General features: G+C 41.1%; 2 protein-coding genes across 3 annotated transcripts in view; both read left to right on the top strand.

The window, feature by feature from the left end:
• The first annotated feature begins 31,209 nt into the window (after positions 1-31,209).
• Marchf6 (membrane associated ring-CH-type finger 6) lies at positions 31,210-99,792 on the top strand. Of its 2 annotated transcripts, XM_074077735.1 has the most exons (27): positions 31,210-31,453; positions 36,456-36,596; positions 48,977-49,073; positions 49,833-49,906; positions 51,354-51,497; positions 52,329-52,401; positions 55,396-55,564; positions 58,194-58,383; positions 60,533-60,594; positions 61,180-61,212; positions 64,923-64,974; positions 66,848-66,906; positions 68,056-68,136; positions 68,381-68,449; positions 68,530-68,604; positions 69,933-70,067; positions 71,729-71,848; positions 72,810-72,910; positions 76,137-76,274; positions 77,611-77,812; positions 81,084-81,153; positions 83,257-83,438; positions 84,610-84,744; positions 90,431-90,520; positions 91,109-91,241; positions 92,594-92,729; positions 96,228-99,792. In XM_074077735.1, the coding sequence occupies exons 2-27, from the start codon at positions 36,542-36,544 to the stop codon at positions 96,316-96,318; spliced, it is 2,766 nt and encodes a 921-aa protein (XP_073933836.1). In that variant the 5' UTR covers positions 31,210-31,453; positions 36,456-36,541; the 3' UTR covers positions 96,319-99,792. The 2 variants fall into 2 exon arrangements, with proteins under 2 accessions (XP_073933836.1, XP_020032452.1); XM_020176863.2 differs by lacking the exon at positions 36,456-36,596.
• A 12,396-nt stretch (positions 99,793-112,188) lies between these two features.
• The window catches only part of Ropn1l (rhophilin associated tail protein 1 like), a 13,589-nt gene continuing 9,121 nt past the window's right edge, over positions 112,189-116,656 (top strand). The window contains exons 1-3 of the mRNA XM_020176861.2: positions 112,189-112,286; positions 112,373-112,544; positions 115,723-115,846. Coding sequence (XP_020032450.2) covers positions 112,232-112,286; positions 112,373-112,544; positions 115,723-115,846 — 351 coding nt within the window. The 5' untranslated portion in view covers positions 112,189-112,231. The remainder of the gene's footprint in view (positions 112,287-112,372; positions 112,545-115,722; positions 115,847-116,656) is intronic.

Here is a 116,656-nt window from a genome sequence, read left to right as displayed (position 1 = left end):
ATGGGAGTGGCCTTGGAATGGGGCAGCGGACTTACTGAGAGTGGCTGAGAAAGCCTAGTGGCCAAGGCAGGCTGTGAGTAAAAGGCTGGGTCTTATAGGTTGTAGGGAGGCACAGGCAGGAAAGTGAAGCAGATGCTAGCAATCGGAGGAAGGAATCCTTTAATGTGCAGCAGAAAGTTGAGTGACACTGTTGCCCGCAGTCATGGGGACAGAGGCAAAATTACTGGGTGCTCTGTGAAGGAGATTTCCAGTGTCCGACATGCTGCCATGTCCTCCAGTTGCTTCTAGTAAGATGATTTAGAGAGACTTCAGTGAAAAGAGGGACCTCTGAAGACAAAGAAGCTAAGGCTGGGTGACTTCCCCCTCAGTAAATCATGTAAAATTAAGAAATGGCTTCTTGTTTGGCCTGGTGGCCTATACCTATAATCAATCCCAGCTACTCGGGAGACAGAAATTGGGAAGAATGGGGTTGGAAGCCAGCCCGCCCAGGAGGCCATAGACAGGAGGATTGCAGTCTGAGGTCAGCCCCAGGCAAAAATGGGAAACCCTATTTAAAAAATAACTCAAGGAACAAAAGTGGGGTCCTCGAGGGTGTGCCTCAAGTGGTAGAGTGCCTGCCTAGCAAGCACAGGCCCTGAGTTCAAATTCCAATATTGTACCACCCCCAAAAAATGACTTTCAAGCAAAGATCAGATGCAAGGGCCTGCCAGGAAAACTGTGGGCCAAAGATCCTTGACTGTAACTATATATAAATATACTTAAATATATTATCTTATACTGTATTTTGTATACATTATATATAGTTATATATATTTTATAATATATAGCTTTTTTAAGATTTCAGAAAGGGTTCAGACATGGTGGTACACACCTACAATGCCAGCTACTCAGGAGTAAGAAATAGGATTGCTCTTCAAAGCCAGATGCAGCAAACAGCAAGACCCCAATCTCAACCAATGAAAAGCTGGGTGTGGGCTTGAGACTTGGCTCAAGTGGTAAAGGACCTGCCTACCAAGAGTAAGGGCCTGAGTTCAAACTCCAACACCATCAAAATTTTTTTTTAAGAATTAAAAAAAAAACAAAAACAGGGCATGGTGGTGAGTACCTGTCATAGGAGGATCACAGACCAGGACAGTCCAGGCATAAAAGCAAGAAACTATTCAAAAGTAACTAAAGAAAAAAGAGCTGGGTGGGGGTGTGTGGTTCAAATGATATAGTGCCTGCCTAGCAAACACAAGGTCCAGAGTTCAAACCCCAGTACTTTCTAAATTTTTTTTTTTCAGAAACATGTAAGGTGTCACCTCAGAGCACTGTTCAGTCAGACAAAAGGCCCTACACAGACAAGAGAGTTATACTTCACAGACACTCCCCATCAAAGGACAGTCTTCTAGGAAGTGCGAGCCATTGTCCCCCAGCTGTAACTAAGCCATTGTCCCTCAGCTGTACTCACCAGCTCAATGTAGAGAAGGACTTATCTCAGAGATTTGTGGGTGGTGCTTTTGTGTAATGGAGTGGATCCCCAAAACATTCACAGGAAATCCCTACTGTTTTTAAGCGAGTTACACATACAGAAACCACACCAACTCGGACTGAAAGGGACAGAGATGATCCGATGTAAAAAGAGGTCTGCAATCCTCGACGTTCTACTGGCAGGAGACTGAAGCAGGCTAGTATACTACTCAACCACGAACACCTGATGCCTTTTTCCTCCCACCTTGACCAGGGTCAGGCTATTCCACTTACATTTCAGTGAGGAGGGGTAGGAAGATGACCTGTCAAGAAGACAGTACTGGAGGGACTGTATTTAAGGAAATATAGCCACAACAGAGCTTATTTAGATTCTGAGACTGCACATCGAGCAGATGCTATAATACAAGGAGCATGGTGGGGACTTTGGAAAGTTTAACTATAGTTTGAATACAGGAGGGATATGACTTTTTGGGGACCAGAAGGTGGATGTGGTGGTCTGCAAGTTGGCCTATATGAGTTGTCTCCTGCTGATGGTCACATGCTTGTCTAACCCCCTACTTCCCATGCTTCATTGTACCGTAGCCTTCTCTCTCTCATTCTCTTTCTCTCTCTCCCTCTCTCCCTCTCTCTCGCTCTTGCTGCTCTGTCAGAGGCCAGTAGCCCTGTGAAGTGGCTCATATGGTAAAGAACTGAAGGAACAGACACTACTGTCAGTGCTGAGCTGAGGATTCTTTCCAACAGCCATGCAGCCCTGTGTCTGTCCATCCAGGACACACATCCTCAAGGCTCCATGAAGTTCTAGATGACTATACTTCTGGCCAACATCCTGACAGCGACTTGACCCTGAGAGGTCAAGTCAGATTCCTGACCCTCAGAAGACATAGGACTTAATACCATTTGGGAGTTCGGTTAGTTTAGATTTTTCTTTCTTTCTTTCTTTCTTTCTTTCTGCTTTCTTTGTGGCAGTATTGGAGTTTGAACTCACAGCTTTGCACTGACTGAGCAAGTGCTCTACTGCTTGAGCCATGCTTGCAGCTCTGTTCCTTTTTGAAAACGGATCTGATACTTGGCCCAAGCTGAAGTCAAACTCATGATCCTCCTGCCTCAGGCTTCTGAGGGCTGGAATTGCAGGTGGGAGCTATGAGCCCCTTGTGTTTTGAGTCACCAAGCTGTTACCTATGTGTTCCAAAGCTTTGACAGGTAGATCCTCGCCGACCCTGGACAAGCCACCCTCCAGGATTGGCTGAGTCTTAGGGATAGTGCATTCCTTTCATCTGTCCTGCCAGGCTCTGTTCCTTTCCTTGGGGGCAGTTTTAGTCCCTCGTTGTAAAGATATTCTGGATTAGTCCTGTCTTTCCTGGAACCCAAGGCATTTATGGGAGAAGAGGACACAGAAGAAAGGAGACAGATGTAAGATGGAGGCAGGAGTGCCAGGCTTTTCTTCTGCTTGTGGGACCAGGTGAGGAGTCATGTTTTTTTCCAAAGTGGTTTCTAAGTACCTGTGACACTCCATTAGCAACAGTAGATTAAAAAAAAAAGCAGCAACTTAAAAGTGTGACTGTGTTCCTAGTGGGTAAACCAAGGAAAACAGCCTAACTCCTTAGCCCTGAATTTGAGAACCCCAACCCAAATCTGAGCCCAAATTACCCTAATGTATTTATCTATTTTTTATTTTGAAAAATTCTAGAAGTATAAAAAAGTCCAGAATTACAGTGATGAATATCTATGTACTCTACAGCAAGATTCAAGAGGTGTTAGTATTTTGTCTTATTTGCTGAATTTCTTTCTCTTTTTTTTTCTGACTTGGTTGAAAATAAGTTGCAGACATCATGACATTTCACCCCTACAAAACTTCTCTGCATCCTCTAAGAATAAGAACCTTTCCCTATATCACCACAGAGTCACTGTCATGGCTACACAATTCTCTGATGTCATCTAATATTTATTTCAAATTTCCTCCAATTGCCTCCCAAATAATTTTTATATTTTTTTTCTTCAAAATTCAGGATCCAATCAGGTTTCACATATTGCTTTTGGTTCTTTTATCTCTCTAGTGTCATTTAACCTAAAATAATCCCCATGGTGATTTTAAATTATGTCCACAATGCTTTGATTCCTCCAACCAAAAAAGATCTTCCACTTGATATGGGTTGCACTTAATGACTCACTTTCAATGAACAGAATGTGGCAAAAGTGACACCTTACCCCTTTGAGACGAAGTCATAAAAAGCATTGTGGCTTTCTCTTGGAAAAAGTTGAAATATAATTTGTTGTTTTAAAATTTTGGACTGTAACTGCTTCTCCACTTATAATGAGGTTACATGCTAATAAACCCATCATAAGTTGAAAATACGGTGACATGGAAAATGCACCCAATCCACTTACCCTACAGAACATCCTACTTCAGCAACCCAGTACACCAGAGAGTGTCATTGCCCCCTCTCTTGATGGCTGGATGACTGGGAGCTGTTCTGCTGCCAGTGCCCTGCACCACCAGAGGATCAAGACAGTGGCTGACCCAAGCTGGGCCTTTAGTTCTTGTTTTCTGTTTTGATTTGTTTTGTTTGCTGTTGTTTTGGTTTTTTGTGGGGGGAGCTTCAGTTTTTAGGAGAGAGAAAACTAGCTACTTTCTGGAATATGGCTGGAGCAGTAACTAAATGCAGGCAGTATGGGCTGGTCATAGTCTACAACAGAAGCAGGTCTAAGTGGGGAAGGACAAGGGAGCAGGCACAGGGGAGTAAACAGGGTTTGGCCAGGGTGCCAGATCCTGCTTTTGTGCCTTTTTGGAAGCCCAGATCTCTTTGACCTTCAGTTCTAGGAAACTAGGTTCCTTAAGACAAGTGTTCCTTTTACAGACAGTGTCACTAGGTTTCTGCACTTGCAACTCAAGAGTCTTAATATACATGGCTGGCCCTGCTCCACCCAGACTTGCCTCGAGCATAGCTGCATGAGTTTCCTGTGGCTACCTTGGCAAATTACCACAGCTTGGCATTTCAAGGTACCAGGAATGTATTCACTCACAGTTTTGAAGACCAGAAATCTGCGGGGTAGGCTCCCCTGACAGTTCTCAGGATGGTCATTTCTTAATTCTTCAAGCTTTTGGGAGCTGCAGGTGCTTCTTGACTTGTGGTATATCACTCAGCCTTTGCCTCCATTTTCTCCTCCGGCCTTCTCTGTGTCTGAGCCTCCCTCTTGTAGGGAGGATTTAGGCCCCAACCAGATAATTCAGGAAGATCTCAAGATCCTTAACTTAATTACTTCTGCAAAGACCCTTCAAAATAAAGTCACATTTATAGACTCTGGGTTTTAAAATGTGGATCTCACACGTCAGGCAGGCTTCTCACCAGGCCTCAGCCAATAGAGTGATCTCAGAAGCGGGTTCATGTGTGATATCCAGAATTCCATCAGATAGCAGTTTAAGTATCCATAAAAGTTACCTGTGGTGCTCAACTTGTTCACTCAAGTTAGAGCACTTGCCTAACACGTGTGAAGCTCTGGGTTCAATCTGCAGCACTGGAGGAAAAAAGGAAAGGAAGGATGCTTTTAGAGCCAGTCATAGTGATACATGCCTGTAATTCCAGTATTTGGGAGGCTGAGTCAGGAGGATCATGAGTTTGAGGCCAACCAGGGCTACACAGCAAGTTGAAGCCAGCCTGGGATGCATAGTGAGATCCTGCCTCAAAAACCAAAACCAAAACAAAACAAAAAACAAACACCTGTGTCTAAAAAAACAGAGAGAGAAAGAGAGAGAGAGAGAGAGAGAGAGGGAGAGAGAGAGCAGAGAAAGAGAGGGAGAGAGAGACAGAGAAAGAGAAAGCAAAATTCCAACAAGCTTAAATTTCCTCTGTGTTAAAAATCATAAGTATTTACCTCTTTAAGGATCTCTGTTAAAGTGAAAGGTATTTGAAGCTAAATACAGTGACTCACACCTGTCATCCTAGCTACTAAGGAGGCTGAGATCAGGAGGATCATTGTTAGAGGCCAGCCCAGGCAAAAAGTTCATGAGACCCCATCTTGACCACTAAGAGTTGGAATCGGTGACATGTACCTGTCATCCCGGCTATGGAAGGATGCTTAAATAGGAGGATCAAAATTGAGACCCTATCTCAAAAATAACCAGAGCAAAAAGGGCTGGAGCATAGGTCAAGTGGTAAAGCATCTGCCCAACAAGCACAGCAACCTGAGTTCAAACCCCAGTATTGCCCCCCAAAAAAGTGAAAAGTGTTTAGATTAAGCAAGGTATACAACTGGCGTGTAGGAACATGAGCCTCTCCACAGACCCTCAGTTGTCAGGGAGGCATCAACCTTGCTGAAAGGGCTCAGCAGGATTGTCGCATAGTGAGAAGATCCATACTGCATCTTGGCAGCTCCAGGACACATGCGTCTGAGGCCCCTGGTCTCAGTGGCCTCAGTTGTCCTGGATGGTGACCGTCCTCTCCTGTGGGCAGCTTGTCTTTGCTCAGTAAAGGCAAAGTCTGAAAACCTTATAAGAGTTGAAACTCTGGTATTATTACTATGAAATTTGTTTCATATGTGTGTATTTGGTATTTTGTGTTCTTGGCCTATTGGAAAATCAAGTATATAACACCAGTTTAAAGTATGTAACTACAGAGTTGATTTACAGTTGTGACTTGAGGATGAATCTTACTAAATTTAAGTTTACTGAAACATTTAAGAGTTTATGTTTGCTTCCTTTGCCAATGTAATGTATTAGAATCATGGTTTGAAATAACAACATCCAATTAGATAGTTATAGGTCACTATTAAATTTACAGATGTGATTAAAAAGATTTGAAGATGGCTAATTATATAAGTTACATAAATGGAACCAAGCATTACCCAAAGACCACTTAAAACTGATTCCTCAGATTTTCTAGCTGTATAATAAGAAAAATGAGGTTTGTTGCCCAAACTTTAATAACTAATGAAAGGATAAAGATTTAGGATTTACAAATTTCATATATTGAAAATTGACGCGTAAAGCCAAAATAATCATGGGTACAGTTCTTTCATAACCGAGAGACTGCAATCAAAAATGCCACCAAACAAAAAATAATGCCCAAAACTTCCACGTGAAGGCACACATGTGTAATCCCAGCACCTGGAAGGCTGAGGCAGGAAGATCATGAGTTCAAGGCTAGTCTGGCTACATAGAGAGATCCCATCTCACAGAAAAAAAAAAAAAAACCCTCTTGTCAACAAATCCATGCCATTCTTGTCTGTGTCTGGCTGCCAATATACTGAAAACTTTCAGAGATCCAATTAAAATAAATCAAGTTAATTTTTTAAAATTTCTATCTTTCCATCATGTTCCAAAGATGGAATCGCCTTATTCCAAACCACCATCTCACTTTCCTTGTACCTATGATACGGACTTGGCCTTTCTTGCTTTGAGTTGTCACAGCTTGTCGAGCTGTGTTGTCATGGGAGTTGAGTGGCAGAGCTCTGACTCTGAGCTCTGGAGCGAGACTGCTTGGGTGCAAACTGCAATTGTGCTGCTGTATTTAACTCAATGCCTCATTAGCTCACCTGAAAATAGGATAGAAAGCGTCCTTGCCACATAAAGCCTTTAAAGGATTGAATAATACAAGAGAAACTACTTAGAATTGTGCCTAGTAATGTTAGCATAGCCAGCTCATACCTATGTGTAAACAGAAACAAGAAAGTGCCCAGGCTACTGTACTGCTTCTAAAACCCCAAATGGCCCACTTGCCCAACCAGTGATTAAAATAATTACCCTATATCTTTATGGAGGCCACTCCCCTTATCAAGGGTAAACCTCAAAAGGCAGAGGAGCAAATGCACAGGTGTAGGCCTGGAGTCTCAAGCTGTAGAATGCCTGCCTAGCAAGCCCAAAGCCCTGAGTTCAAACCTCAGTGCCACAAAAAAAAAAAAAGCTCATTTCCAGGCAGCCTCCGGTCAGTGACCAAGTCATCCAATCAGTGGGGGAGGGCTACAAGGCAAGGGTGCCATTTGGTATCCCCACCCAATTGGATAAAACGCGAAGCCCTAACAACCTCTGCGCAGCTGATCCTCCTAATAAATCACTCTTTACCATCTTCCTACCCTTTGTGGTTCTCTTGCTGCACCTGAGGCACCAACCTTATCCAGAATGGAGGAAAATGTAGAACACCCAAGACGCAAGTTGACAGTACTGATCAACCCTCAGGAAATCACTGGTAGTAATCATGTTTGTGAATGCCAGCGTCTCCCACTGCCTCGCTAGCACTCCCATTGAGAGGAATGAGAGGTAGAATTTGTCATTCTTTGTATCAGGGTAGCTGGAAAACACCCTGGACCCCATGCTCGTTCAAGCAGCAGCCCAGGTGGGCTGGGTGGAACAAGAGTCCTGCCTAACTCATCAGTTAAGTTCCCTTTGTCTATGTAGCAAAGCTCTTATCTCTGTTTGGAACGGATGAGAAATGAGATCTTTCCTCAAGTTCATGAGCAGAATAATGGTTAATTTATGTGTCAACTGAGGCTATTATGACTAATGTTTAATCAAACACTAGTCTAGATGTTGTTGCTGTGAACATATTCTGTAGATATGATAAAATTTAAATTAGTTGAAATTATATATTTATGTATTTTTGAGGCGGTTCCCCTATGTTGCCCAGGTTGGCTTCAAACTCCTAGGTTCAAGTGATCCTCCTGCCTCTGCCTCCTGAGCAGCTGGGACTATAGGCATGTGTTACCACATTCAGTTTTAAATTGGTTGACTTTAAATAAGGAAGATTACCTTTGATAATATGGGTGGAGCTCATTCAGTCATTTGAGGGCCCCAACAACAAAACTGAGGCTTCCCGAAGAATACATAATTCTGCTTCAAATTGATTACACTTGTAATCTTGTCAGGTTTTAGTCTGCCAGGCCACCTTGAAGATTTCCAGTTTGTTAGGCCGTACAACTGTATGAGCCATTCTTTAAAATAAATCCATTAGCTATCTATCTATCTATCTATCTATCCATCATTAGGGCTGTAATAACTAAGTACTACAGACTGGGGATTTCAACAATGGAAATTATTTTCTTACAGTTCTAGAGACCAGAAGTTCCTGATCAAGGTATGCTCAAGTTTGGTGTCTGGTGAGCTCAAAGATGGCTGCCTTCTCTCCCTGTCTTCACATAGCCTTTCTGTGGAGAAACAGAGCTCTTAGAGGGCTGGGAGAGTGGCTCACTTGGTAGAGCGCCTGCTGGCCTAGCAAGTGTGAGGCCCTGAGTTCAAACCCCAGTGCTCCCAACAAAAAGAGAGAGAGATCTTCAGTATTTCTTCTTCCGACAAAGACAGCAGTTCTATTGTATTAGGACCCCACACTTGGTCATTTAACCTTCATTACCTCTTTTAAGATTCTGTCACCAAACACAGCTACACTGGGGTTAGTGCGTTAATGTACGATTTTTTTTTTTTTTTTTTTTGGTGATACTGGGGTTTGAACTCAGGGCTTCACGCTTGTTAGGCAGGTGTTCTACCACTTGAGCCACTCTACCAGGACTGGATGATTATATCTACACATATGTTAAAATTCACAGAACAGGGCACTAAAATCAAAAGTCAAGTTTACAGGATATAAATTAAAATAATTTCAAATATAGAAAAGGAGACAATATCAAAAAGCACAAATAGCAATTCCTTAATTCCCTCTTTTTCCTAGGTAATTTTCAGCTTAGAATTCTGCCAAACAAAAGAATAAATTCTGCTAAGAAATTCCTTAACTTGGGGTTGGGGGTGTCACTCAAGTCGTAGAAGGCCTGCCTAATAAGTGCGAGGCCCTGAGTTCAAACCCTAGTATCACCAAAAAAATGGAAGGAAGGAGAGAGAAATTCCTTGATTTCAAGAAAATCCCATAAAAGGAGCATGGTCTAACTGTGTTTCTTTTCCAATAAGACAGCAGAGAAGTTCTTTCTGAAATCCTGACTTTGGAGATAAGCTTAAAGTTTAAATTCCTGCATGAGAGCTTATGGTAGCAGGGTGAGAGAACAATTTACAGGGCAACTGTTTCCTTTTTAGAATCAGAGAGAGATGCTATGGAGAAGGGATCCACATCTAAAAGGAGCAGAAAGGGGGAAGGCAGTTTTGCTAATGCAAAAAGCAGCCAGTGCTGAGGGCACAGGCAGACTCCTTGAGTTGGAAGCAAGCAAAGTAAAGCATTGTAAGAACAAAATAAGGAGCCAGCACCGGGCCCTGCTACCAAGTTCTTTTCTTTGCTCTTTTATAGCAATTAGCCTCAGTGCTAAGATTCCTCAGGTGTCGTACCCATAATGATATTTTAGTATTCAAATCTATGCTGATAGGCTTTCTTGATTTCAAAGGTGAATTTATTTCAAAGGTAGAAACCCTACCCTGCCATTTTGGAAAGGTGGGAAATATTTTATTTCTTTTTAGACACAGGTGTATTTTTATGGGAAAAGAACTTGATTCTGTCATTGGGTCATTGGTGGGATACTATTTGTATTTGCTATCTATTGCTGAAGTACCATTGTCCCTAAAACTAGTGGTTTAAAACAGCAGTTTATCATTTCTCAGGTTTGTGTTGGTCACCCTGGCCTCAGACAGGCTAAAGGGTCTTCATGGCCTTGTTCACACATCTGAGGCCTTGGTATGGCTGCCGGCCAAACAGCTCTCTCTATAAGAAGTGTTCCCAGAAATTGCAAGTGGAATTTACAGTATCTCATAAGGCCTAGCCACAGAGTTTATACAATGCCACTTCTGAGGCATTTTATTTAAAGCGAGTTACAGGCCGGCCTAGAATCAAGAGGTGGAGAAATAGGTTCTGCCTCTTGACATTGTAAAGCCATAAAGACACAGGGACACTATTCACTGGGGGCCCAGCTACCACTCTATTGTTAACAACACTCAAAGCTTATATAAGCATTAATTAAATTAGCTCTTGGCTCTGAACCTGTGAACTGGATGGAATTAGGCAAAAGATATATTTTGGATCAGAAGCTCACGTTCAGTCCAGTTCTAATGCTATCAGAAATCAGTACTAGACGAGTCAGAGAAACCTGACTCCGTATTTTTTTAAATGAGATTTTGAGCATCAACTAAGAGAAAACACTTGCAGAATAATATGCTATTATCTAATTGTAAGTCAATTCTGTTTGGTTACCTGATGTCTAAACATTTCACAATATTGTAGAATAATGAAAGGCTCTGATTCCTGAGAGAATATGGGCAAACATGAACATAATTGTGCACTAGAGCCCAACTACTGTTATGTCCCTGGGGCAGAAGGCACAGAGAAAGACCAGGATAACACTTGCACATGCAGTTCAGACTTGGCCTCCTGTGACTGCAGGCTGAAAAACCTGTTGTACTCTGGCAATACAGAGTAATCTTGGATGAGGACCAGGCCCACACTGACATTTAATCATCTCTGTAGCCTGGGCCGGTTCCAAGAAATCCCTAGGAAGAAAGCGCCAGGCAGCAATATAATATCAAGGTTAGGAAACCGACTGCATACCCACCCCAATTATTCACCCAAGCCAAAGTCTTCATGCTCTTTCTCTCTTCAAAGCCTTTGCACTATTAACCATGATCTTGAACCCCAAGGACATATAGGTAAGTAATGAAATTCAGTAATGCAATAACAGGCTTTGGGGGCTTGAATGTAGTCTCTGTGCTGTCCAGATCAGATTCCAACCCAGAATTTTGGCCTGTAGCCATCCTTGGAAATGTTTTCTCCTCTGAGCCTTTGAATCAGGAGCCCTTTCTGTGACCTGTGCCTGAGCCCAGGGCCTTAATGCTGGAGGAGAAATGATGCCACCCTGGGGACAGTCAGTCCTGTTGGGACACTAGCAGCTGGAGAGTTCCAGGAAGTACAGACAAACAAGGAAACGGGAGAAGAAACACAGAAACAGAAACCGGGAAAGAAGGATGATAAAGAACAGCTGTTGGGGGCAAGCAGCATCTTCTCACATATCTGCGGATGTCGCCAGCAGAAGGCTGAAGGGTTTGCTAATGTGTTGCTGGGTGTGGGGCTGGGTGGAATGTGTGCTACAGAAGGGAGCGCTCCTGGGCTGCCCCTATAGGATGGGTCCCCTGCAAGGCAGACAGCAAAAGCTTCTACCCAAAGCAAAAGAATCTGCCAGCCTCCCTCCAAGCTGAGTGTTCTTCTGAAGCTAACTTCTTGGAACTCAACTGTGTGAAACGATCACACAGTTAAGGCATTCAGGGGTTATGTACAACCGGGGTGCCACTCTTATGCAGTCTGCTTCCTCCCTTTCCTCATCCTCCCTCCCAGACCTACTCCTGGCAACTCCTGGTCTTTCTCTCCTGACAGTAGCCTTTGGCTCAATCCACTATCCTCAGACTCCTGGCTCTCCACATCTAAGACCAAGGCTCCAGGATATGAGCTGACCACCCCAAGTTCTCAGTGGTGTCCAGCGTCTGTAGGTTCAAATCCAAACTCCCTGGTGTGACAGTGACTTTGTGCCTCAGTTTCCCCTCCCAAGCCTGTCTCTCCTGTCCTATCTCCTCTCACCACTACCAAATCCACCAATCACTTTCCTTTGGCTGGGTTTTAACCCAAGCTCTTCTCTCCTCCCAGAAGACTTTTCCTAACTTGCTGCCAACACGGAGTATCCTGGAGGTAGAGGCAAATATTATTTCAGCTGTGAATCTCCTCTCCCACGTCCCCAGCACAGCAGTCAGCCCAGCTAGCCTCTGCTGCATGTTCCTGTGGATATCTGCACTTTGTGCTAAAACATCTGTAATGGGTTAGAGCTGGAATTTGGAATGTCTGTCTCTTTTCCCACCGAGAGAAGGTCCTCACTCCATCCAGCCCTCCTAGTTCTGTACTATTCCTTCCAGTACAATAAGTGAGCAGATCTCTGTGTCCGAGGCTGTCCATAGAGAAGGCGCTCCTTAAACGCCTGGGAAGTCATTCATCCACGCTGCTGCAGATCTATGCATTTGCTTTTTGAACTGGCCTCTCCTCCCTTTTCCCAAAATATCTAAAATTAGTTCCTCAAAATGTTAGACTTAAAGTAACTATATGACTCAGCAATTCCACCCGAAGGTCTAAAGCTAAAAGAACTGAAAACATCCATCCACACAACTTACACATCAGTATTCATAACAACATTACTTATAATAGCTGAAAAGTAGCAACAGCCCGCGTGTTCATCCACTGAGGAGGGGATAAATAAAATGCAGTGTATTCATACACTTTGATGTTATTTCACGATGAAAAGGAATGAAGTACTGATTCATACTACAACATTGATGAGCCTTGAGAACACGCAAACTGGAAGCAGCCAGACACAAAAGATCACATCTGATCTGATTTCATATATATGAAATTTCCAGAAATAGTCAAATCTATAGAGACAGAAAGCAGCTGAGCAGTTGTCACTGGCTGGAGGGCCCATAAGGAACAGAGAATAAGCACTAATGAGTATGCCTTTCTTTGCACAGAGAGGAAAAATGCCTGTAAAATGGACTGTGGTCATGGCTGCGTAACGGTGGAAATACGCTAACTCACTGAGTTGTACACTTTAAATGGATGAATGGTGTAGTACATGTGTCATATGCAATTAGGCTTTTGAGCACTGTGGGAGTGTTCTAGTCCTTAGAAGGCTGTGTGCCACTTCTGTCCTAAGTACAAGAAAATCACCTTGGAAACAGCTTCAGGCTCTTCCCCAATTCAGGCTCTTCCTGCACCCAGCACTTCTCTTTTTTCTTCCCTCTGTGATGGGAAGTGGGTGGGGTGGAGTTAGAGTGGGCAGAGGTTCCTGAGGGGTCAGGAGGGCATACCCAAGAGGAAGCTTGACCCAGAGGTGCCCTACAGCGCCAGTTCAAGCCCTTCTGGGCCAAAGCTTGCTGGAAACCAGGACGCACACCTGCACTATCCCCAGGGCTTGGAGCCCTCCTGACACAAAAAGAACTGTTTTCAGCCTTTTCCGTGCCAGCCCTGTAAGACCATCAGCCATGGGGCTCTCGGCCCCTAGATTCCAGCCCTCCAGGGGCAGCTACTGCCCTTAGGCTGCGAGATGAGAAACGAGAAGAGCAGATGCCTCATGGGGTCTCGAGGACACGAAGGGCTGCGTCCTGAGTGGGCGCGATGCCCCCATTCCCCACGAGCCGCTAGAGATAGAAAGGGAGGACCAAGAGATAAACCCGACTCAGGAATTTGGGGCGCTGCCTCCCCTCTGACTTTGTCTCAGAATTAAAGGGACCGCAGGGAGAGCGTGGGAGGTTTGGAAAGCGACAGAAGTCTATTACGGAAAAAAGAGTGTCAGCAGGGATCAGGAAGCGTGCGACATGGGGACAAAGCTGGGACTGGCGGCCCAGAGCTGGGTGGAGCATAGAGACGATGGGGCCCCAGGGCTCCCCTGGGGAAACCGTGGGGTGGGTAGAGTAGTCCGGTACTGGTCGATGGCAGGGGAGGCAGAGGGTGACCGTGGCGAAGACGCTGCTTTCCAAAAATGCGCGAAGGTGGGTTCAGCACCACGCGGTGCGCGGCAATTCGGTTGCAGGAACAGAAACCGCGCGAGCCCCAGGCTCGCCATCGGTCGGGGTTTGGCCTCTAACCCAGATGCCATTTGGAGGGACCACGTCCTGCTGGGGAGCCCGAGTGGCTCACCTCGGCGGTAACCCCCAGCCTACCATCGGGCTTGCTTGGCCCACCCTGTCTTATCACAGATTGCTCTCCAGCCAGAGTGCAGCAGTGCCTCAAGAGCTGGGGGCAGGTGCAAGAGTGCGCTGCCCTTCTGGGCTTTATTTCGTTTTTTGTTTGGTTGTTTTTTCTTAACTTTGGGGCCTTCCTTCTTAACACTGTTTTGTTGTTGTTAGATTATCAAAATAATCTGTCATTCAATTTTTTAAAAAAAGTTGTGATGAGTAGAATAATGGTCTTCCAGTAATGTCCTGGTAGGAATCCCCAGATGGTGTAAATATGTTACATGGCTAACACACAGACACACACAGACACACACACACAGACAGACAGACAGACACACACACACACACACACACACACACACACACACACACGGTGAGGGACTTTATGGACATAATTAAGGATTTTTAGGCAGTGACATTATCTTAGATGACCTGAGTGGACTGTGCCATCTCATCACAGGGGAAATTGTAAGAGGTGGGAAGGAGTGGCAGAGGAGATGTGAGGACAGAAGGAGAGGCGGGAGTGATATGACTGCTTTGAAGATGGAGGAAGACCACCAAGAGTGAAGAAAGGTAGGCAGCATCAATAAGGTGGAGACAGAGTCTGCCCTTGAGAGGACAGAGAAGACACAGTCCTGCAAACTCCTTCATTTTGCGTTTGGGTTCCAGTGCAACCCATCTCAGACTTCTGACCTCCAGAGCTGTGGGCGAATAGTTTACATTGTTTAAACCACTAAATCTGTGGTGATTTGCTACAGTAGCAGTAGGAGATGAATACATGAACACAGACATTAAAATAATGAAAAAAACAAGTTTGTACAACCTACATCCCACAATGACCTCATGGCGTTTTGTATAGGTAGTGAGCAGTCTGATGACTGAAGGGATGTGAGAAGTCACTTGTACAGGGTGAAGTGTTTCGTGGCTACTGCTGCTGCGATCAGGGAAAGAGACTGCAGTGACTGTACTGGCCCAGCCTCCAGTTTCCTCTGGGCTTCCCGATACCACTCTGTACTACAGGAATCAGGGCTCCATGGAGACATGGTGAATTCCAGGGTTAAAGCAGGACACTGCCTAGAACAATATGTTCTGGGCAGTGAGGGAGAGCTCGAAGAATGACAGGAACTTGTCAAAAGGACCAAAAAAAGCCAGCTTGAAGGGCATCCACGGGTAAATCTATGCTCATTTGAGCAGCGATCGCCACAGCACTCAATCGTGACTCTTTGCTTCACCGTAAACGCAGTGTAGGTAAGAATCTGGGAGCACACACAGACTAATGATACAAGCGAGGAAATACATGGGGAGAGAAAACTCTTCCTGGCGGTAGAGTATCAGCTAAAAAGATGGGAGGAGTCCTGGAAAGGGAAAATACCACTTGGAACCACCATAATAATAATCATGTAAGGGAGAACAACCAACTGATGCTAAGTGGTAAGGAAAATTTGATGAGAAACAGGCTTTGGATATGTCTCAAAATTACTAACTCCAAAGGGGAAACTAACGTTATGTGGTGAAAGCTGACAAGGCTTCACCAAGAGATCAGTGGTACATCACACTTAGCAGACCATAGACAACTCATGCCCCTGAGTGACACAGAGGCACAATGGCACTTTGCTGCTGCTCTTGCCAAAACGGCATGACCGCAACTGAGCCACGAGGAGACACTAAGCAGTCAAAACGACGGACTGAGGGACTTCCTTGTGAAAGGAGGCGAAAGAGGCTTAACAACAAAACGCAATGTGGATTCTGGACACTGGACCGGAAAAAAGCAACTTTTTCCTTTCATCATAAAAGGATGTTAAGTTGTGCTGTGATATGGATAAGCAAAGTAAATTAATGTAGTCATAAAAGGACAAATACTGTGTGATATCACTCATCTGAGATACCAAAACCAGTCAAATTCAGAGAGACGGCGGAATGGAGAGTGTTAGGCGCTTGGAGGAGAGGAAAGGGTGAGTTATTGTTGAATGGGTACAGAGCTGGCTGGAGCTGTGGCTCAAGTGGTAAAGCGCATGCTACCTCCTTACCCAATAGAAAGCATGGGGGCACAGAGTTTCGGTTTGGGATGGGGAGAAAGAGAAATGCATAGGTGGCTATGCAACATTGTGAGTGTAATTCGTGTCATAAATTGTACACTTAAATATGTTTAAAACAGCAAATCTTACGTTATGCTGTTTAAAACAATAATTGTTATTACTTTTGGTGAGATTGGGGTTTGAACTCAGGACTTAGTGCCTTGCAAAGTAGGTGTTCTACCACTTGAGCCGCCCCTCCAGTTGAAAATAATTTTTCAAAAAAAAAATTGCAACTTCAGAAAAGTAGACATTAGTAGATGATTGACAAATTTTGCATAGTCTGAGGTATGTGTTAATGGTATCCTAGGTTAATTCCTTTGTGTTGATGCATATACTGTGGTTACATAAGAAACCGTCTTTTAAAAAAAGAAATACACACTGAAGTATTTAGGGGCAAAGAGGCCCCTAAATACTCTGCTCTGCTCTCAGATACTCTGCTCTCAGATGGGTTAGAAAAATTAACTTACAAAAATTATTCGTGCAGGGAGAGAAAGAATGGCAAAGAGAACGTGACAAAACAGTAACGTTTGGGAACTGAGGGTGAATGTCTTTTGGATATTGCACTATGCATCGGTACTGTGGGTTGCAACTTGTCTGTGTGTTTTCACAGCACTGGGGTTCAAACTTAACGGCCTCACACTCAGTAGGCAGGTGCTCTACCATTTGAGCCCACTCCACCAGCCCTGTTTTGTGTTGGGTATTTTCGAGATAGAGTCTTGCAAACTATTTGCCTGGGTTGGGTTTGAACCTTGATCCTCCTGGTCTCTGCCTCCTGAGTAGCCAGGATTATAGCCGTGAGCCACCAGTGCCTGGCCCTTTTCTGTATTTTCTATATTTCAAAGTAAGCAAAAAACTTTAAAGTAATTGCAAAAAATTAGGGTGAAATAACTGGAATAAGTCAGCCTCTGCAGGAACGTACAATCCTAACTAATGCCTTAAGGTCCCAGAGCAATGGGCTTTTGGGGCAGCTACCGCTGTGGGATGTCCGCACACAGGTGGTCTCAGCCACATTGACTGGTGGGATCAAAAAAGGTTGGGAGTTTGGCATCCTCACCCACTGCCAGAGACTGACCAGAGTCCAAAGAGGCACTGAGTCCCCTCATATGTGAACTCATCCCAGGAATTTCAAAGGGAAAAAGTGTGATAAGGAAGCCAGGAACATGGTTCCTCCACCCAGGAGGACCTGGCCTAGCAGGACCAAATTCACCAGCCTCCTGTCCCCTTCCTTCTACACTGTGTCATTCTGTCTACGTGAAGTTCAAAAACTGGCAGAATCAAAGAGTGATAATAAAAGTCATATCCACCCATGTCCAAGGAGAGTAGGAATTGCCTGGGAAGGGATTTCCCTCCTAGGAAATCCTTAGGATTTTGGAAATGTTCTATTTCTATATCTGGATCTAAGTATGATAAAAATTTATCAAAATAGGCATGCCCTCTTTGTGCACTTTTTCTGCTTGTATTAATTCTCCATTTGAAAGGGTTTGGATTGCCCCACTCCCACCTTGGCACAGAGCCCTGAGATTGCATCCTCATTAAAAAAAAAAAAGAGAGAGAGAGGCATTCATGCAGATTCAATGGAGATTTGGTTTACGTTGTTATTTTGTTGCTAAGCAACACAGTCTGAGCTGCACAACGCAGTTAGGCCAACCATAAACAGCCAACGTGTGCTGGGGGGGAGGGGAATTTTGTAAAGCCAAGGCTCTCAGAGTAATGGAAGTGGAACATTCTATTCCCTGCCCCCATTCTGCTCTCAGAGGTGGGGAATAGAGGTTGGGGGTCGTTGAGCAACACAGACCAAGCAGAAAGCCTGGCCCCTCTTGGACTGGGCTGGCTGCAGTGAGTCACTCTGCAATGAGCCTGCCTGCCTCATCTATCACTATGGCAACTGCTTCTCTAGCGCTGGGCTGAAATGTGTCTCTATGGTTCTCCAGCAGTGATTGGAGTCTCCTGTGCCCTGATGAAGAAACCGATGAGTCACTGCAGGGAAAGGCTGATTCTTAGGCACAGTCATTCCCGCCGAAAGGGACAGATTTGAGGCCTCAGAGAGTAGGGAAGGTCTGAAGGCAGGGTGGGCAGGACACCAGCTGTAAGATTTAAGGACCAGCTACTAAAATGAAGTGGAAATAAAGACCACCCAAATGAGAACAAGCAAAGACTGTTCAGCACTGACTATACAAAAGGAGTCTGCCACTGTCATTTATGTTTGGCAGAGATTCAAAGGCAGGCAGAATTGCAGAAAAGCTTTCACAGTGCAAAGAAGGAAGCCTCCAGGGGTGTCCTGATTAGCAGTCAGTGGTATGGAGAAGCTGCAGGGGGCTAACTAAACCAGGGCATCCCACAGGATTTGGTAAGGAGAGAGTATTTGCCTTGCTCTGGTCTGTCTTAAATTTAAAGCAGCAGCAAAACTTAGGGAAGCCTGTAGGTGTGGATTAAGTCCTGGCGGTGCTAGGCTCACAACCTAGTGAGGCCACACAGAAATTGTCAATGTGTGTGTGTGGTGGGGGGGGGGTGGTTGCTAAGCCACACACAGAGATTGCAGCAAGGCTTCCTGACTGGCTCCTGCAGACTGGGCAGAGTGACTGACATGTGGCCACTGTCAGCTTACATATTCAGCTCCTTAGAAGGAGGGCAGCTCAAAAGAAGGGTCCCCACAATATTAACAAGAATATGGGACAGACTAGGAACACACTTTGAGGGCTACCCTGGGAGGAGTGGGACATGGAGGCCCACAGGAAGGGACAGCTAAGGAGGAAGTGAGACTGAACACCCAGATGAACTCAGAAATTCAGGGGGGAGTTGGAGAGATCCCTATATCAACCAATAAACGCAGGGTGTGTGCCTGTCACACCAGTTATGCAGGAAGCCTATAGGGGATCAAGGTCCAGGCAGGCCCAGGCAAAAACTGCCAAGACTCTGTTAGAAAAATACCTAAAGCAAAAAGGGTTGAGTGTGGCTCAAGTGGTAGAGCACCTGCGTAGCAAGTGCAAGGCCCTGAGTTCAAACTCCAATACTGCAAATGAATGAGTAAATAAATGGAAAAGAGACAATAAAGAAAAAAAAATTGGGGTATTTTACCTAGCCATGTTCAATGGTTGATCTAAATAGCCTAGTTTACCATAGTCTTGGAAAGGGACAGGAATACCATTTTTTAAAAATACTTTGAATGAAAAGAGTCTTTTGTTGTTACTGTTGTTTTGAGACAGGGTCTGGGTATGTGGTCCAGGCTAGCCTGGAACTCAAGGATCTCCCCGCTCAGCCTCGGGGATGCTGGGAATATGTATCCAAATCACCACATCCAACTAGAAGAGTCTTCTAACCTGAGGTTCGGGCATGGCCTTTTCCCATACAACTGTATACAATGTTTTGTCTTTATGGAATTTTTCTGGGAACAAAGTGCATACATTTTATCAGACATGCAAAGGTTTCAATGGCCAAGACCCCCAAATTTGAGAACTATGGCTTTGGAGTTGTATCAGTACTTAATGCTCTTAAATAATTCCAAACTCATGAAAAGTTCTAAGTACCAAACAGCTCCTACCTTGCCCTTATCCAGATTCACCAATTGTTAAATCAACCCTTTTCTCTCTCTCACTCACACACATACACAGTCAGCCTTTTTCTGAACCATCTGCAGACCTGATTCACATCCTCTTTACATACTCCAGTGTGTATTTTTCAAACAAGGGCCTCTCAAATCAGGAAATCAACACTGCTGCAAGCAACACTACTATTCACAGACTCTATTCAACTTTCAATTTTGCCAACTGTCCTAAGAATGCCATTTATTTATGGATTGAGTTAGTGCTGGGCTTCAAATCCATGGTCTCACAAATGCTAGGAAAATCCTCCACCACTGAGCTTCACGAATGGCCCTCTCTCTACCACTTTAATAAAAAAAACCACAACAACAACAACAAAAAAACAATTTCTGGTCCAGGATTCCATCCAGTAATACATACTGCTTTTAGTTGTCATATCCCTTTGATCTTCCAATCAGGAGTAGTTCCGCAAATGACTCAAGCATTGTATGCACATATGAATAATAAAACAATAAAAATTAAAAAAAATAAGAAAGAAAAGGAGTAGTTCTGCAGTTTTCCTCTGCCTAATCATGTCCCTGAGAATTCGAAAGAATAGAGGCCTTAAGTTCTGTAGGAGGACCTCTCCCTGTATCCCTCTGAAGATTCCTATGGCCGGCCAGTTCAACCATGTACTCTTGGCAAACTTTGTTTTTCTCATCATGTCAATCCATCCCATCACTGATCCTGTTAACCTTGACCATCTACTCACGTTAATGTCTTCACTGTAAGGCTACTGTTATTTCTCCTGTGACTTTTGGAAACTATTCCAACGACATGTTCCCCATCAAAACTCCACTCACCTAGCCAGGCACTTGTGGGTCACTCCTGTCATCCTAGCTGCTCAGGAGGCAGAGATCAGGAGGACTGTGGTTTAAAGCCAGCTTGGGAAAATAGTTTGAGACCCTATCCCCCCAAAAAACCAACACAAAACAGGGCTGGTAGAATGGCTCAAGTGGGAGAGGGCCTGTGTAGAAGTGCGAGGCTCTGAGTTCGAGCCCCAATTCCACCAACAAAACAAACAATAAAAAACTCTACTCACTGGTTTACCCACCTCTGACAACTCCAGCCTAGTGTTAAGTTGGCAAAGGACTTTCTATTTATATCATTCCTCCACATCCACTGGTTGTCATTATAATGCAAATGAAGAGCTCTTCTTTCTCTCACTTTTAAAATACCTGTATGAGCTCACCCATTCCTATCTTACTTTAATAGTTAAAATTTATTGCTGCAAGTATGTATTTTCTTTTTCTTTTTCCCTGTAGTGCTGGGAATCAAATCCAGGGCCTCACACATGCTAGGCAAGTGCTCTACCACTGAGCTATATCCCCAACCCCTGAATTCATGTCTTTGAGTGTCCCTAATTTGGCTAAGGGGTGTTCCCTTTGAGTTGGTTTCTGTGTCCATTTAACAAATGCCTATCAGTCTTTGAGTATGTCTTTAATTTGTGGTACAAGATGTCCAGATTCATAATTTTTCTGCTTCATCTCTAAAAACTGCCACTTTTTCTAGGAGTCAGTTCTCCTTTTAGCAGAGCACATGGTTTTAGAAACCATAATCTGTGTTCTTAGTGTGCTATTGGCCACTAAAGAATCTACTTATTTCCTAATGTATAACACACATACACACATACACTTACACACACACACACACACACACATTCATATGTAAATTTTTCTGAGGCTATCTGTTTGCATTTTTAAAAGTGAGTTCACAATGATACCTATATTTGTAATCCAATAACCAGGATTTTATTTCTAGCTTCTCTTTTTCCATGTGTTCCTTTTCTCTAACAGTGGGAAATCTGACCATCTTTATTCTTTTTTGGGGGGAAGGTGAGTACTGGGATTTGAACTCTGGGCCTTGCCCTGCTTAGGCAGGTGCTTGAACTACCCTCTGAGCCTTTTTTATTTATTTTATTTTTTTTGCTGAGACTGGGGTTTGAACTCAGGGCTTGGCACTTCCAAAGCAGGTGCTCTGCTCCTTGAGTCACACCTCCACCATTTTCCTCTGTATTTGGAGACCAGGTCTCACAAATTATTTGTCCTGGCTGGTTGTAAACAGTGATCCTCCTGATCTCAGCCACCCAAACAGCTAGGATTACAAGTGTGAGCCACTGGTGCCCAGCAAGCCCTTAGTTTTCAGGTAGGGTCTATCATTTTTGCCCCAGCTGGCCTCAGACTGTGATCTTCCTACCTATAGCCTCCCAGTATAGCTGGGATAACAGACCATGCCTTGCTTGAGGTGGGTGGGGGTCTCACTAACTCTTTGTCAAAGTTGGACTCGAGCAAGAATCCTCCCAATCTCTGCCTCCTGAGTAGCTAGGATTACAGGTATGAGCCACTGCACCCAGCCAGGTCTTAATATTTTATTTTCTCAGTGTAATCAATTGTCCTGCCACACCAGTCTCCTTTTCTCTGCCACCCACATGTCCTTCCTTTCAATCTCCCATGTTCTTGCCCACATTGCTCTTGGGTCTCATGTCAGAGAAAAGAAGTGTAAAGGAAAGATTCAAGGGAGGAAAAATAGGAAGGAAAGGATGAGAAGGGAAGAGAAAATAGGAAGGGAAGGGGAAGTGGGGAGAGTTTAATGTTAGGACAATGCCATAAATTGCCTTCAATAATTTGTTAATATTGTTGAGGTTAAGTTTAATGGGTAAGGCATTCGGCCTGGTTAGCACATTTATCGTGTGTGTGTGTGTGTGTGTGTGTGTGTGTGTGTGTGTGTGAGAGAGAGAGAGAGAGAGAGAGAGAGAGAGAGAGAGAAAGAGAGAGAGACTCCTGTCTTCGTTGCCAAGTAACTGGGATTACAGACGTTCACCATCACACCCAGATAATATCCATGCTTCTTTAGCAGCAATTTTATACACTGTTGTAAGGCATGGGTTTGATACAAAGTTAAGCTCATATTAAAAAGTTGAGAGTTTCATGGCAGCAAGAGACTGCAGATGTCAAACCAATAGGCTTAAAGTTTGGAAGCCAGAGTCAGACAGACCTGTGCCTTAATTCAGCTTTCTCCTCTGGTTTGTGTATGGCATTTGGCCAGTTACTAGTCAGCTGTGAGTCTGATAGCTCATCTGTGAAATGGGTGAGCTTACCTTACAGGATTACTATTTATAGCCATTGGATGTAATAAGAAGTTTGTTTAATTACTGTTATTGTTAGTTTGTTATTGTTATATTTAGTGCTCAAAAATTATACTGCCTCCTCCCACACTTCCTCTCTGTGTGACTTAGCTGCTCATCACTGTAATGAAACACTTGACACAAGCTATTTATAAACAAAAAGAGGCCTATTTAGCTCAGAGTTTTGGAGGTTCAAGAGTAGGGTACCTGCATAAACTCATTTCTGGTGAGGACTTCATGGTGAAGAAGAGGTCAATCAATTTCTGGGACCACAGATATATATTGGACTGAGTTAATGACTACTTTGGGAATTCTCTTCTCGGAGGAGGAACGAGCCATGATCTATACAGTGGTTCTCTGGGAACGTGAACACCCCCCAGGACAGAATGTCCCAGCAGCTGATGTTAAGTTTCCTAATCAAGATCCCCAACTGAGTAACAACACCCCAGGACACCGAGAAAATATGAGGGACTTAATCTTATTATTAAGATTTAATAATAAGGGGAATCCAGGAATCAGTGCCGAGGTCACAAAACCTCTCTAAAGCCTTCAATGTCCAACAAGGGAGGATGAGGGACCGACTGAGTTCATGAGCTTCCTAAAGGATCAGATGAGAAAGTGTGCTGGATTAGACTTAGAAGATCCCTTAGGACAGGGGATGTTGAAATTTCATTTTGTTACAAACAGCTAGCCAGATATAGCAAAGAAATTACAAAAACTAGAAAACTGGAAAAATAGCTCCATAGAGGAATTATTAGGAGAGGCACAAAAGGTATATGTGAGGAGAAAAGAAGAAAAACAAAAACAAAAAACAAAGATTATGTTGTCCACTATCGAGCAGGTTAATAGGGGAAGGCCAAACCAGCACCCTTTTGGACCTTGACTCGCCCAGCCCCCTGTATCAAGGTATAAGGGACTGGAAAATTAGAGGATTAAACAAAGAAGAGGGGAAAATGAATGTTTTAAATGTGGAAAGCCTGGACACTTTAAGAGAGAATGTCCAGAATGGGAAAGAGAGCATAAGGAAACCATTCCTTTAATGACCTTTAATGAAGAATAGGGGAGTCAAGGGCTCTTTTACACTGAAGGGTCACACTCAGAACCCTTGATAAATTTAGAAGTGGGACCACAAGGCAAAGTTGTTACTTTCCTGATTGAGTCAGGCACCTCCAGATCCTCCCTCTTTCTTCTGCCCAGGTGCTTAATTCATTCCTCAGAGAGATTGCTAGTTTCCAGAGTAAAAGGAGGAAGCTTTTCAGCTCAAATATTACAGGAAACAGATGTTTATTTCCATGGCAGGACCGATAAGATATAATTTCTCCTAGTCCCTGAGGGGAGTACCAATCTGCTTAGGAAAGATCTAATGACCCGATTAGAAATTGGCTTACAGGTAAAAAGGGATAGAATACAAGCATCCCTACATTTGCTTACTGCATGGGCCGAGAGGCAAATTAAGGCAATAGTCTAGGCTAGAGATGGGAAAAGGGGCAGTATCCAGGTTACACCTAACAAAGTTCAATTAAAGAAGACCGGGGAGGTTGTTAGGAGGAAACAATACCCTATTCCTATGGAAAGGAGGATAGGATTAAAACCAATTACAGAGGGACTGATAGATATGGGCTCCTTGAACCTTGTTCATCTCCCTTCAATACCCCAATCCTCCCAGTCAAAAAAACAGATGGGTCCTACAGGTTAGTTCAAGACCATAGAGCCATCAATCAAATAGTACAAACTAAATACCCAGTAGTCCCGAACCACTACACTCTCCTCAACAAAATTCCATATGACCACAAGTGGTTTAGTGTGATAGACTTAAAAGATGCATTTTGGGCCTGCCCATTAGATACGCCTTGGAATGGGAATAGCCCCACTCAGGACACAAGCAACAGTACAAGTGGACTGTCCTTCCCTGGGGATTTACCGACTCCCCTCACCTTTTGGGCCAGATTTTAGAACAAGTCTGAGAAAAGTTCAAGTTAGACACCCACAGGTGCCTCCTCCAATATGTGGACAATTTAATTTTTGTCAGGGGATAATCAGGGAGAGGTGATTAACACAACCATTATCTTTATAAATTTCCTGGGAAGGTGGGGACTTTGTATTTCAAAGAATAAGTTACAGTTTGTTGAGACTGAAGTGAAATATCTGGGACATTTGATCAGTAAGGGCCAAGGAAGGATTGGTCCAGAAAGAATAGAAGGAATTGTTAGTTTCCCACTCCCAGGAACAAAACAAGAATGAAGGAAGTTCCTTGGCTTAGTGGGATACTGCTGGCTATGGATAGACTCATATGCCCTTAAAACTAAATCTTTATACCTCAAGTTGACCCAAGAGGGACCAGACCCCCTCCTTTGGACCCCCAAGGAGATAAAACAAGTAGATGAGCTAAAACAAGCCCTATCACACCCCTGGTGCTAGCCTTGCCCTCTCTTCAACAGCCCTTTCACCTCTTTGTAAATGTAAACAAGGGAGTTGTTCTTGGGGTGCTAACCCAAAAACATGGGAGTCAAAGTCAATCCATCAACATGTCTGTGGCCTTCTTATCTAAATTCCTGGCTCCTGTAACCCAAGGTTGACCTGAGTGCATTTAGGCAGTAGTGGCTACAGCCCTTCTAACTGAAGAAAGTAGGAAAGTCACTTTTGGGGGCAGTCTAGTTATTAGCAGTCCCCATCAAGTTAGAATGATCTTAAACCAGAAGGTGAGTAGATGGTTGACAGATTCCAGGATCCTAAAGTAGGAGGCTATCTTTCTAGAAAAGGATGACCTGGCTTTAACCACTGATGAGGCCCTAAATCCAGCCACTTTCTTGGTGGGAAAGCAGGAGGGAAGCGCCCCCCAAACATAAATGTTTAGATATTATTGAATACCAAACGAAAGTAAGGCCAGACCTCAGGGAAACTCCTTCCCAGACTGGGCTCCATTTCTTTGTGGATGGATCCTCTCAGGTAATTGAGGGAAAAAGACATAATGGGTATTTTATTGTAGAAGGGGAGGCCCTGACTATAATAGAATCAGGCCAACTCCCTAACAATTGGTCAGTGCAGACTTGTGAACTGTTTGCTCTAAATCAGGTCTTAAAACACTTAAAGGACAAAGAAGGGACCATATACACTGATTCAAAATATGCATTTGGTGTGGTCCATGCCTTTGGAAAAATATGGATGGAACAGGGTTTAATCAACAGCAAGGGCCAAGACTTGGTGCATGGGGAATTAATTCAACAAATACTAATTCTAGAGAGCCTAAAACTACCCAAAGAAATAGCCATAGTTCATGTGCCAAGACACCAAAAGGGGATAAACTTTGAGGCTTGGGGAAATTGTTTTGCAGATGAAACAGTGAAACAGGCTTCTCTCGCCCCTGAGGTCCCAGTCTTCTGTCTTATCCCGTACCTTACCACTCCTCCTGTTACCCTTTCTTTATCCCTCCTGAGGAAAAACAATTAAAAAATATGGGGCAGTCAGGACTGAACAGGGAAAATGGGTTCTTCCCGATAGGAGGGACATGATCTCAAAGCCCCTTATGAGAGAACTCCTTACCTATCTCCATCAGGGGAGCCATTGGGGACACCAGGCCATGTGTGATGCAGTTTTGTGAGCATAAGAGTGTACAGGGACATATACAATAGCCAAACAAGTCTCAGAAGGGTGTCTTACTTGTCAAAAAATGAATAAGCAAGCCCTGAGACAAAGACCAGCTGGAGGTAGAAATCCCCAGGTTGTGACCCTTCCAAAGCATTCAAGTAGATTACATTGAGATGCCCAAAATTGGTCGTCTTAAATACCTCCTGGTTATTATAGACCATTTCACTCACTGGGTCAGGGCCATCCCTCTCCTGGGGGCCACTGCTATGAATGTAATTAGGGTATTTTTAGAACACATCATCCCAAGGTTTGGAGTTGTAGAAAATATAGACTCAGATAATGGGAGTCACTTCACTGCCCAACATCCTTAAGGGACTTATGAAGGCTCTAGAGGTCAAATGGAAATACCATGCTCCCTGGCATCCACCGTCCTCAGGGAGAGTTGAAAGAATGAGTCAGACTCTTAAAAATCAACTCACTAAATTAGTCTTACACAGATTACCTTGGATTAAGTGCCTTCCCCTAGCACTACTTAGGACTAGAATGACCCCTCAGAAGGCCATTGGCCTCTCCCCTTATGAAATGCTTTATGGGCTTCCTTACCTTAGCTCTGTTACTGATGTTCCTACCTTTGAAACCAAAGACTGTTTCCTCAAAAATTATATACTTGGGTTGTCTTCTACCTTGCTGTCTCTTAGGAGAAAGGGGTTGTTAGCACAGGCTCCTCCACTTGACTTTCCTGTTTACCAGCACGAGCCTGACAATTATGTTCTGATCAAGACCGGAAAGAAAATAAGCTTGAGCCAGCTTGGGAAGGACCCTTCCTGGTCCTGCTGACCACAGAAACAGCCATCGGACCATAGAGAGGGGGTGGACTCATCACATATGGGTAAAGAAGGTGCCCCACCCAACCAGAAGGAACAATGGACCATGCTCTCACATCCAGGTGACACCAGAGTGACCTTAAAAAAACTACAGTGAAGATATTCTTTCTCTTTCATTTGGGAAATGGTATGTTTCTCATCATTGTAACTCAGAGTGCTTTTCCCTTAACTGCTGAGTTCAATGCATGCCAGAACCTTCTTTGTGGAGACCTTAAGACCTTACATCCCAATTCCAGCTCCAAGGATACTCCTTTTATATGTGTCCCATCCCAGGACCCACAGGGAAGCCTGGTATCTGTCCAGAGTAGATGGATATGGGGTGGAACACCGGGTATAAAGGATATACTTCCCCCTTTTATGACAATCCTAAAGGCTGGACCAGTCCCCGGGGCACTGATAAGACTCCAATTTCCACCATCCAGAAAAACTGACAGTCTTTTAACAGACTACAGTTGAAATTACAGCTGTTTTGGACACACCCCTCTCTTCTTGCAAAGATAAACAGTGTGCCCCACTTAGATTGGTCATAGAAAGCTCTTGGAGTAGGACACAAGAACCATCCACATTTTGTAAACATGGGTTAGGGGTTGGATGTCTCAGGAACAGACACTTTAGGTGTCTTTGAGCTCCGTCTGGCTCCCAAGCCCTCTCAGGGGACACCCAGTTCTACCTCACTTTATCTCCCACATTACCTCCACATTTATACAACAATCAAACTCAGGTAACCATAGTAGAAGTCAAGGACCTAAGACAAACTGTGGCTATTGAAATTGGGTACGGGGATACAAATGCTTGGATGGAATGGATAAAATATTCTGTCTGCACATTAAATAAGAGCTATTGTTATGTTTGAAATATTGGGAGGCCAGAGTCTCAGGTGGTCCCATTTCCATTAGGATGGTCCTCAAATCGAGATGGAATGTATTGCATGTTGGCTCTGTTTCAGGATGCCATGGCTTGGGGTAACGAATCCTGCCAGGTGTTATCACTACTGTTCCCAGAGGTCAGACGTCCTTCGGGTCAGCCCCTGAGAACTGTTAAACCACCCACCCCAGACATCAATTATACATCATGTCTTACCAGGCAGGGGGGATGATTGAGAAATGTGGGAAACCTGACGGGATGCAGTGAAAGCCGGTCCTTCAACAGTCTCACAAACCAGTCTCTTGGTGGGCAGAGCCTATCTTTGGGTGGTACTGTGGACAACCTTTACTTGAGACTCTCCCAAGTAAAAGCACAGGCACCTGTGCTTTGGTGCAGTTGGTAATCCCTTTCACCCTAGCATTCAAATCCCCAGCCCATGCCACAATGCCTAGGGAAAGGAGAGACACAGACATAGACGTAGACCTGTAGCCAGCCACAGAGGCTCCTTTGATCCCCATGTTTACATTGATGCTATTGGGATTCCTACGGGGTGCCAAACAAATTTAAAACCAGAAATCAAATTGCAGCAGGATTTGAATCAGTATTCTTTTGGTGGTCCACAATAAAATTGTCGATTGGATTAATTATATTTACTATAACTGACAAAGGTTAACTATACCAGGGACACTAACAAAGGATCAGCAGAACAATTGGGACCAACTAGTCAGATGGCTTGAGAGAACAGGCTAGCAGTAGACATGGTGTTGGCTGAAAAGGGAGGAGTCTGCATAATGACTGGAGTTTCATGTTGCACGTATATACCAAATAACACAGCCCCTGATGGAACTATCACCAAGGCCCTACAGGGATTAACTACCCCATCTGACCAGCTAGCTGAAAATGGAAAAATGGTTTGGGAGATGGAAGGGCTGGATGCCCTCAATCTTAACCTCTTTGGTCATAGTGGCTAGAATTTTAATTTTAGTAGGATGTTGTGTAACGCCTTGTGTCTGAGGACTAATACAGCGGTTAATTGAGACAGCCCTCATCAAACAATCACCCCTGCCCTACCCAGATAATTTGTTTCTATTAGAAACACAGGAACATGAGCGCCAACGGCTCCTAAATGAGTTTGAAGAAAAGAATTTAAATTAGAAGAGGTGGGAAGTACTAAGAAAAATGACCCTTTTTGTCAAAGTATATGTCACCCTCTTAGATTACTTAAAATTCTTCAGGTCGCCATCTTAGGTGACTTGCATTGTTTAAAAGGTTCCTGTTTCTTCCTCCGGATTCTTGTATAGCTCCATTGCCCTCAAAAATTGCCTGCCAAACCGTGTACCCTCATTCATCCCCCAAGTATTTAGCCATTTGAGAGAGGCTGTGAACCTTTGACCCGGACAAATCCCAGGTAAGGGGCAGGTGTACAACTGCCTCAGGGATATAACAAGAAGCCACTTTCGGCCACTCAGCTGGAGTGAATACATGCTTGCACCCTTTGATCAAAAGACACTGCCCTGTCAAGATTATCTCTGTCTCTCCTGTGTCTGTTTCTAGCACCAGAGGGCCTTTAATTCCAAAATTAATGAAAAAAGGTTGGGGTAATTGCAGAGATAATTACTATGTAGAAGGGAAAACTGGTAAAAAAAAAAAAAGTTAACTTTCCTTAGCACGTCACAAGGGAAAATGCCTAAAGACCAAGGTGGGAAGACCCTGGCCCCACCACACACAGTCTTAATTTTTGTTGTTACCATGAGATTTACAAAACTGGCCTATTTACTACTCTCAATTCTTTCAGCAAACCTTTCTCACGCAGAATCCTTCTCTCTGTGATGGCTGAAACAGCTCTGCCACAAGCCTTACCCTGAGTGTGAGTTCTTGTTGGGGGCTGGGCAGGAGGGATGGGGTGGGGAAAAGACTTGTTGTCATAGTTTCTTGGGAAGACAGTATAAACATCTTTCCAGAATAGTTGCTTAATTCTCAAGGTCAACCCTGGAGACAAGTGGGTCTCCACTACTGTGGCACGATGAGCTTGCTTCGAGTCACATGAATGATCTTAGTCAAGTAAGTGAGATCACTCAAGGGCTGCTATTTATTTGAAAAGCTCTATTTCATTATTTTAATTTTAAGCCTTATTCGGATTGCTGAGAATCAAAGGGGCTTCCTGTGCTCCCGCAGATGGAGCCGAGAAGGTTAGCATTCTTGAATCTACTTCCACTGTCGCCCGCATCAGGTTTCAACGCCCAGGGCGGAAATCTCTTTGCTTCGAATCACATCGTAATGTGTGACTCTCTTCGTCTGTGTTTTCTCAAGTATTTCTTCACTTGAAGACAGGGCCGAGGGTTACGGTGAAGAGGAGTGGCTTGATGATGCGGACAGTGCTCGGCCTCTCCATCTGCTTTCATCATCTGGCAGGTAGCCGTCCCTAGCTGTCAGCATCTCACCAAACTTCCCCCGGCGCAGGTTACACTTCAACTTTCAGCCTCAGACATGAAATGAGAGGCTCCTTCCAACCAACTGATGAATCCCCCTGGAAGGAATTCTTCTAACATCGGGGTTCGTGCTTTTACACGGTGACATTATTGGACGTCCTCAAAGCGTGCATAAACTACACATGCGCCCAGCTAAAATACTTGTTCAGAGCCCATCTGGCCGCTCGGCACCATAACTTCAGGACAAGGGCAGCAGAACTTGTGCGACTCGGGTGCCGCTTAAGCGCCCTAAGGTTGGCCCTTAGTCCCAACTGAGGCCCGGGCGCGCGCCGGGCCCGAGGCCTCTAATGCAGGTGCTCGCTCCCGCGGCTCCGCGCTTCCTTTGTCCCGGAAGACGCCACATAGAGCGCCGCGCCAGAAGCGGTTTCAGCCCGGCTGCAGCGCTGCCTTCCCCACTAAACCCCGCCCCGTCCTGGCGGCCGGCCGCCACGAGCGTGCGCGCGCGGCCGCCGGAAATGACGTCGCCTAGCGTTGGCGCCCCACCTCTTCCGCCTCGTGCCCCGCCCAGGCCTCGCCTCTCGGCCTCGAGCCCCTCCCCCTCCCCTGTCGCTCGCTTTCTGTCAGCCTCTCTCCCTCTCCCACCTCTCGCTTCCTCTCCCGCACCTGAGTACACGCACCTGCCGGGGCCGATTCTCTCTCCCTCCTCCCCTCTTCCCCCTCCCTCCTTTCCCGTCGGGCCGGAAGGCTCGGGCCCGGCCGCTGGAGCCTCGCGGCTGCGTCACCGCCGCCCCCTAGGCAAGATGGACACCGCGGAGGAAGGTAAGTCGCCGGCGCTGCAGCGCCCGCGCCCTTGCACCGGTGCCGGGGTTCGGTCTCGGGTCGCGCGGGGTCCCCGGAGCTCGAGGCGGGCGGCGGGGTGCTTGGGCAGTTTGCTCGGCCGGCTGGCGCAGGGAGCGACTGGGTCCTCGGGTGGAGAACGGAAGGTGACCCCCTGCGCGCCCCCCGCCGTTTCCCGCCACTGTCGGCGAGGGGCGGGGACCCCGGCCCGGCCGGGCGGTTGGGGCTGCAGGTGACCCGGGCTGGCGTGGCCTCGCCGTCAGCCCGCGGCCCCGGGAGGAGGAGGAGGAGGAGGAGGGGGAGGGGGAGGGGGAGGAGGGGCCGCGGCGGCGCGGCGCGAAGCTCGGGGGCGTTTTCCCCTCCCCTCCCCCTCTCGGTCTTGTCGTCTCGTCCTGTCGCCTGTTGATCTGCAGACCTTGCCCCCTCGCGACAAAACTTCTTTGTTGACTTTGAAACTTCGCGGAAAATACCCGCCAGGTGACGGCCCAGTGGACCCAACTGACCCTCATTAAAAACCTTGCCCTGGGCTTGCCTGTCCCTAGGAATGTGTTGACTAAACCCGGGCGGGGAAGGTGCAAAGGGATGATTGCAGCGACCAGGCGCTGGAGGTTCCTTTTGTTTTGGTGTGGCTGAATTTCTGTTTAATCCCTGACACCAGCAGGCACGGGTGGGTTGGTTTTGTTTTGGATGTGGTGGTTTTGAGTAAGCTGACCCTTGGTGAACTGAAGGCATGAGATAGAAACAGCCACAGGGCTATCAAAATGCACTTGCTTTTTTGTTTGTCTATACTTTAGCGAGTCTGTGGAGGAAATTGCTGATGTTTTGGTTATCGTTGCAGATCGTTTTATGCTTTGGGTACATTTTTGTGGGGATAAGGGTCTTTTCAGCCTTGGCGATTTTAAGTGAAAATGAATCATCCAGCACTGCCATGGAGTCTCATGAGTAATAAAAAGTTTGATGTCCACGTAAGGAGTTGGTAAAAGTTGATTTCTGATTTTTGAAAAAGTTTTAATAAAAACCTCAACCGTACAGACGTGGCATTTGATAGCTTACAAAGCTTACCCACGACGTCACGTTTGATCTTCATAACAGCCCTGTGGGGTAGGTAAGTGTTACTAGCTTTTATAGATGTGGAAATCTAGGCTTAGTTATTTTAATAGCTTGTCCAAGGTTCACACAGGTAGTTGGAGGCAGATTTGGACTTAGGTATTCTGCTTGAGAATAGCTTCCCTTTCATTATGCCACAGTCGTGTTTATTACAGGCAGTGAGTAAAGCTAGTCACTCTGAGACTCCTTTGTGAGGGGGCGAGGAAAGTAAAGTGAAACTGTTGAGGATTAGGAAACATCCTTTTTGCAGGTGGACCTTGCATGTAAATTTCCAGCTATACAGAATTCACATCCATTTGGATTTAGTTTGCTTGTTTTGCCACAGGGTCTTACTGTTGTAGTTCAGAATGGCCTAGCCTAGTCTGGAATTCCCCATCTTTCTGCTTCAGCCTTCCAAGTGCTGGGATTACAGCTGTGCCTCATAACACCTATCTTAGATTCAAGTTTAATTGAATAAATCTAGTTAAATATATTTATCACTTGACATGCACTGACATATTAAATTCCAATTCTTTTGGCCTGGGCACTTAGTATTTGCATACACTTAAGGTGTGACAATAGTCATTTGTAATTCAGGAATTGAAAAGGCTCCCAGTGTCTGTGATATCATGAAAGAAACTGCACTTTTAGTGTTTAAAGATTTTTTCCTTGTAAAATTATAATCGTGGTAAGGTATAAAAGGTATTTTTTAATTGACTTGGACACTGCACTCTGTTAATCAACTAGTATTTCCTGAGGAGTCATTGTGTGGTATTTCCTGTACTGAATACTTTATATACATCTCCCTAATTCTGTCAACATTTTTAGGTAGACTGTATCCCCATTTTATAGGGACTACTAGTTGAAGGTTAGATGATTAAATAACTTCCCCAAAGTCACACAGATAGTAAATGGCAAGGGCAAGATTCATACTCATGTCAGAGCTCATACTTCAGTTAAATATTTGGGTTTTTTTTTTTGTTTGTTTGGTTGATTGGGGTTTTTTTTTTTTTTGGCTGTACTGGGATTTGAACCCTGGAACTTAGATTAGCTAGGGAGGTGCTCCTACCACTTGAGCCGTTCTGTCAGCCCTTCAGTTAATGAATATCAAGTGACCAATTTTGAAATAACTTTTGTCATTCTCTTTCTTTCTTTTTTTTTTTTTTTTTGTGAACTGGGGTTTGAACTCAGCTTCACGCTTGCAAAGTAGACTCTCTTTGTTCTCATTATGGGATGAATCATTAATGTAAGTTGATAAAATTTTATTTTACATTTGTTTTATGAAACTGTTGGTCATGACATGAATACTTTTGTAAAATTCTGAATCAGAAGTCTTAAAATTTTCACAATTTAAATTAACTTGAGATAACACTGGACAAAAAGGAGGGTTACAGAGGATTTCATGATAGAAATTATAAAATGAAGATGCCAGAAAGCTTGTAAAGAACTGTTCTATTTGTTCAATCAGTTATTATAGATTATTTCTTAAAAATGCAATTTAGGTTTTTATATGATTACAAAGGGAATAGGGTTTTTTGTTGTTGTTGTTATTGTTAGATTTGGAAAGTGTGACCAAAATTAAATTAAAAAAAATCTGTTAATTCTGTCTCCTACTCTTGAAAACACTGAAAATGTGGTTTACTTTTTTTTTTCAATCTTACTTTTCTGTTTTGTTTGTTCATTTGTTTTTTTGGCAGTACTGGGGTTGGAATTCAGGGCCCTAAGCAGGTGCTCTATCACTTCATCCCCTGTCACCCAACCCTATTTTTCTGTTTTGTAAAATACATTTAAATATTCTAAGCAAAGAGATTGAGAATGTTATTAAAATGCCTACCCTGCAAATAGAGTTTAAGCCTTTTCTCTTAAAAATAGCACGTGTGATACTGTACCAGGGATGATACTATGATTCTGAGGATATTTTGTATTTGTAGTAAAGTACTGAATTCTATTTAGTTTCACCCATTCATAATAAATATTTGCTAGATTTTAAAAGTCTTTGTAGTGTTTAGTTTATTACATTATATTTTTAATAAAACCAACAAGTTTATAATACTTTCTCGTAATAAGGGTCAAGATGATTAATTATTTCCATGTAGTTTGTATGAGTGCAGATGCATAAAGTAAACTGCTACTTATCAAATCTTTAAGCTTCAGAGATGGAGGAATCCTGGGTAATGTAGCTTCCTCATTTTATAGGATAGGAGTCTGATCCTGTAATGCACTAGATTTTTCAAGTTATAGAAGTTTTTCCTTTTCTCAAGGATATTTGTGTCCTTAAAGGAAAACATTGCAATATTGGAATAGACGTTGCAAGCAAGAACAGTTATATGAAGCCCTAATAAAGATATTAAACATTTGCCAAAGTAGAGGGCTCACATTTCACCCCAGTGATACATGAGGCTGTTTTTTTTCCATTTTGTTAATTAGTAAAAAATCATACAAAATTTTATCAGTAGTTTTTTATGAGCTACCAAAGCAGTCATACTTTTTGTTTTATGGAAAATACTTATTTGGAGTATTGTAGTTGATCACATTCTTCATCCACTGTGGCCAAAGCTTGAAGTAGTTTAATTTAGGAAGAAATGAGTTAAAAAAGATGGCTGGATGTCAGATACAAATAGTTACCCTCTTTCTAGAACCACATGGTCTTTCACCTCTGTTTCCAGAAATATCTTCTTCATTCTTCTTATTACTGATCAACTTTCACTGCTTTGGCATGCTTGTGACCAAGCATACATGCATTTAATTGACAAATGTTTATGAACCAGGCATTATTTTGTGTACTTGGGTTAGAGAGGGAACAAAATAGAGAAAATCCTTTTTTTTTTTTGTCCCCCAGAGAACTTACATTCTAGTTGTTAGCTTGGTGGGAGAGGAAGGGAAGACAGAAAACGAGCATGTAATAAATTGTATGGCATAACTAGAATGTTATGAATTCTTTAGAAAACAGCAAATCAGGAATAAGGATACAAGAGTAGGAGTTGCAGTTTTAAGTATGACAGCAAAAGAAGTTCTCACTGAGAAGGAGCACAGGATCTGTTAGTCTTGTGAATGCTTTTGTGAGTAGAGCATTCCAAGCAGAAGGAATAGCTAGTCTTTAACATAGGAGAATGCCAAGAACGTTCAAGGAATCACTTAGGAAAGCAGTGTAGCTGCAGTGGATTGAAAGAATTGGGTGAGAATAAGTGTAATAGGAGGTCAGAGAGCTCATGGGGCCGGGTGGGGGAGAAAAGGTTGAGAGGGCGTGCAAGCATGTAGGATTTTCATTGACTTTTATGTTAGTGAGGTAGAGAGCTATGGAACAGTTCCCTCTGTTTTAAACAGAGCTGAGACATAAATTGTCATGCCACTCTGTCACTGGCTACTTTACTTGTTTGTCTTCTTCTGTTAAGCCCAAATTTATATGAGGTAGAATCTAATTGGACCATCTTGGATCAGATGCTTACACTTGATCCACGAAGGTGGGTGGTAGTGAGAAAGGTAAGAATAAAAATCATGACTGACTGTATCTATTCTTGAGCTGGGCAGACATTCCAAAAAATGCCTGCTGCATTGTTGAACTAGAGTACTACATAGGATGAAATGCTGAGTTAACATTGGGCTTCCCAGATATCCTCTTGCAGATACCTACTTCTTATTTCTTCCAGTTCAGGCTTATTAGTGCTTTTTACTTCTTTCCTTTTACAGTCTTAAGATTGAGCGCACAAAGAACTTGTTTTTGTGGGTTGTATATATAGAGATTTACCATTTGAAATAACAAATGAACTTTAAAAATTATTTAGAATATTTAAGAGTAAAAAACTTAATACTTATTAAGAACAACAACTTTATGATAAGTAAGTATATTTTCCAAGATAAAACTTCAGTGTGAAGACTAGTATGTTTTAAATTTTTACAGATCTTTTTTGTCTGGATTACTAGAAGACAATTGGATATTCATTTCTGCCTTCATAATCACTGTTGCCATATGTTTTGGTTAAAGTAATGAAAATTTGGCTTCTCACAGATATGTGGTTTGAGAAAGGAAAACTATTTTCAGGTAATTTTGTGTGTTCTTTGATATTATGTCAAAACTTGACAACTGATAGTTTCTTAATTAGTATATGTGAAAACATGTCATTCAGTTTTTAATTTAAAAAATTAAATGAACTATTAAAATCTATTGGCCTGATGATGTGGGATGGAGAATCCAGAAATAGACTCACATGTATATGGACAGTTGATTTTTTTTTTTTCTTTTTAAAATGGTACTGGAGTTGAACTCAGGGCTTTGTGCTTGCTATGCAGTGCTCTACCCCTTGAGCCACTCCTCCAGCCCAACTGATGATTTTTGACAAAAGTACAAAAGCAATTCCATGGAGAGAGTATGGTTTTTCAAGAAATGGTGCTGGGATATTGGAATATCCATAGACAAGAAATGAATTTAGAGCCATACCTTGTGCACTGTACAGAATTAACTTAAAGGTATGTTAGATTTAAATGAAAAAACCTAAAAACTAAATATAGGGAAAGTTCTTTGTGGTCTTCCTGTACACCAAGATTTCTTAGGTATGATATTAGAAGAATGATCCACCAAAGAAGAAATTGATAAAATTCAGAGCTTTAGTTCTTTGAAAAACACTGTTAAGGAGAATGAAGACAACACAGTAAATGTTTGCACAACCTATATTTAATAAAGAGTTTATGGTGTACAAAAAAAACCCCCTCAGCAAAGCAGCCTATTTTCACCTGTGTAGCAAACATGAGGCCTCAAAGTTCAAACCCCAGAACCACAAAAAAGAAAAAAAGAAATGCACATGGCTATGGCTGTTAAGCACATGGAAAGATGTTAGCTAGTGTTATTAGTCATTAGGTGAATGTAAATTAAAACTATGATGAGTGTCACTTCAAATGCATTAGGATGGTTATAATCAAAAGGGACAGATAAGGATTGTAATGATTGTGGAAAAATCAGAACCTTCATTCCTTACTGGTGGGTATGTAAAGTGGTGCAACTGATTTGGGTAGTTCCTTAGATAAACTGAGTAACCATATGATCCAAAAAATTTCCATTTTTAGGTCTATACACAAAATTCAAAATACATATATTTACATAAAAACTCGTACATGGATGTTGCTAGTTGCATTATTCATAGCAGCCACAGTGTAAACAATCTGGCGTTCATCAATTGGGTAATGTGGTTTATCTGTAAAATGATGTTATGCAGCAGTGCAAAGGGATAAAGTACTGGTACATACTATAACTTGGATGAATCTCATAAACATTATGCTAAATGAAAGAAGCTAGTCACAAAAACTACATTGTATGTGATCCAATTTGTATGGAATGTCCAGAATAGGCAAATCTGTGTAGAGAGAAGGTAGGTTAGTGGTTGCTTAGAACTGTGAAGGGCAGATATAACTGCTACTCATTACAAGGTTTCTTTTGAGACAATTAATTTTCTAAAAGATTATTGGTGATTATGATATACAACTGTAAATATTCTCAAAACTATTGACTTGCACATTTTGTCTGTTAACTTTATGGTATATATAAAATATATCTCAGTAAAACTGTTAAGACTATATTCACATATCACCACATACTTAATACAGTGACTAAAGTAATACTATGAAGACTGACCATACCAAGTGTTGATGAGGATGTGAGCAATTAGAATTTTCATGTACTGCTGGTGGGAGTGTAAAGTGGAATGCCATTTTTTTTTTCAAGGAGCAGAAAATAACCCTCCAGGTTATAGGCCCAAGGTTGATGGATGCATAGTGAGTTGGGATATCTCTGTGTGTACCTGTGCAAGTACTCGAGTGGTTTGAGTCCTTATCACTAGGATCGTGCTACAGGATGCAGTGGGGCATGCCTGTCATCCTAGCACTTGGAAGGTGGAGGCAGGAGGATTGTGAGTTTGAGTGTAGTTACATAGTGAGTTCCAGGTAGTCTGGGCCAAGGGAAACCCTGTGTCAAACAACAAATGCACTGACAGTACAGCAGGTATCCTTTTCCTCTTCGATGTCCCTCCAGCACCATCTACTGACAAAGCTGGTCTTTAAAAAAAAAAAAAAAGTTCGGTCTCTATAAGAACAGGTATTGTAGGAATTGAGAGGAGATATGTTGCTTTCTTTCTGCCTAAACTATTGTAGCCATTGTTTGTGCTGCTGAAGTTTGAAGTTGCTGGTAGTATTGGCTGACTCCCTTCCATGACTTCACAAACTATTGTAGGAGCCTCAGAAACTGCAGTTAGCTGCTACTGCTGGTTTTTACAGCCAGAAGTAGAATGTAGTTTGCCCTTTCTCTCCTGATCTCATTGAAATGCTACTCATTGAAAGACTCTTAACTCAAGCTTAGTGATTAAGGAGGCCGGAAAATGTAGTTTTGGGGCATCCAGGAGCAACATTTAGTAATGACAGTAATCTGGGGAGGTAAGAAAATGACTAAACTTTGAGATACATTAGAGAGTTGAAATTTTTCAACTGGTTGTAAATTCCAAATCCACATTTTTGTATAGGTATACATTCATAGTCAAATAGGAATTTTTTTCTTGGTAAAATTTGAGCAGTTAATTTTTTTTATTCTCTTGTAATTGTAAAGAAGCAATGAAACACTAGTCACTTTGGGAAAATATGAAAAGAAACATCACCCATGTTCTTGTCTAACCAGTTAAAATGGATTTCATTGTTTGCATTTTCTCATTTAGGCTGTTGTGTTTTTAACCTAGCAGAGTACATGTTTATTTTTTATTCCTACTTTGTTTACTTAACATTATGCATTTTTCCATTTTGCCATATAGTTATAGTTGTTATTTTAATGGGACTGTAATAGTGAGTGTGTACAATTTATACAGATTTACCTGTTTTTGGATATGCTAAATGTATGTGGATCAGGGAATAGAAAAGGAGTATTAGGTAAAGAATAAGGAATTTTGAATAAACTGAACTTTGATGAGTATAAATATTTTATTAAGTATAAGAGAAGTATAATAAGAAGTATAATAAATCTTAATAAGATGCTAATAATAGGGGATACTTTGTGTGGGTTTATGGGAACTCAAATCTCACATTTTCTGTAAGTCTAAGACTATTTCTACAAAATAGTCTATTAGTGGTAAAAAAATTTTTTTTAAATTATCACCAGAAGGAGAGTTGAGAGATCTTGAAATCTCCTTAGAAAATACATAATGGCATGTGCCCAAAGCTTTTAGAGTTTTCTTTTTTACTCATAGTATTCACTTAATATACATTGTTGAACTGGGTTGTTGTCTGGAAAAACACTGATGATGGATGAGCCAGACCTAAAGTGGGTGTTGACTTCCAGAACAGGCTTCAATTTGATAACCCCCATTCACTTGTTGTATTCAAGTCATTGGGACATTTTCATATTCATGTCATTAAGGATTTGAAGTTTTTCATTTTAAAAAAGGTAAAAAGCTTATTGTGCTAAATACTGTGCTAAGAGCTTTAAAAGATATGATTATTTGAAGATATTATGTATTCAAATAAAACAAAAAATTCCCACAGGATAAAAATACAATATTGTCTTTAAAAACCAGGAAGAACTTTACCTTATTGTTTCTAAGTAGATTTGCAGTCATAACAGTACCAGATACATTGATTTTCACTTTGGCCTGAACAGGATTTGTAGTTTCACTGAGTATAGGTGGTTTTACTGCACATAAGAGAACCTTAATTTAACTTTTAGTAAAGGACATTGGGCTGCACATTTTGTTGACTTTACTCTTTTTGTATACTTGGCCTCCTTACTTGAGGTTTTGGGTGATGGGTTTCATCCTAGTATACAAAACAGTTATTCTTTCTTGACTTTCTGTTTTGATAGTGTTTGCTTCATTTATTTTTTTAATTGCTAAGATCATGTATTACATAGGATAGGTAAATTTTAGCTACTCCTAAACCTCAGTAACTTAAAGCAACAGAAAGCTTCTCATTGGCGTACCCAATGTAGGTAAAGAGGGGAGGCACTTTGTTTTTCTTTTCTTTTTGGACTGTACTGAACTTTGAACTCAGGGCCTCAAGTAGGTCCTCTACCACTTGAATGGTGCCCCCATTCCTAGGGAAGGTGTTTTGATTGATGGAAGCACCGTCCTTTACTAAATGCCTCCACAACTATTGAGGCAGGAAAATACAGTGTGGTGAGTTGTGCCAATCACTTCCACCTAAAAAGGTGCACATCACTGAGGTTCATATTTTGTTGACCAAAGGAAATAAGTCTCCATGCCTAATTTCAGAAGTAGTAGGGAAATACAGTTATTCTATATGCCCAGAAAGTGGAAAACCAGAAATATTCGGTAAACAATGCTGATGATTTCCACAGCAAATGTACTATAGTAAGTGAAAGAAGCCAGATTCAAAAGGGTACATGCTATATGATTCCAGTCAGAACATTTTGGAAACATGAATGTTGCAGGTTGTTGCCTATAGTAGCTTGTTCTTACTGTTTAGTATTCAATTATAGAGAAGTACCATTGTTTATCCAGTACTCAGTTGTGTAATTCTTGGGTTGGATGGTTCCAGTCTGAGGGAATTATGAATGAAACTTGTTAGGCTTATTCACATAGGTTCTTGTGAACACAAGTTTTCATTTTACTGGGCTCAATACCTAGGAATAGGATTACTAGATAGTATGGTAAGAATTTTTTTTTTACCCTTTTTGCCATTTTAATATGCGTGTAGTGGTGGTTTACTGTAATTTAAACATTAATTGAATAAAATACACAAAAATTTACTGTTTCATCCATTTTTAAGTATGTAATATATTTATTTTTTGGCAGTAGTGGAGTTTGAACTCAGGGCATTGAGCTTGCTATGCAGGCACTCTTGTCACTTGAGTCCTGCCTTCAGCCCACAGTGTGTAATTTTAATGTGACAATTGAGTACAGTCACATTGCTGTGCAACCATCATCGTCTTACTGTGATTTAAAATTTGCATTTTTGTAACAGCTTGTATATTTTTTTCATTTGTATTTCTCTTTTGGAGAAGTTTTCTTAATAAGATCCCAGTCAGTAGTAAATTGACAAAGAACTTGAATAGATATTTTGAAAAGAAATGAAATTTGGTGAAATGTTTGGATATACTTTTTGGTGGGAGGAGGGGGGGGTTGAACTTGAAGTCCAATTGCGCTTGCTAGGCAGATGCTCTAACACTTGACCACACCACCAGCTCTTACCTAGTTATTTCTTAATTCTTGCATTTCAGTAATATGCTGTGTTTTACTGTAGGGAGCAATCTGCTGTGCAAATGAAGGGGTATAGTGATGTCAAAGGGGTAGGTAGTAAAGATACATAGAATAGTGACATTAAGTCAGGGGCCAGTGGCTTGTGCCTTTAATCCTAGCTACTCAGGAGGCAGAGATCAGAAGGATCGTGGTTTGAAGCCAGTCTGGGCAAATAGTTCACGAGTTCCTATTTCAACAAAACCTATCACAAAAAAGGGCTTGTGGAGTGGCTCAAGGTGTAGGCCCTGAGTTCAGATCCCAGTACTGCAAAAAAAAAAAAAATGACAAATTGTAAAAACAAAACCAAGATAATTTGATTATATAGTCATGAAGGCCGTTAAGGAAGAAGTATGTTAAAGTCAAAAGGAGTACTTTTTTGGAATTTGGAGTTAGTTTTTAATCCTAATTTCCTTACTCTCTTGATAATTTTCTTGAATCTCAGTAATTACTCTAAGGTTTCCAGCCAGTTTTCTAATAGTATGACAGTCCAGTAACATACCATATCCTTATTCTGTTTTCTTTTTATTCCTGTGTGGCCTTAGATGCTTTACCTTACCTATTTTTTCAACCTTAGTTTCCCAAACTGTAAGATTGGTATTGTGAGGATTAAATGAAATAATGTATTCAAAGTGCTTAGAACTATGTTTGGAGATGGTAGGCATTAAATAAAGGGCAGCTCTTAGTATTACCAAATTAAAAAATATATTTTATTGCTAGCTACTATGGCTTGTGCTTGTAGTTTCCTTGAAGGAGAAAGGCAGAGACCTGGTTTGAGGTAGCAGAGCAAAAAGTTAGCATCTCAACAAATAAGCCAGGTACCCTGGCATGAGCGTGTGGTTCCAGCTTAGCGGGAGGCCTTAGGTAGGAGGATCTTGGTAGGGCTACCCTGGGGCAAAAACATGAGACCCAGCCAAAAGGGCTGGAGGCATAGCTCAAGTGGTAGAGCAGAAAGCCCTGAGTTCAAAGCTTAGTACTACCAAAAAAAAATTACCTTATTGATACTCTTTTCTCTGAGGGAATGGTTAGTCTTTTTAATTAGGTAATGTGTTATATCAAGTGGGAATTACAGGATACACAAAATGAAATGCTAGTTTATTTCTTAAGATTGATTTTGAGAATAAGATCACCTTAGATTTGGATTTATTTTGAGAAATACCATGATGAAGCAGAAAATTATTTTTCCTTTTATCTTCATTCTCTCCTAAGATCCAGTGAAGGGGGGGGAATTCCTTAACAATTTAAAGATCATTATTCTTTTATCATGTCTCTGTAGTGATCATTTTATGGAATATATTTTGTCTTAACCCAGTTTATAAAAACTGTACACTGTGTTAAGAATTTCTGCATGTTACAGTTTGTAGAAAAGAAGCTTACTGGTATGTTCAGTTTTCTGTTCTTGTTCAGGTAATACACAGTTACAAATTCAAAGTAATCCTTATGGTATAAACTGTATTTCAAGCAAATTAATGGCAAATGTATAGAAATTATTTTTATTATTTATCTTATGAAAGCTTATAGCAATAAAGAGTGAATGTTAACTCACGAATTAGAACTTTTTTGTACTTCAGTATACAATTGACTAAAGGTAAAAAATGGATAAAAGGAAGATTTTTAAAAGTTCATAATTGCTGCTTGGAAATAGTGGGATGTTAGAATTCCCTTTAGAGTGTCCCCCCCCCCCCCGCCCCACTTGAGACATAGCCTGCCATTTTTATATAATCAAGGCCACTTAAAGTAACAAATGGACTCATTCACTTCTTGTAGAATTCCTGCCCAGGATGTGAATCATCCATTTGTCCACTGCGTCTTTGCTGTGTATGCAGCCTACCCACTCGTCATTAGTAGCTTAGTTATCAGTTTGTGATGATACCACACTAGTTATGTTCAAGTATCCTTCATTTTACTTAATAATCACTCTCAAGGTGTGATAGTAGTGATGCTGGCAGTTTTATTACAGTACACTAGAATCGTTCTATTTTATTATTAGTTATTATCTTTTAATTAATAAAATACTTTATCACAGGTGTATGTATAGGAAAGACAGTATATGTAGGGCTTGATATGGTCCTCAGTTTCAGGCATCCATTAGGTTTCTTGTCTTTTCATGGATAAGGAGAGACTACTGTATTTCTTTGAATACTTTGTTAGCTCCACATTCTTTCTCCTGTTCTGATGCTCTGTTGACACAAATGTTAGTTTGCTGTAGTTACAGAGATCTCCAAGGATTTTTAAAGTCTATTTCTCTCTGTTGTTTGTATTGAGTATATGGTTGAATCTTTAAACTCACTGATTCTTTTCTCTGTCCTTCCTGTTCTGTGTTTAAGTCCCAGTAAACCAAAAAAAAATTTTTTTGCTTACTGTATTTTTTTGTTCTAAAATTTACACTTGGTTTTGCCTTATATCTTCTAATTCTTCGTTAAAAGTTTCAATTTCATTTCTTGCAAATGTGTTTGTAATTGCTTATTCATACATTTTTGTGATGGCTCTTTTAAAATACTCAGACAATTCCAACATCTGTGTCACTTCATTGTTAATATCTCATGGTTGTCTTTTCTCCTTTAGGTTGATATTTTCCTTGTTCTTGGTATGAGTGATTGTCATCTGCAGCATGGATATTGGGTACTATGAAGCTCTGGCTCTTACTAAAATTTTGGGGGGTTTTGTTTTCAGTGGGTCTTCTCCGATATTATGGTGGTAGGAGGGATTGGCACTGCTGCATCACTACCAGCTGAAGGGAAAAGTTCAGGTTCCCCACTTGACATCCTTTTGTACTTGGTGTTAGTAATGAGTGCTTTGTTACTGCTTATTAGAGATAGGATTTCAGGATCTCCATCAGGTCTCTGCTGATAAACCACCAAGGTAGAAAGGGGTGCCTCATAATTTCTGGTTGAGCATGAAAGATTGGATTAACAATTTTATTTTTTTTGGTAGGACTGGAGTTAGAACTGAGCACTTGCAAAACAGGTGCTCTACCACTTTAGCCACACCTCAAGTCCATTTTGCTCTGATTATTTTGGAGATGGGGGCGGGCCTTATGAACTACTTGCCCAGACTGGCCTTGAACCTTGATCCTCCTAATCTCACTCTCCCAAGTAGCTAGGATTACAGGTGTGAGTCACCAGCACCCAGTTTAGTGTTTTCTTATATTACCCTGATGATTGAGTTACTTGTTAAATAGTAGATGATTGAAGTCTGGTTCCTAGTGGGCCTTGACTGGCAGAGGTGGGGTTGGAACGGCATTTTTTCCTGTAATATTTGGCTGGGGTATAGTGGCAGTTACTGTCTGAAAGTTTTCCATCTTAATAGGGTCAGTATTGCAAAATTGATTTGTAGTAGTGCTTCTTGGATCAAATTCTTTATTAGAGTCATGTAGATTAAATGCTTTTAAACTTAAATTAGGTTGTTGGCTTTAGGGAATGAAGAAGCAGATACTTTTAAAATTTTATCTTACTTTCTGCCCTGATGAAGTAGACCCATTATAACGTTTATCATGTTTTGTTTTTTTAATATATGGCCAGTGAAATGAGAAAATTTCTGAGTTTTCCTATATTGTATATGCATTATATAAATTAATCAGTGCTTAAGCCCTCTTGCTAGCTCCATCCTACAAGTTTTAAAATGATTTTAAATACTTAATTAACACAATGATTACTGAATTCTGTTTAGGATTTCTTTGCATTTCCTTCTGGCTTAGCCTACTAGGGATGTATGATCATATTACTGTTTTAAAAGTGTCTTAATTCTTTTCTGTGGTTAAGTTTGATGTACACGTGAGTTTATTGATTTCATTTGTTTTTTGATTTGGGGTTTTCCATTTGGATGTAATTATATTTTATAATTACATAAAAGACTTCCATGGTTTTAAAACAAATGATTCAGAAGTTCCCTATTCCCTTCCTTCTTGTGAAGGCCTTAATAAAATAATCTTATATATGTGTATTTTGGGAGAGCCATCACTGTTCTTTGATTCTCCCCTTCCCTCCCAGGAGCTCAAAACAATATTGGAGCCACTACTATAGATCAGTGGCTCTCAAACTTTTGTAATTTCAAAATCCCTTTATCCTTTTAAAAATAAAGATCCAGAAGAGCTTTCTTTTATTAGAAAATAAAATGGGGGAATTTTTAACTCTCTTATACAATACTGAGTTAGTATAATTACCATTTTCATGAAAATATATCTTCCAAATCCCCCAAATTGGTGAGAAGAGTGGATTTGTTTGATATTTTCTTAATGTCCAGTTTAATGACAGGCAGCTGGGTTTTTTTCTATTGTTTGTGCCCTCTAGAAAACACCACTGAAAACTGGCAAGACAGTGAGTGAAAAAGATGTCTTATTACTAAGAAAAATAATTTTGGCCTTACAGTCTTTGAGTAGGAGTCTTCAACCTAAGGGAGCCAAGTTCTCTACAGGTGTTAACAGAGTCTGAGACTTGATTTTAAATTTGTTGTATTTGCTTAATACTGTATTTGTTAGTTTGTCATAGAAGGGTTGGGGGGGGTCTTCTGAAAATCAGTGTTCTGTCCGATTTTTGGGTTTGTCTTGGTTCCCCTAAGTGGAGATCTTTCCACCCCAATCCTCTTCTGCACTTGCCTACTAACCATCCCCTTGGAGTAAACAATGCTTTGTGAAGATAAGCAACCCTGGAGTTTGTTGTCACTGCCCTGGTTCCACCTCAGCTTTCACAGGTCACACACAGTTGAGTCACCTTGATTGGATCTCTGTTGTGGATTGAGCCCACTAAGAGACCAACCAGCCATTTCTCACATGTTTATCCCTCCTCCTGGCAACCTTGCTTCTTACAGGAACTGATCTGCCAACAAGTTCTATCCTTGCCTTTCCCAGTCTGTATTTGATACCTGACCAGTCACCCGGTCCCCAGGGGGATGGTGGTGGTGACATGGCAATCATCATTCCACTCTGGTGTGTCTTACAGTGGTCTAAGCTCTAGTAGTGCAATGTTAAGACACCCATCAAGGCATTCCCCACAGCCTTCCCCTGTAGCGTGTCCATCAGGCAGGCTTGAGTGGAGATGGGATCCCACACTGGCACTGCTCCATCTGTATGTCCACCCATCCTACTTTTTAGTTGATGCTAAACTAGCACATGTCTCTCTCAAAGTTAACCCATGGACATCTAAATTCTCAGTATAATGATGTTATGAATGGTTTTGGTGGTATTCAGCCCCAGTCTGGATAATTGGTAATTCTAGGGCTAATCCATGCCCACAGTACTAGTGGCTCTGATCATTCTAGATAACATAGCTCAACTGCATGCACTCATGGCCCTATCACCATTGGTGCTACCATGGTGGCAATCACGGTGCCTACTGTGATGATGACTATGACCTGGAATCTGGGTGATGGGAAATCTTAGCTCAGTTCTGCAGAGCAGAGGACCTGCAACCCAGGAGGGCAGTGATGAAATCACAGGACTGTTTCAAGGTGCTGTAATTGTAATGAGCACTTTAAATCCTTTCAGAAGGATCCATTTCAAGGCAAGTCTGGTGCTCATAGCCCTGGTGATCCCAGTTTTAATGTCATACATTGAATTTGCTGCAGTTAAAACACTTCTGCTTGGACATTATGCTCAGGAAAGAGTCGGCCATAAGGGAGTTCCTGTCCCCAGGAGCCCTCTGTACTTTTAGCTGAGTTTCCTTGGGGTTGAAGTGTATAATTGAAGAAAGCTGGAGTATCCAAAGGGCATGTGGGCTGCCTGGATACTATTGCTGGGACTTGTGGAATGAGAGCACAGTTCTACTTTGTTTGTGTTGGAATTTTATGGCCAGTTAAGTGCCTTGATGGGTGTCTTAGCATTGCACTTCTAGAGCTTGGACCATTGTAAGACCACCAGTTTGAAAGCTTTTGCCAAGGATGTTTTCATTTATCAAGGATGAAGGTAAAAGTGGGAAGGCTTACAGAGGTTCAGGTCCCATGTAATTCTGAATGTAGATGATGGTGATGCTGACCTATGACCCGCCATGTAATTGGAAGTACCCATTCTAATTACACCACCAGTAATGTCCAGGAACTCAAAATCTTTTGGGTAGTGGTAGGGGGAGGATGTAGGTTTCAAAGCTGAAACTGAAATGTGTGCTTAACTTGAGCATGGACAACCTCACCGTACTCTGCCATGGACAAAATTGGCTCACTGATAGCTCTCTTTTGGGCCAGGATTCATGCCTTTTCTACACTAGTGAAGAGATTTGTCTGGTTACTTGGTAACTAGGAAGACTAGCATAATCTGAGCATTTGGTGTCCCTTAACTTCAACAGTGACATTCTGTTACTCAAGACTGAGAATCCACAAGCCTGTAATGATGTGTATGCACCCTAATCCAAAGGGTGGTAGGGGTTTGTTAAATCCCTTAGTGAAGGGGATTGAGATTGCAGTTGTTCCTATTAAATGAGGAATTCCCTGTAAGAAAGCAGGTCAAAAGTGAACATTATATCTTTTGCTCCTTATGCATTTTACCCATCGTTACCCCTAGGATTGGCCATTTGGGGATTAGCCCTTGGCTCTGAGGGATAGCTGAGAAGACTGTATTTCTGTAAAAGTAGTAAGCAGTACATGGGCCTGCAGAGGAGCTTTCAGGAGCAAGCAAGTAAGAAGATCCTTGAGGTTTTTCTACCCCAGACAGGAAGGCAGGCAGCTACTTGGTGCGAGGGTGAGGGCAAGATGTGGTCCTCTGGGGAGCTGCAGACCCTTTAGCCCTGGGCTCCCATAGTTTCTGCTTAAGGCAGTCTCTGGTTCAGCTCTCTCTGGCCTGGAATTTTTGTGGTCTTGGGGTGTGTTCTCCCCCCAACCCTAATTTGTGTATTTGTGAAGTGAAGAAAGGGATATTTATGGTGTCTCCCTACAGTTACTATGTTAAGTCCTCAGACATGTTTTTGTGGAGTTTAAGTGGCTAGGACTGGATTTAGGACTTTAAACTGTTAAAGTATTAGGACTGGAGTTTAAAACTGTTAGTACGTTAATGGTGACCTGATTTTGCATATTTTATTCAGTATTTGTTATGGGAGAGGGCAGGTTTAAATAAAATCAGTTATTTGTTATTGTACAGCTTTGGTTTATTTACATAGCTAAGAAACAACTTTTAATTTTAAAAGAAAGCTTTTAGTTTCAGATAACATACTTGAATAACATTTTTTTAAATAAAAGCTATAACCAAAGGTAATTCAGTTGTTCTTATTAACAGACATATGTAGAGTGTGTCGGTCAGAAGGAACACCTGAGAAACCCCTTTATCATCCTTGTGTATGTACTGGCAGTATTAAGTTTATCCATCAAGAATGGTAAGTCATACTTACAGAAAATTACGATTCTGAGCTTCATTTTTGTCATCTATACAATAAGAGTGATCATTTTAATGAACTTGGGCTGTAATTGTTTTAAAAGCTTTTCTTCTGTAAAGATTTTTAAGTTAGGAGAATTTACCTGTAATTCTTAATACTAGGCCTATTTTGGTATGTCGTAAGTTTCCTTTTGTTTATTTATAGCATGGAGAACTTATTTTGTTCTTGGGAAATACTGTATTTTTCTAGTTTTGAGTGGCATAGTATCTCTCATTTATGAAGTACTTTGTGTCAAGAACTATTCTCTGTATTGTGAAGTAGATTATTATTATTATGTAGATGAGGAAACTAAAGCTTAGGTTAAATAACTTGCCCTGTGCCACATAGCCCACCATGTAATGGCAAGAGTACCAGGTACTAATATTACCAGATAAGCGTTAGAACTGATGGTGACACTTGTATTCTTCCTATTCATTTAGCTCTGAAGAGGTTATAACTTAGATTAATTGAATCTTTTTAATACTATGGTAATGCTGTTTTTTGTGTCTAGCTATTGTAAATTATATACTCTTAGAAAGCAGTTATAAAACATGAAGAATACTGTAAATTTGAAATTATCAATCTAAATTTGAAATGGTCAAAATTATAAAAGCTGTAATATATAAAATTTTAATGAAACAGAACTTAGTTTTCAGTGAAACCTTAAGTCTTCTTTGTTGTATGTAAATACAGTATTTATGAATATATTTGTAATTACAGCTTAGTTCAGTGGCTGAAGCACAGTCGAAAAGAGTACTGTGAACTATGCAAGCACAGATTTGCTTTTACACCAAGTAAGTTCTTTAGACACTTTCACTGCAGTTATTCTTTTGCTCTTTTTTGCTTCTGGCAGCAAAAGGTGTTTAAACGTTTTCAAAGCAACAATATTCAACTTAATTGTCTTTCATAGTAATAGAAAAGTTCTTCCATTTAGGAAAATATTTTTAAAAACTGTCTTTTAACAACATGTATACACATTTTGTAGGGTATTTTTTCTTTTTCTTTTCTTTTTTTTTTTGGTGGTGCTGCGGCTTGAACTCAGGGCTTCATGCTTGCTAGGCAGGCGCTGTACTACTTGAGCTACTCCACCAGGCCTTTTATATGTTGGGTATTTTGAGATAGGGTCTCATGAACTGGTTGCCTGGGCTGACTTTGAACCACGATCCTCCTGGTCAGCTAGGATTACAGCGTGAGCCGCTGTTGCCTGGCTCCATCTTTTTTATTTTTTATTCTTTCATAAAACAGCTCTATCATTATAATTTCATCTGTATATTTTTAGTATATATCTCTAAAAAGTAAGGATTCTTTTTAAAAAGCAGCTATAATGCGATTCTCCACGTAGAAAAATTAATAATGATGCTTCAATTTCATCAGATATCTGGAACTATTCAAATTTGGGCTGTCTTTTTAGTTAAAATTGTGTACATTAAAGTAATAGTAATAAAGACATTTTTAAATCACCTTTTCCATGAGATTGACTTTTTAAGTTTACATTTGTAAGCTTCAGTAGGTATTTTTCTGGTTTCTAAAATTTTAATTCTCAATTTTATGCCTATTGATTAATATTGTTCGTATTAAATAGAGAACTGTACTGGTAAATTAGTAAACTTTTTTGGGGAGGCACTACTTGGGGATTGAACCCTGGTCCTTACGCTTGCTAGGCAAATGCATTCCCACATGAGCCATGCCTCCTGCCAAATTATTAAAAATTTGAAGCACAGTTTTTTTTGTTCTGGGATCCCAGGGCATTGTTCCCTTACCCCCAAAGTTTTCTTGTGTTTTAAATTTTTTTTTTGATCTTCTTGGGCTACTCAGTATAAATCTGTAAATTAGTGTTAGTTTTATTTTACGCTTCATCTATTATATCCATTGCCTTAAAAATGCCAATTCTGTTATTTTGTAGTCTGGCCAAAATTATATATTTTTTTAATGCAAAATATGTATAGATGAACTTTGCATGAGGTTTATGGCTATGAGCAAGGGATGTGAATGTCTTTCTATTTTATTTTTTTTTTTACTGTTTAGAGCCCTTTTTTTTGTTGATCTCCACATTTTACACGTGATTTACCTCATAATGGCTTTAATTATGGGTCATTGTGTGTGATTCAGTTTTTTAAGGAAAATATTTAAGCATAATACATATATTAAAAGTTAAGATAGCTCTATATGCCTAGTTTGTATTTCTGAATTACGCCATTTTTAAATCTTCATGAAATCCTGTGTACTTTTTTCCTCTTACAGTTTATTCTCCAGATATGCCTTCACGGCTTCCAATCCAAGACATATTTGCTGGACTGGTTACAAGTATTGGCACTGCAATACGTTATTGGTTTCATTATACACTTGTGGCCTTTGCATGGTTGGGAGTTGTTCCTCTTACAGCATGTGAGTATTCATACCTCTGTTGGAGTTATTTAAACATAGAGTAACTAGTTAATACTATAAAATCTTGCCTCATATTGTTTGAATGTTTGATTATTTGGTATTATAATATCACATATGGGGAAAGCCTCTGTTAGAAAGTACTCATCTGAACTAAGAATGATTTGGGGCTTTTTTTGGTGCTAGGGATGGATCCCAGGACCTCATGCATACTACGCATGAGCTTTGTCTAAGAATAAGTTTTTAAACAGCTCTGTCTAGATTCTGCCTTTCTCGCTAAAGGGTATTCTGCCTTTTCTGACTAAAGGGATGAGAGAGGACAGTCACTCATGCTTTTACCTTCACAGTCAGAATTTAAGATACTCTATTTGAGGCCTCTTGCTTTTTTGAAAATATGTTGTTAGGTTACCATTTACAGCATTGAAACATGTTTTACTGAGGTATCTTCTCAGTATCAAAGATATGTACGTCTGAAACTGAAGTCTTTTTATTTTTATGATTAAAAACTTAATGAATTTTGGAATTCTTGATTTTAAAAAGTTATAATTTTGGACATCTTTAGTTTTTTTTTCTTTTAAAACATCTAAGCTCATTCAATAAAAACTAGATTCTCGAGAGAGAATCTAAACATTATTGTGTAGCGTTAATTCTTCATACATTTTTTATTTCTGACCATGTGTTTTAAAATGTGGTATTTGAGACTCAGACCTGCAAAGGCTAAATGCTTACTTTGGTGGCATTCACAGTATTATGTTTTACTTGTGCTTTCTTGAGTGACTGATTCAGTCCATGATGCAAGTTGTAATTATATACCATTTTGCCCCTTTTTGGTAGGCCGTATCTACAAGTGCTTGTTTACTGGCTCCGTGAGCTCACTACTGACACTGCCGCTGGACATGCTGTCCACGTGAGTATTGAACCAGTGTAACAGTAAAGGGTGTGCGATGTAAAAGGAGCTCTGTTTTTCTTCAGGATTTATTATAACTAGAAAATGCTTGTATTCTAAGAGCAACATGTAGTAGAAGTAGCTAATGCATATAACTGATATTTCTTAATGGCAGGGTCACTTGTTAAATAGGCTATAATGCAGGTTCAGGTATATATGATTATCTTTATATGCTGAGATTAATTTTAAAATGTTTTTGAGATGATTAAAATGTACGTGCTAAAAACTTGTTCTCTATGGTTGTTTTCCTATGTCTCAATTTGACATTAAGCCTAGTTGCTTATTGGCAGGCTCTGCTATTTTCTCTGACTTGCCTGGTTTGTGGGCCACTTGAATTGCCTTCATTAGAGTGCTCACTGACAGGAGAGGTATACTAGGGGTGGGAACGGTCAAAAGAAATTATAAACATGACTAAATTTGGTTTTTCTTTTTCCCTTTGAAGAGTGTGTTATTTTTGCTGGAGAATTTTTTTCTCCCCACATTTCCTTAATATCTTAGCAGTTGCTGTATATTCTGTAACTCAGTTTTGTGACTCATTTCTAGGCACACTATATCAATTACCATACCAATTATTTATTGCTGCAGAACAACCTATCTGAAATTTAGTGGCTTTAAACATATTTGCTCATAATTCTGGATGTCAGAACTTTTGACTGGGCTCGGCTGAGTTGATCATCTCTTTATCTTGTTTGGGTCATGCCTTTGTTTTTCTGGGGCTTGGTTGTCTATAATGGTTCTGGATAAGATGCCTTGTTTCTCTTTCATATGGCCTCTCATCTTCCAGAAGGCTAATGGGGGGCTTTGCTACCATGTGGTCTCAGGGAAGCATTATAAAAGGGTGAGAGGGCTTTTATAGGCTCTGAAATTTGGGCAGTATCACCTTCAGTCCAGGCAATACCTAACAGTCTAGATTGAAGGCATAAGGAAAGAGGACTCTAGAGTTTGCTATCATTTAAAATGTATAAGAAGCAGTTAAGTGCTCCTATTGCAAAGAAGAAATGGAGAAAGGAATGTTTTAGTCCCAGCCCATCAAAATTTTAATGGTTTGTGCATGTTTGTGTGTATCAAATGTACTGCACTGAGCACGTAATACATTTTGAACATAAGAAATTAGTTGTTTCCATGGCAGACACTTTTATGTTGCTGTAATCATATTGCATTGATAGGACCTTGTTGCCATATTAGAAAGCACCTGTGTTTTTGTTTGGTCTCAGATTTATCTGGTTGAGTTGGTGTTTTGTTTTGGGTTTTTAATTTGGTGTTTTTTCATATCATAAATCAGCATGCAAAACTGCTGAGGTTGTTATCAACCATATGCTACAATCTTTTTAGTCTGTTATATGAAGTTTTATTCCAGTTACTTTTCATAGAATAACATATTTGAAAAATAATTTTCTCTCCTTTTTTTTTTTGTGAGATAGGAGTTTGAACTCAGTGCTCTGCCCTTGCAGAGCAGCCACACCTCCATCATTTCTAACCAGACTGCATAATTTTTACAGATTAATATAAAATGGAACTCATGGTCTGTGTATGACCATGAGCTGTGCTATAGCTGAAGCCATATTTGTCTCTTAAATACTAGTTGGAACCTCTCAATAAAAATGCCCACTGCTGACAGCACAGAACATGGGGTGGGGAAGTCTCAAGCACAGTCTAATTGTCCTACTAATGACTGTGACATGTTGTGCCTTCTGTGTCCCTGTTTGTCTTGGGAGGCACTGTGTTTGAGGTTGTGTAGAGGTCCTACTTTGCTCACATTGTGCAGAGGATGAGGGAAGTTCCTTGTACACTTCAGTATTTTCATGGATATGAATGTAAAATATATGAACCTGTGGGTTTAAGGACTGAAAAATAGTCTTTTGGAATAGTTACGGGTATAGATGAAAAGTTCTTTGTATAAAAGGGTTTTGGTTTTTTTTTTTTTTTTTTTTTTTTAGTGGTTTGGAAGGTTCCTTAGCAAGGGATGACGGTTAAGATTCCTCTTTTGATTTAGGAGATACTGCAGACAATACCTCCTTAGGACCTATCACACAAGTTAAAGTTTGCAGTGTCTTCCACATTTGCCATGCAAATGAAACCCCCGTGTATTTTCCAAAGGCTAGCAAGATTTTTGAGTTATTCTTTTTTTTCGGGCAGTACTGGGGCTTGAAGTCAGGGCCTCATGCTTGCTAGGCAGGTGCTCTAGCACTTGAGCCACTCCTCCAGCCCTGAGTTACTCTTTGAATTATTCAGAAATCATAGGCATGGATAGTGAAGGATAAGTCTCTTTAGAAAGGAAAGAGTAAAGAGGTCTCCAGTATTAAAAAAAATTCCATGTATTTTCATGTATGATCACTAAAGGAACCATACTTTGCCTCTTTGGACTTGCTGAGGAACTGATAAGCTTTTGGCATATTTGCAGTTAGCATCAAAACTTGATTTGCTTTCTAAGTAAATATTTTCTGTAAAATGTATTATAGACTTGTTTGTCTTGTGCATTGTGTACAGAGTATCTCAAGTCTTCATGTTTATGCCAATCTGTGGAAGGACTTCACTTTTCTGATTTGATGATTCTGTTAATTTATGTGGGCTTAGGTATCAGCTAAGTTTTAAAACTTGTGTGTAAAATAAGAATAAGGAAATTCTTAGTATGGACTTGACAGGGTTGTTCACTTTTAATCAATTATATATATTTAATGTTTGACTTTTGTCAAGTATTTGGCTGGGTTTTGCTTGCTACCCTCCTGTTTTTTGACCAGCTTATTGCTGTATAGGTCTGATGTTGATGCTTGCATAATGTAAAATATATATGTATTTGTATCATGACAGCTTTTAAGGTAGAATTTCACCATCATTGCAGATAATTCTTTTGGAGGAAATGGTTTTTACCCTAAATATTATGATTTATTTTTCTGGCTGTTTTTACAAGTGTTCTTTGGAGTTAATTATCCGTGTTTTTTTTTTTTTTTTTAATAGGGAAAATTTGTTGGCAGATTGTTTGCAGGGCTGTTTTGTGGTGACATGCACACTGTGTGCATTCATCAGCCTGGTGTGGTTGCGAGAGCAGATAGTCCATGGGGGAGCACCGATTTGGCTGGAGCATGCTGCTCCGCCCTTCAATGCTGCTGGGCACCACCAGAATGAGGTAACCCTCTACCCCTGCAGTTGATTCAGGTGGACAGAGTGTGAGACTTATTGTCATGCTCTTAAGACCCAAACCCTTGACTCCTGTCTGCCTCATGTTCTCTTATTAGTTCAAAGGAGGACAGTGGAAAGGTCAGGGTGAGTAGAGAGATATGAAGAAACCTAAGACTGCTCTTGTGATTTTTGCCTCTTAAATGTTCTTGCTAAATTAGGAACAGTATTAGAAGGCACACTAAAATGCTGTCTTACTCTCTTTGCTTGAGTTAACTGCTGAACTTGGGCCTGGAAGCTAAGATACAGCTTCCTGGATATAGTTCTGACATGCTGCATAACATTAAGGAGCCAACACCACCTCTTTATTGTTTCACGCCTTTTCCTGCCAAGGAGAAACATTACTAAATGTAAAAATATTGGAGTATTACTGTTAAGACTCTTGTGCGGGCCAGGCGTAGTGGTGAATGGCTGCAGTGCTGGCCTCTTGGGAGCTGAAAGTCAGAATGGAAGCTCATGGGCAGCTGGGCAAAAGTTTGTGACCCCAAAAAAGAAGTGAATGGGAAATGGTGGTAGTGCCTTCAACGCCAACATGCAGGAGGACATATGGGAAGATCACGTTCTAAAGCTGGCCCTGGCAGAAAAGCGAGGCCCTAGCTGAAAAATAACTAAACGCAAAAAAAAAGGACTGGGGATACGGCTCGAGTGGTAGAGTACCTGCTTTGCAGAAGGCTCTGAGCTTAGGCCCCAGACCATAAAAAGAATCTTATGCAATTTCAGTTTTTCTTTGTGAGTGATGACTTGCTCAGATGCAAGGGTACTTGGTAGAGGTGTTAAGAAGAGGAGAGGATTAAATGATTTTTAGTATCTTGCTTGCTGAGAAATTGTGGGGGAGGAAATGGCACACAAATTAGCTACTTGCTAGAATGAAAACAGCTCACACATTATAAATTTTATCATGAAGTAATTTGCTGCAAAGTACTCAGTGATAATTCATCTTTATTTTTAGGATCTGCTTTTTTAGTGTATAGATGGGTTTCATCGAAGTCTGTTATTTATTTATTTTCTACAGTACAGTTTCTTTGAAAAGCATACATAGACAATGAACTACAAAAAATCACAATTTTTTTTAACACAGGATCTTGCCATATATTCCACGCTGCCCTTGAACTTGTGATTTCCTGCCTTAGCCTCCTGAGTGCTGAGAGTACACATCTGCACCACCATGCTTAGCTAGGCCCAGTTCTTATCTGAGATTAATATTTTAACATTGTACTTCACATTTTGAAGCATTTAATGCAGTTTTGTTTTAGGAGCCTCATTAAATTCATGAGAGTTGTGTTTTTATGTTTGCACTTAGCAGTGCTTCACTCCCCAACCCCCTTTGGTGGTACTGGGGATTGGACCTAGGGCCTCATACATGCTACGTAAGCATTCTGCCACCGAGCTATATCACTTCCCCTTTTTATTATTTTTTTTTTTATTTAATTGCTTTGGGGTAGTACTGGGGTTTGAATTCAGGGTCTTTTACATGCTAGGCAGGCACTCTACTGCTTGAGCCACACCTCTAGCTATATTTTTTATTTTGAGACAGGGTCTCACTGAGTTACCCAGGCTGTACTTTAACTTGCAGTTCTCTTTTCTCAGCCCTACACCCACCACCAAGTAGCTGGGATTACAGGTCTGTACCATATGCCTGACATAGTAGCGGAATTTAGGAAGAGCCAGAAGAGGAGCATTTGAGAACTGATAAAGTCCATATGCACAGTTTTACCTACTAAGCAGAAATTAGAAACCATTTCCTCAAGTGTTTGAGTAATAATAGAGTTCAGTTACATATGTGCGTAGATACAGGTTTTGTTGTTTTTGTGGTATTGGGGTTTCAATTTGGCCTCATGCTTGTTAGGCAAGCACTCTGTCACTTGAGGCACATGTCCAGCCCTTTTTATTTTTATTTTTCAGCTAGGGTCTTGCTTTTACCTGAGGGCCACCCTTGGACTGTAGACCTCCTACAGAGCTGGGATTATAGGATTACAGCTGTGTGCCACCATGTACATAGTATTGAGATAGGGGTGTGTGTAACTTTTTGTCCGAACTGACCTCAAAATGAGATCCTCCCTATCTTCAGCTCCTGAGTAGTTGGGATTACAAGCATGAGCCACCGTGCCTGGCTTAGATACAGATTTTTTTTATGGGACGGGTTTGAATTTAGGGTTTAGCACTTGCAAAGCAGGCATTCTAGGATTACAGGGATGAGCTACCAGCTGCTGGCTAGATACAGTTTTTTAATAATAAATGACGGGACTTGGATGTAGCTCAGTGGTTAAGTGTGCCTAGCTTGCATGAGGCCCTGGGTTTGATCCCCAGTACCGGAAAAAAAACAATCGCAGCATGATGTGTTTAAGACAGTCGGATTTGTAAGCCCATTTTCTATACTGCTTTCTGAAATGCTTATGCTGTTACATACCAAGGTGATCCAAAGTCAGATACATTTAGAAAAGATGGCTGAGAGGTGTTTATTTTTCAATCTTGATAGGGTTTGTTTGCCAGTTTTTTTCTCTAGCAGGGAGAGTGTGGTTTGGAAATGGACCAAAACTGAGACAGGGTAACTGAATTTCTGGACTCTTGTATCATCTTAGGCTCCAGCAGCAGGAAACGGTGCAGAAAACGTTGCTGCTGATCAGCCTGCTAACCCTCCAGCTGAGAATGCTGTGGTGGGGGAGAACCCTGAGGCACAGGATGACCAGGCAGAGGAGGAGGAGGAAGACAATGAGGAGGAGGACGACGCCGGGGTGGAAGACGCGGCAGATGCTAATAATGGAGCCCAAGGTATTGGCTCTGTGTACCTTGCACTTGCTCTTCATGACCATGAGTCCATCCTCCATTTGTATTGAGAAGAAAAGGACTAAGAGCTTCAAGTTTTAAAGTTGTATTTCTAACCTGTTTCCTTTTCTTTCGGGGGGAGCAGTATATGGAGTGCTAATGGGATTTGAACTCAGCCTCACACTTGCTAGTCAGGTGTGCTACCACTTGAGCCACTCCATCATTCTTCTGACCTGTTCTTACTTTATTTTGGCAAACTAGCATCTATGGATATACATCTGCATAAATATGCTTTTTTTTTCTATGAAGCCTGGAAATTTTGTGTATCACAATCCTCCTGTGCATGGGACTCTTTTTTCTTTTAATGAAAATTGTTTATGTTTGAATCCACCCTTGTTTTGGAAGGAAGTCAGTACAAATTTATTTTACCCGTTTGCTTCTTTCCATTTCCATGGAGTAAGTACAACTTAAAAAATTTTAAACTATGAATTATACTTTAATCATTTTTATTTACAACTGAAACTCTGGGGATACCAAATTGACCTCCTTGCTCAGGAGCTTCTTACTGACACTAGGAGAAGTCTCAACTTTGCATTGCCCATTGGCTGCTGTACTTTGTCAGGTGAACCTTAAAAGCTCATTGCTGTCAGGTTTCACATGGATCCTCAGGCCCACAGTCTCACATGGGAAGGTCACATCCTCAAGGACTTGCACAACTTGTAGAGTACTTCTTCTGGGACACTTTTGCTTACTTTTCGTGTAGATTTTTCTGGTTGCCTTGGGCAGAATTCTCTGAGCAATAAGTGCTTCCCACTAAGCTTTTTTTCCAATTTATGCACTAGCTAGGCTTGGATTTTCTGGAAAGACTTCAGTTGAAAAGCTGGAGTAAAAATTATGATAGCTTCCCTATCATCACCAACTTCAGCTTCCTTCTCTGCCATGGTATTAAGCTCCCTCAGCTGTGCTTAAAGTTCCCAGGCCACCTAGCTGGAGCAGTGCCCAAGAGAGGCCTGACTCAGAGTCATCTGGCTTCTCGTGCTCAAGCTGAACATGGGGAGTCCCTGAGGAGTGTGGGCTCAGGAGGAGAACCTGCCTCTGGTGAGATAAAGTTCATCTTGTCCCAAAACTTGAAAACTGAAAAGAATTTTTGAAGTGTGTACCAGAGTAAGTGATTTTCTGAGCCAAGTCCTGAAGGATGAGAGGCTTCATAGTGTTCATAATGGAAATAGTGGACCTTTGCAGCGAGAGCCTTTGAAAGAAAATAGCCTGCAGCTGTTGTTGTGCTCCCTGGCCATTATCGGTGTCCTCTTGTCTTATCCAGTAGCTCCTAACTAGTCTTCTTTCTGTTCTTGCCCCACATAGTGTGCTATTACTCTCCTGCCTTTAAATTTTTCTGCCTTACGATTTTTCCATTGTACTAAGAGTAAAGTGAAGGCCAGATTACACATTTCTCTTGTATGGTGTGATCCTTGTCTGCCTTTCATACTTTTTTTTGGTGGTGCTGGGGTTTGAACTCAGGGCCTTGCACTTCCTAGGCAAGCAATCTGCCATCTGAGCCAGGCCTTTAGTCCTTTTGCTCTTCGCGTTTTTAGACAGGGTCTTGCTTTTGACCAAGCCAGCCTCAGACCAAAATCTTCCTACCTTCACCTCCCAAGGAGCTGGAAATACAGATGTGAGCCCCCATGCCTGGACTTTTTTTTTTTTTTTTTTTAAATGTCTCACTATGTAGCCCAGGCCAATCTCAACTCAAAATCCTCCTGTCTCAGCTTCCCAAGTACTGGGATTAGAAGCATTTGTCATCTGGCTCAGCCCTACTGGAAAATTCATGTTTTGTCTTCTACCACCCTCTTATCAGAAAGTTCTAGGCCCCTGGCTTCCTTAATTTTCTCAAATCTCGTAGATTCATTTGATTCACAGCTACCGAATATCTCTATTCATATACCACTGTTTCCTTTCTAGCACTTACACAGTCTAAGATTACCTTATTCTGTATGTATTGTTTGTTCATGGGTATTTATATATATATTTACCTCACAAGTAGAAAAAACTTAAATGTAGTTTAGCTTCTTAACAATTAGCTTCTAATCAAGAATACCTTTTATTATTTGCAGTTTAATTTCCATCAATAATCTTGAATCTGCAATTATATTTCCAGATGACATGAACTGGAATGCTTTAGAATGGGACCGAGCTGCAGAAGAGCTTACATGGGAAAGAGTAAGAGCTGTTTCTGTCACACATCCTGGTGTTTTAATCCTAACATTATTTTATAGTTGTGCAGATTTAGATATATACAATAATTTTGTACTTATCTTTGATGAAACAGTTAACAGGATTTAATTTTTGCAGAAAAATAATGAACTGTTTGTGGGAAAATAATGATGCTGATGGCTATCTTTCTGTCTTCTGGCCTTTAATACAAATGTTGTTCCATGGAGATAGTATTTCACCTGAATTGCTGATATTTGAAAAACTAAGTGACAATTTAAATAATATTTGCATGCTTCAGTTGACAAAGTAATATAGTTCTATCATGGAGTCTTGACTGCTCTCTATGTCTAATATAAGAATATTAAACTCAAGATAGAACTCTTTTAGACTCAAATCATATTATTTGAAATAAAAGGAGATCCAAAATATAAAACTTGCATAAACAAAGTTTTTACCCCCTGAAAATGATAGTATTGAAACATAGTGGATGGGTGAGAACTGTATTTAAAGATATGGACAGGAAAACAAGCCTTCCATAAAGCACAAAATCCTGCTGCATCTTCAATTCATGCATATTATTATTTATTTTAGATGCTAGGACTTGATGGATCACTAGTTTTTCTGGTAAGTAAAACTTATTTTTAATAACAGAATTATGAGTTACTTGTCTTAGTGATTCAGTAACTTCAAATTTACAGTGTGTGTTTTCCATACGAAGGTCAGAATGCCTGTTGGCTTTTGATTACTTGATATTTGATGAAAGTGTATTTTGTGTGTTGAAAATACTGGAAATGCATAAAGGTGGTAATATTTTAAGAGGAAGTTATTTAAATGTTTTAATTTTTAGGAAAGAAAATGAAGTTCAAAGTTAATGGTAGTGAAAAGAACTTGATTATATTTAGAGTTCTGTCTTGTAGTGCTTAATGCCTGTACCAGCAAAAGCAAAGCAGCTTCATGTATTTTCACAGTGAGAATCACAATTTGATGTTAGGTTTGTTGAGCTCCACTCATCTAGGAACTCTGCCTTTATTAGCCCCACCCATCTAGGAACTCTGCCTTTATTAGTAAAGATTGCAACTTTAAGATGAGGAACAGTTCTTTAAACATAGCTTAGGGCTTGGCTGCAGTCAACAGAGCCCCCTGATGGAAACAGCAGCTTAGTAGGAAGTGCAGAGGGAGCAAGGACTTGGGGATTGCAAGATCCAGAAATCACAGTGTCATCAGGATCCAGAATAATTTGTTTCTTTCCTCTGGTGCTCACAGTGTTGGCCTTCTCCTCATGCCGGCTCAGATGGGAGCCAGCAGAGAACATTGAAGTTAGCAGTGTCAGGAGTCTGAGGAACATATCTGGTATAATTCACAGTTCAGTGAGAATGTGACATCAGTGAACTTCTACTCAAGGCTTGATCACACTGTAGAAGGTATTAGTTAGCCACATTCTCATTCATATTCCTTACCTTGTCTGTCTCTCATAAGTGAATGACAGAAGTTGTCAAGGCAGTGATTTTGACTCAGACCTGTTCAAATTGAAAAACTGTGTGTAGGGAGCTGGGTGCCAGTGGCTCACACCTGTAATCCTAGCTACTCAGAAGGCAGAAATCAGGAGGCTCGCAGTTCAAAGCCAGCCTGGACAAATAGTTTGCAAGACCTTATCTTAGAAAAAACCCATCACAGAAAAGGGCTGGTGGAGTGGCTTAAAGTGTAGGCCCTGAGTTCAAAACCTAGTACTGCCAAAAGAAAAAAATGGTATGCGGGATGACTTCATTCCTTCAGTGGAAAATACTTAGTATGTATCCTATGCCACCTGTTGTGGTATGGTTTCGGGGGATTCAGAGATAGTGATGAGTAAAACAGAGTTCTGTTCTCAAAGATGTTTTAGACTTTAGTAGAGAGATAAAAAAATTTGAATCAAAAAGCATAAGTGGCATGTGTTAGAAACTTGGTGACAGAAATGTGCAATGGGACACAAGAAGGAGGTGGTCAAGTCTTTCTTAGTGGAGGGGAGTCTGTCAGCAGGACATTTTTTGAGAGGACAACATAGAGATTGAGGCATAGACGATGTTGGGGATAGGGAGAGTTTCAGAGATCTTAAGGCAAAGAAGCTGAAAAAATTGAGCTACTGTAGTGAGTAAGAATGCATCAGTCATTTCTTTTTTTTTCTTTTTTGTACACAATTTTCTTTATGTTTTTACTTTTACAAAAGTGAAAAAATACACTCTTCTGAACTGTTTCAGTTAAAATATTTTTTCATGTCAGACATCATTTTTAATCACAATATAATATTCCATTCTAGGAGGATCCCATAATTTAATGAATTTCCTATTAAGGAATATTTACATTTTTCTATTTTTCTCTTTTATAAGCACACTGTTTTATATATTAGTTCTATTATTTTTCTTTTCAGTGGTGGCACCAGGGTTTGAACTCTACCACTTGAGCCATGCCACTAGCCCTTTTCAGCTTTAATTATTTGTTTTGAATAGGGTCTCAAGATTTGCCCAGGGCCATCCTTGGATTGTGATGCTCCTACTTATGCCTCCTGCATAGTTGAAATTATAGGTGCACATCATCACTTCCAGCATAGTTCTATTATTTCTTTAGGACAAATTCCTAGAAGTGAAATTACTGGTCATAGAATATGTACATTCTTCAGGCTTTAATGTATCATACCAATGCATACTCTAAAAGGAATTCTGTCAGCATGAATCTGGTATGTTTGGTGGATAGAAGGAGCTAACTAAAAGAGAAATGCTTACTAAGAAGACAATATTCATTTACTGAATGTTTTTTGAATGTCTATTATTTGCACACCACCATGGGAGCTACCAGGGATACAATAGCGAAAGACTCCTACACTTGTGTGTGTTTTCCTTCTTCCAGTGTGAAGGGTGTGGGAACACACCTAGTTTTGTAGATGAATTAGTCAACAGCATAACAGTGCTACATAAATGACATCTAAAGAGTACCGAGGGGAAGTGGAGGTACGTCATTGTACCGAAGGGGATATCACTATATGGGGCATCACTTAACAAAAGTGTTAAGCCACACTTTTCCTTTCTCTTCCCTGGACAGACCGACCCAGGGGCCTTAACACTTGATTTCCCAGTTTCCTCTGTGGCAGGGTTAGTAGCCATTTCTTTTCGAAATGGTTGTATGGTTGACCAGGAGACCTGAAAAGAATACTCTTTCTAAAAAGAAAACTTGGCCATGTCAGTCCTTCTAGCAGGATCATTTGACTTGATGGCTGGGGAAGGTGGTAGGCCCAGATGAATGGGCTTTGATAGTCTTATAAGTGGCAGCATGGAGCATGGCTAAAGGGACAAATGAAGGGACAGCTGGATAGCAGTCATCTTGAAGGTTGATACCTTATAACTGAGTGGATTAGATGGGAAGGGAGAATGTTTTTCTGAGACAAGAACAGAGAAAGCCAGGGGCATGGCTTAATTGATACAGTAGAGTGCTTGAGCCTGAGGCCCTGAGTTCAAACCCCAGTACCACCACCAAAACAAACAAAAAAAGGTCAGGGCAACACAGGGAGAGATCAGAGATCAAGCTAGAGTTTTCTAAAGAGGAGGTAGCCAAGTAGTAATGACTTTCAGAAGTCATGAAAACAGAATGGACACTGCAGTTTACATTAATATGCTGTTTAGAATTCATATGGTTTTTAAGTTTTTTTCCACTTGTAATTTTTCAATGACATTTGATTTAAATTAAGTTTGATATTTCTGAAAAGTTAGGCCTGAGTTTCAGATCCCACTACTGTAAAAAACAACAACAAAAGAAAGTCTATAAATAGAACAGGAAGGCAAAAAAGGTCATCTCTAGGGGGTTGGTACCAGTGGGAGAGGAGAGGATATAAGAAAAGGTGTAAGAGGGTAAATATGGTGGAAATACTATGTACACATGTAAGTGGAAAAATGAGACCTGCTGAAACTATTCCAGGAATTGGAGGTTGGGGAGATAAAGAAGAACGATGGAGGGGGTGAATTCAACTATGGTATATTCTAAGAATTTTTGTAAATGTCACAAGTACACCCAGTATAATAATAAAAAAAGAAAAAAATCTATGTAGTTTCATGATTAGTTTCTAAAAGGAAATGTGTATAAATTATTTTTTCTGCATATAGTATCATGAACTTTGAGTTTTATTAGTCTTAATTTTGTGAGACTAATAAAAATGAAAAGCTATTATATAATTTCTAGATTGAAATCTCAGAACTATGGGGGGAAATTTCAAAGTTATTTTCAATACCTAGCTGTGGGTAAATAAAGTAGTCCAATTAAACATGTAAAATATGAATATAGACTTTGCTTTATTAACACTCTTTCCCTAGGAACATGTCTTCTGGGTGGTGTCTTTGAATACGCTGTTCATTCTTGTTTTTGGTAAGTTGTATTTATGCTTTCATGTTTTTTTAAATTAGGATATATTCATTGTCATGGGTGGGGTTCATTGTGACAATTCCAGATAGGCTTATATTATATATTGGTTAGATTGCTCCCAGCATCTCTCCCCGTTGACCCACTCCTGCCCCACTTCAAGCAATTGCAAGAGATTTTATTATTCTGTTTTACATAGGTAGGTACATGAAGCTCATCAACCATATGCTTTTACTTTTTACAGTGTTACGGTCATTGGTTTTTTAGCAGTCTTGTTAACAGGTTTTTGTTTAGGCTATAATTTAGGAATATTAAGGAATATGCAGTGCAGGCTTAGAGGCCAGTTGTCTTCTAGATTCATTCCAACTTTTGTCTTAGGATTGAGTCATTCCATTCCCTGCTAATTTACTATGCTGTTTAATTATTTTTGTGATAAAGAAAAAATAATTAAATTTTATTAAGAACAAAGTTGGGGGCATGGCTCAAGTGGAAATAAATGCACCTGCCTAACAAATGCGAGGCCCTGACTTCAAACCCCAGTAACACACACACACACCCTAACGTAGTAAATACTTGGCCAGAAAGGCTTGAGAACTATTCTTAGTATGAAAATTTTAAGTACATTTTCTTATTCAACTGTAGTGTTATTTTCGCATCTTCCAAAATCATCAGAATTTAATATTTCCTAATGTTCTGTCATACTTAAAATTCCTAAGTTCCCTTAAATGTCATTTTACAGTTGGCTTGTTTGAATGAGGGTCCAAATACCACAAATTACTTGCTATTCTCTTTTCCTCCTACCCCACCCCATTTTGCCATTGGTTTGTTGTGATATAACTGCCATTACAGTATGTCATATTCTATACCTGTCTGACTGCTTCCTGGATATCTTCCACCCTCATCCTTTGTCCCCCATATTTTTCATAAACTGGAAAAGAGATTTTAAGGGCGTGATGAGATCCCAGGTTCAATACTTTTGTGACATACCCTTCACTGGTCACATTTTATCTATTAATCTAACATGAGGAGATGCATGATGTCACATTATCCATTGTTTTCAGTTGATTTGGTAAATACCAATCTGACCATGTATTTGTAGGTTTCATTTTTCCCTTTACACTGAGAAAATAATCTGTGGGGTGATACTTTAGTTCCATGGGACTATATAGTGAGTGGTCTGTCATCCTTTTACTTAATAATTTTTATTAGATCTTGATGACCTTTGCATGAATCTCTTACTAGGTGTTGCAAAAATGGTGATTTTCAAATTCTGTCATTTTTACATTTATTGCCTAGCTTTTCTAGAAAGTATTATCAATTGTAATTGCTCAGTTACCCTGAACTTTGTTGCTCAAGAGTTGCAAAACAGATGCTCAGCTTCTTTCCCTTTAATTACCGGTTTTTCATAGTAAGGAATTTGTGCATTTACTACTTCTGTTGGTGTGCTAACTACTTCCAAACATTCACATGTATCCTGCAATTTTGCTGGGTTTTTTTCTTCTGTGGTTTATTTGGTTATCTTCTGTTTTTGAGCATTTTGAGCTCATGGGTTTGTATGTGTTTGGTTGTTCCCATCAGTTTTGGTTATGAGTTCTTTGGTTTTTTTTTTTTTTTTAAATTCATATCATCCTCTCTTGAAGAGTCCGTGATACCCTCTTCAGAAAGGCTCTTGTGTCCTTTTGACATGGTTCTATTAGATCTTGATAACTTTATTGTTCTCTGGTTATAGAGAATGTCTTAGGTGCAATATATTTTTAGCCCGGTTCTGGAATCTTCCAGTTCTAAAAGAAACCCTGGTTCATTTTAGTGGGAGTTTGTACTAAGAGTGTTCACTGTTTCGATGTTGCAGTTTTCACTGAGTTTCTTTCCTCTCTTTTAGCATTTTGCCCTTACCACATTGGTCATTTCTCCCTTGTTGGTTTGGGATTTGAAGAACACGTGAGTATGATACTATTACAAATTTACTTTCATTAATTACCCCCAAGTTTGATAATTCTCTGAGTAAGTAATCTGAAGATTTTCTTCTCAGTCTACCTGTGCAAGGGAATACTTAACCAGTATGGTCTTGTTCTTTTCTTTTAAACCTGACAGTTGCTCCAACAGTATCCCAAAACATACTGCCTATTTGCAGGAAGGTTTCCCACAGGCTGATTTTCCACCCCCTTCATGAACTTGTGTGTTCCTTTCTCTCCTGTGCCCCAGGTGAATTTAGAAAAGTAACAATATATATTGATCAGTTTTAAAAGGGAATAGACTATCTAGGAACAATAGGCTATAGTGTTCTCTAAAGAATTTGCCCACGTTTTGCCATTTTATCATTTTCCAGAAGTAGATAAATATTTTGATGAATTACTACTCTTTTTAGAGGCCTTGGAAGAATTTCTTTTGAGGAAGAGCTGACTGGGACCCTTCTGTAGACTTTGTGTATGAGTCCTGAGAGATGACTTTCAAGAGCAGTACGATATTTAATACACCTGCTCTTCACTAGTTGCATGCAAGAAACTGAAAGGTTCAATACATGTTTTGATAAATTTTAACTTTACAAAACAAACTGTTGCCACTTGCTGCCTGAAACTCAGGAACCAAAAGGATGCAGATGGGCAGTATTTGTCATTCTCCGAATGCTGCTCTATAAAAAATACTCTGTAAGTCATTGGAACAGTTTTGGAGAGTTAGGGATATTTAAACAGTTACTTCTTAGGATAGGAGATGGCTAGGGGTGTTACCAGGTAGTTGGGCAACTTGGGCAGTACACCAGTTCTTTAGCTAGCAATTCAGCCTTTAACAAATCCACTCAGAGAACAGAGGGCAAACTGTTACACCATAGTGGTTTTATTTTTGTCAAATTTCACATTCTCTATTTTGACTCCTTGACTAACGTGTGATTCTTTAATATATCTTCATCCTTTAGTAATGTTCAGCAGTCAATATGTGGGAAAGTCTGGTTTGCAGTGTTGTAATCTAAAGGGGATTTTACAGTTTTCTTATTGTGTATCACTTTATGTGATCCAGGTTGTTTAATACAGTGATAAAACTGGAGGGTGTGGCTCGTCATAAGGTTAAATTTTATTTATGTTTTATTTCCAGGTTCAAGCATCTCATTTTGAAGGCCTAATCACAACCATAGTTGGATATATACTCTTAGCAATAACGCTGATAATTTGTCATGTATCCTTTAAGTTACCAACTTGTGGTTGCAGTAATAGTCACACAGAAGAGTTGTTCTCATTAATAACAAAGCTACTTCCCCTTGTCCTCTGAATAAAAGTTGTAGCTTTTGTAAAAGGGTAAGTATGGACAAAATGTTAAATAAGTGAATTCTGATTGTCAGAATATATTAAATGCAATCTAAATAGTTTTATGTTTCATTTTATGCTTAAATGCTCAGTTTTTCCTTGACTAGATGCTGTAGGGCTTGGCAACTCTTGTTAAATTTCATAGGTCTCGTCGCTTGCTGGGAGTGTGCTATATTGTCGTTAAGGTAATTTCTGTTATAAGTTAAAACTAGAAACTGTTTCTTCTATATTTGGGTGATGCTGATGACTTTTATTTTTCCTTAAGGTCTCTTTGTTAGTGGTGGTAGAAATTGGAGTGTTCCCTCTCATTTGTGGCTGGTGGCTGGATATCTGTTCCTTGGTGAGTTGAGTGTTCATTATCACATAATCTCATAATTTCAAGGCTTCAAGATATGAAATCTTTAGGATATGTTCCTTTTAAAGGAGAGTAGATAATTTGCTTATTTTTACTTAGTTAGTTATTTAAAACTACTGGGGCTTGAACTCAGGACCTGTTGCTTGCTAGGCAGACACTCTACTGCTCAGGTCATGCCCCCAGCCCTTTTCTGCTTTAGTTATTTTTCAGGCAGTAACTCACTTTTTTCCACCTGGCCTGGACTGCGATCCATCTTCCTAGGGTGACAGGTAATACCACGCCCTGCTGATTTGTTGAGATGGGGGTCCCACTAACTTTGCCTGGACTGTCCTCTCAATGGAGATCCTCCACTTCTCTAGTAGCTAGGATTGCAGGTGTGAGCCACAGCACCCAGCCCTTATCACTGTAGAATCCTAATGTTGCTCATTTTTCTTGAGTACTCGTTTTTTTGAGGCTTTGCACATATTTTTGATGTCAGGATATTTTGGCTGGAATCTTCCTAATAACCAGTGGAGAATTTCCGTACTCATTTTGCTCTCCTAAATTTTATGATAATGCCAGATACGTCTTTTAACTAAGATGCTGAACTTTAATGACTAAGTGATTATTGGTTTTTGATTTTTAAATATATTTTACATATGGAAGAGCTGCCTTTGGTTCTGAGGTTAACATTTATCCCCATACCTTACTATTAAAACTTCCTAGGAATATAGACCTGTAACCAAGAAAGCAAGGTCTTAATCAGAAATGGTTTTTATACTAACAGTATTAGTAAAGCTCTTATATACCAGTCGGTTCATCATTCTTTGTGTTTGGGATTTGAACTCAGGGCTTCCTGTTTGCTAAGCAGGCACTCTACCCCATGAGTCACACTGCCAGGCCTTTTAACTGTGGTTATTTCTGAGATGGGGGTCTCACTTTTTTTTGCCTGGGCTGGCCGAAACTGTGCTCCTCCTGTTTTGTTTCCTGCTGTAGCTGGTATGACAGGTGTGTTCTTATGATGCCCAGCTATTGGTTGAGAATGGATCTCACGAACTTTTCTTGCCTGTGTTTTTCTCGGACTACGATCCTCCTGATCTCAGCCTGTCAAGCAGCTACTAGTGTGAGCCTCCATGCCTAGCATGTTTGAAATTTTTTAATTAGCATTTAATCTTATATCTAGTTCTGTGACACTGAATAGCATTAAGAGAACTGTAGCCTGAGAACACTGTACCTTAAATATATAGTGATTTATTCACTTCTGAGAAACTGGGAATATTAATTTGACCAAGGTAGGTGGTATACATCTCTCTCACCTCTTCATTTTTGCTCAGGAAATGTTTGATGCTACTCTGAAAGATCGAGAACTGAGCTTTCAGTCGGCTCCAGGTACTACGATGTTTCTGCATTGGCTGGTGGGAATGGTGTATGTGTTCTACTTTGCCTCCTTCATTCTGTTATTGAGAGAGGTAAGTCCAGCAGGTATGCTGATGCATACATTTTTGAAAAGGACTTTTGCCTTGACCACCAGTCATGCTTCAAAGGCTCTTAACTAAACTACATTCTATACTATTCTGAGATAATAACTGATAGGGGAATTTAATTTGACTGTTTTCAGCTATTTTCAGTTGTTTGTGTTAAAAATTGAGAAGTTTAGCTTTAAAGATAATTAGACTGAGAAGAGAATAAAAGTACTTGCTGTCATACCCATTCTCTAATATTAGCTCTTAGAAGTTTGTGTGGTAATAGTTTGTCTCAGACTTGATTCAAGGAGAGGTAAAACTGGCAGTAACCCAAAAAGATATTTTTGGAGGTTTTCATTATTGTTGTTCTTGATGGTACTGGGGTTTGAACTGAGGGTTTCCTGCCTGCTAGGCAGGTACTCTACCATTTGAGCCACACCTTCAGCAAAGATACGGTTTTATACGTTGAATATGTAAAATAGTTTTGAAGCAGGCATTCTAAGTATAGAATTACAGCAAGGGTCCTTCATGATTCTAGTTCACTTGCCATGAGTATCTTTACTAATGTTGTTTTCAGAATCTGGTTCTTCCAGACTTGACGACAAGGCAGATTAGTATTTAATTAACATACATCTCAAGCTCAGTGCCAGACTGTGTGCTGTATGCTGGGGTAATAATGAGAAACAAATTGAGAATGGTTCCTGTTCTCAGTTTTTGGAAATGAACACAGTCATTGAATAAGACATCTTACCCTACTGAGACTGGTGATGGAGTTGTGCAGGGTGGGGTGGAGCAAACTGGCAAATCTGCTGGGAATGGAATACAAAATCACAAAGGGTGAAAGCTGATTTCGGTGTATTTTGCTCTTTGAAAGAGTTGAAGAGGGAAGGGGGTGAGGCCAGATCTTTCTGAGTCATGCAGTGTAAGCGTGCATTCTTCCTTTGCACCAAGTGATTGAGACTAAAGCAAGTAGAATAATATGTTTTAAAAACTGCAGTTATGTGATCTCTAAACCATACTACTGTTAAGTGTTTTATAATGAATTTTTATTAATGTGGTGGATTCTTGTTGGTAGAGAATCCTAGTATTTGGGAATTAGAACATTAGATTTCATATATTGTAGCCTCTTCATTTAGCAGATAGATAAATAGAGGTCTGGACACATTAGATGCTTTATGCAGGGTAATTCCTGGAGTTTGGTACTCACAGGGCTAGTGTCCAGACTCATCCAGTGCCTCCTCTACCTTAAATAGCCTCTTACGTGATGATTTCCATTCAGAAGAGGGGAAAAGATATAGGTAATAAAATAGGTAACTAAGAGGCTTTAGGATTTCTTAATGAAGCTAACTCCTGGGGAAGTGTAAGACTGAAACCAGATATTCTATTTGGATGTTTTTAAACATCACCTGATATAGTACAGTATATAGTAATGGTTGTATTTATTTTTCATGTGAGAGATCTAGATTTCTTTACAAATTGGACCCAATGAGTGATTAAAAACATCAGAGGTCATCACGTGACTTAGGCACTTGTTTTTCCTATGAAACTGGGGTCCATTTTAGATACCAGGATAATTTTAGGACTTTATTTTTCTGTTAATGTTTTAGCTTATGTACAGAGCCTAAAGACATTGGTGAATATCTGTAACACTGAAAATATATTTGCAGGTCCTTCGGCCTGGTGTCTTATGGTTTCTAAGGAATTTGAATGATCCAGACTTTAACCCAGTACAAGAAATGATCCACTTACCCATTTATAGGCATCTCCGGAGGTTTATTTTGTCAGTGGTGAGCATACCTTTCTTTGGGGGAAACACTACCCTTGAGTTTCAGTTCAGTTTTTTTTTTTAAGAAGAGCATTATTTTTAGATTAGGAAGGCTGCTAGAATTTATTAAACAATATGTATCTAAGCCTGTAGAATTTACTTGTCAGTAGCTATTTTATTGGTTACTTTGTTAAAAATAAATAAGTAGAACATTTACTGAAACAAAGATGCCTTCTAGTTTGTGGTAGATTGGATTTTGAATTAACATTTAATTTGCATTGAGTAATAGCAACTTGTTACTGGCTTCTAAAGTAAACTCTGATAGGCCAGGCCAGACAGTGCACACCTAATAATCATAGCACTTGGGAGGAGGAAGCAAGAGGATTGTGAGTTTGAGGCCAGCCTGGTTACATAGTGAGATCCTATATTAAAAAAACCAAATGGGTGTAAAAAACTTCTCGTAGAAGTATCTCAAAGTTTCTTTTCAATGTGGAGGAAAGAATTATTGCTTTAATCTTAAGTTTTTCCAAAATAAAATTTTAAAAGCAGTATTGTCTCCTTTGGAAACTTACTGATTGATTGCAGTGCTGGGGATTAAACCCATTGTCTCATGCATGCTAAGCAGGTACTCTACCACTGGGCTATGTCTTCAGCTTCAGCCCCTTTGGAAACTTTTATAGCCTTTAACATGAACCATGTCTTATGGTTACAGGTAACTTAGTTGGAATCAGTCTGCTCTCCATTATAAGTTTGTGGCTCCTGTTTTAGCCACAATGGAGTCCGAGACCTAAGAGGGGTAGATTTTTCAGTGAGGGGAACAGCCATCTTAGGAACATCATTTTGCACAGTGTGACCCAAGAATAGTGTGCAGAGTGAGACTACCAGGCTGTGGGTGGTTGAATATGTTCAGAAGCTCAGCTGTCTTGTACAGGAGCAGTGGACTTTTCTCTCACAGTGCTGTTCTGTCCTCTTTCTCACTGCAGATTGTCTTTGGCTCCATTGTACTCCTGATGCTTTGGCTTCCTATACGTATAATTAAGAGTCTATTGCCTAATTTTCTTCCCTACAATGTTATGCTCTACAGGTAAGTTTTTGTTTTTGTTGTGTTTTGTGGTTTTGGGAATTGAATACAGGGTCTCATGTATGTTAGGCAAGCACCTTACCTCTGAGTCACATCCCCCACCTCTACAGATAAGTTTGTAAAAATTAGAATAGGTTTAATAAGTTATCACTGGTAGGGATTTGGTGTTCACATTACATTAAACATTTTAAAAACTCATTTCTTACAGATTGCAGAAATCATCTTACGGTTACATTTTCCCATATTCTAGATCACGCAAACATAGTTTAGTAGTTGCATTTTCCAAAGGAATACTTTTCTGCATATAAAGTATGCATTTGTACAGCATTAAAATGTTTTAGCATACTTAATGAGAGCATGTTAGTACAGTCATTTTTATTTTGAAAAGCACATCATGAGAAATGAAGCTGAAGGTGCACATTTATTTATGAGTTAAAAGAGGTAGAGGGGATAAGAAAGAGTAATAGAAGAGTGACTGATCAAAGTACTGTGTATGCAGGTATAGAAATGTCATGATGAAACCCCCAATTACTGTGTACAATTGAATTTAAAAACAGGATACCAGACTTGCAGGTGAAAAGTCTCTTTTTGGTTTAAAATTTTAAGTTATTTAGAAGCCTTATCTTTCCTGCTCCTCTTATATCCCCTTTGTTAGTGATTTACATTATCCCATAGTCTCAATCCCAAATGCAGGCAAATGGAATTGTTTCCCCAAATTTACTTGTACTTTATCAGTCTTCAAGTCTTTTTCAGTTCTAATCTGAAGATCTTTTACTAATCCAACTTGGCGTATCCCTTACTATCTTCATTTAGGCCTTCTTTTTGCTCTCCATTTATAATCCATCCCCAATACTGCTGCTTCTAGATCTTCTAAATATTTGATCAGTATACATGATAATATTGAGGTCATTTAGAATGACAACAAACTTGTCATAATCTCATACTGCCTTTCTGTCATCTTATCTCAACATTGTCTGATTTAAACTGTTCTCTCTAGCCATGCTATACCACCACTGAGTCTGTCAGAATTGCCTTGCTATACTTTGTCTTGTCACCTCTTTTTATAGCGACCTCTTTCTGCATGTTTGCCTGGCAAGCTTTTTGTATTTTCACTCAATTCAGAGTTAAGGTTTTATTTTCCATAGCCAAAATAAATCCTCATTCTTTCCTTCCAAACTGTCTCCATTGTTGTAATACTTAATTTTTTTATAGCATCTGTTACATTATGTTATAGATGTATATATTTGTTGTTTTATCCAAGATGCAGAAATAATTTTTTATTCGAATCTTAATGCCTTGTACAGGAACATGATTGTTTAAAAAAAAAAGACTTTTTGCACATTCAGTAAAATACTAGATTAGGTTAGAACTAGCAAATGTTTTTATCTTAATTTTTTTAAGTGGCAGAAAAATGCTAGTAATTAGTTTAAAATGCAGCATCAATCTTTTGCTTCTTAAATTGCTACTTTTTTTTTTTTTGGTTGGATTAGGGTTTGAACTCAGGATTTTGTGTTTGCAAAGCAGGTACTCCACTATGTGAGCCATACCTCCAGTCCATTTTGCTCTGGTAATTTTGGGGGTGATGTATCTCTATCGATTTCCCTGGGCTGGCCTCAAACTGCAATCCTCCCATCTCAGCCTTCTAAGTAGCTAAGATTACAGGCATGAACCATTGGGCACCTGACTTAAATTGTTACTTTTTTGAGGTAACTTTTTTTCTTACACTTACAGCTTTTGTAGATTTGGAAGATAATTCTCTAATTCTTTGTTTTTGTACAGTATGTATTTGGAACAAGTCATAATAAGAACCAGGAAACAAAAGTCTGGCTTTATATATTATTGGGATAAACATATTTTGTTAGTCCATTGTACTTAGAAGCTTAACATTTTTTGTGTGTGCTGTGTCTTAGTATGTAGTCCATTTTTGCATTCACAAAATTGAGGGCTCATCATGTGCCAGGTATTTTCCATGCCTTGGGGGTATAACTGTGAACAAAATAGAATCAAGAAAAATCTCTTGTTTTGTGGAGCTTACAACATTTGGGGATAGGGAGACAGACTTTAAAAGAAATAAAATATATAGTCTGCCAAATGTTCATAAATTCTACAGGGAAAAATAAAATAGGAAAAGAGAATAGAAAGAATAGTCAGGTGGATCCATGAAGGCAGAATGTTCTTTCACGGTACCAGCAGCATCCAAGTCTGTTTGAAGAGCAGGAGGGAAGGCAGTTTGGCTACAGAGAAGGGAGAAGGAGAAAGGAGAACTGAAGTCAGAGAGTTGGTCGTGAAAAGCCAGCTCCTAAAGAGGTGTGTAAGCACTTTAGCTTTTACTTGAGTCAGAGAGCCTGTGGAAAGATAAGAGGATCACTGGATGCCGTGATGAGAAGAGAGGGAGACAAAGTGGTCAGATCGGAAGCAGGAGGATGATGCAGTGATCTTGGTTAGAGCGAGGGTGGCAGAGATTAAACAAGTAGCAGTTAGATTTAGGATATTGTTATAAGGAATAGTCAATAGAATTTAGCTGTTTGGATGTAAGATGGAAAGAAAAGGGAATCAAGAATCGTAAGTTCTGTCCTGAGAACCTGGAAGGATGGTGTGGCATTAACTTGAGATGTGGGAGACTGAGAAGAGCAGGACTACAGGGAGGACTGGAAACCTGATACTGAATATGGTGAATTGCAGCTGTCTAGAGCATGTCGGTGTGAACGTTGAGTATGCACTTTGAACACACAAGTTAGGAGGAAAGATGCCTCAGTCGTAGATGGAAATGTTGATAAAGGTGATATTTCAGATCAGAGGAAGGTCACATTCACCCAAAATTAAGCTTGGATGAGAGAAGAGAGGACAAAACATGAGGCCTGTCAATGTTCTTAGATTGAGGAAAGTGAATAGGAACAAGCTGGTCTTGGAAGCTGTGTAGGGAGAGAATGTTGTGAGGAGGAAGGATGGCCAGTTCTGTGATGTGCTACTAATACAACAAGGTGAGTGCAAAGACACTTTGTAGACAACATGAGGATCACTAGCAACCCTTTCAGGAACAGTTTTTAGTGGATTGGAAGGAAAGCCTCATGGGGTTGTTTGAAAGAGAACAGGAGCAGAGGTAATAAAGACAGTGAGTTCATTTGACTCTTTGACTTTTGTTTTAATCTCATTAAGTACTTACTGTATTATAGTTATAATGGGAATTAGAATTCACATTATAAATCCTCTTTCTTCGCAATTTTCTTAGTGATGCTCCAGTGAGTGAACTGTCCCTTGAGCTGCTTCTGCTTCAGGTTGTCTTGCCAGCCTTACTTGAGCAAGGACACACAAGGCAGTGGCTGAAGGGGCTTGTGCGAGCATGGACTGTTACTGCTGGATACTTGCTGTGAGTATGGGTTGCTGACTCTTTAGGGATGAGTGTTATTTGTGTCCATTTCATAACCTCCCTCCCAGTACGGGGGATTAAAGCCAAGGTGTACATGCTGTGAAAATGCTGTACTATTCGGTTAACATCCCCAGCCCACATTCCTCCCCCTTGGTGGTACTGGAGTTTGAACTCATGGCTTCACACTTGCTCATCAGGCACTCTACCACTTGAGCCATACCTCCAGCCCAGCGCCAAGTTCAATTTTTAATTTTTATTTGAGACAGGGTCTTGCTAAGTTGCCTGCATTGTCCTTGAACTTGTGATACTGTTACCTGAGCCTTCTGTGGCTGGAATTACAGGTTTGAACCACCATACCTGGCCTGTTTCATAGCCTTTCTGAAAAGAAGAATTTTCCATGCTCCACTTTAGAAAAAGTAATTCTAGTAATATCTGCAGTACATATAATTCTTATTTCTAAATTTTTTTATTTTTCTAATTTTTATCTTTGTCTATCCTTTTATGGAGAATGTATGCATAATTCTGCCTTCATGTGGAAGTTTGGTGTCCCTCTGCATTCTTTCATGCTATTACACAGGGCAAACAGGGAAATCGGGAGGGGGTAAATGTGATCAAAGTTCATGATATACATATATGAAAAGGTCACAAAGAAACCCACTATTGCACAATTAATATATTGCTAATAAAAATGCAAAAAAATCAGTGCCTTATAAACAAACTAGCTCAGCTTTATTTTAGAGATTCTAACCTGGTAAATGAGCTCTTCTCTGATTTGCTTTCTTAATTTTTTAGTGACAAAGTTACATTAATTTTTTAAATTTTTTCAGAAAATGTTTGACATTCTGTAGATTCCTTAACACAGAATACAGATTTGGTTACATTTGAATATACATTCTTTGAACTGCTCTCTCTCCTAGTCTCATTTGTGCCTTAACTTATTTGTAGCTTGGAGGGTTTCATTGAGCCTTATCACAGTAGACACAGCAGTCATTGGGAGAGAAGAAAGATTTTTTTTCCCCTCTGAAGTTCCTGACATAGAGTATCTTGTACATTGTACTTTTTTCAAGTTACTGGTTTCTTCTCAGATACTGGCTGAAGAAAACAAAGTAAGTTGAATTTGTAGGTTATTTTACAAGTTAATTTACATCAAACGTAAGAAAGGCTTAATTTGAAGCAAGCACCAACATTTAGACCAGGTAGAGGAACTAATGCTTTATGCAGATTCTAAATGTACATTTTTTACGCTTGCTAGTAAACACTAAGAAAGTAAATTTCACGTATGCCATTTTTATTCTGACCTGAAGTGAAGCTTTACACTGATGTAATTTTTGCACAGGGATCTTCATTCCTATTTATTGGGAGACCAGGAAGAAAATGAGAACAGTGCAAATCAACAAGTGAACAATAACCAGCATGCTCGAAATAATGCTATTCCTGTTGTGGGGGAAGGCCTGCATGCAGCCCACCAAGCCATACTCCAGCAGGGAGGTCCTGTAGGCTTTCAGCCTTACCGCCGGCCTTTAAATTTTCCACTCAGGGTAAGTACTATATAGACTGAGCCAAAAATAGCGTTTTCCTTCATTTGCTGTTAAAAGTTAGTGCTCAGTATTGGTACTGTGTAGACATGTCTTACATTTTCCTGATAGAACTCATGTTTTGGACTGAGGGTGTGACTCAATTAGTAGAACACTGGCTTAGCAAGTGTGAGGCCCTGAGTTCAAATCCCTGGGATTTAAAAATACATAAATAAAAAGTTAACTTCCCAGGGGCTAGGTAAGAACTAGTCTCTTAGGATTATGGTGGTTTACACCCATAATTCTTGCTACTTGGGAGGCTAAGATTGGCAAAAAGTTCATCAGACCCTATCTCAACCAGAAGCTGGGTGTGATGGCATGTGCCTGTCATCCGAAGCTAGGAGGGAGGTAGAAATAGGAAGAATCTTGGTGCCGGGCCAGCCTGGGCAAAAAAGCTTGCATGATCCCCATATCAGTGCAAAAAAGCTTGAGCTTGGTAACTCACATCCATAATCCCAGCTGTGGTGGGAAGCATAAAATAGGATTGCAGTCCAGGCCAGCCTCAGTAAAAGCAAGACCCTATCTCCAAAATAACCAGAGCAAAAAGAACTGGAGATGTGGCTCAAGTCATCTGTCTTTTGCTCAAACCCCTGAGTTCAAACCCCAGTATCACAAAACAACAACAACAGAAAACCTCTTTGTTGTATTACCCTCATGATGCAACATAAGTAAATGATCAGATAAGTCTGTCAGAGTTGGGATTCCATTGGCTGTTGCTCCTTGCTATTTGAGTGGGGGGAAAAAAAGATTCTAGAGTAAACAAGAAACTAACATTGATAACATTTCAGCTATGTGTCAGGAACTGGGATGAGCATTTTAATGTTTTTCTCCACTTTAAATCTCACTCAGACCATGGCAAGGTGTGGAAGGTAATCTCATGTTTATAGCTGGTGAAACTGAAGACCAGATTAGTTAAGAAAGTACTTATTCTTTGATCTTTTAAACTAGCAAGTGATTATTCTGATTCAGAATTTTGTCAGAAATGTAAGCTGCTTTCTATTTACAATGAAGTCATCCTCCATGGACATTTGGTCTGTTAAGTTTTAAATATCTTTTCATATAATAACATGAACTTGTGAGACAGATCACTTTGAAACTTGGAACGGTTATTTAACCTCTCAGCCTCAGTTTCTTTTCTACTTTTCTTATTGTAAAAATAGTCATCATACTGCTTTTGTAGATTGCTTGTGGGTCAAATATGTTTATTCATTGTCATTCTGCGAACACATCTTCAGTGTCTATGATGTTTCTGATGCCCGTGAGAGATATAGCGAATATACATACAGTCTTTGCCCTGGAAAAACTTACAAACTGCTTGGGGAGATTTAAAAAAAAAAAAAAAATTGGCCAGAATTGGATTTCACAGTGGATGTTCACAAAGGATACTGTGACTGTTTCAGTCAGGGGCCACTGGTTTGTTGAATGAACCCAAAGGAATTTTCATGGAGACGGTGATACCTGAACTGTTCTAAAGCTGAGAGGTCAGGCAGAGAAAAAAAAAACAGGAAGGACAAAACAGAGTACGAAGGGCAGCCCAGGCATATGCCAAGAAAGGGCACATTAGATGTGGTGGGGTGTCTGCAGGGGAGAGGTGAAGCACAAAGGGAGCAGTGAGAGATGGGGCTCTTGAATGGGCAGAAATCAGAGAGTGCACCAGTTGACACTCCCTGTGTCATGTTCTATGCTACTTTGACTGCATGAGGGCCATCTCTTGTTCTGATGCACCAGCTTCTTCTAGAAGACTTTGCTGATAACCCTGAGGGGAGCCTGAAGGTCTTCTTTTCCTTTGTCTCTTAATCTTAAAAGCAGACCTCATTGTGAGCTTCTTTTATCCTTTACTGAGTCTTCACTCAGCTCTCCAGTGACAAAAAAGGTCTTATAAGTAAAAGTACTTCATGGCACATGGAGACAATCACTAAAGGATTTTCAGGCAGTCAAAGCTGACAGTTCCATATGAGTTTTTGTTTTTTGATGGTACTGGGATTTGAATTTGAGGCCTCCTGTTGCTAGGCAGGTGCTCTTCCACTTGAGCCATTCTGCCATCCTTTTTTTTTAATCATCTGTCTTTCTCTGTCTTTTCTACAAGAGCTATGCTCTCTGGTCTTGTGGAGGTGTACTAGTGGAGTGCTGCCTTTCTGCCCAGGAAAACCGTTTCTCCCCTCTGTGTACATTTTCCTTTTATCTCAGTACAGAAGTCACTAGTTACATATTTACAGTCAAGTTTAATGAAAATTAAATAAAAATTCACACTAACCACATGTGAAATGCTCAGTAGCTACATGTGATCATAATGACTCTGTTGGACAGTGCAAAGCTAGACATTTCTGCCATCACAGAACATTCTAATTGGACAATACTATTATTTAATTTAAAAGGTGAATATTTTTATTTATAATATTTTGTTTAATTTAGGGCAATTATGTTTTATTTTTATGCTGAGTAAAAAATATGTTTGCTTGTTACTTACGGATATATTGGATTACATGAAAATGGACACCTCTTTTCATCTTGCTCTAAATTATAGGTAATTTTATCTAAAAGAAAACATTCCATTTGCTGGGCACGGTGGTGTGCACCTACAGTCCCAAGTAATCAAGAAGCTGAGGCAGGAGATTCACTTGAGCCCAGGAGTTTAAGGCCAGTCTTGTCAACAGGCCTTGTTTCTGTTTGTCTATAGGCTGGTTGGTCTGTCTGTCTGCCTCTCTCTCTCTCTCTGTCTCTGTCTCTCTCTCTCTCTCTCTCTCTCTGTCTCTGTCTCTCTCTCTCTCTCTCTCTCTCTCTCTCTGTCTCTATCTCTGGTGAGATTGGGGTTTGAAAGAAAAGTTTTGTGTTTGCAAAGTAGGTGCTCTACCAGTTGAACCACACCTCCAGTCTGTTTTGCTCAGGTTATTTTGGGCTTAGGGTATCATTAGCTACAGGCCCCATGTCTTTAAACCACCCCCCCTTTTTTTTCCATGTGAAAATGAAGATATCCTGGAAATAGAAATATAGGCTTGCTCACTCTCTATCTCTCTTTCTCTCTTTTTTTTTTTGAGACAGGGTCTTGCTATGTTTGAGGCCAAACTGGTCTCAAACTCCTCCTGCCTCTGCCTCTTGAGTACTGGGGTTTGCAGAAGTGTACTTCAGTGGCCATTGGCAGTTTATTTTTAATGGGAGGATTGTGTTACTTCTTTAAGGGATGTCATTAAATACCTTGAGGACATATGAACCATTTATGCATTCTTATGTTTTGCAGATATTTCTGTTGATTGTCTTCATGTGTATAACATTACTGATTGCCAGCCTCATCTGCCTTACTTTACCAGGTATGACTTTATTCTGGATTTCAGCTGTCAAGATCCAAATTCTTTCTAAAGTTATATCTTGCAGAGATGTGATTTTCATCGAATGTAAACTTGAAATATTTATCCTCTCATACTCAGTTGAATTTGGGTTATTGATCCATGTAGGATCCTTCTTCTTACTCCTTTATACTGAAGTATAGGTAGACAAGTTATAGTTTATGAGTTGATTTTAGGGGTAAAGTACTTCTTCACAGATATATTACAGAATGGATTTTCTTTTTCCTTGACTGTACTAAGGCTTGAATTGAGGGCCTCATGCTTGCCTAGGCAGGCACTCTATTACTTGAGCCACTCCCCTAGCTCTTTTTGCTTTAGTTATTTCTCCAATAGGGTCTTGCATTTTTTCCTGCTCCAGCATGGACCACAGTCCTTCTACCTACAGCCTCCAGTGTAACTGGAATAGACAGGTCCACACTGCTGTGCCCAGCTTTTCAAAAACACATTTTTGATGAGAAGTATGTGAAGTATAGAATAGAAAATAGCCATTAAATTTAAAACAAATCCAAAAACCTCAAAGACAAAGAAACATGTAGAGCACTAAGCAAACAATTATCAGTGATGACTTCGATATCTTTAAATTAGCATGCAAGTATGCTTAATTCGTGTTAACATTTTCATGTATTGTCTTCCTCTCTCTCTCTCTCTTTTTTTTTTTTTTTGTGATGCTGGCATTGAACCCAGGGCCTTGCAGTGCTTAGCAAACACTCTTCCCGCCTAATCTTTGTCTGTGAAAGAGTTTTTACACCCAGGCTATTTTGTAAGTTTGAACAAAGTCTGTGGTTATCAGCATTATTGCTTGTAAGACTTGACTATTGAACTAGTTTGATTCAGAAGCAGTGTAGTCAGTCAGTGGTTCAGTAGTCAAAAGCATTAGCTTTGTTATGTAGATAGGCATTCAAATTCAACTTTACTCTTTATAATTTTGGTTGATCAAGGTTCTGTTGCTGATCCTGGTTTCTTAGTCTTTATAGTGGAGGTCATGTCTACATTAGGTAAGTGGGTTGATGGAGGATGAATGGAATAATGTATGGAAAACACTCAACATAGCCATCAGCTCTTTTTAGGTATTCAAAAATACCACTACTGTATTTTGGAAGACCATCATAGCAAAAAATAAAACAAAGCCCAAACTACTACAATTTTGAGTCTTGTTCTCTCAAGATTTACTGAAAAATAATCATCATGTAGATTCACTGTAGAACAACTATTAGGCAACTCTCAAATCTGTCTTTTTTGTTCAAGTATATTTAGATGGTCTTAATTTGTTCTAAGAAAGTTTATGTGGTATTCTTTGATTATTGTACTTTGAAATGTTCCATCCTTATTAAAATAAGCTTAGTTTTTAAAAAATGAAGGGAAGGAGTATAAAATAGGTCTTTTCCAGGGGTGGGCACCAGTGGGAGGTGAGGGGGAATGAGGGTGAATATGGTGGATGTATTTTGTACCCATATTTGAAAATTAGAAGAATGAAAACTGTTGAAATTGTTTTAAGAAGGAGGGGAGGTGGGGAAGAAGGAGAATGATGGAGGGGGTAAATCTAACTAAGATATATTGTAAGCACATACATAAATATCACAATGTATTTTGTATAAATGTTGTATGCTAGTAAAACTTTAAAACTTAGTTTTCTGTGCTGATAAATGAGCCACTTAGAAGGAATTACTCTAATGTGTAATGTTCCTAAATATTAAAAGTGTTGATAGCACAAATAAAAGAAATTTTCCACTTTTTATCCTTTACGTGCACAATAATTTCTTTGTATTTTATCGTTTTTACATTTACTTGTATGTGTATACATTGTTTGGGCCACCCTACCCCAATAATTTCAGTTGGCAGTAAAAAACAAACCAACAGTCCTTTCAAGCCTTACAAGTAATTGGCATGGCAAATCAAGAGTTAAGTCCACTGATTTTCTATGGTTTTGTTGTGTCTTAATTAAATAATTTTATACTCCAAAGAGTGGACTTTTCTCTCTTTTTCTAATGTGAAAATACTAATAGAACATCAAGATTGCAGTTTGCTTTCCTAGCCACACGTCTCATTTACCAACCTTTCTATTTTCAGTATTTGCTGGCCGTTGGTTAATGTCATTTTGGACAGGAACTGCCAAAATCCATGAACTCTACACAGCTGCTTGTGGTCTCTATGTTTGTTGGCTAACCATCAGGGCAGTGACAGTGCTGGTGGCATGGATGCCTCAGGGACGCAGAGTGATCTTTCAGAAAGTTAAAGAGTGGTCTCTCATGGTAGGTTTTTGTAATAAGAGAGTGATCTTTTCTGATAGTAGTGAATATTTTCCCAGTCATTTCTTTAATCTTTTTTTTTTTTTTTTTCACTTTTGTTTCCTGATTATGCCAGTCATTTTCAGGAGAGTTTATATTTTTCATTAGAAGGAGTGTTCCTTTAAGATAATAGCCTTCCACTTCACATGAGAACCATTGTAAAGCAGTAAAGCGCTTTCCTTGCAAGTGTGAAGCTCTAGCTCCAACCCCAGTTCCACGTAAATAAATAAATAAATGAAATGAAATCATGCAAATTTATATTTAGAGATGTGAAAGTATAATAAATAATGGAAATTATTCTAAAAAAATTTGATTTCACCAATGTAGAGTAAAAAGGACTAAAGATGATAATCTGAATGTAGTGCTTACTATCTATGTATAATGATTGCTGTGACTGTCAAGTGTTCACATCACTGTTCATGCCTATTCATTTGTATATGTTAGTATCCGGTTTTGCATTGAGAGATTCATTGTATATTATGAGCAGAGGGGCTTAATTGCTATTTAATTTATAAGATAATGAGATAATTATATTTAAAGTACAGAAACCAACTAATTCTGATTTTTATTTGGTACTCTTCCATATTACCACATATTACCAAGTGAAGAAGCAGGTACTATGTCTTCCACATATATATTTGGTCTCTTGTTGAAACAGCTATACTCACTGACCTGAAGGTCATCAGAATCCAAGGCCACTTTACTTTATTTGTCTTTTTCATTTTTTGGATAGGTACTCACATTTGCCCAGAGCAGCCTTGAGCCTCAATCCCTCAGTCTACTACCTGTACCTTCTGCATAGCTGGGATGACAGGCGTGCACTGCCGTACCCTACTTACTGCTTGAAATGGGAGTTGGGGGGGGGGGCTTTCCTAATTTTTTGCTTTTTATAAAATTCCTTATAGTGACAATGCATAGTAATTTCAGGTTTTCATTATAGTTTGAACTCTTGTATGCAAGAAATTTCATTTAATCTTGTAACCTGAAAATATGTGTAAGTTGTTTAAAGTAATATAGCTGCACTCTTAGGCATCAGGTCAAAGAGGAAAAATAAAACTGAAAATGGAATAATAAAGAGTTTGTCTAAAAGTCAGAAAGATGCTCTTAAGCAACATGGTCTTTTGTTTCCTAATAGATAATGAAGACTTTGATAGTCGCAGTGCTGCTGGCTGGGGTCGTCCCTCTCCTTTTGGGACTCCTATTTGAGCTGGTTATTGTTGCTCCCCTGAGGGTTCCTTTGGATCAGACTCCCCTTTTTTATCCATGGCAGGTATGTGCATGTTTTTCCTCATGATATTTTGTAAAATATTTGGAATCAGAACAATGTTCTTTTAAGTGATTTTAAGCAGTTGGTTTAGAAAGACTCCTTAACGTTTTTTTTCTTTCTATTCTAGGAAGCCTTGTAAAATGATTGTTTAAATCATTTCCTTGTAGTCTTATTGCTTTCAAAAATTGCAGGTCTATAACTTCGTTTTTTGCTTACCGTATAGGCTAAAATGTCACAAGCTATTTATTTAGGCTTATTCAGTATTTAAAGATGTAAACTAATGTGTTAATCTTTTCACTTTTGGACTAGAGTATTTTGTTCTTTTTGGTTTTAAGTCTTTAGTATTTATGAGTGATGGACAGTTTATTTCCTCAGGAAATAATCATTCAAAAGTACTAAAGTGTTAGGCTCATTTTAAAAGAGGATCCTGATAGAACTCATGCAGGTCTCAGTGAAATTCTTAAAGGTCCTGGAGAAAGAAGTTTAATTTTTCTGTTATACTTAAAAGCATGAGGTTTTTAATAAAATTAAGATCTCAAGTTCTTGTAGGTATTGGAGAAAAAAGAGCTAGGCATTGGTTTTAATCATTCAAAGTTTTTTCAGCCTTGTTGAAAAAACATATTACAGTATGTTTTCCAGAAAATGAAAATATTTGGGCCCTATTTCCCTTTCTCTCTACCTTCTAGATGAAAATCTCCACTTACTTTAAGTAACAGAAAATACTCAAATGCTTTAATACGCCCAGACCCTGTAGTGTGTAACCCAGGTAAAAATGAAGCTACTTTAGGAACTTCCTGAGTAACTTAAATTTTGATGAGAAAGCTGACAGATATACAGGTGGTCTGTGTGTTATTTGGGGAAGTACAGTCAGGAGATAGGGCATGATGTAGAAGAGTATTTAACCTAGGTTTGGGAACTCCATATAGGTTTTCTGTAGGAGATAATAATTAAGCCTACCTAATTAATAGAGTACAGAGGAGTGAGTAAGAAAGGAAGAAATATAGTCCAGGAAGGAGCCAATGGACAGACCTAGAAGTATGACAGAAGTGTTTGGGGAACTACATCAAATCCAGTTTGGTTCCTACACTAGAACTGGTGACAGAAATGAGTAATGAAGGGAAATAAATAGCCATATATTAGGCCTTTGTAGAAGTATATATATTGTAGGATAACCAAAATAACATCAGTAATAGAAGGAAAAATGTGTATGTGTGTACATGCGCGTGTGTTTAACAGAATAATGGCAGCAAATAAAGGTAGAGGGAGTATCAGAATGAGAGCACTTGTGTTTTGCATAATACCTAACAATAATTCCAGAAAGAATTACCAATGGATGTTGATCCACGAGGTGAAAGGTTGATGGGTCTTCTGTTACAATTGCTATGTAATAAGTTTCCCCACAGTATACTTGCTTAGAACAACCACTTTGTACAGACAGTATAGTGGTCAGAAATTAAGTGAGAGATTATCAGTTTGTCCCTGTTCCATTTCTTGCAAAGTTGGATGACTGGGAATGATTTAACAGCTGTGACTGGAGTCTGTAAGAGGGCTGATGCCGACTGTGGGAACCCCTGGCTCCTTGTCATCCCTGGACTTCTAACATTGCAGTTCAAGGAGACCAGTGTCTCTACAGAGCAGAAGCTAAAAAGTCCGTAACATCACTTCTTGCTACATCCTGCTGCATACAAGCAAGTCACAAAGTTTGGTCCAGGTTCAAGACAAAGGAGTATAGACCTGCTATTTGGTTGGAGAATAATTGTCAGACATGTTTTGGCACCAGTACAATGGAGAAATGGTTATTTGAATCGTGGCAAAGTATCACTTTACAAATTAATAGACCCAAAGGAAACACATCTTTACAGTTTTCAGTGGGTGGTGTCAGGCAGACACTACACTGACGTAGTCACTGATCAATCATAACACTACGCATGAGGTGAATGGATAGTATCTTCATATATATATATACACACACACACACACATACATACACACACATAACAGTATGTTTCCAGAAAATGAAAATACTTGGACCATATTTCCCTTTTTCTACCTTCTAGATGGAGAATCTCCACTTTAAGTGGAGATTTTATATCCATATATAAAAATGTGCTGCAGTGACATCAAGGGACTAACTTACATCTTCTCAATCAATCTCCTGATGAACATGAGAACAGTTTCACAGAACTTTACAACATCATACGAAGCCACTCTTTGACCATGATAGAGAAAGACAAAAAGAAGAGTATAGTTGTGTCTAAACACAGAATATGAGCATTATCCAGACCACAAAATGATCAAACATCTCCCCTTTGCCTGCTAACATGACTGTCTAATGCTTCATTTTTCTAGATAATCATAGATTACTCTGCTTTCTAATAGCATCTGATACAGACCAAAGTCCTGCTTCCTTAAAGCCTTCCAGTTCCGCGCACAAGCTAAAATTCTATAAAAGCTCTTTCTAACCCTGAGAAGCCTGAAGTTCCTCATGACAAGTGTTCTTCCTTGTTGCAGTAAATAATAAACACAAGACTGGGGGCAGTAACACATGCCTATAATTCCAGCACTCAGGAGGCTGAGGCAGAACAGCATCTGGAATCTGAGGCTAGCCTGGGCTACCTAGTGAGAACCTTTCACCAAAAAATAAAAAACAAAAGCAATGTGTTCATTTATACTTGTGTTCTTGGTAATCTGGACAGTACCCAGTGGTGATATCACCATCTTGGAGAATTCTTTGACATCATTAAATTTTAAAAATGCTTATATATTATGATCCAGCAGTTTGACTTTTCGGAATTTACTGTAGAGAGACATCTGAGTGTGCATGGGAAGTACAAGCAAGGCTGCTTCCACTTATACATCGTTTTTCTTAACAGCAGAAGAATGAGACACAACCTAAATGCTCATCAATAGAAAATGTCTAAATAAGATGTAGCTCAGCTGAAAAGGTTAAAGGAGTTAATTTGTTTTGATACAGATGGCTCAGAATGCTCTGTGTAGGAGAAAAACACAAGCTGTAGATGGATGGGTACAGCATAGCATCCTTGATGTTCTGCATTAAACCTTTAAGTTGTGGGGAAAGAGCAGTATCTTTTCTCCATCTCTGACTGGAAGCAACTTGCCCTTCCTATGGCAAGCAGTTGCAGATCTGTGGAAGATTGGGCTTGTTTGGAATCCTAGCAGAAGGCCCAGTGTAGTTTATCCTGTCCTGGAGAGAAGGACTACAAAGCACTAGGCCTTGAAAAAGCTTGAACCTCAGCAATCTGGGGGACTCTAGTGTCTCCCAAAAGACCAAGACCAAGCTGAATTGATGAGTTTAATCTTCCCTGCCTGTAAACCTTGAAGGGTACAGCAAAAGCAGAGGGGCTTGCTCCATTTTCTTCAGTAAGGACTGTTGGCTGTTATCCCAAAAATCTGAAGCAGTAAAAGACTGCACAGTTAGACCTGAGCTTTCTTCAGGTCTAACTGTGCAGAGGAAATCAAGTGCTTTGACTAAGAAGGGCTCAGTGGTCACAGAAAGGTCAGGCCAGGCAGGCAGAACACATGCCAGTGATAGACCTGCTTGAAGAGCCATGAGCTTCCAGAGAGAAGAAACCACAGGTGACTGAGTGCAGTATGTGCACATGTAACAGCAGGACACAACTGTGGAGTTATGTCGCATGGATTTCCAAGAAATTCAGCAGATAAATGAAGACAAGAACAGTCACAACTGAGGCTCTGTTTGGAGACCTGAGAGGTCAGTGTAAAGCATAGAGCAAAACTGAAGAAGAAGGAATTGAGGGGAGAGAGGTGTTAGGAAAGTGTCTTGTTCCTTGGAGAACATCTGGGAGTCTTAACATACTGAGAATGGGGTTTCTAGAAGGAGAAAGACATGTGAGGTAGGGTTGCAACAAAAGTAGAAGAAAAACTGAATTAAATAAAGATCTGATTCTATACGTTAAAGGGGCTAATCAGCTTTTTTGGGGGGACATACTGGGGAGTAAAGCCAGGGCCTCGCACTTGGTAGACAAGGGCTCTACCACTTGAGCTACACCCCAGTTCTTTTTATTTTCAAGACAGAGTCTCATAACTTTGCCCAAACTAACCTTGAACTATTGATCCTCCTACCTCTTAAGTAGCTGGGCTTTTAGGTGTATGCCACCGTGCCTGGCTTGGCTCATCAGCTTTGATGAGAGAATACCTGATGAGATGAGATTGAAAGAAAAACACATGTTTTGGCATGTCTTGGTAACATTTCTAAGAATAAAGAGAAATCTTACAAGGTCAAGAAAAATCATATCACCATTGAACTTTGTAGCACTGATAACTGTAAGAGAGAAGAGAATTTATAGAGAAGTGAGGTAAAAACGACAAAAAAGCAAACTTCCTGTGCCTCAGACAAAATGTCATTATGTCATTCACCTGGAAGAATGAACATTGATGTTTAAGTATATGCAAGAATTCAGCTTCTCACCCCATGTGAAGATGGATTGAAGACTGTTTCATCAAACAAGTAAATTGGAACATTGACCTCAGAACAGAGGACAGTTGAAGAGAATAAGCAGTATGAGCAAAATCCATATAAAGATGACACATATTTACAATGGAGCATTTATGTATAGATGCAGATAAATGCAAAGGGAAAAAACATGGAGAGTGTGTACCAAATAATTAGTATGAAAATACTAGTTACTGCCAGAGAGGGATGAGGATTTGAAATAGCAGTCACAAAGGCTCCCACCTTCCCTGGAATGGGTCCACTTTTACATAAGAATAGATCTTGAGCTGGGCTCAGTAGCTCACTTCTGCAGTTCTAGCTATTCAGGATGCAGAGATCAGGATTGTAGTTCGAAGCCAGCCCTGAGCAAATAGTTCAAGACCCTATCTCAAAAATACCCAACACAGAACAGGGCTGGCAGAGTGGCTCAAGTGGTAGAGCACCTGCCTAGCAAGTGTGAGGCCCTGAGTTCAGACCCCAGCACCGATCTTGAGCTTGGTGTGTTGGTACACCCAGGCTGAGGTAAGATGGTTGAGGCCAGACTGGGCTATCTAGTAAGGTGTTGGCTCAAAACAAAAAGTGTAAGTTTTCAATGGTAACGTGTTATTTTTTAAATGTGTATCTTTTTTTTTGATGGGAGTAGGGTTTGAACTCAGAATTTCATGCTTGCAAAGCAGGCACTCACAAAGCAAGCACTCTACTGCTTGAGCCACACCTCTAGTCTGTTTTGCTCTGGTTATTTTGAAGATGGGTTATCTCAAACTATTTGCCTGGACTGACCCTGAATTTTGATTCTCCTGTTTTCAGCCTCCCAAGTAACTAGGATTTCAGGTGGAGCCACTTATATATATATTTTTATTTTTTTATTTTATTTTATTTTTTATTATTCATATGTGCATACAATGCTTGGGTCATTTCACCCCCCTTATATTCTTTATTTATATATATATATATATTTAAAAGATGAACAGGAGACTAGGATCAGAAGGACTTTGTGTGCCATTCTTAGAACTTTAGATGTGGTTGGTGTGAAGAGGGGTTGGTGGTCACTGGCTGGGAATTTTGATCAAACTTGTTATATATTAATCTTCTGCAAAATTGTTAAAAGTCCTGCAGAACTTCTGTTTTGAAGTAAAATAATAAAAGAAAATTATACAGTTTCTCTGCTGGGTTTGTTGCTACAACCTAAATGTTATATATTTTTTGTTACCGTAGGACTGGGCACTTGGGGTCCTGCATGCCAAAATCATTGCAGCTATAACGTTGATGGGTCCTCAGTGGTGGCTGAAGACTGTAATTGAACAGGTATGCAGAATCATGTTCAGAGACACATGCTAAAATCGATCATGATTATGTTTGGGTAATAGAATTATTCTCATGTTTCTACTTTTCTTAATTTCCTCTATTTTCTTTTAATGTACACATGTAGCTTTTTTTCTCTTTAAGAGAAGGCAGTTTTGTTTTATCACAATAGAGGAAGAAAAATAATTTATACCATGAGAATGAAAAGAGGTGTCTTTGAATCTCTGCCTATACAGTGTTTTCAACAAAAAATAGTAAAATTTTAGAGAAGTGATAAATTGGGATTACAGGTGTGAACCACCCCACCCAGATTGTTTGTCGAGATGGGTGTCTTGCTGACATTTTGCCTGGACTGGCCTTGAACCAAGATCTTCCCAATCACTGGGATTACAGGTGTATACCACCACATCTGACCTCAAGGTTTAAGTTTGTGCTTTAGAGTTTGCCTTGACTTAGGAAAAAAATAACTGGTTTGAATCCTTTTGGGTTGACAGATTGAGTTCACTGTGGCTTCAGTTCAGTAGATTGCTATATTAATCTAGATGAATTTGTTTTGTCTCTCTGCTCTAATTTTTTGTTTCAATCTGTTAGGTCTATGCAAATGGCATCCGGAACATTGACCTCCACTATATCATCCGCAAGCTGGCAGCTCCAGTGATCTCCGTGCTCTTGCTTTCCCTCTGTGCACCGTATGTCATAGCTTCTGGTGTTGTTCCTTTACTAGGTGGGTATTTTACTTGCAAATTTAAACCTACCTAAAACAGATAGCTTCAAAATACTTTTGTTTGGTTTGATTATGCAAGGTAAGAGTAGGAGGATCTTAGGGCTGGAGGCGTTCCTCAAGCAGTAGAGCACCTGCCTGGCAAGCCCTGAGTTCAAAACCCCAGTACCGCCAAAAAAGATACTGAGAATTCACACTTGAGTTTCCATACATAATCCTTTTCATATTTGCATTATTGCAAATTTCATTGTGACTTTATTGGAGAGGGAAAGAGTAGTAAGTGGGTTTTTTAAGCTTTCTTTGGCTTTTGGTGCTTTATGTAATTTTCATATATTATTCTTAGAAGAGTTTTTAAAGATGTTGTATCAGCTCCATTTTAAAGATGAAAACACTGAGGTTCCTAGAGGTTGAGCATCTTGCCACAATTCTAGATTTCAAGGAGAGGAAATTCAGACTCTAAGCTCAGCATCAGAGCACCACTATAGCAGATTGCAACACTTGGAATCTTCTAGTGGAGGATAATAGTTTTCTGATTTCCATCAAAAACTTCATCTGATTGTAAATCTGCCCACCCCAAAGAAGAGTTAAAACTTTGAGAGTAAAAGTTGAAAAATATTTGCATGTTCTAAAAGTTTGAGGAATAGTTCTTTCGTCATATAAGCACAGTTTTATTTTTTGGTTTTTCAAACTATGATGTAGCTGAAATGTTTGTAGAGTCTAGCACATTTGAGGTTGAAGGAGCATTAGCAGTCATCTCATCCACACCTTTCATTTGAAAGAGGGTCGGAAAGGGCTCATGCAGGTTGTAAGAATCTGACAGATCTGGCCTTAAGCAGTTCATCATGGAAGCTTGTGCTATTGTACCCCAGACCCCCTTCCTAGGGAAAAGATATATTTCATTTCATTATTATTTCATGTACATTAGTCCCTTTCATTTTGCTATGACAAAATACCTGAAACTGGGTACTTTAAAGAAAAGAAGTTTTAGCTCATAGTTTAAGACTTAAAGACCAAAATTGGGTAGTCCCGTAAATTTGGCATCTGCTCAGGGTCTCGTGGTTGGATGTCATCACAATGGTGGTAGCACACGCAGCACATGGTGGGAAACCAGAGAGATTCAGGGGTCAGTCTCACTCTTTTATGATAGCCTCAGGAACTTGCTCAGTCCATTTAGATCAGCATTAATTCCTTCCAGGGGCAGAGCTCCTAATGACCTGATTAACCTCTCACTAGGCCCCACTTCTTAAAAGGTCCACCACCTCTCAGTACTTCCAATATACAAACCTTCAGGAACACAAACCATATCCAAACCATAGCAATATAACACTTAAAATTTTCCTTGTTTGGTTTTACAGGTGTTACTGCGGAAATGCAAAACTTAGTCCACCGGCGGATTTACCCATTTTTACTGATGGTCGTGGTATTGATGGGAATCTTGTCCTTCCAGGTCCGCCAGTTTAAGCGCCTTTATGAACATATTAAAAATGACAAGTAAGTCTAGAATTCCATTTAGCCACTCTTGTTAAGGTGTTTGTCAGTTCTTAATTTGGGGGCTGGGAAAGTAGCTCAGTGGTTTAGTTTGACTTGACATGCACAGACCTCAAGAAAAGTTCTCCTATTCTGTGTATATCTTGAAGAAGAATTAGCAGGAGAGTGTTGAAGGAGGAGAGTGGAATTAAGGACTCTGTTGGCCTAAGAAACAGGGAATACAGAGTTATTTTTTGAGCTAGAAAAGATACGAAGCTGGTTTGGGAAAATTTATTTAATGCTCATTAGTTTTTCAGTGTGTTTTTAAATGTTTTGACCTAACAATATATTACGTAATTTTACATAACAATCAGATGTCTCCATTAGAAGCTAGCAGTGTTTACATAAGTCCTTCTTACAACCTCAACTATAAGATTACTTTGTTGCACCAAGAGGCTCTAAGTTTCAGCAAAAGTGTTCCTGGGCTCTCTGTGTTGAGAAAACCATTGAAAACCATGTTACCTGGTCTCAGTGAGGTATTGGGGAGAGCCAAGGAAAACACCTTCCTGTGATAACAGCTCTTGGAACTTCCATGCCCTAAGAGAGAACTGACTCCTCTGATTTGGTGGTGTCTAGTAAAGAAAGTGAGTTTATGACCATCCATTCCAGTTTCCCTGGGAGCCATCATGTTATTAACCACTCTGACTTTCACTTGTATGAGGGCCATTTAAGACAAGAAATTATAGCATCAGCTGCTGGGTGCCCATGACTCATGTCTGTAATCCTAGCTACTTAGGAGGAAGAGATCAGGAGGATCTCAGTTTGAGGTCAGCCAGGCAAATAGTTCATGAAACCCTGTCTTGAAAATACAAGACACAAAAGAAGGCTGGTGGAGGGCTGAAACAGTAGAGCACCTGCCTAGCAAGCATGACCCTCAGTTCAAACTCTAGTACTGTAAAAAGAGAAAGAAAGAAATTATAGTCACCTTATTTACCCTGGAAACTTTTTTTTTTCTTGAGGTGGGGATGGTTAAAAACAAGGTCTGCTAATTTGTCCAGGCTGGCCTCAAACTCATGATCCTACTGCTTCAACTTCCCAAATGCTGGCATTCCAAGTGTGTACCACTACATTTAGCCAATGATTACTGTTAAGTATAACATTTGGGCACACCTGTAATCCCAGCTACTTGGGAGGTGGAGATCTGGAGGATCATGGTTCAAGGCAAAACGTCTCGACCAACAAGACTGTGGTGCTGCTTGCGTGTAACTTCAGCTGCATGAGAGGCATCACAGTCTAAGGCTAGACCTGGCCAAAAACTTGAAACCCTACCTAAAAAATACAAAAGCAAAAAACGGCGGGAGCCATGGCTAAAGTGGTAGACAACATGCCTAGCAAACATGAGGTCCTGAGTTCAAACCCCAGTACTGCCAATAATCATCATCATCATAATAATAATAATAATAATAACAAATAAGCAAATAAAAAGTAAAAATATTAAGAAAGAAATTTTAATTGTTCAAAGCTTCTCCAAAACGTGTACTGAGAGTAAAAAAAATGCAAGTACTCTTAGGCAGAGTATAATGTACTATTAACTTTGAAAAAAGGAGTATTTTCAGTGATGAAAGTCAGTTTTTATTATATGACTTGTTTTGGCTCAGGAGTAATACTGCAGACAGAATTCCAAACAAGACATACCCTCCAGCGCTTTCTGCCTGCTTCCTTCCTTCTTTACGTCTGTTACCTGCCTGATCTCAGACTCCTCCCTTTCTTGGTCTTCACCAGAGGTCCATACCCATATATTTGTCATTCTGTATCTCCTGTAGCCCAGTGCACTCTTCTCTTTGGCTTATCTTGGTCTGTTGTATATCTGCTGTTTCTGAGTGTTTGATCTGTAGGAGGTGCAAAGAGAGAAGTGGGTTGAAGAGCACAAGAGTGTGGGTTGAGAGAATGGGAGATTCAGGGTCTTGTTTCTCTGCCACTGAATTACTTTTGGTCTTGGGGAAATTAATTAACATCACTTTCCTGCTTTTTATTTCTTTGCTTTTTCGTTGCTACAGTGTTGTCCATGTACTTGGCATGTATTGACGTTTGGTGATTACATATGTATCACATAGCGCCACAAGTATGTCGTATATTGTCGTCATTTAAAACATTTGTAAAATGCTCAGCTTTGTTTTTGGTTTTCTTTTTAAGCAGTGGTTTGTTGGGACCAGTGGGGTAAGATGGTTAACTTCAAAGACTCGATAAGACAAAAGAAAAGGGTTAAACACTGAGATGATGGATAAAGAAGTAAGATCAGTGCGCTTTTGGAAGTGACATGTGAAGCAACTGGGCATAAGCCACCAGAATCTCTCTTGAGGCTTGCATGCACTGACAGAAAGTGATGGGTGAAAGTCAGCATAGAGAAGGACCCCTAAAACATAGCAGGCATTTTTCATGGGGCTTTGTATGCTTTCCCTTTCTGACAGCAGTCACATAGCGTGATGAATAAACTGAGGCTCCCTGTCCCCAGTTTTCTTGCAGTGCATTATGTATAGGCCCACTTTTCCTTTTTCTCCTCACCACAGACATGCATGCTTTCACGGAACACACCTCTGAGCTGATCTGCTCATGCCCAGCCCCAAAGCTCATTGCTGTCCTCCAGGGGCCAGCCAGTGTCCAGGCCATCTGCTCACATTCAGTGAGACCCTTTGCAGCTCCTGCTCTTCCCATAGGGGAAATGTCACCTCCTGGCAGAGGATGTCCAACTTTGTCACTCCAACATCAGTAACTATTTTCACAGCTCCGTCCCTTTTGCCATTGCCTTCTCCCTATTACGATATCACATAAGTTAGGAGCATTTACTCTTCTGTTCATAGGCCACCATCTCCTATCACTCATACAAACTTACTGCCTCGCCATCTTTCCTTTCACCCCCATGATTTCTCCTTTTCTTCTAGAACGAGAGTTTTTCATGTCCTGGTTTTTCACTACCCAGCTTTCTGATGATCATATTTCTAGTCGATTTCCTCAGATCTCAACACTAAGTTGGTTTGTAAAATGTGAACCTTAGCAGATATATCCCCTGCATTTGTTTACTGTACCCCCTCTGGCCTCCCAAATGTCTTGAGTTTATGAGACCCTCTAACAAAAGACACTAGTGCATCCTTTGCTGTACAGCATGGGGTGAGAGGGCATGTTGCCAGCCTTTGCTGCCCCATGCCTTCCCACAACCCTTATCTCTCTCCAAGGTGTCTGCTTTGGTTCTCATTCTAGACTTCCCTTTGATCATTGAACTATTGACAGGTTGAAACTCTTGACAGTTCAAAGCCAATTGGCAAAGTTAGCAGACCCTCCCTCAAAAACAAAATAAAAGATCTGAGGGTGTAGGTCAAGTGTCAGAGTACTTTCATAACAGGCTTGAGGCCCAGGATGCAGTCCTCATTATGCCAAACAAAGAAAAGTATCATTGTCTGCTCTTTGGAAGAGTGTTTCCTATGTGAGATCATACATGAAAGTAACCTCCCTGTTTGTACCACCTAGATACCTTGTGGGGCAGCGACTGGTGAACTATGAGCGGAAATCTGGCAAGCAAGGCACAGCTGGGCCACCTCCACAGTCATCCCAAGAATAAATGGTTGTCTCAACTCCTTGACCTTCCCCTTGCCTTCACGTGTCCTTTTTTGTGGACTTCTCACTTTGGAGATTTCCCCCGTGATCTCTCAGCATTGTTTTTAAGTTAAATGTACTTGACTTGTGTCCTCAGCATTCAGAGAGCAGTGCTTATATAAGGCTCTGCTGCTCTTCCCTGCATCTGCCGACATCACTGCTGTCTGAGATCTGTACATGTGTAAATAGAAGTTCCCTTGATGCCCTAAAACCTTGGATTAAACAGAATGTGCATTGTACATCTTTAAACAAATTGTATATTAATTTATTAAATCTGGTTGTCACTTTATTTTGGACCTGCTGTGATCTCGACAGGAAATGTGCCACAAAGCAATTGTGCACAGGTGAGACTTCAGTGACGTCTTGTGGACCACAGTTCACAGTGTTCCTTGCAGTTCTCACTAAGTAAACTGTACATTCTGTCTTTCTTGGCTGTTAAGACCTTACCAAGAACCTAAAAGGAAGCAAGTAGAAATCAGCAGTGGAGTATCTGTGGTAAGAAAACATGAACTTTGTGCTTCACTGTCAATCGTTTTTTGGAAGTTATTTTGTATAACACCAAAGCTGTTGTACATTTTCTACTGCCTGATTTTTTTTTCATGTGTCTATGTTTGTAATATTGTATAGTATCTTGTGCTAGGTGAGGAAATTGTTTTTAATTTTGATAATTTAATATTCCTAGTGATCGACATTGGGAGTTGGGTTTTTGTGCTTGTTAGGGGCATGTCTTTACTTAGAATGGTAAAAAAGAATAAATGAAGATTTTCATTAGTCTCCCCCCTCCTCCAATACAACTCTTTTTGTCAGCACTAGCCAAAAGTGTCATGTAAGATCATGAATCTTATAGAACATCACCACCAACACTACTGCATCTTGCTAGACTGAGGAAGTTCTGAGATGCTTATTAAGTGCAGATGCAGTTGTGATCTTGGGTTGACAGCATTAGAGAAGACTTAGAACACCCGTCATGTTGGTTAGTGCATCAGTGGGTAAGGAGTAAGGAGCACATTTTTCCTATATTCCATCAGTAAATCCCAAAGCTTTTTGTTTACAGAGCAAAACTGCAAATAAAACCACGTCTGTTTTATTTGTCCAAAAGGAAGCTGGCTGAGCTGGCCTTTTAACATAGGAATGTATTTCACTGGGAATTTGCTATAAAATCTCAGAGAACTGAACACTTACAAACCTGGTTTTCCCTTGTAGCTAAAGCTTCAAGATTGAAGTTTAGAGGACTAGAATTCAAGTATTTAATGGTAATGGTATATTGTAAGGGTAGTGTTTGAGTGACAGTTTAGAAGTTCTCATGGAAAATGGACTGTGTAGGTCTTCAGAAACCGTAAGTGAATTTCCATATAGTATTAAAACCCATCAGTTAAAATCTGAGAATTTGTTTTAAAAATGAAAGCCAAACACAAGCTACCAAAATTGAGAGGAGCATGTTCTGGTGGTTTTATTTTTCAACAATATTTCCCTAAATGATAACAGATAATTTAAAATATATTTTAAAACATCAGTATGTATATAAAAAATGCTTGACATAGGATTCAGTGTTAACATGATTTGGCACTTTGTAGTAGCCCTTTCTCATATTTGAAAAGAGGTCCTTGCTAGCAAGCCCTACCTTCACTCAGAATTGTAGTCCTATAGGAGCATTTTAAAATGTAATGCCCATCATAGTAATGTATATCTATATGAATTGTTTTCTTTGGGAGGAAAATATTTTGAATTGGGCATATATCTTCATTATATTAATTTAGTTCTCTTTTTTAATTTTTAAAGAATTTGTAGATCTTTACATAAAGTCATTGGAGCACAGTTGTTTTAACAAAGACATCTAGGCAGATATTGCAAAAGGTTAAAAATTCTATGAAATTTGAAATGAATTGTATTAAATATTTTGTAAAACGAAACAAAATTGACCAAAACAATTACCCTCATTTCATTGGCAGATAACTCTGTGTGTCGTACTGAGGAATTACCCCCGCTTGGTTTTCAGTTGTGTTTTGTCTTGTTTTCCATAACATAATATTTGGTTGGATAGCATCCAGGTCTGTTATTAACTAATAGTGATAAGTATTTAATACCCATAGTTCAGAAAGTACTCCCTTCACATAGAATTTTTTTAAAGTTTTAGTGTAGTTTTGCTGTATTTTACATTGCGCTAAAAGAGTTTTCAAAGAAGTTTACTAGAAAAGACCTTTTTGCTTTATTTTTACTATTCAGAAATTGAAGACAAATCGTTATTTGAGTTTTATGTGACCAGTTATCAAGTGGTCATAGTACGATGTGTGCATTTGTTCATTATTAAGAAATTATGTTTAATTTTTAAACAATAAAGTACTTATAGTTGAGGTGAAACCTGAAGAACAATGCCAATGTGAAGTTTGTGTATAGCTAGCCTTAAAGCTCCATGTTTTAGGTTTTTATTTTTTCCTGTTCTCTGAAGAAAAAAAAAAGAGGTCATTTCAGATGTAAACAATTTTTATTTCAACATTTAATACAACTATTAATTACTGTAGACTCTTTCTTCTTCCCCTCGTACAAGTAATAGAGAATAATTTTCCCTCAAATGATTTGGTCCTAGGTATGTCATTTCTGCATTGGCGAAATTCTGTTGAATTTAGGTCGAATTGATGACTTTGTAATACAATATAAAAAAGAAACACTGGACATTTATACACTGTATTGTGTTTGCAAACACACACACACACACACACACACACACACACAGGAAGCTAGTGCCATTATATAACACTGGCACTTTAAAAAATTTCTCAAGTTAGCTACTTATTTTCATGTTCAGGATTGAGAATATTAAGCTATTTACTGATACATTGTTTTTACATTGTAAAGTTCAATTATGTTGAAAGTACTCCTTTAAAATGTTAATTGTTCAGTCATTATCAAGGAAAAAACTAAAATGTCTTACCACTTGAGTATTATTAAAACCTCATTTGTGGAGATTCTCTAACGTCTTTGTTTAAGCTGGTTTGTGTCTTAATTTGCTACCTGTCACATGTTCTTTTCAGCTTGTTACTGCTCAGTTCTTAAAACAGCTGTATGACTAAGGGCTTCTTTCAAGTAATCCCCAACGACATCTTGGCTTTAAGATAGCATACAGATAAAAGTGTATGTGTATCTATCTTCGGGTATAGAGATAGTATGTAATGTTTTCATTCCTGTCTGTTTTGTATGTGTGCCTCATTTTGTACATGAAAATAATTCAGTACCTTAGAAGAAACATAATGAGTAAGGCATAGGAATTAACTGTTGAGGCTGAATAGAACCCTTGGTTATGTGGGTGTCAGTTTACTGTCACAGCAACACCTTAGAAACCCACCAATATTATGTGTATGTATTTTAAATGCTCCCTTTTTATGTGGTCATTTGCCTTCTGAGTTGAAAGAACAAAACTTGAATAAAGAGAATGTTAGTTGTAGCCTAGTTTTTTTGGGGGAAGGGGATATTGCTTGTTTTTGCTTTGTTCCAAGATTGTTTTAAAGAAATGTGAAGCAGGTGCTGTGATACATGCCTATAGTTCCATCTACTGGAGAGACCCAGGTAGGAGGATCACATGAGTTCAGAAGTTTGTGGCCAACCTAGGCAACATAAGGGAGACCCCATCTCAAAAATAAAAACAGTAAAATTACAGAAATATGCAATATTAGCATATGTAAACCATCCAGATACTTAATAGAATTATGTAAGAAAAATAATGAACTCAAGTTGCATGTAATATAGCCCCTATTTTAAACATGAGAGTAGCGCTGCAGAGAACACTCCTCTTCTTACCCCACCCCCACCTGAATTGTAGACCTTGCTCACTGAAAGGAGTATAAAGCCTCTTCTGTGCCACAGGCAAGATACTGCTTACATCCCACACCTTCACTGCAAGAGCAAAATGTTGAGGCTTCCACAGGGTTGTCTCCTTTGGGTAGAGACTTTGAGTTGAGCAAAACCAAAAGCCATTTTACATATTGACCATATGACCCGGAGAGAAAGGAAAGAGTTGTATGGGGTTTCTCCCCCTCTCATTTTTCTTTGTTTCTATGTTTAAATTGTTTTCAAAAATCCCTCATTCCCTTCCCCAATCAAGTGCACCTTTTATGTATTTTTAAAATGCAGTGGTGGTGGGGTCAATGCTATTTGAACCATAGGCATATTTGATCTGTGATTCAAGGGAATTGTATGGCAATGCTCAGAAACTGGCTGTTAGTCTCCCTGTTCCCCCTCCAGTTTGCAGCCACGCATTGCAAACACAGTACTCAGGAACCAATATATCAAAAAAGGGGCTGAGGTGATGTTCCTGCCCATGTGGGTTGTGTCTGTCTTGTTTTTTGAACTGTAGTTAGTATGACAGTTGAATGATGTATGATGTCTGCCTTCAAGAACTTGGAGGAAAAGAACAGAATGGAGCAGAACACTAGCAGGAGTAAAATGCCTTAGAAAATGATTTGGGAATGGGCTATTAGGAGATGGGGACTGGGAACCATGACTTGAAGGGGATACCTTGTCTCTGGCAACTTCCCCTACTCACTCTCTTCTCTTCTCTTCCCATCTTCCCCGCTTCCTCTCCCTGTCTTCCCTGTCCCTCCTCTCTGCTGAGGTGAGCAGTTTTGCTCAGCCACACACTTCTTGCCACAATGTTCTGCCTCACCTTGGGTCCCAAAACAATGGAGTTGGCAGTAATGGATACCTCTGAAACAGCCAAAATAAATCTTTCCTCCTTTCAGTTATGTCAGGTATTTTGTCACAGTGACAAAGGTTGACTAACACATATACAAGTGTCAAAACTTAGCAAAGTCTGCGCAATTTATCCTAAGTTATGTCTCACTTTCAAAAGTAATACTCTGTTCTTAGTGCTCTTTCTAGGAACTATTTCATGCTTCTCTTTTTCCTCCAAATGCCAGCTCCTCCTCAGTCAACTAATGACTTTGATCCTATTTCACTGAGAAGTTGGGAAGTTGTGACAGTGATGCCACAACATCGCACCCACCCACTGACCTACCGGTTAACTGAGCTCCCTCAAGTCGTGGTTGTGGTGCCATGCGACCAAGCTGTTAGGTTGTGCGTGTGCCTCAGCCCAGCTGTGAGACCTGGGGGCACCGACACCCTCACTGCTTCAGTGGATTGGTTGCCTGCGCTCTCCCTGTACAAGTGTGCTGCCCAGCACTTCTGCCCTTCTGCCGCAGAGCTGTTTCTTCTTGGGGCAGTCATTCCTATGACTGTTCACTGCTGTGATTTCTTCCAGTAAAAAGCAACTGCATTTTTGTCCTTCAACTGCTCTGATTCACTTTCCTTTTCAGAAATGCCTTTAGAGAGTCATCTGTACTCAACGTTAACACATTTCTCCCTCATCTCTTCCAGCCCTGCTCCAATTGGGTTCACTTCCGCTATCCCACTGGGACTTCTCTTGTAGAGATCACCAATGGCCACTGCTAAACTTTGTGGTTAATTCCCTGGTTTCATGTTGTCTTATCTGACACTGTTGATTTTCCCTTTCCATTGAAACCATTTCCTTAGGCTGCCAGAACGCTGCATTGTCCTAATTTTCTTCTTAGCTGTCTAAACTCTTACCTTTTAAACATCTTTGCTGGCTCCATCTTATCTTTGACTTGTTACAAGCCTCTGGCCTCGATCTGGGACCTGTGTGGTGGACTAGGTGGTCTCACTCAAATCTCCAGCTTCAAAGATCACCTGCATGCTGATCACTACCAGCTAAGGGGCACACAAGCACACGCACACCCAGACACACACACACTCACACACACACACACCTTCCCCAAACTCTAGGCTAATGGGCAGCCGTCTGTGGACAGCTTCCAGATGCCCCATATGCAGGTGCAAAGCATAGCTTGTAATTCCCCTATTCCAAATCTGCCTTTTCCCAAAATTCCACCTTCCTACCTTCCTTGGTAAGGAGTTGGATCCAAGGTTGAATGTTGGAAACACCACTGATGCTCACTGTTATGCAGTCCATATCCAGGCTGACAGCAAATCTTTTATATTCAGAATAAATCTGGAATCGGCTTTGCTGCACCTCTGCTGCTACCGTCCTAGTGCATGGTGCATTCACCTCCGTCTGTTATGAGGTAAAATGAGGCACAACCACCCAAGAAGGACTTTAAGGGAGAGTCTTTATTAGCTAGCTGGCAACTGCCCTGACCAACAGGTCATTGGGTCTCAGAGCAGCCCCTCTCTAACTTCTAGCAGGATTTATAAAGGCAAAAACCACATCCTGTTTGGCAATCTTTGCGAAGCAAGCTAGCCCAGGAATAGAAGCGAGACAATGGCTGTTAGCGATAAGCCTGAGTGAACACAACACAATCCTTTAACCATATCCTGGTTTGGTTCCTTCTGTTTTCCTAGTTTTTTATGGGAACCAGACCCTTTCATGAACCTCCTTCAGCTTGAAAGCTAAAATGGCACCTGATTAATGGCTCCCCTCTGGCTAAATCATTAACCATTTCATTCCCCACTGCTGTTAGTTACAGAGTCAAATCATAGACTCTTATGACTGGATAGGATCATATCTAGTTCTCAAGGCCATCAGTTTTACGGAAGAAATGCACTGGTGGATAAATTTAAGTAAGGCATTGAGAATTCAGGGCCCCACTGTCAGTCCCAAGATGAGTAGAATTAGAGGTCCTGAGATTGCTGTTACTGGAGTAGTTAGCTGGGGGACCAAGAGAATAGATTTTGATACCAGTTTCCTGACGATTTACAAAGTTCTCTGTCCTTTTTTTTTTTTTAACCAAAGTCATGCTGTTTTTAATTACCCCTGAATGATTTGTATAAAAACAGTTTTCTCCCAGAGCCACACATAATCCTCCTTGTTTTAAAAATAAGAGGTCTAGACCTCTGTGGTTTTGTAACACCATTTCAGCTAGGGAATCTAATGAACTTTCTGAATTGGTGATAGATTGTTCTAACTCGTGAAGATCTTGATCAATCTGTTTACTTAGGGTTTTGAAGTTTATATCTCCAGTTATCAATGCAGAAGCTCCTATGGCAGCCGATCCGGCTATAGTCCCGGCCTAGTCCCATCAGGACTGGTACCAGGATAGGGGCTGTTCGCCTAGCTCTGTGATTAGAAAAAGGTGGGGGAATTTGTAGGTGTTGTCTTCCTGCTTCCCCTTCATATAGGTAAACCTGGGGAGTGATATGACTTAATACACAGAGCTCCTCATGATTTTGTCCTGTACAGGCATGAGAATTAATGCAAGGAGTTATTCCCATAGTGTCGGCAAACCAAGTGCCAGGAGGGGGCACTAGGAAGGAGAGGGCATTGCCCAGATCCGAGAGGTTGACTTCTTGGGCGCAGGAATTTTGATAAGGGGATAGTTTAAGATTGTAGCCTGGAGTCCTCATACAGAGACCTCGTCCTTGGAGGTCCCCAAGGTGAGTTGGGGTTAAATCCCCATAGGCAGACAGATTTATTTTCGGTGATTTCAGTTTGGGTCCGATTCTGAACATCCTGTTTTTCAAAGCCCAAGGTGGCATCTACCCCAAGACCTACATAGTAAAGCCAACAATCTTGTGTTAGATTAGGGTGAGTAACATTGAAAGCCCTAAAAACTGCATCTGTAGTCCTGAAGAGGCCTCTCTGAGTAAGTCTCGATGTGGGAGGAGTTTGGGCAGGGGGAACTGTGGTTTTTCTTATTTTGGGGGCCTCCAGGGGCAAGTGGACCAGGAGGAATCTGATAGGGGTTGTAGGCATTTGGGCCCATAGGGACCTCTTCCCTCATTCTCTCCATTCGCTGGATGGTGAACTCTGTCCCTGGATCTGTACCAGCCATGTATAAGCGAAAGCCCCATGCCCTTCCCGTTTCCCACATGGACTTTGACCAGGGTTGCCAGGACTTTTAGGTTCTTTTTAGAGGGTTACAAGTTCCCCTTCCACATGTTTTGCTGGGGGTGTCTCTGCGAGAATCTGTGGTGGAGATAAAGGGGTCATTATGTGTCCAGGGGGCTTCAGTTACACAGCTCCAACTGGCACAGTGGTGTTGGCCTGAGCCCTGGCAGCCAGGGGTATTGGCTGCACAAACATAACACTGTCTAGTCTGCAGCCCTTCTTCTAAATTGTAGTGACCACATCCATATCGATCTCCCCTCTTTCCTCTGTACATGTGTAAATTCCAGCTTTTTCCAAAGAGATCACATGTATCTATGGAAAAGGTGGGCTGGCCTGAGGTGATGAGCCTTTGTATTACTTGTCCTGTGATGGAGTCTCGAAGTTCCCATGTGACATTTCAGGGCTGGTGAGGGTTGAGGTGTGCATGAGGGTTAGAAGCAACAAGTAATTCTAAGGGCAGGCTCATTAAAAACAGGTACAGGAATAACATCTTTGAGCAACAGAAAAGGACAATTAATTAGGAACACGTTTAAGTCATCTTGAGGGGGTCCTGATTAGCCTCAGGTCTGACGACTGTCTGACACTGGTCAGAGTTTTCTGTGAAGGCCCTCTTGAGCTGAGTATGATGAATCCATGGGCGTTTTCCAGCTACCTTGATGGCTGTGGGAGTGGACAGGATCCCAGTATAGGGACCTTGCCAGCAGGGCTTGAGGCTGTCAGGGTGGTGTCTTTTTACCCACACTAGGTCTCCCGGCTTGTAAGGAGTCCCAAGCGGGCCGTCAGGTGTCGCTTGGGCTTGCCAGACAGCTGAGTGAATTTGTTTGAAAGTCTGTTGAAGAGTCTGGAGAGACTGGAGAAGATCATGATTAGAGATTTTTATTAGGGCTTCCTCCCCCAATCTGGGGATTATGGGAGGTGGTCGCCCACAGAGGATCTCAAATGGATTGAAACCCTGTGTGTAAGGGGTACATTTAACCCTTAAAAGGGCTGCAGGAAGGAGGTTCACCCAGCCATCGCCTGTCTCCAAGGAGAGCTTAGTAAGCAGCTCTTTTAGAGTCCGGTTCATCCTCTCTACCTGTCCTGAACTCTGGGGCCCATAAGCACAGTGTAATTTCCATTTGATCTGTAGTGCTTTGGCTATTAATTTAGATATTTTAGCTGTGAAAGCTGGGCCATTGTCAGATCCCAGTATCAAGGGGAGGCCAAATCGGGGAACTACCTCTTGTAGGAGTTTCTTTACGGTAATCTGAGCTGTCTCGGTTTTTGTGGAGAAAGCCTCAGTCCATCCAGAGAACGTATTGACCATCACCAGCAAACACTTATACCCATGCAAGCCAGGCTTGATTTCGGTGAAGGATCTCCCATTGTTCTCCAGGGAAGGAACCTTGCATTTTCATTCCTGGCTCAACCAAGGGTGGTCCTTTTGGTTAACCTGTTGGCATACATTGCATCTTGCAGTGAAATCTCGGGCCAGGAGCTCTAAGTTCTGGATAAAGAACCATTTTCTTAAAAGTTTGGTTAATTTTGTGGATCGTGAGTGGTGTCATGAAGGTCCTTTATGAGGGTGAGTCCCAGAGACTGGGGCAGAAATATTCTTCCATCTGGCAACATTTTCCATCCAGAGGGGCTTGTTTTTAGTTGGAGGGCCCCCCTAATTTTAGGTCCTGTTCTGTGTAATTTGGTCCTGATGACAGAGCTGGAGGGTGTGTCAGTAAGATCTCTAGAGGCCCCCCTGGCTTTATGGCAACTGTTCTTTGATCGGCTGCTTGGTTTCCCCTTGCCTCAGGGTGGTCCCCCTTTTGATGACCACGGCAGTGAATAATGGCCACCTTTTTAGGAAGCCGAGGGCCTCCAAGAGGGCTAGAATTTCCTGGGCATTTTTATTATTTTCACCTTCAGAAGTAAGGAAGCCCCTCTCCCTGTATAGGGCTCCGTGTACATGGGCCGTTGCTAATGCATACCGGCTGTCTGTATAGACATTAATAACTTTATCTTTCCCATACTTTAGACCTTGGGTCAGTGCGATTAGTCAGCCTTTTGGGCTGAGGTTCCATGTCCGAGTGCCTGGGCCCAGATGGTTCGGTCCAGGGTGACAACTGCTGCCCCTGCATACCGTATTCCATTGGTCACAAAACTGGAGCCGTCAGTGAACAGTACCTCGTCTGGCTCATCCCAGGGAACATCAGTCAGGTCCGGTCGAAGGCTCCGGGTGTTTTCAAGGGTTTCTAGGCAGTCGTGAGTGGGTTCCTCGGGGTCGTCATCCAGAAGAAGAGTAGCGGGGTTAAGAGCAGCAGTCTTTAAAAACTCTACTCTGTTTTGATCTATCAGCAGAGTTTGAAACTGGCGTGGCTTTTAAAAGGGCGTCCACTGTGTGGGGAGCCACTAGGGGGAGCTCTTGTCCCGGAGTCAGTTTATCACCTCTTTTCCCAGTATGGCCATTGCGGTGGTGGCTCTCAGGCATATTGATCATCCCGCTGCGACCGGGTCCAGTCTCTTTGCGAGGTTTGCAACTGGTCTTTTCCATGGCCCTAAGGTCTGAGCAAGTGCCCCCTTCGCTATGCCCCTTACTTCAGCCACATATAAGTAGAAGGGTTTCTGGATATCTGGCAAGGCAAGCGCTGGTGCTGACACCAGTGCCCGTTTTAGCTTTTCAAAAGCTTGTTCTGTCTCAGTCCACTCTAGGGGGGCATTTCCCCCGCAGGTGCTTGCGTATAAGGGCTTAGCTATCTCTGAGAAGCCAGGAATCCAAAGCCTGCAGTATCCAATGGCTCCCAAAAATTCCCACACTTGTATTTTAGTTCTTGGTGGCAGAATTTTGAGGCTAGCCTCAATATGCCCCTTGCTGAGAGTCCGTTTTCCCGGGTCAGATCATAGCCCAAGTAAGTAGCCGTGGGGGTACACAATTGGGCCTTTTTAGCTGAGACACGTACCCTTGTCTCTTTAAGTAGGTCCTCGGTGGCCTCCCTACAGTCAGTCTTGGTTTCAGCCACCGATAAGAGATCATCTACCCCTGGGTGTCCTGCTTTGAACGCTATAAGATCCTGGCTGAGGGCTTCATCAAACAGGGTAGGGGAGTTTTTAACCCCTTGTGGCAGTCTCGTCCAGGTTAATTGGCCAGAAAGTCCCTCCTCCAGATCAGTCCATTCAAAGGCAAAAATGGGTTGACTCACCTCTGCTAGCGGGAGACTGAAGAAGGCATCCTTCAGGTCCAAGACAGTGTGCACTTGGTGGCTAGGAGGTAAGAGGCTGAGGAGAGCGTAAGGTTTGGGGACTGTAGGATGGATTGTTTCTACTCTCTTATTTCTCTTAGATCTTGGACAGGACGATAGTCATTAGTGCCCAGCTTTTAGACAGGTAGGAGAGGTGTGTTCCATGGGGAGGACATGGAACCACAATTCCCATTTCCCTCAGCCTCTTTTTGCCTCCATGTTAATAGGGTACTTCTTGACTTGTATAGGCATCGCCTGTGACGTGAGTTGGACCACTATTGGGGCGTGATGATTAGCTGGCCCCGGTGGGTTAGATTCTGCCCACACATGGGGAATCCTTTCTCTGAGTTCAGACAGGTAGGGGGTCGCTGAAGGGTTTTGTTCTGTCATAGACAGAAGACACTCTTCACTTACGGGACAGGTCAATAATAATTTGATAGGGGGTTGACCTTGGGTGTCCAGATAAGTTCCTTCTTCCTGGAAGGAGATGGTGGCTTGTAACTTGTGTAGGAGGTCTCGGCCCAGCAAGGGGTGGGGACAGTCAGGAATCACCAGAAAAGAATGGGTTACAGTCCCTCCTCCTAGGTTAGTAATTCGGCCTTTTGACCAGTGGTAGTCTTGCTGAGTTCCTGTGGCCCCTTGAATAGACAATTTTCCTTTGGATAAGGGGCCCTCTGGTTTTTTAATAACTGAATAGGCCACACAAGTATCACATAAGAATTTGATTTGCCTCCAAGTTGAAGGGTAACCATGAGCTCTTGGTGAGGGGGGTGGGGGCGGCGGTGGCAGGGAGCCCTGGCCCCATCACTCCAGTTGGAGGACCTTTTGGTTCCCTCCTCTTTTAGGGCATTCATTTTTCCAGTGTCCCTTTTCTTTACAATAAGCACATTGGTCCTTTTTGAGCGGGGCTCTAGGAATTTTTGTAAGTTGCTGCTTGGGAGGAGGCCCAGAACTTCTTGAGGACCTGGAAGAGGGGGCTTGCAGAGCTGCCGTCATCAGCTTTGAAAGCCTTTTGGCCTATCTTCTGGCGTGTCTCTGTTATTATAGACACATTGTGCTATTTCTACTAATTCTGACAATAACTTCCCTTCAAATCCCTCCTGTGTTTGTAACTTCTTCCTAATGTCCGGGGCCCACTGAGAAACAAAAGCAATATTTATTGTCCTTCTATTCTCTGTCGCCTCTGGGTTTATAGGAGTGTGTGTCCTATATGCCTCCAGGAGGCACTCCAGGAATGCTGCAGGGGACTTGTCTGAGCCTTGTATAACCTCACTCACCTTAGACAAATTGGTGGGTTTCCGGGCTGCAGCCCAGACTCCCAGAAGGAGCGGACGATAGTTGGTGAGAGCCTCCTTACTTGCATAAGAATTCGGATCCCAGTTACGATGAACTAAGGGAAAAACAGTCCCCAGAAGGTCCTGATTCCTGATTGGAGTCCCATCCCAGCCCAGGACATTTTTTCTGGCTTCCCACTGGATGTGGTCTCACTCTTCAGCTGTGAAGAAAGTCTGTGCTAGCTGCTGGCAATCATCCCAGGTAGGCTGGTGAGTGAAAGACACAGTCTCAAGAAGAGAGATTACCCTGGGGCTTGTCAGAAAAAGACGGATTTTGTTGTTTCCAGTTATAGAGATTGGTGGTTGAAAAGGGCACATAAATCATGAAAGGGGCCCCATCTCTGGGAGTTTGTCCTAATGGGGGAATAGGGGCTGAGGGACCAGATGAGGGGCCTGCTGCCGAGGGTCCTGGCTCCGGGGGCTGATATGAAGACCCACTCCTGGTGTGTGGCCGACTCAAGACTTGGCTTGAGTCCTGTGAGTTGGGAGGGTAAGGGGGCGGTGAAAGAAAATCGTCGGCCGGCAAGGCATCCTGTAGGACAGCATTTTTACCTTCCAGACGTCCAGATGATGACGATTTGGGGGCCTGATCGGAAAGGAGACCCTTTGAGTAGCCTGTGCTTCTTTTTATGCACCTTTGTGGCCAGGAAGGCTTTTCAGATGAGACTTCGTTCCAGCTCAGAATGTAGGGAATCTAGTCGGGGTGGCCGGGCCGTCCCATGACGACCCATTCCACCTGGTAGGCTGTAGGCAAGTCAAAGGTCCCCTCAGCAGGCCACCCCACATCAAATGAAGGCCAATCTAATCCACAGAGTTTTCTTAACTCAGGCATCACAGAGGCCCCAGGTCTGAAGCCTTTTGATGGAATGAAGAAAAGTTAGCATGCATTGCAAGGGGCTGGAGGCAGACGAAGACTGTCCCATGTTGTAGTTCCAATTGTCCTCCTCGACGTCTCGCCACCGCCCAGGATTTGGAAGTAATGCTGTGTCCAGCCTTCCCCTGAATCCCCCTCACCTCTGGAGGGTTTCCTGACCAGCTGACTCTCCTCTGTGAGGATTGATGTCTCCCGGCTCCACTTGTCGCCCATGAGGGTGAGGAGGTATGTCCTGGGGCTGGGGAACATCTCTCAGCGGCCGCCCCATAGGGCCTCCACCCTGTCCGGCTCCGTGGCGTCCCAAGAGATCAAGACTATCAGCATCTTGGGGTCTTTAAAAGGATCTCGCTGGGGTCTCCCTCTGTTATAAGGTAAAATGAGGCACAACCACCCAAGAAAGACTTTAAGGGAGAGTCTTTATTAGCTAGCTGGCGACTGCCCTGACCAAAAATCTCCTTCAGCTTGAAAGCTAAAATGGCACCTGATTAATAGCTTCTCTTTGGCTAAGTAAATGCCACCTGATTAATGGCTCCTCTGGCTAAGTCATTAACCATTTCACCTCCTGCCTACATGTTGCTGTGTCTCCTGGGTTTCCAGCCTCTGCCCGTTTTTCCATTCATTTCTAACATGGAATCCAGCCTGTTACTGTTGAGACTAAAGTCAACTCTCCATCACCGAGTCAAAGTCCACCATGGCCTTCAATACCAGCTAAGACATGTGCACCTTTTTCCCTTCTTCTGACCCAGCACTCCTGTGTTCACTCTGCTCTGGGCCCCAGGACCTCTGCACTTACTGTTAGCTGTGCCCAAATATTCTTCAGGCTTTCCCGTTTTCCTCATTTCCTTACCGAAATGCCATTCCCAGTAAGGTTTATTTAAAATTGCAGCTACTGGGGAAATCCAGTCTCATCTCTCTGCTGTATTTTTCATACTTTTAAACATGATTTATGGTTTTCTTTTGTTTGTATGTTCACGTTTTTCCCACATGAATTTAAGTTTTATTTTAAAACTGAATTACTACTACATTTTGAGAATCTAGAACCCTCTCTGGGACTCAGTAAGTGTTCAGTACATAAGTGATAAATTCAGAATCAAAATAATTTGCATATGGCTAAAACAAACCTAGAACTTCAGTCCCATTCTGAGGGGGTAACTGCTGTTAACGCTTTTGTGTACCCTTCCAGGCTGTGCTATGTATACATAAGCGTTCATACACAGAATCATTTAGCACAATAAAGGCATCATGCTTCACAGATGGTACCACAAAGTGCTTTTCATTTAACATTTCACGGACATCTTTCACATCAGCACGTAAAAGTACCGCTGACCTTTTTGTGTGTGCAGGCTTGGGGATTGAAACCAGGGCTTTGACCATTTGAGCTACCCTCTTCTTCTCCCCCCCCTTTTTTTTTTTGGAGGGAGCAGGATGTCCCTGCTACCTTTGCCTGGGCTGGCTTTGAACATCAGATCTTCCTGCCTCCACACACCTAGTAGCTGGGATTACAGGCACGTACCACCACATCTGGCTTGCTTGGTTTCTTTTTGAGACAAGGTCTTGCTATATTGTCTAGGCTGATCTCCAAGTCTTGTGCTGAGGTGAACCTCTTGCCTTAGCCTCCAGTGCAGCTGTGATGACAGCTGGGCATCACTAACAACCAGTTTTAGGTACTTACTTTTTTATTCTGGCTGTATTGTGTTCCATTATGTTGACAGAGCATGAGTTAGGCTTTCTGAAAGATAGTTAGGCCATTTAATTATTATTATAGCAAACATGTTTGTCCATTTTACTTTTTATACTCAGCATAAATTACTAGAAGATGGCTAAATCATCAGAAGTTTTAGTAGTCCAAATTGCCCCCAAATACACTCATTGACAGTTCTATCAACAGGTTATGTTTTCCCATTCTGTCATCAACTTTAAATAGTGACTTTTCAGGTTCCCCCTTGCCCCCCAATGCTGTTAGAAATGCTCTGATGGGTGTGAGGACCAAAAAGGTCTGGAGGGAGGGGATGACAGTCTCGGGTGTTAGCGGTGGACAGCATCCAGGATGTCCCTTAAACCAAGGTTCACACCTGCATGCTGCCCGGCTTGACGCCCACCGGAACCGAAGAGCTTCTCCTCCCCTCCGGCTCGGAGCTGTTTTATCCGAAGGTGTGGCTCACTCACTGCCTCCTAGGCCCTGTCTAATTTAGGAAAACAAGTGCCGTCTTGTTTCTGCCCGCAACGGCCTAGGGCAGTAACTATGAGGTCCAAGAGTCAGGGCCAGTCCCGTGCACAGGCCGAGGTGAAGGTTCCCCGCCTCGGGGGTGGGGGGGCCTCCTTCTTCGGCGCCCCAAGCCCCACGTCGCCAGAGCAAGGCGAGAAGGTCCTACTAATTCGCCGCTACGTTGGGCGGTGGGAAACAGGTCAGAAGCCCTTAATCTAAGCTGCCCGGCTGGGACCGCGCTTCAGCTTCAAAAGCATCGCGGCCCAACCACGGACCTCCCAACGCGCTCCGAGCGTGCGCGCATGCGCGAGTCTAGGGGCGTGGCGTGCGCGCGTCGCGGTTGCCTGGATACGGCGACGTCACAATAGCTCGGCTGGAGGCGCGAGCTGCGGGGTGTGGAATGTCGCTGGAGGGGCGGTTGGCTCTCAGTTCCAGAGGAGCCAGAGGAGGAGCCGGTAAGCGTCCCGCTGGCCTCCCGGGCCCGCCCGCCCCGGCCCGAGCCCCGCTGACGGCCTCTCGCTCTCCCTGCTCCCTCTCGCAGCGCACCTGATTCTCGCAGGCGGTCGCGGCGTGCGGACAGAGATGCCGCTTCCCGACACCATGTTCTGCGCGCAGCAGATCCACATTCCCCCGGAGCTCCCGGATATCCTGAAGCAGTTCACCAAGGCGGCCATCCGCACCCAGCCCGCCGACGTGCTGCAGTGGTCCGCGGGGTAAGCGCGCCCCGCGCCGGGGAGATCCTCCCGCCGGACCACCGCACTCCCGCGGCCTTGGCGACATCTGCCCTGCCTGTGTAGAGGCCATTACCGTCTCTTGGCCGTGATACCAGAAGTGACTGCAGAAAATGCTCACTTATCTACAAAGTAATGGCGGTTCGATTGTGGAGGTGGACTAAAGCTTTCAAACCAATTGCATTGGGCGAAAAGTTTCCACCTTGTGTTTAAAAAATCACATTACGCCCACTTTAATGAAATTTGCAAAGAAGAATCTTTTAGCGACGTTCCTCGTCCGTTAGGGAATCTCCCAGAGTTAATGTGTGTACTGGTTTGATTTATTAGGATCAGTACTCCTGAGATCAGACTAAAGTAGCCATCCCAAGCTTGCTGTGGGCACTGCTCAGCGGAGTTCGCAGGCGATGGGCCTTCACAGTTCTTTGCAAAAGGCTAACCCTTTCCAGGAACAGGCATTCATAACCCTAACTTAGTTACAAGTCAACAGACCTTGGAAACATGAGTGTAATTTTTTTTTTTTTTAGTAGCGGGTTATATTTTGTTAATCAGTTAACCTTTAGCTGTTGTACAAATGACCTCAAAACTTGACGATTTTAGCTGGTGGCTCAGGCCTGTGTAATCGTAGCTACTCAGGAGGCAGAGATCAATCAGAAAGATCTCAGTTCGAAGCCAACCGGGGAAAATAGTGTGAAAGACTCTGCTGGAGTGGCTCAAGGTGTACACGCTGAGTTCAAACCCCATTTAAGACGGACTGAAAACCATAGGTGTTTATAGTTCTTTAGGCCAGAAGTCCAAAATCAGTTAAAGTGGGTAAAATCAAGGTGCTGGCCAGGCTTTGCCCTTTTTGGTGGCTCTTCTTTACCAGGGCCTAAAGCTGCATTCTGTCTACTCCTTGGCCAATGGTCTCCTCCTCCAGCTTCAAAGCCTACATCTTCAATTCTCCCTCCACCTCCCTGTTCTGAGGACAATTGTGATTGCATGTAGAAGCCATCCAGATCATGCAAGATAATTTTCCCACCTAAAATCTTTAGTCAGTCTGCAAAAACACTGTTACCATGTAACAGGAATTAGGACATGGATATTTTAGGGGTATGTTTAACTGACCAGCAGTGCTACTTGTTCATTCAGTGTCTGCTTTCTGCAAAACACTTTCATCCATTGTTTCTGAAAGATTTCTTCAAGGTAAAAATTACAGTCTCTAGCTTTAACCATTATTTGAGCTTAAATGAAAGATAGTGGGATTTATAAAAGTTTATTTTCATTGTATAAAAAATCCAAAATATCTTTTTTTTTTGGAACATTAAATTTTATTGGTAACACTTTGCAGTTATTTTGAAAGGCGTAATCGTGAACTTTCTGAATGCTCCATGCCACAAACTTTTGAGAAGAGTTTTAGAATCTAGGAGAAAACCCAGGCATGTCCCAGTTTGTACAAGACATCATCTGTTAGAGAAATGTGTGTAAATAAGCTGAGTTCAGAGGACCTTGGCCAGTGTGTAAATGAAGGGTCGTGACAATTGAGCAGAGTATGCCTTGGCCTTGGAAAGATTTGGTAGGCAAAGATTGGGGCAAAAAGCAAACCAGTGAATGTGGAAGAGGAAGCTGATAGGAATGAAGCATCAGGAAGGAAAAACCAACTAAAGACAAATCAAGAAACTGGGATGCATGTCAGAGCTGCCCTGCTGCACTCAGGCTGGCATTACTGTTTCCTCAGGCTAGGGCTCTTTTTGAGTGCAGTCTTTAGGTGACCACATGTCAAAGATGGGACATCTTTCTCCCAGGCTTGTCTGCTCCACTGTGATGTCATTGTGCAAAACTGACTCAAGAATTGGTCAAGGGGTGAAGGCTGCTTTGTCAGTGTCCACCTTCTCTGGACATTTGATGGGGAGGAGGGAAAGTGCATTGTGGGGTGTAGGCCTCCAGGTCTGTTCCCACTAGGTGCCAAGTAGTACCATTCACCTTCTGTTGTGATAACAAAAACTGTCTCTGGAAATCTCCAAACGCCTTGGGTGGGCAGGAGGGAGAAGAAAGTTGCCCCTTGTGAGAACTCTTGCTTCAGAGGCCGCGTGGAGCTTGGTGAGTCCTTTGATCCATTGTGAGGAAGTTTCTGTGAAATGGTGAAACCCTCCTTAGCAACAATAAGGCAAAGCAAGACACCGTCCTTCCACCTTGCCCTTTAGGTCTTCAGGTCCACATCATCTGACCCATGGCTGCCTGCATTTGATTTTTCAAATCATTAGTGAAAATCACACAGGAGCTGAAGTTGTTTAACAAGCATGAAAGCACAGTGGAATTTAAGGGTTGAAAGAGAAAGGGGAAAGACGTGACTTTTCTCTTAGTCTGCACAATACTGATTTACCCCATCTATCTATGTGGATAAATGTTTAGGTTTCTACTTACTCCTGTCTTTTAAAATAGCACCTGTGGCTCTGTGTTTCTCTTCGTTGTGAGTTTCAAAGAAGACCCTGCCTGGCACTTCTCGCCACCACGTGTGACCTATGTGGCCCCCTCTTGTTGCCCCATACTGTTTCTGTGCCCCCTCCCGCCCCCACCATAAGCAGCATTGTCAGTGTTGCAGAAAGGAAATTAAGGGGGGAATTGCAGGCAGGACAAATGGAGGGTGTCAGGGGGAGGGCAGCAGCCACCATTCCCAGTGTGAGAGCTGGATGATCCGTGCATGTCTGATCCTTCCAGGGAATGTGCAGAGATGTTAAAGTTAATCAGCCCGGAAAACAGCAGGGCCAAAGAAGGGAAGACCAAACCCAAACTGTCAAAAGATGACTGTAGCATGACATAGGACCCAGGTCACACCAGGGCCACCACCTCTGTTCACTTTTCAGAAGCTCTGGGAGCCCATGCTTGGTAAGAGTAGCACATGACCAGGGGGCTGCTTCCAGTGCCACCTCAGCGCCCTCTCCCTCACACTCCCAGGAGCCCTCAGTTGGGCCATCATACCCATCTTGCAGACAGGAGCTAAGACATGCAGGGAAAGTTAAATGAGAGCAGAGTGGAGGAACCAGATCGCAAGCCAGGGCCAGAGGGTAGGGGGTAGTTCAGAGGTCTCCCTCCTAAATGAGGTGTTTTCCTGGGGCATCTTAGACACTGCATAACTTGGGGTGCTTCCTGTGTGTTGAGCTTCAGTGATGTCTCTTATTTGCAGGTATTTTTCAGCTCTGTCCAGAGGAGATCCACTTCCTGTAAAGGACAGAATCGAAATGCCTGTGGCCACCCAGAAAACAGACACAGGCCTGACCCAGGGGCTCTTGAAAGTCCTGCACAAGCAGGTAGGATAGCTCTACTCTTGTTTCTTCCGCTGAGCTGTGCCCTGCATGACTTGCTGGTGGATCAGGGTCACCATAACTGCAGGGCAGAGCCACCAGGACCCTATTCTGCAGAGGGCTGTGCACACTCAGTGACTTTCTCCAGCTGAAAGGTCCCAAAGTAGCTCTTCATGAATAGATTTTAGGAAAGTGAAACAATCATTTCTTTTAAATGCAAAATTAAGATAGCAACAGATTCTAACAGACTTAAAAAAAAAAGCATGGACCAAAACCAACAAAAATTCTGAGCATACAAAGTTGCAGGAATGGGGCTTGCGAGGCCCATCCTGAACTGCACATGGTGAGGCGATCCTCTGCCTTTGCAGTCTGCAGCCACAGTGGGCAGTGGCTTCTGGCTTCCTGTCCTCCTGAGAGTGGGGAGCGGTGACCCCTCCCACCTGGCCCTCCAGTGCCTTCTCCCTATGAACAACCTCATGTTTACAGAACTGCATTAATAGATTTGACACCCATCATGATGAGCTCATATTGCTGAAAATGACACCATTGTTATGACCTTGGTTTTAGGAGGGCTTAGTCCCCATTCTGCATTTTGAAGTACTATGCTTGTGTCCAGGGCACACTGAATCCCAAATACAAGACTCCCCCGACCTTGGTGTCTTCAGGCAGACGGATCACCACTGGATGGGGCAGCTTGGGCAGGGCGAAATGCCGTGCAGGGCTTTTTTTTTTTTTATACCAAATATCACTAGCATGTCACAGAAGCTGGCCATTTTCAGAGATTGTTTAAAATATCAAAGTGTTGTGAAGTATTTC

The sequence above is a fragment of the Castor canadensis genome, chromosome 6 (genome assembly GCF_047511655.1).
Source record: "Castor canadensis chromosome 6, mCasCan1.hap1v2, whole genome shotgun sequence".
In the NCBI taxonomy this organism is placed as follows: domain Eukaryota; kingdom Metazoa; phylum Chordata; class Mammalia; order Rodentia; family Castoridae; genus Castor; species Castor canadensis.
This window is presented reverse-complemented; position numbering and strand designations above follow the sequence as displayed.

Coding starts and splice junctions, on each gene's coding strand:
- Marchf6 (XM_074077735.1), top strand. CDS start 36,542: ATGAAAATTTGGCTTCTCACAGATATGTGGTTTGAGAAAGGAAAACTA. Junction 70,068..71,728: donor TCATTCTGTTATTGAGAGAG/GTAAGTCCAGCA, acceptor ATATATTTGCAG/GTCCTTCGGCCTGGTGTCTT. Junction 90,521..91,108: donor TGAAGACTGTAATTGAACAG/GTATGCAGAATC, acceptor TCAATCTGTTAG/GTCTATGCAAATGGCATCCG.